The following is a 143,631-nucleotide window of genomic DNA, read 5'->3' as shown; positions in this document are numbered from 1 at the left end:
GGGGGACCGAGCCTTCTGCTCCCTTGCTCCTCACCTATGGAATGCTCTCCCTGACCACCTGAGAGCTGCTCCATCACGGGCCTTATAAGAGTCGAAGCCATTGAGGGGAGGGGGGGTTCTAAGCTGACATTTGGAAATGTTTTAAGATGGTCATACCATGGATCATTTAGCTAATTGATTTTGAATTGTAGGACCCCTAAAAAAAATTTTTTTTATTAAATATTGATTTTGGCCTTTACCTCTAAAGCCCATTGAATAACACATTCAGAAAAGGCGATATAAGAAAGCTCAGGAAATATATATATTATATATACATATATATATATAAATGTATCCCCAATCCGGTACTCTAGACGAATCCCATGACACTTGTGGGGGACATAGAGCAAAATGGAGAACACCATAGTGTTTGTGAGAATCTCCCCTTTCCACCGTGGGTTTCACATTAGTTTGTAGCCCAAACAGTTAGGATGCTACAAAACACAAGTTGGCACATCGACGGTTCCGACTTCAGACGAGTCCCCTGACCCTTGTGAGGGTCGTAGAACAAAACGGAGAACACCACCGTGGTCGTGAAAGTCTCCCCTATTATGACCATAGAGTGGTCCTAATCGTTTTGGAGGCCAAACGGATTGGACGCTACAGATGTTTTTGCGAGAAGAAAGATTTTCGGGATGGTCTGGACAAACTCCGCTCTAGCTCTGCTACCTTTCACCGCCAATGCGGATGAGGTGGATAGACTGATATCTCTAGCTTAAACTGTCGGATTTTGATGGGGATTTTCTTATTATGTTACTTGGATTGATGCACCGAGTCAACTGACTCTAGGGGGTTAAAACCCACCTCTACAGATGGTATTTTTTTCATAGTCCCAGTCTAAAATGTATTTAGCACCTAGCCCACTATTGCTATTGTACCTTCCTTGATTCTACATGTATTTGGGTTTTTATTGTATATACGTTTGAATTTTTTCCTCCCAGTAAAAGCATTGAGATAACTGTAATGAAAAGCGTGAAACAAATGACATTTATTATTGTTATTATTAGAGTTATTATTATTATTAGATCAACACAGCATTTTGGTTCGATACAGTATGTGTGGAAAAGCAAAAAAAACAATAAGCTCTGTCACATCATATCCAGTTCTAGCTGGTCTGACATTGACTCCTCAGCAGCCTTCCTATCTCTGCTCATTTTATATCTCCTTTATGCACACACAATTAGGTCTGTCTATAGGGTTAGGGCTCACTGGTATTACTAGTTAGTTTAGCTGACAGCAGAGGAATGGCAGCAAGGCAGAATGTTATCAGCCATGGCTCACTTTCATCCATTAGGCTCCTCCTGCGCCTTTTCTGTGTTAATGTACAGTTGAAGTCGGAAGCTTACATACACTTAGGTTGGAGTCATTAAAACTCGTTTTTCAACCACTCTACACATTTCTTGTTAACAAACTATAGTTTTGGCTACTCCCGCTTACATTCGTGAATGATCACATAGACTCACCAGCCAGTTTATTAGGTACACCCATCTAGTACCGAGTCGGACCCCCTTTACCTCCAGAACAGCCTGAATTCTTTATATTATACATATAAATATATGGATGAGCGATGGCTGAATGGCATAGGCAAGATGCAGTAGATGGTATAGAGTACAGTATATACATATGAGATGAGTAATGTAGGGTATGTAAACATTATATAAAGTGGCATTGTTTATAGTAACTAGTGATACATTTATTACATCCAATTTTTTATTATTAAAGTGGCTAGAGATGAGTCAGTATGTTGGCAGCAGCCACTCAATGTTAGTGATGGCTGTTTAACAGTCTGATGGCCTTGAGATAGAAACTGTTTTTCAGTCTCCCAGTCACAGCTTTGATGCACCTGTACTGACCTCGCCTTCTGGATGATAGCAGGGTGAACAGACAGTGGCTCAGGTGGTTGTTGTCCTTGATGATCTTTTTGGCCTTCCTGTGACATCGGGTGGTGTAGGTGTCCTGGAGAGCAGGTAGTTTGCCTCCTGTGATGCGTTGTGCAGACCTCACAACCCTCTGGAGAGCCTTATGGTTGTGGGCGGAGCAGTTGCAGTACCAGGCGGTGATACAACCCGGCAGGATGCTCTCGATTGTGCATCTGTAAAGGTTTTGGAGTGTTTTTGGTGACAAGCCAAATTTCTTCAGCCTCCTGAGGTTGAAGAGGCGCTGTTGCGCCTTCTTCACCATGCTTTCTGTGTGGGTGAACCATTTCAGTTTGTCCGTGATGTGTATGCCGAGGAACTTAAAACTTTCCAACGTCTCCACTAGTGTCCCGTCGATGTGGATAGGGGGGTGCACCCTCTGCTGTTTCCTGAAGTCCACGATCATCTCCTTTGTTTTGTTGACGTTGAGTCAACGCTGAGGTTATTTTCTGACACCACACTCCGAGGGCCCTCACCTTCTCCCTGAAGGCCGTCTCGTCGTTGTTGGTAATCAAGCCTACCACTGTAGAGTCGTCTGCGAACTTGATGATTGAGTTGGAGGCGTGCATGGCCACGCAGTCATGGGTGAACAGGGAGTACAGGAGAGGGCTGAGAACGCACCCTTGTGGGGCCCCAGTGTTGAGGATCAGCGGGGTGGAGATGTTGTTTCCTACGCTCACCACCTGGGGGCGTCCCGTCAGAAAGTCTAGGACCCAGTTGCACAGGGCGGGGTCGAGACCCAGGGTCTCCAGCTTAATTACGAGTTTGGAGGGTACAATGGTGTTAAATGCTGAGCTGTAATTGATGAACAGCATTCTTACATAGGTATTCCTCTTGTCCAGATGGGTTAGGGCAGTGTGATTGCAATTGCGTTGTCTGTTACCTATTGGGGCGGTAAGAAAATTGGAGTGGGTCTAGGGTGTCAGGTAGGGTGGAGGTGATATGATCCTTGACTAGTCTCTCAAAGCACTACATAATGATGGAAGTGAGTGCTACAGGGCGATAGTCGTTTAGCTCAGTTACCTTAGCTTTCTTGGGAACAGGAACAATGGTGGCCCTCTTGAAGCATGTGGGAACAGCAGACTGAGATAGAGATTGATTGAATATGCTCTGAAGACGTGGCTAGGGATGCCGTCTGGGCTGGCAGCCTTGACAGGGTTAACACGTTTAAATGTTTTACTTACGTTGGCTGCGGTGAAGGAATGCCCGCAGGTTTTGGTAGCAGGCCGTGTCAGTGGCACAGTATTGTCCTCAAAGCGAGCAAAGAAGTTATTTAGTTTTTCTGGCAGCAAGACGTCGGTGTCCGCGACGGGGCTGGTTTTCTTTTTGTAATCCATGATTGACTGTTCGACCATGCCACATACGTCTCGTGTCTGACCGGTTGATTTGCGAGGGAATAGCTACACTGTTAGTATTCGGTCATGTTTCCGGTCGCATTGCCATGATTAAAAGCAGTGGTTCGCGCTTTCAGTTTTGTACAAATGCTGCCATCATTCCACGGTTTCTGGTTGGGGAAGGTTTTAATAGTCACTGTGGGTACAACATCACTGATGCACTTGCTAATAAACTCGCTCACCGAATCAGCGTATACATCAATGTTATCCAGAACATATCCCAGTCCACATGATCGAAGCAATCTTGAAGTGTGGAATCAGATTGATCGGACCAGCGTTGAACAGACCTGAGCACGGGTGTTTCTTGTTTTAGTTTCTGTCTATAGGCTGGGAGCAACAAAATGGAGTCGTGGTCAGATTTCCCGAAAGGAGGGTGAGGGAGGGCTTTGTATGCGTCGTGCAAGTTCGAGTAGCAATGATCCAGAATTTTGCCAGCCCAGGTCACGCATTCGATATGCTGATAGAATTTAGGGAGCCTTGTTTTCAGATTAGCCTGGTTAAAATCCCCAGCTACAATAAATGCAGCCTCGGTTGCAGTTTCCAGTTTCCATAGAGTCCAATGAAGTTCTTTCAGGGCCGTCGAGATGTCTGCTGGGGGAGGGGGGGATATACATGGCTGTGATTATAATCGAAGACAATTATAGATAATGGTAGATAATGCAGTCGGCACTCGCTGTCATGTTCCAGGCAATGTTTTTCCACTCCTCAATTGTCCAGTGTTGGTGATCGCGTGCCCACTGGAGACGCTTCTTCCTGTTTTTAGCTGATAGGACTGGAACCCGGGGTGGTCGTCTGCTGCAACAGCCCATTCGTGACAAAGATTCATCAGTTGGCCGTTCCGAGATGCCGTTTTGCACCCCACTATTGTACTGCACCGTTATTTGTCTGTTTGTGGCCCGCATGTTACCTTGCACGATTCTTGCCATTCTCCTTCAACCTATCTCATTAACGAGCTGTTTTCGCCCACAGGACTGCCACTGACTGGATGTTTATTGTTTGTCGCACCATTCTCGGTAAACCCTAAACACTGTCATGCATGAAAATCCCCGGGAGTGCGACCGTTTCATACTGGATCTGGCGACGCCTGGCACCGATGATCATATCACGCTCAAAGTCGCTTATTTGACCAATTTTGCACATTTTATCAATCAGTAGCTAATTGCCTCGATGCCTGTCTGCTTGCTTTGTATAGCAAGCCAAAGCCACTGTCTGTAGGAGCAATCCATTTTCATGAGCGGGGTTGTCTAATAAACTGTGTATATCTCTCTATTATGTGTGGGAATACTTTGGAACAGATTTCTAAAATGTAAATCACTTGGAGCTGATTTGCTGGTGGTTTTAGTCATTTATGTCAGAGAATGACAAACAATACAAAATAAAAATTAAAAAAATGGTCCAGAACAGTGGCTTTAATTGCTTCCACTCGTTAACCATTGATACCCAAGAAAATGACGGAGTGACGGGAATGTGACATGTCAAACTGCAATTATGGAATGAAAGTCCTGCTTCAGTCGTCTACAATACTACATATAGAGTACCACAGTATGAGTCATAATATCCACACAAAACCTAGTGGTCAAACAGGGAAATGGTTCCAATAGTTTTTTTCCACAATTACATTTTTCCATAGGGGATTTTAGAAACATATCAAATAAGGGCTGTGTTTCGTGTAGTCTTACCCGAGCCTAACATTTTGATAACCTTGTAATCTCCCTAGGACAAGGTGACTTTTAACAATATATTTGCCTGTATTTACCCCCTCATAATGAAATGCTAATTAGATGCTAATGTGGCTATCATAAAGAACTACAAATTCCATGATGATCTGGACAAGATTACCGAATCAAGGCAACGATAAGAATCTCTGGATTAACTATCTAATGTTTGCTAAATTTTAGTAATTAATAGATTGGCTACATTTCTTTCAATTGACAATTTTGTGAACTGTCTGTCTGGTGCATGTTTTAAATTGACTTAATACATGTTAGCAAAGGCATCAGCAAGAGATGACATGCAGGAGCTTGCAGGGATTATTTTAAGTGTTTCTAAAGACCTTTATGGGAAAAATGAATGGTAGAAAAACAATTGGAACCATTTCCCTGTTTGACCTTGAGGTTTTACCGTTATTACTTCCGGGTTGATGGCATATTGTTGTTTTGTAGTTCTCATTTGTTGCTCATGGTAGGCCTACGCCTACGTATTTGCTGCTGAGAAATATAATGAAAGCTATTAGTGCTGCCAGTACAGTCATTGGTGAAAAACACAAGGCTCCTCGTCAATAGATTGCGCGGTAGACTATCCTCTGGAGGCTTCTGCTGTGCACGATTGATGTAGTGATGTCCCATACCCGATGGTTATTTATCTCTCCCTAGTCCCTAACACTAGTTGCTCCGTTTGAGGGACACTCCCCCACCGAGGGACACTCAAAAACGAGGGGGAGGGCTTAAAGGGTGAGTATTTGGATCGAGCCAATGGCCGTGTTCAAATCAAATCAAACTTTATTTGCCACATGTGCCGAATACAACAAGTGTAGACTTTACCGTGAAATGCTTACTTACAAGCCCTTAACCAACAGTGCAGTTCAAGAAGAAGACAACCTACTTTACCAAGTAGGCTAAAATAAAAAGTAATTATAAAAAGTAACACAATAAGAATAACGAGGCTATATACAGGGGGCACAGGTACTGAGTCAGTGTGCAGGGGTACAGGCTAGTTAAGGTAATCTGTACATGTAGGTGCCAATAACTGAAACAAATTGCAAAAATCACTGAAGCTGGAGACTCATATCTCCCTCACTAACTTTAAGCACCAGCTGTCAGAGCAGCTCACAGATCCCTGCACCTGTACATAGCCCATCTGTAAATAGCCCATCCAACTACCTTTTTTTGCTCCTTTGCACCCCAGTATATCTACTTGCACATTCATCTTCTGCACATCTATCACTCCAGTGTTTAATTGCTAAATTGTAATTATTTCGCCACTATGGCCTATGTATTGCCTTACTTTCCTTATCTTACCTCATGTGCACACACTGAATATAGACTTTTTTTCCTATTGTGATATTGACTGTATGTTTGTTTATTCCATGTGTAACTCTGTGTTGTTGTTTGTGTCGCACTGCTTTGTTTTATCTTGGCCAGGTCACAGTTGTAAATGAGAACTTGTTGGTTAAATAAAGGTGAAATAAATAAATAAATAAAAAGTTGCTGGCGAAGTGACTATGCATAGGGAACAAACAAACAGCGAGTAGCAGCAGTGTACAAGAGGGGAGGTGTGTCAATGTAAATTGTCCAGAGGCGCTTTTTATGAATTGTTCAGCAGTCTAATGGCTTGGGGGTAGAAGCTGTTGAGGAGCCTTTTGGTCCTAGATTTGGCGCTCCGGTACCGCTTGCCGTGCGGTAGCAGAGAAAACAGTCTATAACTTGGGTGACTGGAGTCTCTGACAATTTTCTGGGCTTTCCTCTGACACCGCCTATTATATAGGTCCTGGATGTCAGGAAGCTTGGCCCCAGTGATGTACTGGCCCGTTCGCACTACCCTCTGTAGCGCCTTACGGTCAGATGCCGAGCAGCTGCCATACCAGGCTGTGACGCAACCGGCCAGGATGCTCTTGATGGTGCAGCTGTAGAACCTTTTGAGGATCTGGGGACCCATGCCAAATCTTTTCAGTCTCCTGAGGGGGAAAAGGTTTTGTTGTGCCCTCTTCACGACTGTCTTGGTATGTTTGGACGATAATAGTTTGTTGGTGATGTGGACACCAAGGAACATGAAACTCGCAATCCACTCCACTACAGCCCCGTCGTTGTTAGTCCACGATTAGCTATTTTGTCTTGCTCACATTGAGGGAGAGGTTGTTGTCCTGGCACCACACTGCCAGTTCTCTGACCTCCTCCCTATAGACCGTATCATCGTTGTCGTGATCACTGTTGTGTTGTCAGCAAACTTAATAATGGTGTTGGAGTCGTGTTTAGCCACGCAGTCGTGGGTGAACAGAGAATACAGGAGGGGACTAAGTACACACCCCTGAGGGGCCCCAGTGTTAAGGATCAGCATGGCGAAAGTGTTGTTGCCTACTCTTACCACCTGGGGGCAGACCGTCAGGAAGTCCAGGATCCAGTTGCAGAGGGAGGTGTTTAGTCCCAGAGTTCTTAGATTAGTGATGAGTTTCGTGGGCACTATGGTGTTGAACGCTGAGCTGTAGTCGATGAACAGCATTCTCACATAGGTGTTCCTTTTGTCCAGGAAAGTAATGGCGGTGTGGAGTGCAATTGACATTGCGTCATCTGTGGATCTGTAGGGGCGGTATGCGAATTGGAGTGGGTCTAGGGTGTCTGGGAGGATGCTGTTGATGTGTGCCATGACCAGCCTTTCAAAGCACTTCATGGCTACCGTAATCATTTAGGTAGGTTACCTTCGCTTGCTTGGGCAGAGGGACTATGGTGGTCTGCTTGAAACATGTAGGTATTACAGACTCGGTCAGGGAGAGGTTGAAAATGTCAGTGAAGACACTTGACAGTTGGTCCGCGCATGCTTTGAGTACACGTCTTGCTAATCCGTCTGGCCCAGTGGGTTTGGGAATGTTGACTTGTTTAAAGGTTTTGTTCACATCGGCTACTGAGAGCGTTATCACACAGTCATCCAGAATAGCTGGTGCTCTCGTGCATGCTTCAGTGTTGCTTGCTTCGAAGCGAGCATAAAAGGCATTTTGCTCGTCTGGTAGGCTCACGTCACTGTGCAGCTCGCGTCTGAGATTCCCTTTGTAGTCCGTAATAGTTTTCAAGCCCTGCTACATCCGACGACCGTCAGAGACGGTGTAGTAGGATTCAATCTTAATCCTGTATTGACGCTTTGCTTGTCTGATGGTTAATCTGAGCGCATAGCTGGATTTCTTATAAGCGTCCGGATTAGTCTCTCGCTCCTTGAAAGCGGCAGCTCTAGCCTTTAGTTCAATGCGTACGTTGCCTGTAATCCATGGCTTCTGGTTGGGATATGTACGTACAGTCACTGTGGGGGCAACGTCATCGATGCACTTATTGATGAAGCCAATGACTGAGGTGGTGTGTTCCTCAATGCCATTGGATGAAGAGCATCAAAACGACTGCAGGCGAGTGCCCAACTAACTGATCTACAAATCACCTTGCATCATAAGTAATGACTCATTATTTGTAGATCAATTGTCTGTCAGTCACAAGGCACCCATGAAACATTGCGGTTTTGATCCTCTCGAACACGTCCTATGGCTTTCAGTTCTGTAGCCTTCACCAAGTGAGTGCCTAAGTGAATATTTTATCATTGAAAGTATGCTATTTTTGACAATACATTACACATATCATAAGGACATACTTTGACAGCATAGATTTACCCTAACACAGTGGTCTGATTCTCCTGGTTTGCAGGCACATCGGGCAGGTCACACTAGGCTGGCATGCAAAGTGATATGTAATTCCCAGCCAGAGTTAGGATATCCAATTTTATTTATATTTTTTATAACCTGCAACCTGCTTTTAGAATGACTGTCAAGCTGAGATAAATGGATAAATAAGACTAACAAAACCATCTTAACTGGAACAACCATCTCAGTAAAGGATTGGATTCGTTTTGAAAAATGTATGTTATTTATCTTTGTGTAGCATAAAATCAATCAATCTATGTGCATGCAAAAACACACACATTGAAACAAAAAAATCGAAAAAAATCAACTGGCAATAGAGTATGCTGGGAAATATGAAACTAATGGGCAGGTTTTTGAGTGTGTGATGATTGTAACTTCTATATTTTACAAATATTGGGTACAATGTACCATTATACTAAATTATCTGCAGATGTACCTTAAAAGGTACCACACAGTACCATGTGACATTATATGTGTACCTTGAAAGGTACATTACATTATATTTTGATATTTTTGTACACCTGGGAACAATTCTATACCCTCGCCGCAACTTATTTTTCTGAGCGTGAACGAGAGAGGTTGAATCACTGATGCTGATGCAATCCACCCCTAACGTGTCATCTAGGGCAGTGGTAGGCTACAATGAAGGATTTAGATACACTGATCTAGGTTCAAGATGATGCCCTCATTCTAGTGTACTTCTAATTGCTCAAATGTAATTTCATTCGTCATTGAAACATATTTATCAATCATAGGAAAAATATGCATGATTTAATTGCTCATTGTGTCTTTACTTATTTGTTCATTTGAATTATTTTATTTGTGCAGTCATGGTTTAGAAAATGTAAGATGATATTGCTCCCCTTCTATTTGATTTTAGAATTATTTTGGTATTAAGACAGATGGCCAAGAAAGGTTGTTTGAATAGGTAATGAAATGGGCACGTCACCAACTTGCATGAGCCCGCCCACTTGGCGTTACCGGGCATTTTTCCGGCGCTGGTTGGGTTATAAATTACGGGCTGAGAGGCGCAGCAACTCACCGGAGTCATTTCGCTACAATACAAGCTCATTATTACCTCCAACGGCTACACTAACAGATCCTATAGTCAAACAATCTTTGACTATCATTTTCTCTCTCCATATAATTATTTTGTTTAGGTGTTAAGATACACTCAGGGCGCACAATGGCAGAAAAGATCAACATGGAGGGGAAGGCTTCCAACGGAGAGGCGCATCAAGATGAGCTGGTAGCCAACGGATTCGGCCACAATACGTGTTCCAAAGAGACAACAACGGAGAAAATCAAGAGGTTAGTCATGGCCAACTTTCTGGTGATTCTCACCGTGGCCGGGGTCATCATCGGGGTGTTCATCGGACTTGGCGTGCGCCACATGGAGCTGAGCAGGACACAGATCCTCTATGTGGGTTTCCCTGGTGAACTGCTCATCCGGCTGCTGAAAATGATCATAATTCCCTTGGTCGTGTGCAGTCTGGTGTCCGGGGCGGCCAGCATCGACCCCAAAGCCCTGGGTAAGCTAGGCGGCTGGGCCATGCTCTTCTTTTTGGTCACCACCTTAATTGCGTCAGCAATCGGGGTGATCATGGCGTTCATCATCTCCCCCGGATCGAACACCGGCTCCAAGCCGATTTTGTTGGATGACGGCGAGCTGCCCCCGACCAAAGAAGTGGTGGACTCATTCTTGGACCTGATCAGGTGAGATTCAATTGTCCGACAGTGGCAGGGTGGTGATTTAGGCTAAGCAAAATGGGCAGAGAGGCTGATGTGACATAGCCATTTGGGGGTCGTTCACCTGAAGTGGCTGCGACCTTGCCTTGTTTTGTAGGCGTTCTTATTTGTCACAATGACTAAATGAACACACGTGGCAGACCTGCCTCAGCCAGCAGCAAGCTAATGAGCCCACTGTTTGAATTTGAGTGGGGTTCTTTGGGATGTTGCTTTAATCTCCCAAATTAGGCATACATTTCCGCATATGAATTAGAAAACCGAGCCAAGCAGTCTGACTGCAAGTTTGTCTTAAAATTGTTGGCCAGTGCTCTCGTGCTGGGTCAGTACAAATAAGGTCTCTTGACATTTTGAAAGAGGGGACTGTCAGTCCTTCTTTCTGGGACTGTTGGCGCCATCCAGGTTCATTAATAAAGGCACCGTTTCCTCAACCGGCCGGGGTTCCGTTTGCTGTGCGCCCGGAAAATAAAATCGTAATTTATGCCTCTGTCAAAACCAGATGAGGAAAGATATCTTGGACATTCCATTCTTTCTTGGTTTACCAGACTTTTACCACACTTTGTCATGCTTTAAACAAAACAAAGTAAAAAAAAGAGTGATGCTGTTCTCAGAGACAGACAACGAAATGATTGCACAGTCTTTGCTTGTAAGCACACTTTCCTGAAACATTTCACAATACACAACAAATACTTTTTTCCATTCCTAGGGGTGACACACTAAGAAATACTGTTCTACATTATCTGTCTTGCCAGTCAATGAACAGTAATGGATGTTCAACCCGAATCAGTGGGCAAAATGATGGTTGTGTATTCTAGTTTTATTACAACATACACCTCTACTGCTTTGGTGCCCTAAAAGGCTCAAGCACACTGATCATACACATCATACACACCTCACCATGTCGTTGGATTTAGTAAGGAAGTGGTGAACAGTTGGTCACCATACTCTATCTCCTACGAATGTGGCAAATTCAGTGGCATTCTGCATTGAGCCCCTTACTACTACGATATCCTAAAACAAACGATTTACAAATGATTTACTGGACCTTGGTTGTCTTAACCCATTTTAATACACTGATGTTCCAAAGCATCAGGTTGCGTTTACATAGTTACCCCTGACGGTGACTGTTGACAGGGGGGGGGGGGGGGTCATGCTACCACAAGAAGCTAGCAAACCATGTGACCCAACTCCCACCCACCGCTCTGTCCTAGATCAGGTCATTAAGCTAGATTAGTTAGGAGTCTTAAACCTAAACATCTTGCCAATCATTTAGCCGTTTACATGTAATGCCACAATGTGATAAGAAAGAATGGCATATTCTCCCGAGCTTGAACAGAATTTAAAGGACCCTGTGTTTTCAGTGGGATTAGAAACGCGACTAGACCACGCTCCATCTACAGAGAAGCTCTCCTGGTTTTTCATTATAAAAAAGAGCCCCCCCCTCAGGCTATTTACATTCATGTTGGAGGCCCATTCTTCACGTAACCTTAATTAGGTCTGTTGCTTTGGGTTCATAAGAGACACTACACATGCTTCTCTTTAAGTTAAAGCCATGCAGCCAGACTCCTTGATATAGCCTAGTATGGGTTGATGCCAGTTTCCACAAGCAACTTCTTGTAAAACAATTCTTGCTTGCAAAGCAGATTTACTATTTTGCTCTGTGGCAGATGGAAGCAGCCAAAAACACAGCCTCATACTCAACCTTTTAAATCGTTTATAAATTGACACACTCTTTTTTTTGGTCTGTCAGTTGCTCTGTTCCTCCTGGTCCAGCATTGTGGGTGACCTCTAAACCTCAAAATTCATTGTGATCAACCTCCATTGAGTCCAGATCCCTAGATCCTGGTCCAAGAAAACCGTTAAAGCCAGATTACACGAGTGGGGGGTATTGGGGCAATGAATATTGTTAATTTATAATCTTTCTATGAATGGGATTGTAATTCCTTAACCTATAGTTGTCATTATGACATAACTCTCTCTTGCATAATAGGATCTACAAGTGGAAACCTGGGTGGTCTCTCCTTCCCAGTCCAACACATAAGGAATCCACTCGTTTCTAATGCATTGTGCGCCATTTTGATATAAAAAAATAAATGCATTGAATCAGACTTTCTTGGATGCGCGTGGCTCTCGGCAGGGAATCGATGAGAAAGGTTGTCAGTTTCGTGAGGACACACACACAGGCCACAAAGGATGATGGTGCAGCTTGTGTGGCTCATTTGAAGTGACCACTCTCTTTCGGGTTCCCGTTTTGGCAACAAGCCGGGCCGAGGAGCGCTTCGCTACAGCGGAAACGAGGAGCCCTTTAAAGCACACACGCTCGCACACACTGTCTTTCACGCCGTCCTCTCGCTCCTCCGCTCTACATACGAACACAATATCACAAAAAGTTGTGGCAGGTTCTCGTACTTACAAATGACCTCAATAACTTACTGGCTTAAACCGGTCCTGAGGTTAAATAAAGGTCATAAACCAACTGAAGAGGAACAAGGCATCAAATTTCCCGACCGGGCACGATAACCCCTCACTCCCCTTCACTTCCTGTTATACTTTGCTTACCTTATCTTATCTCCACAGGAGGCTGGTGTCACGTTCATTTGGTAGGACGGGCTTGTGGTAATAGCTAGAGCAATATTAGTGGAATGGGGTCAAACACATCACACATGGTTTTGATGCCATTCCATTTGCTCCGTTTCAGCCGTTTTATTATGAGCTCTCCCTCCCCTCAGCAGCCTCCACTGCTTATCTCCACCTGGCTTTCATCCATTTGCTTTCCCACTTGTCAGTTCAGTGCTTTGTTCACAGGTGCCCCTATGCAGGCAGTGTTGTACTTGTTAGTCAAACCCTGAGATGAAACACCGAGACAAACATACAGGACAACGGGTCCTGGCTGTTCATATGTAGACGGTATTAAGAGCCAGAGAGAAGGGCAGTAGTACTATTCATTCGGATTTGAATGGGGGATCATGTTAATACCGCTTCAGGACAAAGAAAGGTGGAGGTAAGGTATCAGGCATGTTGCATCAGCCACCCTCACTGGCCCGCCCCCCCCCCCCACACACCCCTCCTCCCTGCTCTCTCTCCGTCTCTGTGGCATTTAGCTCACCTCCCTGAGCAGTATTTCAGGAGTGACTGCAATGGTGTCTACCATCTGCGTCAGTTAGCCACGTACAGCCAGGAGGGACCCATGGGTTCTCATAGGTCTAGAGAGGTCCAGGATGGGGTGTGTTTTCACACTGGTATGTAAATAAGGTGCCGCCGTAATGGTTGCCACGTTTCACACGCAGTCGCAGATCCGGTTTGACCAGGTAGAGGCGGTCTCAGGTGGCAATAAAAGCGACATGTCAATAACACTGAATGGCTGAGGTCTACGCCACCCAGTAGGTTGTAAACATGACACGCCCATCACCATGCTCCACGTGTACCCAGAAGATCAGGCACGCTGTGTCGTTGTGACCCTTTTGCTCATTACTCAAACCCCATGGGGATGTAAATCTAAACACCGATATGCAAATGCAGTATCAACTTGCTGTTACGCAAGTGTGTATACAGCAATGATGGCAAAATGTCAACTGCAGAACTTTTGCAGTAATATGACATGGAGACGGATGGTGTCTGCGCACATCGCATTCCAAAAGTGGACTCTGACCGAGAGGGGTTCATGTTTTTAAATAAGTGCTGTTGCACATTCACAGTAGTTTAGTGTTCATGGACAGAGTCTCGCTTTGAGAGGAGGGAGCGCCTCAATTAGGGATCTCTGTAGGACTGTGGTAGGGAAGGAACAAGGCAGTGACTTTCTGAATAAGAATGCAGAGAATGTCGGGACTGGAGATGCACAATGTCTGGAAACGAGAGAAGCCTTCCTTGGGTCTTTGGCATAGGTACGGCTGCCACACAGAATGTTTTTTTGTTTTTAGGGTGTCTGTACGTGTCAGAGTGTGTGTATTAGGCTTACACCTGTAGCCCTGTTCTCTTTTTCTGTCTATTCTAGATGTGGCTATGCTAATTTAGCTCTAATGGCTGTGGTGGCATTGGGTTGTCATGACACGGCATAACAGGAAGAATAAATAGGGAAATGGAGGGGGTAGGCGGAGTCAGCCTGTTACTAAATATGAACTGAGATGTGAGTTTTGGGCGGGCAGACTGTTGTGCTGCTCGGGGCGTCGGGGGAAATCAGACAGCCAAGTGAACGTCTTTACTTCCTGTTTGCGCGGGATCCTTCACTCCCATCCAGAGCGGTCTAGAGAGGGCATTTCCTTTCCCTGTTTGACCAGGTCCTGCAACAACCCATGGAAATACATTTTTGTTGTTGTTGAATTGACAGGGTTTGTTACTGATACAGGTCACCTTCCTAAAAATGTGGTTTCAGGGCAACTTCTGTCTCGAGTTATTCTATCCTCGGTCACATGGTGCGAGCGCTTAAATCCCACAATGCATTGTTTCCTGTCCCGCCCGGCATGTGTTCAGGTCAGAAAGAGATACAGGATAAAAACATGAAAGAAGTTAATCCCTCATTACTCTAAATCCATATGGAGGTTGACTAAGAGGGAAGGGCGGGGTGGGTGGGGGGGGGGGTGGCTTAGTGCTCTGAGGAGAGTTTCCCACTATGTTCGCCAGTATGTGACTTTGAGGGGTGGTACAGCAAGTCCACTGAGGTGTGTACTGTATTGTAGTCATCTGCCCACCCCTCTTGGCAGGTCTTGGTTTGGACCTGTAATCCCAGCAGCAACAGTTCTGGGGGCAGTTGGAGGATTAAAAGACTGAAACGCTCCCTGCTATTTCCTCATCACTCGTGGTTGGCTCCCTCGTGAGGCGTTTTGTGTCCAAGGTTATAGGCATTGAGTTAGCATAAAGGCATCCTGGAAAGATCGCTTAGACGTTAGAACAAGGAGTTCAGTTAGTGGTTGTATCTCGTGGGTTTTACCTTTTTAGTCACAGACCTAGGATCAGTTTACCTTTCCCAAATTCAATTTTTGGAATGATATATATATATATACACACCCATTTGATTCTTGAAGAATTTCATTTATACATTCCTCATGAGTTTAGTTCAGTGGTTGCACCCCAGCAGAAACCAAAATATAAGCGTGTTTTACAACGTAAATGTAAACAAACACTGAATAGACTCAAAGCATGGTTAAAATTGGTCCGTTCTTGCATCCATAGCTCTGTATGCATTTGAGTGGATACATTTCTTCAGCCCCATCCCATAGCTTTTGAGCTATGAGGCGCGAAGAAAGCTTAGTTCTGGTTTCAAATGAGTTTTCCAACTTAAATGGTTAAATCTTGAATCCTTAACTGTGACTGTAGGTGAATGTCTCATGGCAACTTCTACCTCTTGTAGCACACTAAAGGGCACAGGACTGCATGTATACTGTTACTCACCAGAAAACAAAATACATTTTTAGCCCTGGCTAACAAAATACATTTTTAGCCCTGGCTAACAAAATACATTTTTAGCCCTGGCTAACAAAATACATTTTTAGCCCTGGCTAACAAAATACATTTTTAGCCCTGGCTGTCACACACCCACACTAGCACCCTCCGCACTGAATTGACTGAATGTTTCGCTTTCTGTAAACCCCAACATTTTAGTTTCTAGCTGTGGTTTCTGATCATCATTAGGGTCACTGTAAACATAGCTGGTGCCTGTGTAGTGTACTGAATGTGTCTCTTGATCTCTCTTCCAGAAACATCTTCCCCTCCAACTTGGTGTCTGCTGCCTTTCAGTCTGTGAGTATCCTCTTGTACCACACGTATAAAAGTACGAGCGAGGGTGAGAGTAACCGAGACTTGAAGGAATAATCCACTCAAACCCCGTTAGTCCACTTGTTGATACAGTCTCAACATGTTTTGCATGTCCGCAATCAAGTTTTCAAGATCTGGAATTTTCTAAAAGAAAATTGTAATTTACCACAAAACGCGTCACCATGATGTAGCAAGTAAAAAAAAATCTTTTTGAAAGTCCTATATCTTGACAACTTGATGGCTGACATGTAAAACGTGTTGGGACTGTATTAACAGTGGACTCATTCAACAAATACGTATGTGTGTGGATTATTCCTTTTTAAGCTTTTTTTTCGGGGGGATCCACATAATTAACTAAACAGAACATAACTTTCATCAGTGACCTAATGAACAATTCTCCTCTGTCTGCAGTACGCTACCAGCTACAAGTTTGTGACCAAGAATGGCACTAATGGCTTGCCCAACATCACAGTTGAGAAGGCGAGTAGACTAAAATGCCAAAATGAGTTGGAAATCTATATAGGATGTCACATTTGACTTTCTAATACCTACGGCTGTTGAGTTTGAACGTGTCTAGAAGGCATCAGTCACACTGACCTGAAATATTGCGTGTGTTTAGGTTCCCTTTGGCACAGACCAAGATGGTATGAATATCCTAGGACTGGTGGTGTTTGCCATAGTGTTTGGTGTGGCCCTGAGGAAGCTGGGAGAGGAGGGAGAGATCCTCATCAAGTTCTTCAACTCCTTCAACGAGGCCACCATGGTGCTGGTGTCCTGGATCATGTGGTAAGGGAGTCCTTTCCCCAGCAGCACTGTCGGGAATAGATGTGGGAGGGGACACACGCGTGATATGAGTTTTGCCACCCCGCGTTTGTTATCTTTCACATGTCAACTCGTAATTGTTAGGATAATAATATGGTATTTCAGTTGTGTTTTTCAAGGGCCCAAAGTCACTGTTGTATTGGTACTAGCATCACGTGGTAATATTGATACTTTTTTAATTTTTTTTATGATCATTTTCGTACTTTTTTTGTATTTGCGTCTTTACAAACTCACAACGGTAACCCACCTCTCCCCCTCTCCAGGTATGCCCCCCTTGGAATCATGTTCTTGGTAGCAGGGAAGATCGTGGAGATGGAGGACGTGGGAACGCTGTTTGCCAGCCTGGGCAAGTACATCGCCTGCTGTATCATTGGCCACGCCGTCCACGGCCTGCTAGTCCTGCCGGGCATATACTTTATCATCACCCGCAAGAACCCCTACACCTTCCTGTGGGGCATCTTCACCGCTCTGGCCACCGGCTTTGGAACCAGCTCCAGGTACGGTTGTAGTCACTAGATCGCCATACTAGAGTTGATGGTAAGCCTTAATTACTCATATACCAGTGTTGCTCTTATACCGTGCCAAAAACGCTCAACTCCATTACTCTGCAGTTCATATACAACTATTCCAATGCTATGTAACATGTCACCAGTTAATATACGACTAGCCCCTCACACGCTCGCTCTCTCTCTCAGCTCTGCCACCCTGCCCCTGATGATGAAGTGCGTGGAGGAGAACAACGGTGTGTCAAAGCACATCAGTCGTTTCATTCTGCCCATCGGGGCCACGGTGAACATGGACGGTGCAGCGCTCTTCCAGTGTGTGGCGGCCGTCTTCATCGCTCAGCTCAACAGCATCCCGCTCAACTTCATCCAAGTCTTCACCATCCTGTGAGTCTCGCTCCCTCTAGTCCGTTTGATTCAATCCAGTCCGATTCAGAGCGGCAGTTGTGTTGGGTAAAGCGGAGCAAACTGAAATGTAGTAGCTACTGTGTGTGTGTGTGATATATATATATCTCACACGTACAAAACAGACTTGTATAAACCTTGGGTCAAACTTGCTAGGCCGAGTTTTAGGAAACGCTGTGCTCTTGAGTGACTAATTCTCCCCTTGTCCCCCCCCCCCCCTGCCCTCTGTCAGAGTGACAGCCACGGCGTCCAGTGTGGGAGCAGCAGGGATCCCCGCTGGGGGCGTGCTGACGCTGGCCATCATCCTGGAGGCAGTGGGACTGCCCACCAATGACATCTCCCTCATCCTCGCCGTCGACTGGCTCGTGTGAGTACCTCGTGTTGACTGCAGTTCTATTGGAACAGCTCCTCCATCCGTCAAGGCCTCTAATAATGCTGTCGTATACATGTCATAACAGCCATGACCGTTTTTGTGTCTGCTTCACACACTTGACACAGCATTGACATGACGTAGTTATGGATACGGTGGAAGAACCCGGGTTTGGTTTGGTTTGGTTTAACCGTGATCGGACAATTTCTCTTGTTTCCAGTGACCGTACCTGCACCGTTCTGAACGTGGAGGGCGACGCCTTCGGAGCTGGGCTGCTGCAGTGGTACGTGGACCGCTCTGCCAAGCCCGAGGAGGGGGAGGGGCTAAACGAGGTGAAGATGGAGGATGACAAGCCCGCCGTGCCTGAGCACTCGCCCCTCATTGGGGAGAAGGAGAGCAGGGGTGCGGGCGACGAGAAGGCGGCGGCTCGCGGCTCTGAGAAAGAGTCCGTCATGTAGATGGTTCACTGCCGTATCATCGATGACCCTCCGTTTGACCCCTCAATCTAGTCTCTCCATACGTGACACCCTCATGCAGAAAGGAGGGGAGAGGACCTTTTCTGACTTCCATTCATAGACGATTCCTCTCCTTGTGTCTTCTCTTTCTAAGAGAGGTTCAATCCAGGTTGGGGGGAGGGGGAAGGAGAGTGTGAACAGAGGCTGTTCAGATTTTAACGAACTTTTTTTTTTTCATAGATATTTCTAAGGACTCTAGTTTGGAATCCTTTGCCTCCAATTTTTAAATGTTTTATTTATTTCTGCTTTGGTTCAGAAGAGCTGGCCTTGACTTTCTCTCTTTTTAAATATTTTTGTCAAAATGTATAACAGGCAGACTTGAAGAGGTAAATATCTCCCTGTATTCTATATCTATTCCCATGTACAGTATGATTTTTTTCTGTGTATGAAGTAGCCTACACTAATTATCTCACTGCACTCTGTGAGAGTAGATGATGAAGATTCCTATGTTGTTACATAAGATGCACCAAATGAAGTTTAAATCCTCAGTGATGTTCCACTGCTGGGGGAAAAAGGACCTTTCTGACACGAGCTCACTGTAAAATCACACACACTAATGTGGCCTCTGTTCAATGCTTCTCATCTTACTGTGTCATTTCAATGAGTCAGTCCGGGGCTCGCGTCTATGCCAAGCACAAGAGGGCCCCCATGTTCTTACAATCTCCCGCTTATGCACAGTCCAAACTTTTTTTTACAATGTTACAATGTGTGAGAGGTGTTGGGGTAGAGAGCCCGCTCTAGTAATTGAATAGGATATGTCATAATCTCTCTCAGTTCCAAATGGGACAAAATGGCAGCCATCTTGGTCAGGGAGAAATTCAAAACCAGTCTAAATTGGAATTAATGGCAGTAGAGGCATAGGTGATGCTTTTTCTCAGGCAGGGGGGAAAGTAAAGCATGTGATATATCAGAAATTGTGCTATAGAAATAATTTCACCCTGAATTATTGACATATATTATACAGATATTTCTGTATACATATCCTCTAAAATATATTTAAAGAGAACAAAATCTGAGACATTTATGGTTTCTTGGAAAGTGCTATTATATGATAGAATATCAATACTTGTTGCATTTATGGTCTTATCATCAACTGATTTGAGCCAGTGTATGGCTGTGGATTGACTGTATTGTTTAAATGGAATATTCACAGTTAATTAGATTTTTATTTTTATAGAATCATTCCTCAAACTGTCTGGCTAACTAGATCGCTAATACACACATACAGTGCAGATCGATCATTTTTTTGTTTTACACTGTCTTACCACAGCGCTGGCAAAACATAGTTGACCAACATGGCTGACTTTTGGACCTTGATAAGAAGGTTCATGTCCGTTCTAGTTGCTAATAAATACTATGGGTGTTGCACTCCGTGTGCCCTCATTAGGATAGGGGTCGCAGTAAGAGGAGGTTGCATGTCCTATGTTTTTGGGGGCTTAGGACTTTCGGGAGAAGCGTGGGAAGATGAGTGGGGTAAGTCTCTGAGGCAAATGAATTTCTAGAGGGAAGAAATTCTGAAATTCAAATTGTCTCTGACAAAAGTGTATTTTTAGAGCAATTGTTATTGGCTGTAAGCCATTTTATCAATTTGTGTTTTATTTCATTGCTTTTAATGGTCTCCAAAGCAGAAGAGGCCAGTAGGAACATACTCTGACATTATCCTCTTTTTGTGTCCGTTCTACCGTTTTAAAATGGTCTCCAAACCGGCTTCCCTTCGTCAATTGAAGCATGTCCCTTACCGAAACCATTGGCACAACTTTAAAAAATATATTTTTGCACTTATTTCAATTATTTTACAGTGTATTTTTGCTAGATATTTTATGTTTTAATCATTTGTTGGTAATAGCTTTTTATTCTCAAAAGATGTTTCTTTTGTCCAACGGTTATTTGTTTGTGTGCGTATGTACCTACTACTTCTGTTCGGCTCTTTCCCCGTTGCGGTTAGTTCATGCTGTCTGTTCAGACAATGTGTCCTGTGGTCCGCTCATTTGTAATACCCATCCATCCAGCGTTGATAGGGTCAGTCCATACCGCTGAGAGGAAATCCATACTGTGTCTGTCACTGCCTGTGTTTTGGTTCAAAAGCTGAGGGATGGACCTGGATCAATTCGAAGCAAGAGTATGCAAGGACTGACCATCCATGATATCAAAATGATAGTTTAAACTATGTTTTGAGGCTGTACAGTGTTTGTCTACAAATACTTAGTTTGGAGTATACAAAGCTTTTATTTTGGGGTTCAACAGTTGAACTAAGCTCATGAGCATTTCTAAGTTATATTCTTCAAGAATCAATGGGTACACTGTAATTAATTTATACGTCCGAAAATGTATGTAGCAACTAAGGATTCTAGCTTGAACAATTCCTCACCTTTTCCCTGAAGATTTGGTTTCCTAACCTCACCGCCTGTATTGAAATGATACGCCCCCTATTCGTAGGGCTTGAATCAGTTCTCGGGTTATCCAGCCTTCACCGACATCATCCGAGGCTTGACAATGAAGACTTGCCCGAGAACAACGCAACGAGCCGCCTGAAAACGTGCGGCGAAACCGCATTTGCGCCAGCACGATTTAGCACTTTCGAAGTAGAAGCATTTACTTGGCCTGTTACTTGAGTTCCAGTTCAACATTTACGTTGACAACCATTTTCCTGAGCAAAAAAAAAAAGAACATCGGCTATCAATCTACTCTCTGAGTTTATTTATTTTAGGGACAGTGATTTACAAAGGTAAACCTTAAATAGTGGACATACTAGCAATATGCTGGTTACCGGGGATAGTTTGCAAAAAGAAGGCTACAAAAATACAGTTTACTGTATCAGCCAGGTTGATATCTCGTTTGGAACAATTGTCTTGAAGGCGCAGCATCCTATTTTTCAGATGTAAACATATATTTTTATATTGCAAAACCACTTTTGAACCTTTGATTCCACCTTTTGGTTCCGTAGCCTTTTCTCCCTGCTGTCTTTTTATGCAATGCTGTAAATAAATGCTTATCATTCCACAGGGTCTTCGGAGTGACGTCACCACGTTTGTGTTTGTGAGTCAGCGTGTGTACAGATATGTGTGGTGATGGTGGATGGGACTCAGAATGGCACACATACACAATCTGTCTCAATTGTCTCAAAGCTTAAAAATCCTTCTGCAACCCGTCTCCTTCATCGTCACTGATTCGAAATAGATTGTATTAACAAGTTATATCAATAAGGGATATGATAGCTTCACCTGCATTCACCTAGTCAGTCTATTGCATTTTGTACACAATATATATATGACACATTGTGAATAGGCCCTCCAGACAAGACATGTTTGTTAGGTAGAAGTTACTGGCGATGCCCATGAACGAACACATTACACAGACTACCTGGTACTGCATCCAGCCTCCACGAGGTGTTGACGGAGAGGCCTGTAAAAGAATGTCCTCCTATTCATTCTAATGGAACTTCAGACTTCCCCCAACACACACACACAAAATGCAGTCACCAACATTACAATATTACATCGCCCACCTGGGTCCCACACTAACCGGCGCTGAGGGGTTTCATGAGGTTCAGCGCTATATGGCCCCTTCTGTCAGTGGAAGAATGGCTGGCATTAGGTTTTACAACAGGGGACATTTAGGGTCAATTGTACTACAGTGACATTCCTGGGTCTCCTATTAGACCTGACCATTGTTCTTCTGTTAGCAATGTAACTTTACACCCCTCCCAATTGAATTCAGCCAACGGTTCTACTTTACGTCCCGAGGGAAAGAAAGAAGACGGAGGTACATTGAGTACACTGAAGTGTGTTCTGGTGTTCTTGTATTTGGATTTAGCTTATCAATATAGGATTCAGAAATGCAATTTAGTTGGATAGATTTTGTCAGAGGGATTTTGCAGCTAGTGACTTTACCACGGCAATATTCATAAGTTACCCATTCAATGTCCACTACATGCCGCCTCTCATTCAGAGGTGGCTAGACATGGCCAAGGAGACGGTGCAAATGTTAAGGCTCTTCTGCCACCTGCTGGTGAGACAGGGGAGTAGCATACTAAATCCTGCTATTTTTGTCAAAACCAAAGAAAGCTTTAGGCCCTCCTGGTAAATGAATTTCTTAAATGATTCCTGAAAAACTGGAATGTATACAAAGCTGTCTCTTCAAAGCCATACACCTCAAATTACGAAACACAAATAACAGTGGTGTTATAATTCATTTTTTTTCAGTCCATGAAAAAGTGACACACATTGACAGCAAAATTCTGGTTAGTGTCCTGGTGAGTTTTGAGCCTTTTTCCTCACTTGTAAAATGACAGGTCAAGCACAACAAGTGGCACCTATTAGACATCAGTCTTTCACTCACAATTCAGATTACTTTTAACATTCCAGTCAAGGCAGGACACAAATGTGACAACAACACTCAACAGATGACACACATACACACATTTAATTTAGAATATTGGATAAACTGGTGGATAGTTTCATAATTCATACCTGGGATTTGAATGCGCCCGCATGGACTGATAGAGCTTTATCCAAGGCCTCAGGTGAATATCCAAGTCAGAGTTGAAGAGAAAGCTCCTCATTTTACCAGTGGGAAATGGGACGGCCATAATCGGCAAGCTGATGGAACATGCCAAGGCCTACCCGGTGGCATCAGTCGACAGTTCAAAAGGTCAAAAGTCATACATCTCATACACTGAACACGAAGTGCACAAATCTCAAATAAGAAAGTGCATCAGTGCAACATATCAGCACATGAAATATGTCTTTAGCTTTAGGACAGAATTGACCAACATATTTATATTCATGACATCAATAATAACACAGGTATCGACATTGATTGTGTCAGATATTGCTTAACAGCAGCTGATGTTGTGGTGGATATGCCATTGGATATCTGGTAGCACTTTGAGCACCTGAAAATGACTAGGAAACTATGTGGTAATAATAGCTAATACTTCCTGGTACTATTTTAAAAGAAAAATCAAAACAATTGATAACCACCTTGTACTTAATGGTACCCCCCCAAAAAGATTGAAAATAATTGATATAATTACTGTGTAATTACCATTTTACCATGTCATTTCTTACTAAATACCTGGTCATGTATGTACCGGAAAATGATGTGCACCAGAATACCGTTTTGAATGTGTAAATACTTTGTCTCTATACTTAACTTACCGCTTATACAGAATAATGGACCTCTGCAAGGAGTCTCCAATTGACCTGTCATGTAGGTACAGTTGAAGTCAGAAGTTTACATACACTTAGGTTGGAGTCATTAAAACTTGTTTTTCAACCACTCCACACATTTCTTGTTAACAAACTATAGTTTTGGCAAGTCGGTTAGGACATCTACTTTGTACATGACAAGTAATTTTTCCAACAATTGTTTACAGACAGATTATTTCACTTATAATTCACTGTAGCACAATTCCAGTGGGTCAGAAGTTTACATATACTAAGTTGACTGTGCCTTTAAACAGCTTGGAAAATTCCAGAAAATTATGTCATGGATTTAGAAGCTTCTGATAGGCTAATTGACATCATTTGAGTCAATTGGAAGTGTGGATTTATTTCAAGGCCTACCTTCAAACTCAGTGCCTCTTTGCTTGACATCATGGGAAAATCCAAAGAAATCAGCCAAGACCTCAGAAAAATAATTGTAGACCTCCACAAGTCTGGTTCATCCTTGGGAGCAATTTCCAAACGCCTGAAGGTACCACGTTCATCTGTACAAACAATAGTACGCAAGTATAAACACCATGGAACCACGCAGCCGTCATACCGCTCAGGAAGGAGAAGCGTTCTGTCTCCTAGAGATGAACGTACTTTGGTGCGAAAAGTGCAGCTCAATCCCAGAACAACAGCAAAGGATCTTGTGAAGATGCTGGAGGAAACAGGTACAAAAGTATCTATATCCATATCCATATTACGACATAACCTGAAAGGCCGCTCAGCAAGGAAGAACACACTGCTCCAAAACCACCATAAAAAGCCAGACTACGGTTTGCAACTGCACACAGGGACAAAGATCGTACTTTTTGGAGAAATGTCCTCTGGTCTAAAAATAGAACTGTTTGGCCATAATGACCATTGTTATGTTTGAAGGAAACATGTGGAGGCTTGCAAGCCAAAGAACACCAATCCAACCGTGAAGCACGGGGGTGGCAGCATCATGTTGAGGGGGTGCTTTGCTGCAGGAGGGACTGGTGCACTTCACAAAATAGATGGCATCATGAGAAGAGAAAATGATGTGGATATATTGAAACAACATCTCAAGACATCAGTCAGGAGGTTAAAGCTTGGTCTTCCAAATGGACATTGACCCCAAGCATACTTCCAAAGTTGTGGCAAAATGGCTTAAGGACAACAAAGTCAAGGTATTGGAGTGGCCATCACAAAGCCCTATCCTCAAGCCTATAGAACATTTGTGGGCAGAACTGAAAAAGCGTGTGCAAGCAAGGAGGCCTACAAACCTGACTCAGTTACACCAGCTGTCAGGAGGAATGGGCCAAAATTCACCCAACTTATTGTGGGAAGCTTGTGGAAGGCTACCTGAAATGTTTGACCCAAGTTAAACAATTTAAAGGCAATGCTACCAAATACTAATTGAGTGTATGTAAACTTCTGACCCACTGGGAATCTGAAGAAAGAAATAAAAGCTGTAATAAATAATTATCTCTGCTATTATTCTGACATTTCACATTCTTACAAAAAAGTGGTGATCCTAACGGACCTGAGACAGGGATTTTTTACTCGGATTAAATGTCAGGAATTGTGAAAAACTGAGTTTAAATGTATTTGGCTAAGGTGTATGTAAACTTCCGACTTCAACTGTATATGTTTTGGGTTGTGGCTCGAATCGTTTTGTACTTTTGTAGGGCCACATGAAAGCTCCAAAGGTCCCAGCCACACCCCTCCCTCACAGCCGGCTCCTATCCAGCCTCTTCTTGGCAGGGTTGGGGTACTGGGGGTTCTCGATGACCCCCTCCCCAAACTTGAGCTCCAGGAAGGTACGGTGGTTGTTCGGGCCGTAGGTGGTGATGCCGGCGAAAGGCATCGGCACCAGCGGCTGCAGGAAGTGCTCGGGGAACTCCATATCCTGCTTGTGCTCCATCCACGTGTCTTTGGTCATGACGCCGTTCCGCGGGTAGAAGGGCCACAGGTCCACATGGAGGTGGTTAGCCTCGCTGTATTGCACCCGATAGAAGTCCCCCTCCACTGCCCGCTCCCACACATAGCCGTTAGCATCCACCAGAGAACCAGAGTCCAGGTTCTTCAGGTAGTCACAGTTGGGCACGTCCTCCAGGTAGATGCCCAGGTCCACATCATAGTCCCAGGGGATGATGTCCTGCTGGCGGGCCGCCCCCAGCAGGGAGCCTCCTTCCAGCCAGTAGCGCACCCCGGAGCTCTCCAGGATGTTGATCACATACTTGGTGGTCTCGCGGAGGGCGTGCAGGCAGCAGGGAGGTGTCCAGCGCTCCAGGTACAGGTACTCAGGGGTGTCGTCCCGGACCGTACCGAAGCAACGCTCCGTCTCCTTCCCACAGCCGTGCCACTGCTCCTTCCCATCAGCCAGTAGCAGACGCTTCAGCCCAAAGTTCCTCATCAGCTGGCTAGTGGCCTCCTTCAGATGGCTGTCTGCCTTCCACTGGTTGTGGGCTGAGCTGAAGAGAGGCCGGTGGCTGGGGGAGAAGCAGGGGCTCTCCAGGAGCTTGACCTTCCAGCCATGCAGGGAGGTCTGGATAAAGAGTGAGGGCAGCAGGGGCCTCCCCAGTGGGACAGACAGGTTGAAGAGGTCCTCAGAGCGGATGAGGACCACCACGTCCCCCTGAAGGGCTGTACACACGCTACCACTGGTCCCAGACGCCGCTGTGGAATAGGTGGCCGTCCACTCTCTAAGGCTGACCCGCAGGTGCAGGCACTGAACGGTCGAGCGTGCCAACACTGGGGAAGCCACCAGCCTCACGGGCCCCCCACCCTCCCCCTCCAGCTCCCGGATCAGCCTCTCCACAGCCCGGCCCTGCTCCAGCTCCACCCCGTCAGGCACCAGCAGCACAAACTCTGTCTGAACGTGGAACTCTGGCCGGTGGGCCTGCGGAGGCTGCTCGGGGCTGGGGGAGAGCACCAGGAGACGGGCCCCCTCGGGGAGAGACAGAGGGGGGTAGGGCGGGGTGTCAGACACAGCCAGGAAGGGCAGCTCAGGTCTCTGGTGCAGGAAGGAGCGTGCCACATCACCGACGTAGTTCTCAAAATTCTCAAACTCCCGTAGGAGGACAGTCACACGAGGGCCGTGGCTGCTCCCCTCTCCCCCGACACCTCCAGCGCCAACCATCCCCGCACCAACCCCTACCAGGCCCCCCATGCTGCCCTCCAGCCCGGAAGCAGGTAAGGCAGCCTTCCTGGAGCCCCTTCCTGGGTCCCGGCGTTTCTCCATAATCTGCTGCTGGGCTTGGGACACATAGTAGAGGATGAGCAGGTTCAGAGCGATGGCTCCAGTCAGAAGGCCCTGGCAGAAACTCACCCGCATGGCACCTCTTGCTGCGCTCGTCTGGCTCAGGGAAAGGAGAAGGTATAGGATGGAGCTCTCTATTCAGAAAGCCTGTCCATAAACATCAGGACCCCATCGGTAAAGAGCTACAGCCTATGTGCATCGGAAGAGTAATGGCCAGCTGCTGGAATAGCTGAAATACACAGAAAACACAGGAATATAAAATGAGTCCTTAAAAAAAAGGGTTTCTAAAGCACTTCAGATGGCTGTGATAGGCTCTAGAGGCTGTAGTCTAGTTTATTACATTATATTCAAACGTCAAGGGACTAGGTGCAGTGTGTCTCCCATACATGGACTGGATTGCCCTAGTTCTCTTCGGCCAATACTTTGACCTAGATTGTAACCGTAACTATAAATTACAGCCAAAATGAGCCACAGAGATGCTTCAAATTGATGCTCCAAATTGATGCTCCGTGTAAGTATAGGCCTATGCTCCCTTCTAGAATTGCTACTGTAGGCTGTCAAGTATTTCTACAGCAATACTACCACATTTCCAGTACCTAGAACTGTGTCTGCATCATGCAATGTACTTTTTATGCTGTCAATTTAATGCTGACAGTAGACTACACCTATACTGCATGGCTTCTATGCAACCATTCTCCATCATTTCATAAAGACCACCCCACAAAATGACCCCTATAAACGCTTCATATGCAGGACTCGTTTGTCTTCCAATGTGAATCACGTTCTCCCCGTTATATTGCCTAACATTCTCCAACTCGTTAGAATGAAACAGCATACAAACCATAATGCGCGGAGCGTTACATCGAATTCGCTCGCTGTGTGGAAAGGTGGCAAGCACAAACACGGAGACACCACCTGTGCAATAGCGCTTACTGACAGTGTAAAATATGAATGTTATACTGACAAATAAACTAAGGAAGTGTTCATACACTGGGAGTTTTAGATTATTATCAACACCGCGGTCTGTAACATTATACCCTTGCTTTGCTGTTTCGGAAACGACCACCGGAAGCTTGCGTGAGATCACAATATGGCAGGAAGCGACGTCCCTGGTTACTGTAACAGGAGAGAGGAGGGAAAAAAACGACCCCCCCCCCCCCTGTAGTAGATTTGCTCTTAGCTCATTTTTTGGCACCGTTCCTCCACTGGAGTTCTTGCATTTACTCTTTAGGCTAGAGAGGAAGAAAGAAGGGTCGAGCGTTAGTGCTGGGTTTGTGAGGGACGGGGTTGTTGTTGTTATTGCTGCTTGTTTTCCCCACCTCCCTGTCCTGGCGAAAGCTCAAAGCGCTAAAATGGAGGCGGAAAGATCCGGCGGAGTAGCAGGGGGAACGAACCAGAACTCTGGAGGCAGCGGCGTGGGGCGCAACCCGAACGGGCCGAAATCAGTGCTCGGGCAGGCGACAACAGCAGCAGCGGCAGCGATGGCTGGATCGTCGCAGCCTCGAGAACCACAAGACGGCGACGCAGGCCTATCGCTTCCCGGGATCTTGCACTTTATCCAGTTCGAATGGGGACGCTTCCAGACCGAGAAATATCGTTGGGAAGCCGAGCGAGATGAACTCAGGGTAATTATAGTGTTATCATCAAGCAATAGCTGTGTAGACTATGTATTACTAGCTAGTTACGATTGAGAAAAAAGCTAGCCTAGCATTGCCAACATCCCACAGAAGTCACGATCGCTCCTCAATACTTTCCCCAATCGGACAGAATTACTGTCCACATAATCGCGAACCTATTCACCCCTATGCTCCTGGATAGCAGTTCTAAAGTTTTTTTGTGTGATCAAAGCAAACCCAATATTTGGGGGTTCCAAAAAAATGTCACCGTTCTTGACTAGTCTAAAACACTGGGTTGTGGATTTATTTCATGTACAGCATCAATCACAGGACGCTCAATTATCCGTGTGTTTCACATTGAGGCGCAGTCACTGTTGAGCCACACGCTGATCCCAACGCAGCCAGACATATAGTCCACATTGTCTAATTATAGCGGATCACACAGGTGGCGGTGTCAATAGGCTTTGTAGAGTTGCCCCAACGGTAATTAACGCCAGATGGTTGGACTCCGCTGTTCTTCAACCCCATCATGGTTTCTATTTTTCTCTCTGCGAGATTACGGTGGGTCACGTGACTCACTGTCAATTACAACAGGGATTCAGTGATTCGTCTGTAAATCCACACACACACACTAAAAAGACCGATGACGTAATGCGGTTCTTCCGCCGTTTACACACGTTCACATGTACACTCATGCCTGCCTGGGGAGTGCAAAGCGTTTTTTAAATGGATTGCTTTCCCCATCACGTGGCCTTTCTCCTGTCAGCACGTTTAATTATAATGATGCTGAATGAACATGAGCTGATGAAATACGAGTTTGCTTGATTATTTACAGTAGCCTAAAGGTCTGTGTAGAAAAGCAATACCATTCCACTGCTGTCAGTGTATTTCACTCTCCCGCTCACTGTACCCTATAGGCTATAGCCTAGTTAGAAGTAGGAACTTTATGTAATATGGATGAACCATAACAAACTGGCCATGCTGATCTTATAGCAGTGTGGGGGATTGAAGTCAGAAGTATGTCACCACCACCACTAGAGTCTTACTGGGAAGGATTACTGTGTGTGGTCTGGTTTTCACAGGCTCAATTAGCAGCAGAACTCGGGCCGAGAGAGAGAGAGAGAGAGAGAGAGAGTGTGTGTGTGTGTGTGTGTTTGGGTGCCCTGTTCAAACAGTAGCCCAGCAGTTTACATAAGAGGACACCAGTGGCTGCTAAAATAGGGAAAGCCCTGTGGCGAACACACACACACACACACACATACACACACACACACACACACACACACACAGCCTCCATGAACATACACATAGAACACACAATACTATACAGAATAATAGCCTACAGTTTCCTCTTGGCTAGTGCTCTGTCTCAAACCAAAAGTTGATTGATGACTGCCTGGTGTGTGGAAAACATTGGCCTTCCCTGCCATGTGACTGTGTGCGTATGTGACATTGACAGGGTGTGTATGGTGTGCCAGTGGTATCTTTTTTAGGGCTGAATCGTGTCGTTAAACGGGAACACCTGTGTGGCACTCTGTCTCCTGTGACAGCCAGGCTGTGGCAGGGCTGGGCTGAGCAGTTGGCTAGGCCAGGTGTGACCTAACGTAACGTTTCTTTCTGGTCCTGACAATATATATTTTTCTTCTGCACTGTTTAACCAATCCAGTTCAGTGTCACCTTGTTGACGCCCAAAAGCGTAGGTCACGTCATGGGCTCTTTCTCTCAATTTCTCTGAAAACCAGATGCATCCGGTTGTCATTGACCCCCGCGAAGGGTGGGCCAGGTGTGACGTCCCCAGAGCAGAACCACAGGGCCATGTGACCACAGCCAGCAGGCCATGCCAGGGAACAGACAGGCAGGTGGCACAGCTCTGGGCCCTGTTATTCATCACTGATCTTGCATGACCGGGGATAGGTCAAAGATATGTGGAGGCAGCCCTGGCTTAATCCTATCCGGTCAGGTAAGATCAGTGATTCCTTTAAGAAAGCGAGGACGAGGGATACTGCTATAAAACCCGCAGGCCTCTCACCTCTGTCAGGCTATATCTGTCCTGTAGAACTGTAGAGGGGGTCCAAATCAAACAAAGTCATTTCTCTACTGAATATCTGAATATACTCCTGCTGAGTCTGTAGAGAAAAGAGTCTCTAAATCCGGTGTCCTACTTCATTAGGCTTAGTACAGTCGGTGCTGATCAAGGACCTACAGCATTCCTAGCTGGCTCGTAAATGTCAGATTAGATTTCAACGTTGCGATCGCAGTTGCGCCACAGTTGCTACTTGCCATAAATGGAAGGACAGAGCGCTTTGTAGCCGTTGACACTCAAGAACAGTGGCACTCCGACTAGTGGTGACCCAGATGACACCACTTCCTGCTGGGGCATGTTAAGTGGGGCCCGTAGTGTCCTTCTCTCAGCTCTAATGAAATGCCCAGTGCTCTCATGCATGACACGCGTATGTACAGTACTGTGCTTCGCTCGCCCCTCGCACACTTCTGGGCTCTCTCACACTTCATTTGGCCTTTCTTTCCCACACTGACACACGCAAAGGCACACATGCACACAAGTGGACTTTTTGCACAACTTAAGCGCTCACACACACACACACACACACACTCTCTCCAGTTCCCTGTCCCAGAAAAGTCCTCTGCTCTACTTGTTGGCTGATGGGTCCCAGAGGGATGGAGGATGACATAGAGGTAAAGGAGAGGAAGAGCTGCCCTTGACCCTGTTCAGCGGTGGGGGCGGGGGTGGCTGACTGATGAAATGCGCCAGTCAGAACTCCTCAGCAGGCCAACTTCTGAGAGAGCCATACAGAGAGTGCTGTAGTGTTTTTACTCAGAAAGGTAGTTCTTTAGCCTATCTTTGTGCTAAGACTGTTGTTGGTTTATGTGCCAGTGTTCAACAGGCATGTTTATAACATAGTTGATGCCTTTTATATTACAGGTCACAGCTGTTTCTTTTGGTTCATGTTGTGACTTAATTTGTCCCCGAGGGCAATTGGTTTTTGGCACCAAGGAGTACGTAGACGTACATACAATGCTAGTGCATGAGTCATGGGTTGGCAGCCGTCAATATCAATATAACATTGCTCATGATCAACCATTAGCAGCAGCAATCGTGTAAAGTACGGCCTACATAGAAGGTAAGTAAAGTGCGCTGTGCACATTCTCCAAAATGTCACGTCAACATCATTCAAATGTGCGGATAAAAAAATGCTGACCGCATTAGCATCATCGGCCCATGTAATGACAACCAAGGCGATAAAACTAGTTAGGACAGACTAACCTCGTCCCTGTATTCATGAGGCCAATGGCCGTAGGGGTCAAAGGTAAATTAGCACTTGTACCTGTTAGTCTTAACAGTTGGGGGAATCTACACCCGGGAGCCAGAGGGTAGGACATGGAACTCCTGGTGTCGGGGGCGGGCGCTGCCAGACAGGATAGATTCTAACTTCCTCAGCACTAGTCTGCTGTACAGGTCAGACAGACAACTCTGCTGGACTGCTGTGATCTTAACACTTTTACTATCCTAGCTAGTGCCAAGGTTACCATGCCAAGAGATCAAAGAAAATGGTAGGACCGACTCAATGTACGCTTTATAAAAGGGAGTCTTCAAGGTCCTGTCAACCTGGAACTTTTGCCCGTTTCCTGAGACAAAAAAAAGGTGTCGCTGGTACTTCTCGCACATCATGTCAGTGTTGGACTCAAAGCTCAATTGATCATCAATCATGGTCCCAAGGTACTTATAATTGGCTACGGTGTCTACCACCTTGGCCATAAGGATAGTGTTCTGAGAGGTAGGGAGTTGACACCTGAAGTCGATACACATATCTTTTGGTTTTTGTCACATTCAGTTTTAGGAAACCGCCGTGGCACCAATGAACAAACTCCTCAACAGGCCCCGGGGCTAGTTTCATCGGCATGAAGCAGACGGACTATTTCTGAGTCGTCCGCAAACTTTAGGGTGTGCTGGTTCTTGTACTGGCTATGGCACTCATCAGTGTGCAGGATATAGAGGTGGGGCGAGGACACAACCCTGGGGTGAGCCTGTTGAGAATGACCGCTTCCCTGCCAGGCTCCCATGCAACCTCACCCTCTGGGTTCTGCTAGTAAGACAGTCAAGGATCCAGTCCACTACACTAGAGTCTACACTAAAACGATTAAAACTGCTGGAGCAGCCTCCTCTCTTCTGGGAAGGCTTTCCACCAGATGCTGGAACATTGCTGCACTAAGAGCGTTAGTGGGGTCAGGCACTGATGTTGTGCAACGATTAGGCCTGGCTCACAGTCGGCGTTCCCATTCATCCCAAAGGTGTTTTGATGGGGTTAAGGTCAGGGCTCTGTGCACGTCAGTCAGTTTCTTCAACACCACCAATCTCGGCACACCACCAACCTGACATTGGACCTCGCTGCCAGATTGTGAAGCGCGATTCCACTGCTCCAGAGTCCAATGGCTGCGAACTTTACACCACTCCAGCCGACACTTGGCGTTGTGCATGGTGAACTTAGGCTTGTGTGCGGCTGCTCGGCCATGGAAACCCATTTCACGAAGCTCCCGAGGAACAGTTCTTGTGCTGAAGTTGCTTCCAGAGGCAGTTTGGAACTCGGTATTGAGTGTTGCAACTGAGGACAGCCAATTTTTACACGCTATGCACTTCGTCAGTCCTGTTCTGTGAACTTGTGGCCTACCACTTTGCGGTTGTGTCCTTATTGCTCCTATACATTTCCACTTCCATCAAACACTTACAGTTGACTGAAGCAGCTCTAGCCGGGCAGAAATGTGAAGAATTTGCTTGTTGGAATGGTGGCATCCTATGACGGTGCCACATTGAAAGTCAGTAAGTCAGTAAGGCCATTCTACTGCCATTTCTTTTGTCTATGGAGATTGCATGGCTGTGTGCTCAATTTTATACACCTGTCAGCTGAAATAGCCAAATCCACTCATTTGAAGGGGTGGTCCAAATATGTGTGTGTGTGTATGTATATATATATATATATATATATATATATTAGTGTATATGCTTGAACTTTTGATGTGGGTTTGATCACAGATCACTGATCTGTAGGGAAGTCATCAGAGTGAACTAAATGGCTCCTTCTCTCACCTCTACTGGCCACACTTCCAGACTCAGGATCTACTCCAATACTGTTGAAATGCATCATCCCTCCCTCCCATGAGGTCCTTGCTGATCTGTATATGATTGGATGGCCCGGGTGAAGTTCAATTCCCACCTTATTTCTGTCCGCAGTCCAGCTCTTCCAGCAAGGAAGGAAGGAAGGAAGGAAGGAAAGGTGCGTGTTTAAAACGGGGCCCCTGGATTGGACAAGATCCTGTTGTTCAGACAGGGAGGGGACGCGATGTTCATGGATCGTAATGGTACTCTGACATGGACAGATGACGTGCTCCTCCTGTGCGTACACTGTACCACAGCACAACAGGCACACACACACACACACACAAACACACAAACACGGCAAGTAAAGCCATGTCAGATTGCAGGGTGCCAGTGGAGACAGAAGTGGGAATATATATTTCCAGGAATGTCAGGGACAGTGGGAGAGATGACTGATGCTTATCTGGGATGAAAGGGACACTCCAAAGAAGTGTGTGTAAAGAAGACCGGTGCGGGTGTGTGTGTGTGCGTGTACAAAGCGTTAGAAAAATGGCTGCACCCAACACAGTGCATCTACCTGGTAGCTACCTTCACTACCCGGCTTGGCCGCTCCTCTGCTATCCCCAGACGGACACAGCTCTGAGCATAGTGCCCTTCAGGTCTATTTTAGTACCGGGAGTCTGTAGGCGTGACATGTAGCTGCTGCTAAACCAGATAGAACAGTTCAATCTGAAACGCACGGGAGGTGCTGCACTCAAAGCGATGCGTCATCAGCAGAGGTCGTTTCTGTTTGCAGTAGCACCGTCACATTCTTCGTGTTTGGGCGAGTACGGTTTGCGTATCCCAGCCGTAAGGTCTCGCTGGCGTTCGACCTCGTGCAGACCGCCATTGTAGACGTGCCGGCGGCATTTTTAGACTGCTCGGCTTTTCTGGGGCCCGGGAAGAGCGATTGGACCACACACACGCACTTCTCTCCTCACAATGGTTTCCCCCCTCCAGATGTCTGGGTTTGCTGGTCAGAAGAAGTTCTAAATACAGAACGCCACTCCGTCCACAACCCGCTACTTAGCCCGGTGTATTTCTGCACTGTATGTTGTATTTGTTTGAGTGGTCCAAACAAACTTCGCCTGGGATGTGGCATGCTCAGTAATGTTTGTGTGTGTGCGTGTGTGTGTGTGTGTGTGTGTGTGTGTGTGTGTGTGTGTGTGCTCATATGCTTGACCTGTGCGTGTGTGCGCGCGCAGGCTCAGGTGACGTTCCTGCAGGGCGAGAGGAAGGGGCAGGAGAACATGAAGCAGGACCTGGTCAGGCGGATTAAGATGTTGGAGTACGCCCTTAAACAAGAGAGGTCAGACGCACGCACGCACACAGACACACACACACACACACAGTGTAAGGCTTGGGTAACACTGCCATCTTGTGGTTCTTCCTCTCTCTGCAGGTCCAAACACCAGAAGCTGAAGACAGGCAGTGACCAGAGCCCAGGGGAGAAGAAACCAGAGGCAGAACAAGGTATGCAGGCTCTATGATGACCTTATGTAGACTCTACGTATGCTCTAGGCCAGGGGTGTCAAACTCATTTTGCCCCGGGGGGCGCATTCGGTCTTCAAGAAAATTTGATGCTCCCTGACTTTCTACCTTTCATTTCTGTGATTGTTAGCGAGTTGGACACAGTCAAGAAACTGTACGAATATAGGTCCTTTATCAATTCTACTAATTTCTGTTTTGGTCTTTAGAAATTATATTAACACACAAAAACATGAAATATCATTTTTTCACTCAAACCACCAACGGGCCGGATTGGACCCTCTCGGATGGTCTAATGATTGGTTCACAATGTAGCCTAGATCTAATGCATTCTAAAGCAGAACTAGTAACTTCCTTATGATTCTGTTTCCACGTTTTCACCATTGAAATGTGTGTGTGTGTGTGTGTGTGTGTGTGTGTGTGTGGAGCTGTAAGTGTTTCTCTGGTGGTTCCTTCTGTTATATCGGCGCTTCCTCCTCTAATTGACTTGTCCTGTACCCCACAGTGCCTAATGGGCCAACAGAGTCTGAATCTGAGCCAGCCAATCAGATGTCCTGGAAGGAGGGCCGTCAGCTACTGCGCAAGTAAGGCTTTCTCCCCATAGCGGGAGCAAGGCTTCCTCCCCGTAGCTGGAGCAAGGCTTCCTCCCCGTAGCGAGAGCAAGGCTTCCTCCCCGTAGCGAGAGCAAGGCTTCCTCCCCGTAGCGAGAGCAAGGCCTCCTCCCCGTAGCGAGAGCAAGGCCTCCTCCCCGTAGCGAGAGCAAGGCCTCCTCCCCGTAGCGAGAGCAAGGCCTCCTCCCCGTAGCGAGAGCAAGGCTTCCTCCCCGTAGCGAGAGCAAGGCCTCCTCCCCGTAGCGAGAGCAAGGCCTCCTCCCCGTAGCGAGAGCAAGGCCTCCTCCCCGTAGCGAGAGCAAGGCCTCCTCCCCGTAGCGAGAGCAAGGCCTCCTCCTCGTAGCGAGAGCAAGGCCTCCTCCCCGTAGCGAGAGCAAGGCTTCTTCCTCGTAGCGAGAGCAAGGCTTCCTCCCCGTAGCGAGAGCAAGGCTTCTTCCTCGTAGCGAGAGTAAGGCTTCTTCCTCGTAGCGAGAGCAAGGCCTCCTCCCCGTAGCGAGAGCAAGGCCTCCTCCCCGTAGCGAGAGCAAGGCCTCCTCCCCGTAGCGAGAGCAAGGCCTCCTCCCCGTAGCGAGAGCAAGGCCTCCTCCCCGTAGCGAGAGCAAGGCCTCCTCCCCGTAGCGAGAGCAAGGCCTCCCCGTAGCGAGAGCAAGGCCTCCTCCCCGTAGCGAGAGCAAGGCCTCCTCCCCGTAGCGAGAGCAAGGCCTCCTCCCCGTAGCGAGAGCAAGGTTTCCTCCCCGTAGCGAGAGCAAGGCCTCCTCCCCGTAGCGAGAGCAAGGCCTCCTCCCGTAGCGAGAGCAAGGCCTCCTCCCCGTAGCGAGAGCAAGGCCTCCTCCCCGTAGCGAGAGCAAGGCTTCTTCCCCGTAGCGAGAGCAAGGCCTCCTCCCCGTAGCGAGAGCAAGGCTTCCTCCCCGTAGCGAGAGCAAGGCTTCTTCCTCGTAGCGAGAGCAAGGCCTCCTCCCCGTAGCGAGAGCAAGGCTTCCTCCCCGTAGCGAGAGCAAGGCTTCTTCCCCGTAGCGAGAGCAAGGCCTCCTCCCCGTAGCGAGAGCAAGGCCTCCTCCCCGTAGCGAGAGCAAGGCCTCCTCCCCGTAGCGAGAGCAAGGCCTCCTCCCCGTAGCGAGAGCAAGGCCTCCTCCCCGTAGCGAGAGCAAGGCCTCCTCCCCGTAGCGAGAGCAAGGCTTCTTCCCCGTAGCGAGAGCAAGGCCTCTTCCCCGTAGCGAGAGCAAGGCTTCTTCCTCGTAGCGAGAGCAAGGCCTCCTCCCCGTAGCGAGAGCAAGGCTTCTTCCTCGTAGCGAGAGCAAGGCCTCCTCCCCGTAGCGAGAGCAAGGCCTCCTCCCCGTAGCGAGAGCAAGGCCTCCTCCCCGTAGCGAGAGCAAGGCTTCTTCCCCGTAGCGAGAGCAAGGCCTCTTCCTCGTAGCGAGAGCAAGGCTTCTTCCTCGTAGCGAGAGCAAGGCCTCCTCCCCGTAGCGAGAGCAAGGCTTCTTCCTCGTAGCGAGAGCAAGGCCTCCTCCCCGTAGCGAGAGCAAGGCTTCTTCCTCGTAGCGAGAGCGGCACTCTCCTCAACACCTTTAATCAAACTGTTGAGTCTGAATGAAGAGGCTGATCGTGTGTGTGTGTGTTCGGTGTGTGTGTGTGTGTGTGTGTAGGTACCTGGAGGAGGTGGGCTACTCGGACACCATCCTGGACATGCGTTCGAAGCGCGTGCGCTCCCTGCTGGGTCGTACCAGCCCCGAGGCTAACGGCACCCCGGCCAGCAGCGAGCAGCAGCCCGCCCCGGACCCCGAGCCCCTGGCAGGGGGGGAGTCACTCCTCATCAGACAGATAGAGGAGCAGATCAAGAGGTGAGACCCCCAACACGCACAGCCCTGTCCTGGGTGTAGGGTGCTGTGGACAGTGATGAATGGAAGCTTGTCTCCATGGTAGTCACTGTGAAGTTGATCAGTACTCTGTCTGTGTTGGTGTATTGCATATTCTTTGTCAAATTCCTATAACTGTCAGTATTGTTGTTGGGAGTTGTGTGTTGCCGCTGATGTGTGTGTGTGTGTCGGTAGGAACGCGGCGGGGAAGGATGATTCTAAGGAGCGCCTGGGTGGTTCCGTGCTGGATAAGATCCCCTTCCTACACGGCTGCCAGGATGACGATGAGGACGACAGTGATGAGGAAGATGACTTCCAGGGCATGGGCACGGACCGTATAGACGGGCAGCGCAACAAGAACAAGAAGCCTCGCGTTAAGGTTCCGATCACGGCAAAGTGTGTGTGTGTGTGTGTAATTATACCCCCGTGTGTGTGAGAGAGAGTGTATTAAAGGTCTTCTCTCTCTGTGTGTGTGTGTGTAGATGGGGACTGAGCCCACGACCACAGACCTGGACCCTGATGATGAGGAGGAGGATGAAGACGACTCGGAGGATGCCCTGAGCGAGTTTGACTTCCTGGGATCAGGGGAGGAGGGGGAGGGGGCGGGAGAGGCCCGGATCTCAGGGGACGGCCGGGAGTTAGGTACGCCGTCATCATAGCAACCGCCTCAACCACACCTGTCTGTCAAGCTTTCTGTCTGTCTTCTTTTTCTGTCTGTCTGTCTGTCTGTCCCTCTCTCTCTTTCTAGGGAGTTATATGTTCTGTACACTCACCTCTACTGCCAATAAACCATTGTCTATGGTGAACCATTGTCTGTGTGTCTCTATCACATTTGTTGTTTGACTTTGTCATCCACGTGTCTCTCTCTCGATCTGAGGCAATGTGTTCTGTTGGCATAACGCATGCTGTTTGGTGTCTGTCTACTTTCTCTCTTTATCTGCCTCGTGGCCTGTCTCTCGGTCCGTGTGTCTTCGTTTGTTTGTGGGTTTCTCTCTTTCTGTTTCTCTGTTCGCTCATCATCTCCTTCTGTGTGCATGGCCATGTGTTCTTTCACCCTTTACTTCTCTTTGTCTGTCTGTCTCTCTCTCTCTCTCTGCATGACTGTGTGTTCTCTCTCTCTCTCTCTCTCTCTCTCTCTCTCTCTCTCTCTGCATGACTGTGTTCTCTCTCTCTCTCTCTCTCTGCATGACTGTGTTCTCTCTCTCTCTCTCTCTCTCTCTCTGCATGACTATGTTGTCTCTCTCTCTCTCTGCATGACTGTGTTGTCTCTCTCTCTCTCTCTCTCTCTCTCTCTCTCTCTCTCTCTCTCTCTCTGCATGACTGTGTGTGTTGTGTCTCTCTCCTCTGGCCTGGTTCAGAGAACCGCAGGAACAAGTTACAGGGCTTGATGTCGGACTTCCCCCCCAAACCCTCCCCGCCCCCCTCTGTTTTGGGACAGTCTCGCTCCGGGGAAGGTAAGACAACAGCCGAGCCCCAAAACTCTCTCCCTGTCTGGCTGTGCCAAGTGTTCTACAGTATCCTGTATTATGTCATGTTCTGTGTGGATGCCAGGAGGAGTAGCTGCTTCTTTCGCAACAGATAATGGGGATCCTAATAAAATACCAAATACCAGAGTAGCTCTCTCACTCTCTCTCACTCTCTCTCACTCTCTCTCTCTCTCTCTCTCTCTCTCTCTCTCTCTCTCTCTCTCTCTCTCTCTCTCTCTCTCTCTCTCTCTCTCTCTCTCTCGTCTAAAGGGATACTGCTCTGAAGAGGTAATTGTTTTCGTATTGGAAAAAGGGGGGAAGGGATGTGTTTTTGATCAGATGGTGGTTGATGTGGTCGTGGCTTTAGCATTGAGAGACGTTCTTCCTCCACTCCTTAAAGGTGGCGCTCTGGGTTTTTCCTCCGACGTCTTCATCCTGGACGCCGTCGGGGGCGGAGACATGAACCTGGGGGAGCTGGCTGACCTCACCGTCGCCAACGACAACGACCTCACTGTGGATGTGAGTACTTGAACGCACATACGACAGTGTTTCTCCTATTAAAAGATTACGTGGGGGGGGGGGGCTGAGAGAAGACATTTCCGTTTTAAAGCCAATTTCAATGCTCTCTGAGTGACTCAAACATAATAACAAAATCAATGGGGGCCCCGTGCAATGACATTTGGGGAATTTTAGTTTCTCCCTGGCTGTCTAGTCTGTATGTTGGATGTTGTTTATTTTCAAAGATGATTTTATAAATATTTGTCTCAATTATCTTTTTTACGTACTTTATCTGAGTTGAGTCATTCTCCCTGGCTGTCTAGTCTGTATGTTGGATGTTGTTTATTTTCAAAGATGATTTTATAAATATTTGTCTCAATTATCTTTTTTACGTACTTTATCTGAGTTGAGTCATTTAAAAAAAAGTTATCTGCTGCTAAATGAATACACCCCACCAACGCTCTGACACCTGTGTGCAGCTACAAGATAACCGGGAGGAGTTCAAGAAGACGTGGAACCCTCGCTTCACGCTGCGCAGCCACTTTGATGCCATCAGAGCGTTGACGTTCCACCCCAGCCAAGCCGTTCTACTCACAGCCTCCGAGGACGGAACCCTGAAGCTGTGGAACCTCAACAAGGCCATACACTCCAAGAAGTAAGAGCCTAAGGAATAGCAGGACCACAACACGCCAATATCAGGGCCTGTCTTCAGAGCGTGTAATCATAAAGTCGGAATGCTGATCCAGGATCAGATCCCTCCTATCCATGTTGTCATCTTCATTGTGATTTTAAAAAGGCATAACTGATCCCAGATCAGCGCTCACTTCTACTCTGAGATGCTTTATGAATACAGGCCCAGGAGTGGGAAAGAAACTGAATGGGGTCTGGTAGTTTGCTATAACCCTGCTGTAATGTGTAAATGGATGTTGTTTTTGGCCTCCACAGAAATGCAGCGCTGGACGTTGAACCCATCTACACCTTCAGAGCCCACAGGTGAGCTCAGACCACACACACATACACCCTCATGCATGCAAACACACATTTGTTGCAACTATCATGTGTTTCGGGGTGTTTCTGGGTTAATAGCTCATCTTTGTGTAATCGTGTGTGTGTGTGTGTGTGTGTGTGTGTGTACAGTGGTGCTGTTCTGTCTCTGGCAATGGGAAAGGACGGAGACTCGTGCTACAGCGGGGGTCTGGATGGAACCGTGCGCTGCTGGAAGATCCCTGACATCAACGTGGATCCCTACGACAACTACGGTCAGCCCCTGACCCCTGTCTGACCTTTTTTTGCTTCCAGTCTACCAGTCAGGACTAGCCAGGTTTATCCCCACCTAACGTATTCAGCTCTGAGTCCGTAGATCACACATGATCAAGTATCATCTCCGTGAAAAAACACATTGACTGACATTAGGGCTGTGGCGGTCAAGGACTTTTGGATGGCGGCTATTGGTCAGCCAAATGACCACGGTCAGACGCACATTTTGTGCTGCTGCAGGGAGGGGGCATTGCCTAGGACAGGGGTTTTCACTTTTCTTGGGTTGAGGTCGGGTGATTGTGGATGCCAGGTCATCTGATGCAGCGCTCCATCACTCTCCTTCTTGGTCAGAATAGCCCTTACACAGCCTGGAGGTGTGTTTTGTGTCATTGTCCTGTTGAAAAACAAATGATAGTCCCACGCAAACCAGATGGGATGGCGTATCGCTGCAGAATGCTGTGGTAGCCACGTTGGTTAAGTGTGCCTTGAATTCTAAATAAATCACAGAGAGTGTCACCAGTTAACCAGAATAAAAGTCATTATTTTTCACGTAAAAAACACCTTGCTTGTTTCAGCAAGGAGCAACAAAGTTTCATCACGTTGTAGAATCCATTTGTGCGTGTCTCTTTTGTTGTGTAGACCCGGCCATAGAGAGCAGTGTGTTGTCGGGTCATGAGGACTCAGTGTGGGGTCTGACGTACTCTGCCCACCACCATCGGCTGGCCTCCTGCTCTGCAGACGGGACCGTTCGCATCTGGGCACCCCAGAACTCTGCCCCCTGTCTCTCCGTCTTCAACAAGGAGAAAGGTGAGTGTGTGTGTCTGTGTATGTTTGTGTGTTTTTGTGTGTGTGATATCTTAACTCTCTCTCCCTCCCCGCTCAGAGCACGGAACACCCACCTCGGTGGCCTTTGTGAACTCTGACCCCGACCAGGCGGTGGTGTCATTCGACGGCGGCGAGACGCTGCTCTATGACCTCAACACAGAGCAGAGCATCATGGTCCTGGAGACCGGCACCAAGGACGGTGAGACCTAAGGGCCTGCTTTAATACTGTCAGAATGCTTCCTGTGACCTGGCTGGTCGAGCGGTAGTGCATGTGTACGGTGTTGGCCAGGGGTGTTCAGCGACTGTTTCTTGGCGTTGTCTGTTGTGACCGGATCGTTATGTTTGGGCCTCTCAGGTTTCCACTCTGATGCTGCGTTCGTAACCGCGTGGGAGGTGGGAATTTACCAGCTGTGAGGTTGTAAATGCCAGTTGGATGCATTCGTGTGATTTGAACTCGTTGAAAAACGCAGATTGGCAAATGGCCAACAAGCTGCGCCAACCATAAACTAAAAAGGACAGCTATCATGCTTTTAAACAAATTATACAGTAAAGAAAAAACACAATTATAGATTGCTTTTATAAATCTTGTTTTGTTGTTGCGTTTAACTGGCGAAAATGCTGTTATAGAGGGCATTTCCTTAGTCGATGTTGTCAGAGGTCACCATGTGGGAAGAACAGGATTATAGACGAGTTCCCCACTAGTAATTACCAGTTGGTGTGCCATTTCAAGTGGACTTTTCCCAGTCGTGTGTGGTAAATTCCCTCCCCCCTCATGGTTACGAACGCACCATGACGCCGCCTCCTTCAGTGCACTTGTGACTCTCATTGAAGGTCTGTAAGCACAGTGCATCTCCCACTCTGGGGTTAATGTAATGGGCTGCCACTTTTAGGCACGTTCAACCCAGGGTGCATCGGCTAATTCATTGTAAACTTTGTCTTATAGAGAGCGGGTACTAGCTGTTTGCTAAAATGGGTGCAAGAGGGAAGTTTGTAACGAGGTGCCGAAACACCCTATTCTCAACCACCGACTGGACGCATATCCGCGGCTATAAACCAAAGACTAAAACCCCCAAAAATATGAACATAGCCTAGCTCTTGTAATTTCTTTGGTTTGGTTTGACGTCGGCGTAAATGTGGCAACATATTTGAGGTGTTGGCAGCTATTCTCGTTTCACGTGGCGACATACTGTTAGCGTTTTATCCACAACTCCCTGTCCATCGCTGCTGTAATCTACTATGAAACCAACATTTTCCTCAAATGGGAGATTTTAACAAATGATGGAGTATCCTCAGAGAATGACAGTTTATGATTAGAATTTTGATGACAACGTGCACATAGGCTCCAGGTGTTCTAACGGAATGGCTTACATCGTTTTTTGACAACTTAGATTTACCCAAGAGGCATCGGCCTACAATGCAGCGTCGGCATACCCTATAGGACTAGTGTTTTTACATTTTTAGACATATTCATTCGGTTTCACAGTGCGGACCGAACCGAAGTCCCTGTAGCGAGCGGTTCGGGTACGAATACGTGTACCCTTACACCCCTAGTCGGCATAGGTTCAAATCAGGCATACTGCCCTAGGATGCAACCTCTCTCGTCTTTCCCCACTGTCATCCTCTCTCTGTTCAATCAAATCTGAAAATACCTTTTTATATATATATATATATATATATATATTATATATATATATATCTATATATATTATATATATATATATATATAATATATATATAAAGGTATTTTCAGATTTTATTTGTATGTAGACCTTTATGAGTGTCACAAGTGCGTATCTGGCACTGAAGGATGCAGTGTCATGGTGCGTTCGTAACCATGCGGGGAGAGGGAATTTACCACAGACTGGGAAAAGTGTATATATATATATATATATATATATATATATATATATATATATATATATATATATATAGAAAAATGTATAATTCTGTGCCTCTCTTCCTTAATAAGAGAAGCCAGGAGGATCTCCCTCCAATACTGGTCTGTGTGTGTCTGTGAGCTGATCTGTGTGTGTCGCCCCCTGCAGGCAGTAAGCTGATTAACTGTGTGGTCAGCCACCCTTCTGAGCCCATCTCCATCACCGCACACGAGAACCGCACTATCCGCTATCTGGACAACAAGACAGGTCAGCCCCCTGTCCACTGCCAAATCCTACCTTTCTGTAACTACGCCAGAGTTAGGCCTCATCTGTTTCATCTGGGTCGAACTAGCCCATAGCCACGTTACTTTCTTTGACCATTTTAATGAAATGTAATGCCCACCTGCGTGTGTTACCAGGAAAAGTGATCCACTCCATGGTGGCACACCTGGATGCTGTCACCTGTCTGACCACGGACCCCAAAGGCACTTACCTCATCTCTGGCAGTGAGTACCCTGACTTGTAATTGGAACTGAGGGGCAAAAAGTCTGCATTTGATTTGATTTTTGGCCTCTAGCACCACACACCTGGGGGTGTATCCTGGTTCCCAGGACCAGGATTAAGGAACACTGTTTTGTTTCTATCCACATATCGTTGACGATTCCGCGCACTCGTAACTGTGCTCTCCGCTTCCCCCTGCAGGCCATGACTGTTCGGTGCGTCTGTGGATGCTGGACAACAGGACGTGTGTGCAGGAGATCACGGCCCACAGGAAGAAGCACGACGAGGCCATTCACGACGTGGCCTTCCACCCCTCGCAGCCCTTCATCGCCTCGGCCGGCGCCGACGCACTCGCCAAGATCTTCGTCTGAGAGGAGGCACAGACGGGGACCATCATCCTCCTTGGTGAGACACTAGGGTACAGAGATAGAGAGAGAGAGAGAGAGAGAGTGTGTGTGCTTTATCTTACAATTCTTTACACTTTCTGCTTATATGACTTGTCCCTTCTTTTCATTACAGCCCGACAAACACAACTTGGCCAGAGGAGAGTGATGACTACAATGGACAAACCTCACCTGCCTACACACGCAATTTCACAGTTACACACACACACACACACACACACACGAGACTGTGTCCTGCACCCCACTGGCTGGGTCATCGCCAACAGGACACTATTACCCACAGTTCTCTAGCTGTCCCATGATGCCTCACTAACTTGTTGCAATACTAACCATACTGCTTTTCTAACGACTTATCTGGCTGCTCGGTTTCTTAGGTCAGTTTACTACACTGTTCATTTCTACCTTTACAGTCCACTCATGGTTCTAATTAAGGCAGTGTGCGCGTTGACATTGATCACTACACATGCCGATGCATCACCTACTACAATTAGTGACGCGTACCCACACACACGCGGATTAACATTCAGTTTGAAACTGTCTTTTTTTTTATGTTTAAAATATATATATAAAAAGCTTAGCTCACCAGTTACTAACACACATAAGTACCTGACTACAGTAGAGTCCAGTCCCCATCAAGTGACTGTGTTAGCCGTTGTCTACTGCAATACAGTGTGGGGTCACAATGCATTTCATTCCAAAGGCTTCTGAGGGTTTTAGTTTGTGTGTGTGTGTGTGTGTGGAGTCTTCTCCTAGCCAGTGTTGGACAAACAGCTTTAATTTCAGCCTCATCGCCGAGACACTATGTCTTAGTGTTTGTCTGTCCGGTAATTGTACGGTCATCCATTTCAGTAGAATCAAGTTTGATAGGAAATGGGTGTGTGTGTGTGTGTTGCACTTGTTTAATCTTTGGTGCTAAGATCTCGTCAGTCCGAGTCTGAATCAGGGACATGTTTGCATTCGAGGTGTGTGTGTGTGTGGAGTACTCTTTGTCTCACTGGGATATTTGTCATCAACAGTAGCATGAAATGGCTTGTATCATGCGTCACTCTCCAGCCACGCCATCTGTTTGTGTTGAGATACTGTATGGGTCATTTTTTTTTATCTCATAAGAAGACGAACACGCTATGCTAAGCAGACACTTTTTTCTACTGGTTTCCTTTTATATTTGTGTGTGTGTGTGTGTGTGTGTGTGTGTGTGTGTTGGCCTTTGTCATTTCATCAGGATAGCTGGTTTGTGGAGATGATGCCACAGTGGAGACCTCTGACTGAAACGGTTGACGTTGAGAGAAAGTGACACTACTCCCAATATGGCGTCCTGTATTCTCCCTTCCTTAAGTTGGCATCAAGTCAAAATGGTCCTTCGTGCCGGTGTATTTATTTAGGCTTGCGCTTGGAAACATATTATCCATTGAAATAGCTGTTAGGTTTCTGGTTTTGGTGCGAGTCCTCATAGTGGGAAACTGGCCTCTCTCCAGTGTCAATGGAGCCAGCAGGGGAAATTGCCCCCAGGATATAGGAACAAAAGGCACATAAAGAGCCCTCCTTCCTCTCCCGTTCCCCTATGGAGGGGAAACAAGAACAAACACTACCTAACCCTTAGCCCCCCTTACATTGGCCTCCGACAAATACTGAACTAGACAGGGTTGGTGTCTGTTCACCAAGCAGTCACTTTGGGCTTGGATTATTGTTCCTGTTTTTTTCCTGGAAGGGAAAACAAGCGTGGACAAAGTGCGACGCCACTCTGAGCCGCGGGCGACCGCTAAAGACTGGACATATCGGTCAGAGATCAGGGGTGATGTCGTTAGGTAGCCGGTTTATTTTTTTGAACTTTCCGGGGTGGAGGCAGAGGGAGCCCTACGGGCAGATCTCTGGCTGTGGAAACATGGTTCCACCAGGCCAGGGCAGAGCAGGGCAGTAAAGAATTAATGGTCCAGTAGCACCATGTCAATCGGTAACTGGCCCTGAGCTGCCCCCAAACCTACTAATCAACCCCTCTCACACGCCAGAGGGACAGGGTAGAAGTCGTCCCTAACCACTGATTCCAGATCAGATATTTCTTAATCTCCTTAATGGTTAAAGCCAGAATTGTGGCTATGGTTATCTGATCCTAGATCTGTGGTTTAAGGTCAACTTTAACCAACTACAGTACATGCAACAGGGTCACTACAGGGATCCGAGAAATGACAGAGGTCAACGTTTTCCTCTCCACTGCAAGACCTTATGGGAAAACACTCTGTGGTCTAGCCAGACAGGTGTCTGCGGGCTTGGTTTAGTACATGTCAGCTTCATGTGTTTGCTAAAACATGATGGTTTCAGATGTATTGGATGTGACGAGGCAGAGAGAATGCCTAAAGTGCTCCTGTGGCACATTGTATGCTGTAATGCTTTGTTGTTGAGAGGATAAATATAGAACACAGTTGTCAATCACCCACATTGTTGGTTATATGCTGCACTACATCAGCTGCACTAGACCCCAAGACTAGACCAAGGGGTTATCTGTAGCTCAGCTGTGTCTTAGTGTGGCTGTGGAGACCAGGGCCCAGTTTCCCAAAAGCATCTTAAAGAGCGACTGACCCTAAAAAAAAAAGCAACTTCTCGTTTTTGAAAATGGCCTACATGAGTCAGAAACACGTATTCTACTGTCAAAATTGACTGCAGGGTGTAATTTTGGTCATTACAAGTCAGTCTCGTCCAAAACCGTTGTTACTAAAGTTGCATTTGAAAACGCTCATTATTTTCCCGACTGCCTCAGAACAGCGGAGTGAGTCGTTAGATGCTTTTTAAAAAATATATATATTTTTTACCCTTCCTCGTCACTTTATACACTAAACAGAAGGTCTCAGCTAAACATAGAATCAAGATGTTTATCTGTCTCTGTGAACGCAGATAACTTAAGAACGTAGTTGACTGCTACAAATACAAAGTTGCCAATGTCCTTGCGATTGTTGCAAAACTATAAGGTTCCAAAATACAAACTGAGTTGACTGTGGGGAGCAGACGGACAAAAACAAATATAAATACAGACAATAGGCGTATGTATATAGGCTACATACAGTGCCTCTGGGAAAAGTATTCAGACCCCTTGGCTTCTTCCATACTTTGTTAGGTTACAGCCTGATTCTATAATTGATTAAATCGTTTTTTCCCCCCCTCATCAATCTACACACAATATCCCATAATTGACTAAGCAAAAACAGGTTAAAAAAACCTGAAATATCACCATTTACATAAGTATTCAGACCCTTTACTCAGTTCTTTGTTGAAGCACCTTTTGCAGCGATTACAGCCTTGAGTCTTGTTGTATGACGCTACAAGCTTGGCACACGTGTATTTGGGGAGTTTTGGGCTATGGCTGTGGGCCACTCAAGGACATTCAGAGACTTGTCCCAAAGCCACTCCTACGTTGTCCTGTCTGAGGTCCTGAGCGCTCTGGAGCAGGTTTTCATCAAGGATCTCTCTCTGTACTTTTGCTCCATTCATCTTTAATTTAATCCTGACTAGCCTCCCTGCCATTGAAAAACTTTCCCACAGCTGCCACCACCATGCTTCACCGTAGTTTGGCCGGGCGGCCAGCTCTAGGAAGAGTCCTGGTGGTTACAAACTTCTTCCATTTAAGAATGATGGAGGCCACGGTGGTGTTCGGGACCTTCAATGCCGCATAATTTTTTTTGTACCCTTCCCCAGATCTGTGCCTCAACACAATTCTGTCTCGGAACTCTACAGACAATTCCTTCGACCTCATGACTTGGTTTTTGTTCTTACATGCACTGTCAACTGTGGGACCTTTTTATATAGAGAGGTGTGTGTGCCTTTCCAAATCATGCCCAATCAATTGAATTTACCACAGGTGGACTCCAATCAAGTTGTAGAAACATCTCAATGATGATCAATGGAAACAGGATGTTTCTTCAGTTTTTTATATTTAATACATTTGCTAAAATGTCTAAACCTGTTTTTGCTTTCTCATTATGGAGTATTGTGTGTAGATTGCTGAGGATTTTTCTTTATTTAATCCATAACATTGGAAAAAGTCTGAAGGCACTGTATATAGGCCTGTTTATTTAAATCAGATTCAAATCAATTTCATGCTCAATCAATTGAGTTCTAGTTTGCTGGCTAGCCTACTGTGCAATTTTTACCTCGATACATTTCATGATATGTAATGTGTGCAATGATATGCCAAATCTCTGATTTGTGCATTATTATTGTGTAAGCATTAGAATATGCCGCCTCAATATTTGCAGCCATTAGGTGATAATCTCTCTAGGAGCTGATCCGTTGTCAGTATTGTGAAATTATTATAATGTTAAAGTAAGATATGAATAGACAGAACTGATCCGAGAGCAGTGCTGCCTTTCTTTCGATCCTACCAGTATTGACACCTGCTCCAACGACGCACTTGGCGAACGTTCTTTCTGCGATGTGTTTTGGGAAACGCATGTTAACATCTTCGGGCGTTGTAGGAACGATGGATTGTTAAAAACTTGTAAACCTAAATTCCATCGCTATCGCGGAAACCAGACACCTGAAGTGTCTCACTGGCATTTCTCCTCTCTTCACGTAAATATTGAGACGGCATGAGTTTGTTGGATGAACTCTGCACTCAGTGTCTTTGTGTCAGTCAGTCTACATGTACGTCTGCAGCATTGAGCTATAGACTGGTCCCGAGACGCTCAAATATGTCCCTCTTCTGAGAACAGACAAATCAATGTGACAAATGAAACAAAGCGAGAGGAAAATAAAAATGACTGTAAATGATAAGAGACTAGAGCTGCCGTTATGTGGTGTACATGTCCATTTTTATTTTTTATTTGTTGCTTTTTCCCCCCTTTTGATTATAATTATTATGGAAGAATACTGTAGTATCATAAGTGAAATCATTATTCTTTGCTAGGCTTAGAACTTGCTTGTGATTGATAATGACAATGTATACCTTGTTTAAAAAAATAAAAAAAGGTTAACAAATCTGAAAAATGACCAAAAAAACTGAAAACATCGAAAAGTGATCAGTCTGAGGCCAAGGTAAAGGACTCGTTTCTTTGTGTTTTTATTTTTTTTATAGCAACTTATCACTGTGTGATATTTTGTATATCATATTAAGCTGCATTCAAACAATTTCTAACTACAAGGGATAAGAGACCTGCTTTTTATTGAGTTTGTTTTATTATATATATTTTTTGAACTGCATTTTTAGCTTGTATCAAATGACAGATTTTCCTCCTTTGGTTTTGTTTACTTTGCGGGTCTCGTGTTGTATGTCATTAAAGAAAAATGAAAAAAGAAGCGATTTTGTACAGTGAATTTGAGAGCAATATTGTCATTCATTATTTCTTATCAACTGTCATTCTTTGCTGTATAACTACATGTTAATGATCCAGGGCTTCCCTCATATGTTCCTTGTATAGAAACATAGTAGGGTTGTTCCTCAAAATGAGTCCCTTTTGACATTTTAATTAGACATTTTACGCCAAAATGGAATTTTTAAAGCCTGTTATTAAATGAAGTGCCCTTGTGATATAGACCACATGGAAAATGCAAAAACAATGTATGAATAAAGTCTTGCTAAAATGCCAAAATTCATCATTTTGACATGTCCCTCTGTGCACCATCTGAGACTTCTAGGATTTAAACCCACTTAACCCCAACATTTCTCCCAAGGTTTCAGCATTGTAAAGCCCTAGTTATTTTGTTGCTTTGACAAAGTCATTTCTAAAGATTATTGTTTATTTGTGATTCATTTTTAGATAAAAAACTAAACAAAAAACAACCTGGCCCTCATTTTAAGTTCAACCCTGTTATGTGAACTGAACTCACATTTTAATATCGTGAAACTATTCCTTAAAATAAAGTTTTTCAAAAGAAATATTGAACATCAAATCATAGTGTAAAATCTTGACCTGGTTGTACTCTTTTTGGCTGTTTTCTGGTGTTTTTTTTTTGTATAAAACTGAGCGAGTTGAGCATAATATGTCAACCCTGTTGCCTATAGATCGACAGGCTAAAATGTTTTAACATTCCTCCTGTCACAAGGGGATTTAGGACTGATTTAAGATGAAATCGTCAACCCTGTTACTTGCAAGTCATTTATTTAAAAATGTAACATCTCTTGAGATGGGAAAACATGTTTTTATTCAGTTTGTCCTGTCCTCTTTACGACAGAATGTAAACATTTGGTGAAATCAAATGTTACACTACCCAAAAGGGACTCATTTCGTGGAACAACCCAATCAATACACTCTTCTCTCCCTCACCTGCCGTCTGTCCAGAACCGGAAAGAACTAGACAGTTTTTTACAGGTCTCTGGGATAACATACAACAGGACCCACAACAAGCAAGTGACCAAAGAATTGTTCATGAAAAAGTCACATTAACATGACAGTCGTGACACCCACCTGCTACCCATGCTCTGGAGAAGACAACTCAGAAATATCAAGCTTGCGTCACCCTTTCCTGAAGACTAGCAAGGTCAGTTGTATTACTCGTGATGAAGATCAAAACAGACCTTGGATCAGTCTTATGATGAAGATGTCAGAGACTGAGGGATGCATCTCCCTCTAGTGGGACACAACTCTACAACTCAGAACAACCGCCGATAAGAATGTGCTTTTTACAGTAGGTTTATTGTGGTCACTTCTCAATCTATTAGCCATAGATGATGCTAATTAGAATATATCTAAATAATAGTTTTTCATAATAAGCAATTAGACGTTGAGCAAACATTCAACAAAGAGTACCTACCAAAAGTCATAACGCTAGTTAGTTACATACCAAAATCAATGTTTACAGTTCTGTTTTTACTCCCATTTGTTACAGCTCCGTAGATGCACTGAAGGTGCGGTCCTATATTAGAATCAGAGAGAGACCTGTATATGTCGTTGGCACTGCCAAGGGGGAGAGGAGAGAGAACCAAAAAAGCAAAGCCACGGAGAAAAGAGTGATAGTGTTTTAAAAGAAAGAGAGACATATGTGCGAGCAGTTCCCCCTCAGGCTAGAGTAAGACGAGGCCAGCTGTCAGAGAAGGAGTTAACAAGAAGAATTAACCCAACGTTAAACACAGAGGAAGAAAAAAGAGAGAAGGGGGCGGGGTTGCTAGCTTGGGAGGAGACCAGGGAGTGGGAGGGACTGACATGGGCTTATGTGGAGCTCACCCCTCCCCTCCCATTGGCAGAGAGCAGTGTCAGTCGTATCACTTCCTCCTTGGTTGTGGCAAGTTCAGAAAGGACAGGGGAGGGGGAGAGGGAGAGGGAGGTATCCTCACGTAGTTGTCTCCGTCTTGCTTTTCTACAGAAAATAGTTAACTCGGCTGAAACTGAAACAGCGCTAAAGAAAAGCCCCACCAGGCTGTCTTTCTCCTTCGTTCTCTCAGTTTCCTGCTCAAGGAAGCTATTTTGTACAGTTTGTCGTGTAGGACAACAAACTTTTGGTTGTTTTATTTTGTCCTTCCTCAGTGTTTCCTGTGAAAAATTTGGACTTTCTCATCTGCAGAGCGACTTCTTCACCGGAGGAGGGGTGGAGGAGAGGTAGGAGGGGAGAAGTTTTTCTCAGTCTGTCGCTCACTCTTGCCTTGCCGGGACAATGAAAGAACAAGTGTGAGTGCAGGTCACAAAAATCAAGAGGGAGAGAAAAAGGAAGGAGCAGTGCTTCCTGGATAGGGATCTCCTCTTGACTCCTCTGGGAGAGGGGGTGGACACAGGACAGAGACTCTAGCAGTGTGTTTGTGTGTGGATCAGCGTGTCCACATCCTCACGGTCCTGCTCTCTGAGGGAGGTAGAGCGTGAGTGTGTGTGTATAGTGAGAGATGGCCAATGCCAGCCCCTGCATGTCGTCGGGACCCCTGTCCCAGGTCTTCTTCCACCCAGGGGGCCCCTCTCTCCCAGGCTCTGTTGTGATGCAGCAGGGGACCCCCATGGCTGTGCCCCCCACCTCTACTCAGGGTGGCTTCCCCCCTGTGGACCTGGGGGCCGGGCAGGGCCCTGGGGGGGTTGCCATATCCCACGTGCCCCCCATCCCGGCAGGGGTCTCCTTCATCCTCCAGATTGGGCTGACCAGAGAGTCAGTGCTGCTGCCACAGACCGCTGACCTAGCCTACGTCAAACAGATCGCCTGCTCCATCGTAGACATCAAGGTGAGAGCCCCTTCTGTGTGTGTGTTTGTGTGTGCAGCCTGGCCTTAGAGCCATACGAAACATACTTGACGTATGTCTGAGCATCTCCACGATGTATGATACCTACTAGTGGTCTAGTTACTTTAGACAGAAACAAAAGTAGGAAGGTTGATCAGGGAGGATGGGTGGGTGTAATCTGCGACCGTCTAGCAATCCAAAGGTTGCGTGTTTGAGACGTGTTGTGACACATTTTTAAGTACAGAATAATACGATTTACCCTGAGACCACATTGGTGTGTGTGAGATTTACGTACAGAGTAATATATTTGCCCTGAGACCACGTTTGTGTGTGTGTGTGTGTGTGAGAGAATGTGTTTGTATTTTTCGTGTTTACCTGTTTAGTAATCGCTGACAAGCTCTAAGTGCTATAACAGTAATAGTGAGACTCTATGCCACCCTTTGCTCTCCAACGGTCTCTCTCTCACACACACACAAACACAGAGAAGAAGCAATGCGGCCATTTTGCAGCAGCCAGCAGGAGAACATTATCCGCAAATCAGTGCCTTGAATAAGAGGCATAGATTTTTATCAGCCAATTAGACTCTGAGATGGTTAGATTACCAGATTTCCAAAGCCAGTCACTGGAGGTTGGCCAGTGGGAGCTTGAAAAATTAGCCATGAACAAATCTCCCTCAGCCTCCACCACTGCTTTCCCTAATCTGTCATTGTTGTGCGGAACAAAACCAGCCCAATGCCAATTGTATGAGTCTCTGTCGACTGTAAATGTGATGCTAGGACTCTCCTTTTCTCCCTTCAGAATACTGTAGTGTAGTGTCCACTCAAGTTTAAAGTTTTCATGTCACTTGCATCTGTACAGTGACATGCCTTTCTTCCCAGCTCTAAACCCAATAATGCAGTAATCAATATCAATGTTTTCTTTTTTTAGACGCATGACAGCAAAGCCACTTCACAACACTAAACAATACATGAATTGCGCTATAACCATGACAAACGATGCCCACAAACTGTTAGGGCCTACATAAAGCTGACCCAACATTAGATCTTTCGTTTCAGCACCACGGAGTGAATCCTTACCACCGCTACACCTGGAAATCAGCGGAGCCTCGTCGGGCAGCGACACAGTTCATTCAGCCTCATTTACTGCCTTTAAATAAAACGTATCTGATATGGCTGACTTGCTTAAACAAATGTGGTTTCTACTGAGTTGTACAAACTCAGTACAACTCAGCGGATAAGAGCGGATAAGAGGCAATCCGTAATTTGGAGGAAGACATTAATGAGCGAGATACTGTAGGACGGACGTAGTCAATTTAACTATTTGTTCAGTACTTTTGAACTGTACAGCGACAGAATTCAGAACATTGACCGTTCTTAAAGTATTTTCTCTGTACACCAAGTCAGAACCATAGGATAAATAAAGGGGGTATATAAGAAAGCTCTTACTATATTAGGTGATTACATTTCTCTAAAACAGCCTAGAGGCTACATGTGCACCACCAAGTCAGAACAGTAGGCTAAATTATGACAGGGAAAGGGACCAAATTAGGGTGAGGCATAGGGGCTACTAACAGCTTACCACACAACATACACTTAGTATTACTTTCTTAGCGACAGTATACATATCTCCCAGGCATATTACATAATTTATGCAGCAGAATACAATACATTTTTGGACTCGCCTTGTTTTGCTGTGCTCACTTGAACAGGAAGGTGGCATGGCTGTCCTTCTTGTAGGCTCTAGAAAGAGGCCAGAAATTGGATGACCCTTAAAAATAATTTTCTGTATTTTACCAGTGTTATCAGAGTTCCCAGTTGAACTCACTAAAGTCTGAGATCTCCGAGTTTCCAGTTGTTTTGAACGCGGCAGTCATCATGCTGGATTAACAGCATGGCCAATGTTTTCAAACTTTTCTAGCCCATGCAGTTACTCCCTTTTTTGTAATATCCAATTGGTAGTTCCGATCTTGGCTCATTGCTACAACTCCCCTATGGACTTGGCAAAGGTCGAGGGCCAAGCCGCACTGCTTCTGGACACAATGCTCGCTTAACCCGGTAGCCAACCGCACCAATGTGTCGGTGGAAACACTGTCGAACTGACGACTGAAGTCAACTTGAAGGCGTCACAAGGAGTTGCGAGAGCACGATGAGACAAGGGCATCCTAGCCGGCCTAACCCAGACGACACTGGACCAAAGCTTCCGTAGATATCATGTGATTTGACGTTACTTTATCTGTGGCCAATGACCTTGAGCCTTCTTGGATGGGAACATCTCATTTAAGTCTATGGCAGCACCCAAGGGGCTTGGATTTTCTAGCTCTACCCGTAGATTTTGCAGTGACAGGACACTGAGCCAATCACGGCGCAAGGAGAGAACATTACCAACCCCTACACTACATATTTTCCGCTGGCTGCCCCACCACCACAGAAAGCACTGAGCTAGGCTGAAACACCTGCATTTTGGAGCTGCCTTACTCAAGAAAGCAAAAAAGAGACCATGTTTGTATGCGGCTTTAATAACTCAAGTATTTCTTTATTGGACATTGTTTGCAAACTGATATGTGACACATATTAACGATTTTCCAGGCCTTTTATTCGCCCTGCCTGATATGGAGGTCCTGGATGGCACGGAGCTTGGTCCCAGTGATGTATTGGTCTGTCCGCACAGGGTTTGAGGGCCCACAGCAAACTTTTTCAACCTCCTAAGGGGAAAGAGGCGCTGTTACGCCTTCTTTATGACTGTGCGCATGCGTGTGTGTCAGGAGTACGAGTGTTTTGGCACGGCTCTTCCATCATTCCTTTCGGCTCTCCTCTCCAGTTCGTCCGTCTCAGTCAGAAATGTTGAGTCACCACGGCCAGGCTACTCTCTGTTTATTTAACAGCCAGCCAGCCTCCCTGTGTTCCATTTGACACGTTTTTCCATGAACTTCAGAGCCTACAGTATGTAAGAGCACAACTCTCTTTCCCTGCCCCCAGCCCCTGCTCCTAGTGGAATAGGAACAAATAAGACCTTAACACTAAGGCTGTGTCTGTCTGTCAGTTCAACCCTGAAACGGCAGAACACTTGATGGTTTATTCAGTGATTTGTGGAAAGGCATCATTGCATTCCCTCTTCCTACTCTCATCTTCTCTCCTTCCTTCATTCCCTCCATCCTTCATTCCCTTTCTCTTCTTCTCAACGCTGTTATTCGCTCTCACCTCTCCCCGCTATCCTCACCTCTCATCCTCACACCTCATCCTCACCTCTCTCCCCTATCCTTCCCTCTCTTCTTCTCACATCAGTTCTTCCCTCTTCTCCTCCTATCCTTTCCTCTCCACTCCTCCTCCCTATCCCCTCCTCTATCTCCTTTATCCATCCCTCTCCCTGCTGCCCATTGTCTGAGGGATAAAGAGGAGGAAATTAGGCATGTTTCCTTTTGGAGTCCACTCTGTCGGGGGCGATCCACATCCTCCTCTTCCACCTCCATCCCCTCCCCTCGTCCTCCACATTTTCCCCCAAGGCACTCCCGCTCTCTCTGGGGTTGGTGGGAGAAGAGTTATGGTAGGAGAATTTGGTGCTAACTGTTGGGTAGAGCTCTCTCATTGTTTCAGGACAATTGAGGTCTATAGAGCCTCCACTCCCTGTGTGTTGCTGAGGTTCATAGGGTAACTCATAGAGATGACCCCGCTTCCCATTGGTCAGTTGCTAATATGGGGTTCCCCTATTTTGGTTGGCCTTACTGTAAAGCCAAACGGGACTATCTACAGTATATATGTGTGTGTCAGGGATGTATGCTAGAAAGTTTAATGTTGTAAACAAGCACCAGTTGAGAAGTGGGAATTTGGGTGAATCCTCAAGCTCGTCTCCTCATAGATAACTGCCGGTCTCACGGTAATTGACCGTTCACATTAACACATTTAGCATCTCCTGGCTTCCACGCATAGCCTATAAGCCACTGATGCAGACCATTGGATCAACTACATTTTAAAAAGTCTTAATAAATCCATGTAATATAGCCTGCACCGCCACAATAAATCCATTATTTATTTTAGACAGGTCTAAGGAAACATGATATAAAGGAAATGTAGTCTATTTCAGAAGAACAGGATAGCATACTCTGAGTTGACCTTATGTTAGGTCCTGATCTGGCTATGCTAAATGGCTGTGGGCTACACTAGTTCATTTAGCAGACAAGATTAGCTTAGAATCCCGTGGCATTGTTTTACATTATTTCGTAGTATGAAGAATACAATTGAACATGGCTGAGTAAAATAGAAAGGATATTTTCTCCAAACGATTTGAGGGAGTGCGCACATGCGGCTATTCTGTGTTGAGCGGTTAACAAAGAAACAGGTCCTCTTATATGCTTCATTTAGAGTTATTAATGTGACTTGTTGTTCTACAAATGTTGGGCTATATGTTTAGGGTTATTATACATTCTAAGGCTGCGTGATGCGACTCCAATGATGATTTGAAAAAAGTTGCATAAAAAGGCATGAGCTCTGCTTTGTTTGTTTTTTTGCGCAGGCTCCACACACTTCATCAGTCTCTCATTCACAATTTGACAAGCACTTGATAATACCTCAAAATTTTCCCGCGACATCCCGATTGTGTGGACGTAAAGCCCCCTAAAAAGAATCCTTGCCTTTTGTGGCCAGTGGCCGTTTTGCCCTTGGGCTGAATATAATAAACGTAATTCCCTTCTCCCGGCTGCGTTCCCACAAAGCACCTTTCATTTACATGGCTCTCTCAGATAGCTCAATTATTATTAGCCAATGCCTGTCACGTGATCAGGTCTTTGTCACAGGCGACAAGTGAAGACAACTCTACGCGTCCTTGTCCAATTCCGAGGTGCATATTGAAGATGTTGGAAGAACTGTCCACATTTACTTTTCGTCAGCCAACAAGATGATTAGGCCTAACGAACAGCAAAAGCACTAGCCTATGTTACCTATTCTGTGTGAGAAATAAATATGTCAAGCATAGTCTGGAACAGTTGTGGGATGCGATACATCCCAAATTGAATCCAACCACTAGGCATCAAAAAAACTTTGTTCAGCAATGAGGCTGACGCAACAGATCAAAACTTTTAGCTTAAAATGTTTGAAAAATATACATTTGTAAAAAAAAAAAATGGACCCCTTTTTTTTCTCCCCAATTTTGTGGTATCCAATTGGTAGTGGTTACAGTCTTGTCTCATCGCTGCAACTCCCGTACGGACTCGGGAGAGGTGAAGGTCGAGAGCCATGCGTCCTCCATAACACAACCCAACCTAGCCGCACTGCTTCTTGACACAGCGCCCATCCAACCCGGAAGCCAGCCGCACCAATGTGTCGGAGGAAACACTGTACACCTAGCTGCCTGGTCAGTGTGCACTGCGCCCGGCCCACCACACGAGTCGCTAGTGCGCGATGAGACAAGGATATCCCCGCCGGCCAAACCCTTCCTATCCCGGACGACGCTGGGTCAATTGTGCGCCGCCCCATGGGCCTCCCGGTCGCGGCCGGCTGCGACAGAGCCTGAACTCGATCCGAGAATCTCTGGTGGCACAGCTAGCACTGTGCCTTAGACCACTGCGCCACCTGGGAGGCCTAGCTTAAAATGTTGATAAACTATTAGGCTATTATCATGCAACTGTCTCGAAACGGGGGCAGGGGGGAAAATTACATGTAGTCTATACACTTAGCGAATGGAGGATGCTTTTCCCCTCGTTCATTGTCATGCCAACCAGGTAGGCTATACTCCTGTTGTAAATATAAGCAATTTGCTTAATATTAGGAAAGTTGAGAAATGACCCTCAGCAGCATCAGAGCTTGGAGAAGCCTCATAACCGGGACTAAACAGTCACGTGGAATTTGACTGCCGTCATGACTCGTGACCGCCGTTGTGGTGGTAACACGGTCAAAGTAACAGCCCTACTCAAAAACCCATTCGGCCTACTACGGTACCATGTGACTGTGAGCTTTATTTTGTCCCTCGTTTTGTCTGTCTCTCATCAGCCAGCCAAGTCTCACTGCCAGGATGTGTGTCTATTTAACGGGTCCTTAACTCTCAGACCAATAACCTGCTTACTAATTGTACTTGTCATGTGAGACTGGGGAGGGCCGACCTGTCGAGGCTTGACTGTGTCAGTGGAGGTGTTGTATTATCGCCATAGGTTCATCATGTCAGATGATTGTAATACCTAATGCATGTTTGAACTTTCCACAGACCCATGGTTGGAATAGTTATTCACTAAGAAAACACCCTTCATTGTCTTCCTGTATTTCCGTTGGGCAAAAGGGGTAGAGAGTAAATGGTTTCACAGGATCACAGATTGCTACTGTTAACTCAACCTTGTTTCCTTGCTATTTAGGTTTCAAAATGTGTGTCTGTGATCCTCAGTCTAGCGTGCAGCAAGTGGCTACCCTCGCTACTCCCTTATGGGCACTCTATAAAGTGGTATCTGTAGTGAATGAGTCTCACTGAGTGTTGTTGACCAGATTACCTCACATAGAGAGGAATGGAGAGAAGAAGAGAGAGTGAAAAAGATTTGCACAATGGCAAAAGAGGGAGAAAGACAGAGCAATAAAGGCTGAGGGCAATTGAAATGGGGAACTGTAAACAGGAAGAGGTGTAGCGAATTGGACAGGTGGGCCATCCCCCCCCCCCCCCCCCCCCCACACACACACACAGCTGCGACTGAGAGTTCCTGGCCTGGCCATTGTTTCCACCTCCGTTCTGGAATGGGCCTGGGAATGTGATCACATGCACACACAATCTCCTGTTTACCTCTGTCTCCCGTTTACTTACACACACACACACACACACACACACACACACCCAGTGGTGGAAAAAGTACCCAATTGTCATACCTTTATAGAAAATGACTCAAGTGAAAGTCACCAGTAAAATACTACTTAAGTCTAAAAGTATTTGGTTTTAAATTATACTTAGGTATCAAAAGTAAATGGAATTGCTGAAATAGAGTGCATTTGTAAAGTATTCAGACCCATTCCCTTTTTCCACATTTTATTTTGTTACTTTACAGCCTTATTCTAAAATGTATTAAATACATGGTTTTCCTCAAAAATCTACACACAAAACCCCCTAATGACAAAGTAAAACAGGTTTTTAGACATTTTTGCCCATTTATTTTGCTCTGAGACTTGAAAATGAGCTCGGATGTGTTCTGTTTCCATTGATCCTCATTGAGATGTTTTATAACTTGGAGTCCACCTGTGGTAAATTCAATTTATTGGACATGATTTGGAAAGGCACACACCTGTCTATATAAGGTCCCACAGTTGACAGTGCATGTCAGAGTAAAAACCATGACGTAAGGTCGAAGGAATTATCCATAGAGCTCCGAGACATGATTGTGTCGAGGAACAGGTCTGGGGAAGGGTACCAAAACATTTCTGCAGCATTGAAGGTCCCCAAGAGCACAATGGCCTCCATCATTCTTAAATGGAAGAAGTTTGGAACCACCAATTCTCTTCCTAGAGCTGGCCGCCCGGCCAAACTGAGCAATCGGGGGAGAACGGCCTTGGTCAGTGAAGTGACCAAGAACCCGTTGGTCACTCTGACAGGGCTCCAGTTCCTCTATGGAGACAACCATCTCTTCAGCTCTCCACCAATCAGGCCTTTATGGTAGAGTGGCCAGATGGAAGCCACTCCTCAGTAAAAGACGCATGACAGCCTGCTTGGAGTTTGTCAAAAGGCACCTAAAGGACTCTCAGACCATGAGAAACAAGATTCTCTGGTCTGATGAAACCAAAATTGAACTCTTTGGCCTGAATTTCAAGCTCAGTAAAGCCTCAAACATAAATTGTCTGCAACAGTGAAATGGGCTACATCTATGTGAATTAATGAGGAGGCGGAACACACCTCAATTCAAACTGTAATTTGAAACTGACAAGTTGAAACACAGCCTATAGATTATTAGCAGGCAACGTGTCTTGGTTGGAGGGCATCGCGTGTTAACTGTCCTGTTGCGTAACAATCACATTTTGGAACAGTGAGTGAATTCTGACGTCGCGCATCTCAAAACCTCATGCTGGGGCGACCGTTAAGAGATATTTGGAACTCACCAGTGAAGAGGATAAAGTTTTTAAAACATTTTTTTTTTACTTAAGTACTTTTTAAGTACAACTGCACACACACCACACTGTACACGGGCAGGGGTATCGCACGTACGCTCACGCACGAAAGCGGTAAAGAATACTCACGCACCCACACACACTGTAACGATGACGTTCATAAGGGTCCAGCCTGATGGACGGCGTTGCATTGTGGGGCTGAAAACAATCGCCTAGCATTCAATGCTTGTGTGTTATTGTATGTGGCGACTTCGGGCCTAACCCCAGGTCTGTCTGTCAAACCGATCCAGCCTTCTGAATGATAGGTCTGAGTATATGACATGTTCACTGGTTGACATGATCTGGTTTGATACATTAGGTCTTTTTCTAACCCATTTTGGTTGAATGTGTGTGTGTGTTTTCGGAGCCCTATATTGGTTACTAATACCTACACTGCTTATCAGACCAAAGCCTTTTGTCAGTGAATTTGCTAAACCCAGGCAGGTGCGCATTAGAGTGAGTCAGGAGAGCATTAGCATGGTAGCACAATGGTCTGAGCCGCCACACCTTTACCACACCATAGCTTTACTAAGAGACACACACACACACACACAACCTGCAGACTTCTGGAGGAAATGGTGTCCCATATCAAAAACATTGGCCGCCGCTAATGATCCGCGCAGTGCTCCCTCACCGAAACCCCGTACCCGTCCATCATTCTCTTTCCCCACTCGTTAATTTGCATCATAGCGGAGCAGCTTTGCATGGACGTACTGTGTTTCCTGGCGGGCATAAGCAGGCAGCGTACTCCTCCAGTTGACTATTCAAAACACTACTAATGGCAGAGATGGGATGAGAAAGAGAGCGAGATAAAGGTGTATTGACAGAGATTGAGAGAGCTTTAGAAAGAGGGCAAGAGAGCGAAAAGGAAATTGACAGAGATTGAGAGAGAGAAAATAACATTTACAGAGATTGAGAAAGAGGGAGAGGAGAGAGATGGAGATGCAAGGTCATACGCTGCTAGAATCAATGGGAATTCTGTGATTTTGTTTCCAGTTTGAAACCACGGTTTCATAGAGTTTGGCAATGCAGTTCATTTCAACACGATGAAAGTGGACTTGATCACTTCGGAATTGTTGAAGCCTATCACTCAGTTAGTCTCGTTAGTTACAACCTTTTTCAGTGTTTTTCTACAGAAAGAGTTAAGGCTGTAGAGTAGATCCATACTTACTGTTACTGTAGAGCCCCTGCATTCCATATCACCCCGAGACCTTATGATACTAATCCAATGATTTAGCTCTGCTCGAAACCAGTTTTGTACCGTAATCCAATTTTAAGCAGCAGCAGAAGTATTTGGTGGCATGTTACTGTGCCAAAATCCTCCCAGCTGGTCCAGCAGGCAGGCAGGCATCAAAATTCCTCTCTTTTCAGGGCAACAGAGGGAACACACAGGGCTCTTTTGAGAGCTCTGTAGAGCAAGGTTAGCAGGACATGTACCCTTCTATCTCAACAACACGACTTACATAAATGCTGCAAGGAAGCCCTCTCCCAATTGGTATACATTGGAACCTGAGGAAGAGGCTCCTAAATATCGCTCCACCGTTTCCTGGTGGCTAAAATTCCAATAGTTCGCCTAATTTCAGTTTATGTGCCAAAGCAAGTAAGTCGGGCTATAGCGTAGAGCGAGAATCATTGCACCATCTAAACCGCTGTGAAATATCTTTTCCACAACCAAAAGTATTGTATTTTCAGCTGTTTGAAGCCGGTGTACAAAACTGAAGATGCAAAAAACGTAGTGTTCTGAACCCCGGAAGCCTAGAAATAGCACACAGAACAGATCTACCGCTTCTTAGGTCATTCTGATTGAAAGCAAGTCTATCTATAACTCGCATTTCAATGTGAATTTGGTCAGGTCGCCCAGAAAGTAACATATTGCAACTTGAACTTACATTGTGTCTTTTGGAGAGGCTTCCTGGGTGATGTTGTTTGGTGCGTTTCAGGACAAGCAGTGTTTGCTCTGGAGGGTCTGAGGGCCTTTTTATTTAATTTTTTAATAAGGTCATAGATGGCAGCAGTGGTTACCAGGGACAGCTGCAGACTCCCTGTGGTTTGTGGGTCATGCTAAACTTGCGTGTCTGTGCTGGTCCGGGATGTGTGGTGGAGGCCTATGTACACACTCACACTCTGTCTGTGTCTCTCTCTCTCTAAACTTAGGGTAACCTGAGGTTAGAGAGGCATGTAGTAAATACTCAACCACTGAAGCTGGCACTGCAGTGACTTTCATAGGAAGGAAGGGAGCGACACAGACGTCAGCAGGGATGGGTGGAGGATGAGGTATAAGAAACGGGGGCGACGAAAAGGGAAGATTACGAAACTGTAGATTACATGAAAGAAATGTATAGGCGTGTCATGTGGGTCTTCAACGCGCTTGGCCTCGTGCTCTGGGTTCACTGTGAAAAACCTGTTGAACCGTGGCTAATTACTTACAGTATGTGGGCTAACAAACGTGATTCATCCCAACTAGAGGTTTCACTCTTCTATAGGATCTCTGACATGCTACTTTGATTTTCGTTGTTTTGTGTTTTTAGTAAGAATCACAGGAAGTACAGGACACCTCACATCAATTCTACAGAAGTCAGTACGTAGTTTCATGCCCACATTATATTCCAAAAATGTAGCAATACCAAAATGGCCACCGTATGACAAGAAGGGTGTTAGTGTAGGAGTTAGGGTTAGTGTTTTGGTAACGGTCCGTGTTAGGTAAGCCCGACGACAATGGGTCAGTATGAGGGCTGGTTGTGTGGGGTCGCCCTGGTCCTCCTGGGGCTGTTTTGGGCCTGAGGGGGAGAGAGAGGACTGCCAGGCTGGCTGGGGAAAGGGATGGGGGTGGGCAGGAGAGGAGAGGATCTAGGCTACGCGCTGAGGAGAGGACTCGGTGGAAAGACCGAGTGTAGAGAGAGAAAGAGATGGAGTCAGACTTAAGTTTTGTTTTTAGTATTGTGGTGGGAGCATCACTAGAAGGGATCGCTGGGGTCCCTTGTAAAAATGTATTTTTTTTAAATGAAAAATGTCCAGCCAAACTCTTTATGGGGTGGAATTCATTGGGAGCCGAGTGCTCACATTAGTGACTGGAGCTGGAGCACTAGCCTGCATCTCTCTCTCTCTCTCTTTCCCTCCTCTTTCTCTCTAAGCAGATCAGTGAAAACCCTTTCATCCTGACCTGAAAATGGGAATGAGGGATAAAAACCAGAATGGGTTATGGGAAGGAGGGGAGGAATACAAGCGCATAGGGAGGAAAATGGAGGGAGGAGAGGGAGCCTACATAAAGGGAATGACTCACGGCCCAGTAATGTGTCCATTGTGGCTCTCAGCGTGGATGGGGGGGTTGATGTGTGTGTGACCAACCATGCACTCCCAGCACGCATTGGGAATGTTTAGCAAACACATGTTGTGCAGTGTCCTTTTGAGATCTCCCTGGAGAGTCCCATCTATAACACCCGGCCTGCTGAGTGGAGGGGGATGGAGGGAGGAGGAGAAGAATCCGTTTTTTAGGGAAAAGAAGAGGGGAGGAGGTAAACAACTACCTCCGGCATCACTAATCACTCTCTCTGCCTCTCTACCTCCTCTACATTTTGTCCATCTTGATCCCTCTTTCTCCTCCTTATCCATCTCTTTTCCTGCTCTACAGATGTAGGATCATAATTGGATCACCCTGTTGTACAGCAGGAAATGGCACGTATTCAAGGTTTAAAAAAGGCTTCTAAAGTTTGTCATTTCCACTTAAAAATTTGATTTGACCTAACTAAAAATGTATCGACCCCTACAAAAAAATGAAAAATTAATTATATCCCACGCAATTATTCATATGTCCTGTTGCTGCAGGATTATTTTCCTGCTGTGAGAAACTGGTCAAATGAAGATCCTACTTCTGTATTTTTCGTATACCTGTTCCCTCTACTATCCCTGACTCCTTTACTTTTTCTCTTTTTCTTTCAGGTCTTGCTCTCCATCCCCCTCTTTTCCTCTCTCTCCTTTTCTTGTGAATATAGAAAGCTGTGCTGAGTGTGTAGATAGGAACCTGGCCCTGATCCCCTGGGCCTCTATCGGCTTACCTGGCCAGCCAGGGAGAGGGAGGAGTCAGGCCCACAAAAGCCCCGTTCGGTGCAGCCGAGCGCAGCTCCTTTATCCCCAGGTCCCCCCTCTCCAGTCTGGGAACGGCTCTCACGTTACCTACCCGCTCCCACAGAAAGAATAAGATGCTTTGTCTCCGAGCCCCAACCCGAGACCAGCCCCCTCCAACACATACAAGAACGAACACACCGATCCCACCAAACCAACTTAAATGCAGGCGCACACACACATGGAAATGAACACAGCCCTTGATTATTTCCCCCTGCAAGCATATGAGCTTATCCCTCTTTCCTACGCATAACCCTCCGGTTTCACAAGAGACGCCTCACAGGACTGGGCTGCTCGAAAAACAACCGGCAGGTGTTTCTGTGTACTATAATAGGTACAGTACCAGTCAAAAGTTTGGACACACCTACTAATTCAAGTTTTTTTTTCTTCGTTTTTACTATTTTCTACATTGTAGAATAATAGCGACAACGTCCGACAAAACTATGAAATAACACATATGGAATCATGTAGCAACCACCAAGAAAAGGGTTCAACAATTCAAAGCATATAAGCCACCCCTTTGCCTTGATGACAGCTTTGCACACTCTTTGCACGTGGTCGTTGTGTGGTGTATTGGTCAAGTTGTTACTATAAGTTATGAATGTGTCTCGTAAGGATCAATTCATATATGTTATAAATCGGGGCACCAGTCCGTTATTGCTAATGACTTTTGAACCAGGCTTGACCCGCGACGCATCAGAGTTACACACTAAGACCAATTTAGAACAATAGCCACAACTGATTTATCTGAAGGTATATCTGACGAGCCTAATGTCAGATTCAGAAATGCCTACCGTTTTCTAAAAAGTTGTGTATCAGAGAAACACACACGATAACAGGTCAAACGCAAGCGTTTTAACACTGAAAAGCGTAAGGGTGAATGATGATAATTGCATTTGATACCGGATTTGTTTAATTCAGCAGGTTGTTTACCAGCAAATTGTTAGAGGTAGAGGATAATGTTCTCAATTTGCACGGAGCAACATTTACATACTCAAGACTACACCTAATAGGTCACGCGGGTGCATACTGCGAAAGAGTGGGGTCTGTGAATTGTGAGCGGCGGGAGCGACTTAAAAAGGGCAAGTCGGGGTTCAGCGATAATGTTAACGTTATGCTGTTGTTTAACGTTAACCTAAAGCGCTACACATGAGAGAGAAATGGCAATTAGCTGTGTAGTTACACTCAATTGATGGAGTGGGGGTGGGGGGGAGGGTCATTGGCCAGATGACAGTGCAGCAACACTATCTGATCTTAACCCTTTAACCTAACTCCTAACCTTAACCCTATCATTAACCCTGACCTCAACCTAACCCCCTTGCCTAGCTAGCGTTAGCCGCCTAGTTAGCGTTAGCCACCTAACTAATGTTAGCCACAACAAATTGGAATTTGTAACATATCATACATTTTGCAAATTCGTAATATTTCATACGAATTGGAATTCGTAACATATAGTATGAAATGGGTGATGGACATCCCCAAATTAATACATATCATACGAATTGTAGTATTCCGGATTTACGTTTATTATGTTACATTTACCCTTGAGTCCAGGTTGGACATCTTGGTCCATCGTTGAATGAATAGGCCTGTCTTCTTAGGCTTGCCACTTTCTGTGGTCAAGAGGAAGTATCTGGATTTGAACTTTATTGCACTGTTGTATACGGGAGCAAAAATAATTCCAGCTTGGGCTCTTTGTTTAGAATATGTCATAGCCCTGGATCATGATAGCAGGCTGATTGGGACTATATGCTGGCCCTGATGGTCAAGCCTGGCACTTCAAAAGGGACTTCTTCTGGCCGGTAGGGTCTACCAGGGTTCCTGGACTGGAGGGAGTTGATAGGCCCCTGCACAAGGAGCTTGTGCTGATGTGACGCGAGGGTCCGTTCCTACATGGAAATGAGAGACAAATGTTGATGCTAACTGGTGCTGACCCCCGCTTCAGTCCCTCTGGCCCTATGGCCTAACCTAGGAGGGTCAATTTATAAAAAAAAAAAAAATGTAACCTTTATTTAACTAGGAAAGTCAGTTAAGAACAAATTGTTATTTACAATGACGGCCTGGGCCAATTGTGCTCCGGGACTCCCAATCACAGCCGGATGTGATACAATCTGGGTTCGAACCAGGGACTGTACTGATGCCTCTAGCACTGAGATGCAGTGCCTTTGACCGCTGCGCCACTCGGGAGCCCAGACTTTACACGTGTCTGTATTAACATGGTAGTCCAGGGGTGTATTCACTAGGAACCAAGAGGAAGCAAACATACCGAAACGGGGAGGGACTAACGTGAACTTGTTCCATAAGAAAAGCTTGTTTTCATTGCAAAACGTTTTCTATGAGTGTGCAATAATGAATACACCCCAGATCTGTTTTGGTCAGGATCAGTGTGTTTTTGTTTTCTGTGGGGGCTTGTGTGAATGAAGTCTGCATTATTATAGCCTGTAGACCTGTTTATACACTACAAAACCAAAAGTATGTGGACATCTGCATGTCGAACATCTCATTCCAAAATTATGGGCATTAATATGGAAGTCCCTTCTTTGCTGGTAGAACACCCTCCACTCTTCTGGGAAGGCTTTCCATTAAATGTTGTAACATTGCTGAGGGGACTTACTTCCATTCAGCCATGAGCATTAGTGAGGTAGGGCACTGATGTTTGGCGATTAGGCCTGGCACGCACTTGGCGTTCCAATTCATCCCAAAGGTGTTTGATGGGGTTGAGGTCAGGGCTCTGTGCTGGTCAGTCAAGTTCTTCCACACCGATCTCGACAAACCATTTCTGTATGGACCTGTTTTGTGCACGGGGGCATTGTCATGCTGAAACAGGAAAGGGCCTTCTCCAAACTGTTGCCACAAAGTTGGAAGCACAGAATCGTGTAGAATGTCATTATACGCTGTAGCGTTAAGATTTTAAGATATCCCTTTACTGGAACTAAGGGGCTGAGCCCAAACCATGAAAAACAGCCCCAGACCATTATTCCTCCTCCACCAAACTTTACGCTTGGCACTATGCATTGGGGCAGGTATCATTCTCCTGGCATCCGCCAAACCCAGATTCGTCCAGATGGTGAAGCGTGATTCATCACTCCAGAGAACGCGTTTCCACTGCTCCAGAGTCCAATGGTGTCGAGCTTTACACCACTCCAGCCGACGCTTGGCATGTCATATGGTGATCTTAGGCTTGTGTGCGGCTGCTCGGCCATGGAAATCCATTTCATGATGCTCCAGATGAACAGTTCTTGTGCTGACATTGTTTCCAGAGGCAGTTTGGAACTTGATAGTGAGTGTTGCAACCGAGGATAGACGATTTATATGTGCTACATTCTTTAGCACTTGGTGGTCCAATTCTGTGAGCTTGTGTGGCCTACCACTTCGCGGCTGAGCTGTTGTGGCTCCTAGATGTTTCCACTTCACAATAAGAGCACATGGGCAGAAATTTGACGAACTGACTTGTTGGAAAGGTGTCATCCTATGATGGTGCCATGTTGAAAGTCACTGAGCTCTTCAGTAAGGCCCTTCTACTGCCAATGTTTGTCTATGGAGATTGCATGGCGGTGTGCTCAAATTTATACACCTGTCAGCAACGGGGGTGGATGAAATCGCCAAATCCACTAATTTGAAGGGGTGCTCACATATGTTTGTATACAGTTGAAGTCTGAAGTTTACATACACCTTAGCCAAATACACTTAAACTCAGTTTTTCACAATTCCGGGCATTTAATCCAATAAAAATTCACCGTCTTATGTCAGTTAGGATCACCACTTTATTTTAAGAATGTGAAATGTCAGAATAATAGTAGAGTGATTTATTTCAGCTTTAATTTCTTTCATCACATTCCCAGTGGGTCAGAAGTTTACATACACTATCTATTAGTATTTGGTAGCGTTGCCTTTAAATTGTTTAACTTGGGTCAAACGTTTCAGGTAGCCTTCAACAAGCTTCCCACAATAAGTTGGGTGAATGTTGACCCATTCCTCCTGACAGAGCTGGTGTAACCGAGTCAGGTTTGTAGGCCTCTTTGCTCGCACACGCTTTTTCAGTTCTGCCCTCAAATTTTCTACAGGATTGATGTCAGGGCTTTGTGATGGCCATTCCAATACCTTGACTTTGTTGCCATTTTGCCACAACTTCGGATGTAAGCTTGTGGTCATTGTCCATTTGGAAGATCCATTTGCGACCAAGCTTTAACTTCCTGACTGATGTCTTGGGATGTTGCTTCAATATATCCACATAATTTCCTCTCTTCATGATGCCATCTATTTTGTGAAGTGCACCAGTCCATCCTGCAGCAAAGCACCCCCACAACATTGTGCTTCACAGTTGGGATGGTGTTCTTCGGCATGCAAGCCTCCCCCTTTTTCCTCCAAACATAACGATGGTCATTATGGCCAAACAGTTCTATTTTTGTTTCATCAGACCAGAGGACATTTCTCCAAAAACTACGATCTATGTCCCCATGTGCAGTTGCAATCCGTAGTCAGGCTTTTTTATGGCGGTTTTGGAGCAGTGTCTTCTTCCTTGCTGAGCTGCGTTTCAGGATATGTCTGTATAGGACTCGTTTTGACTGTGGATATAGATACAAAAGTATCTGTTTCCTCCAGCATCTTCACAGGGTCTTTTGCTGTTGTTCTGGGATTGATTTGCACTTTTCACACAAGTCCGTTCATCTCTAGGAGACAGAACACATCTCCTTCCTGAGTGGTATGACGGCTGCGTGGTCCCATGGTTTTTATACTAGCGTACTATTGTTTGTACAGATAAACGTGGTACCATCAGGCATTTAGAAATTGCTCCCAATGATGAACCAGACTTGTGGAGGTCTACAATTTATTTTCTGAGGTCTTGACTCATTTCTTTAGATTTTTCCCATGATGTCAAGCAAAGAGGCACTGAGTTTGAAGTCAGGCCTTGAAATACATCCACAGGTACACCTCCAATTGACTCAAATGATGTCAATTAGCCTATCAGAAGCTTCTAAAGCCATTACATAATTTTCTGGAATTTTCCAAGCTGTTTAAAGGCACAGTCAATTTAGTGTATGTAAACTTCTGACCCACTGGAATTGTGCTATAATCTGTAAACAATTGTTTGAAAAATTACTTGTCATGCACAAAGTAGATGTCCTAACCGACTTGCCAAAACTGTAGTTTAACAAGAAATTTGTGAAGTGGTTGAAAAACGAGTTTTTATGACTCCAACCTAAGTGTATGTAAACTTCCAACTTCAACTGTATATCGTGTATATGGCTGTGTGTATTCTTGTTTACACTTTGCATGTTTGTTTATACACTGTGTACAGTATGCTGTGTGTATTTTTATTGGTGTGTATGTCAAGCATGTTTGTGTATGCAATTCATATACAATGTGTGTATGTGGGCCTCTTTTATATTCATGTGCTTGCTTGTGTGTGTCATCAGTGTTTCCACTCCTCTCCCTCTCCTGTCCTGCTGGTTTACAGAGTGTGTTCTGGTATGCTCCAGCCACGTCAGGAATGTAAACCTGTGCGTCTTTCCATGCCCTACTCTCCGTGACGAAGTTCAGACAGATCACTGCCTCATACCTCCTTCCACCGGCCAACCACGAGCCAGGGGAAAAAGATTTGGGTTCACTGAAGCTGAACATCCATAAAGAGCATTCCTTTCTGTGTGAGTCAGGTTGTTGAGTATCTAAATAACTAAGTGAATGGGGAAACTAAGAAGATTTTTTTTTAATACCACGAAATATAGCTGTCTTTCTCTCGTTCCTTCTTGTCCTTATTTTTTTTTTTAAAGAAATGTATTTGTTCAAAACGTATTTTTTTTTGAGTCAACTACTCGCCACACTTCGTGCACTGCAGCTAGCTGTAGCTTATGCAGCTAGCTGTAGCTTATGCTTTCAGTACTATATTCACTTTCTGATCCTTTGATCGGCTCTGATAGGTTGGAAGATTTCCTCCGGAAATCGTCATAGTTAATGTGTGCGTCTTTGGAAGGGTTTGAGAACCATGAGTCTCCATAGGTTTTGAATTGAAGTCAATGTACCCAGAGGAGGACGGAAAATAGCTTTCCTCTGGCAACACCGTGGTGCTACCCTAGAGGGTGCTGTTGAGACTACTGCAAATCTTTTTTTGTGGAACAGTGTTTTGGTGACCTGAATATATTCAGTATAGTTTTATCAAAAAAAAATATATATATTTAAAAAAATGTTTTACTCTTTTTTTTACTTCACTAAGTAGGATGGTCCTCCCCTTCCTTCTCTGAGGGGCCTCCCCTGCATTACACAGCACTATGCCCATAGCCATGTATAGGGCAAATGTTACAATCACATACTTAGTTTTAATAGTACTCTAACTTTTATAATAGGCTAGTAGTGAATCATTTGGTATCCTACACCTGTAGTCTCTGTTGTTCAACTCCAGGGTTTCCCCCTCTAAACTTGGGCCAGCTGTGTGTGTTTGCAGCCAGTCAAGCATTTAGGAGGCCTGAGCTTATCTCTTCCTCTGTGTGTCTGTGTGTGTGGCCAGGCTGATCGTGAGGATGCAGGGGAATAATGCTCTCAGGGCTGTGACACAAACAGGAAGACTCTTACTGCCCTTTCTTGGACACTCTCTTCCAGAGAGAACTCTGACTTCCTGGCTTCCAGTATTGGGCCTTTAAGTCTAGACTTTTTAGTTAGTGGGTTTGACTCTCTGTCTCTGTCTCTCTGTATCAACTTGGACGTTGGCAACAAGCTGTCACCCTCAAACTTTTACATCTGATTTAGGGCATTAACAATAGGTGATTTTTCCTGCCACCACCCTCCTCTCTCTTTCATGTGTATTTCATTCTCTCCCCCTCTCTTTATACTCTGACGTCCCCGGCCTGTGCTGTCACTCTTACCCTGCAGGTGCTGATTCGGGGCAAAGGGAGGACAAGATTAGATGACATTCCTGCGGTCGGTTTCATCCCTCCGTCACAGTGACCTCACAGGGTTAAAAAAATTGCCTGTGCCCAGCTAACATGTTTGTTCTGCCACGCTGCCAACAGCAACACAAAATGAGAGCAGAAATTCCAGCGACGAGCCAAGCCGTTGTCAGGTGCCAATGTGCGCCGGCGTCTTTTACAACCCCGGTCGCCGCGGCAACGCCTCATTAAACACCTGTCCCTGTTCCGGCGGGCAGCGCGGTTCACTTTCAGGTGCTCTGTTAGGCCCCGTTCGAAACATGTCCCTGAACAGGAATGGTCTTTCCACTTACCACCCTCTGCCTGTAAATACTCACACGCCCAGTGATGGGGTTTGGCATTGCTGCTGTTCTCTGTACAGTGTTTTCAGCTGAAAAATGAGACATGGCTGTTGTTTGAGGATGTTCTTCTTACCTTTTAGAAGAACGGGAGGACCAACCTGTTGCGAGAACCCTTCTGTTTCTGACTCTGTTTCATAAAGCCGTGTCGGGTTATTGTACTATGGAGCCTGTTCACAACGTAAGGCATGGAGTTACGTTATTGATAAAAAGCTACTTTTTGTGTCTTAGTTGCACAATATTTAGGAGGAGGATGAAAGGGGTATTCCTGTGTCCCTGCTTGTAGATTATGTGTGAAAATGTCATCGCATGGCTGTTCGGAATGGCTGGAGGTGTACACGGTACAGAGTGGATGGGAACAATCCCACATTGTTCTGGTGGCCCATCTGAATTTCCGTCAGGGTTTTTTACATGATAATCTTTGAGTGTGCATCTGTGGCTGAGTTCTTATCTCCGGTGATGAGACACTTCCTCCTGTGTGATTTGCTGCTGTCTCCACTTCCCCACCGCGCTCAAACACTTCTGCTGTCTCTGTGAGCTCAAAGAACTCTGTCCTCCACTCTCTGCGAGGTCATAGACACAGTCGTCCCTCTCACTCTCTCTCTCTCTCTCTCTCTCTCTCTCTGTGTGTCAGGTCATAGACCAGGTGTTCTCAAACTTCTTTCATCCACGACGCCATTTTGAAATCTGAACATTCTCGGGACCCCAACCATGTGAAACAAAATATGTAATTAACACTCAATGTTAACTTTTTATTTCATTTGGTGCTATGGTAGTCAATTGAAAAACATTCTAACAGTATTTCTGATTGTCTTCTCAACTCACCATCACATGCTTTTAATGTGGGGCTATGACAGTCAATTGCAAATTTGTGTGACATAATGTCGCTTTATCTCACCACCACTAATGAGAGTGCTTGACGCATGTCACTTTGGCACTTCTCAAAGTCAGGGCGCGTGGTCAACAGTGCACACCTCATCTCTGCTGTCACATCCATCCTGGATCAATATTTGGTTTTACGGTGCTTTCACGCTTATCCTCAACACAGGGGCCCCTCAGGGGTGCGCGCTCAGTCCCTTCCTGCACCGCCAGGCATGACTCCAACACCATCATTAAGTTTGCCGATGACACAACCGTGGTAGGCCTGATCACCGACAACAACAAGCCTATAGGGAGGAGGTGAGAGACTTGACTGTGTGGTGCAAGGACAACAACCTCTCCCTCAACATGATCAAGACAGTCGATGATTGTGGACTACAGGAAATGGAGGACGAAGCACGGCCCCATTTTCATCGATCTTCAAGTTCCTTGGCGTTCACATCACTAACAAACTAACATGGTCCAAGCACACCAAGACAGTCGTGAAGAGGGCACGACAAAACCTATTCCCCTTCAGGAGACTGAAAAGATTTGGCATGGGTCCTCAGATCCTCAAAAGGTTATTCAGCTGCACCATCGAGAGCATGACTGGTTGCATCACTGCCTGGTATGGCAACTGCTCGGCTTCCGACCACAAGGCACTACAGTGGGTAGTGCGTATGGCCCAGTACATCACTTGGGCCAAGCTTCCTGCCATCCAGGACCTCTATACCAGGCGGTGTCAGAGAAGGCCCTAAAAATTGTCAGACTGCATCCACCCTAATCATAGACTGTTATCTCTGCCACCGCATGACAAATGGTACCTGAGCACCAAGTCTAGGTCCAAGATGCTTCTAAACAGCGTCTACCCCCAAGCCACGAGACTCCTGAACATGTAATCAAATGGCTGCCCAGACTATTTGCATATATATATATATATATTTAGACTGCAAATTGACCACAAGAAGCCCAAACAGATATATTTTTTTGACTAAAACATAATCATTTCAAACCTTGATTACATTTGGGGACATTGCCCTGTGTAGGGTACGGTCTTTCGGATGGGACGTTAAAACGGGTGTCCTGACTCTCTGTGCTCTTTCAAAATCCCATTGCGCTTATTGCAAGAGTAGGCGTGTTCACCCCGGTGTCATAGCTAAATTCCCAACCTGGCCACATTCCATCATTGCCACCTAATCATCCCCCTCATTCCCAATTGGCATGTATCACTTCTCACCTCTCCACCTGATAGCTGATGTGTGGTGATCGTTCTGGCACAAAATGGTTGCCGTGCAGCACTGATTTGTGCTCTAAACAGTGATGGTGAATGAGGTGAGTTTCCCTCTACTATTTAAAGTGCTTTGATTACCTCGGTAGGAAAGTGCTATATAAATCGAATCAATTGTTATTATTTGTGTACGATCAAATGTCTCTTATGCTTGGGAATACTTTGTAACATATATCCAAAATTGAGACCACTTGGAGCTGATTTCCTGATGTTTTTATAGTCTTATGTCCAACAGAGAAAATTCTATAAAACAACAATTATTATTATTATTTGCTCCGAAAACTTGGGGGGCCAAATAAAACCACCCGCGTGCCACAGACAGATAGAAAGGGACTTTGAGGTTATAAACAGTTCCTCTTTCTGTGATGTCATATACACAGTCCTTTCTGTTGCTGCGAGGCCATGGTGTTGAGCACTGTAGAATGCTCTAAATGAGAGTGTGTCCTAGGAGAGGTCACCCCAAAAACCCTCACGTTTCAACGTTCACCCGGGTCGTAGGGGGGGGGGGGGGGGGGGGCTGTAGCTTTTCGAGCATGTCTTTTCTCGCCACCTCAGCACGAGGCTGGGCGGTCGTCTGTGGACCGCGTCGACAGCATGTTGAGCTGCAAGGAAGGAAGTCGTGGTGAGGATGTAAAAAAATAGAACCCTGAGTCGGACCTTCCCCCTCTGCGCTGCGCTTCACACCTAGACAGGCTATTTATAACTCGTCGCCTAACTCTGAAGCCCTCTGGTGCGTCTAGCAACGAAGTAGAGGGCTCCTCAAAGGGCGGAAACGGACGTTGGCGGTGGCGGTGGTCGTGTGTATCATTGTCATTGTGATATAGTTGACTCAGCCTGATTACTTGCTAGTGTGGTGTAGTGTTGAAGTATCAAGTGTAATAGATGAAGCGATACACTGAAAGATATCTGTCCCACTCTGATCCCTCTCAGGGATACCGCTTTAATAAATGTTTGGGAGTTGACTATAGAATACTACAGTACTTACTATAGAATTCTATAGTACTCTGTATTATACTGTAGAGTACTATACTACTTACTGTGGTATCCCTTGATCGTGTAGTGCTTACTTTAGTATTCTACAGTATAATACTCAATTCTATACCACACACTGTAGTTTCCCTTGATCATGTGTAGTACTTACTATAGAATGTTGTAGTGTATTGTAAAATACTATAGTAAATACAACAGTAGTATCCGTAAAAAAAAAAATATGTAAATACTACAGTAATGTCCGCAAAAAGACGACAGTTTGCAAAAACACTACACTTTTTAAACTGTAGTAAATACTACAGTATTTTAATTTGCATATACCCTGCCCATTCCCCTCCCCCATATCCCAATTTGTGCCACCCATAAGTGAGAAACCTACATGCCAAGTATAGACAATATACTGTGTTCCCTACAGGTTATAGAAAAGAGAAGAATCTATTTTAACATTTCTCCAGTAGGTTTCCTCAAGGAGAAAGTCCCCCACTTCTATGTCAAAGATAATAAAACAGAAACACTATAGTAAATACTACCGTCTGCAAAGCACTACAGTGTATACTACAGTCTGCAAGAACACTGCAGTCAATACTATAGTATTTTTTTGTAAATATGGAAATGACCATAGTTGTGACATGGTTCTGACATGCCTCATTTCCCAACAGCATGTCGTTTTCCAACAACATTTAATCCCATCGTGTTCTACCGTATGATCACATGGTCTTGATATGTCTGGTCGATCCAAGACGGGAGCGTAAGGAAAACCAATTTAGGGCTCGATTAGTTCCGTAGCGTGTTGTAGCTCGATTTTAAAAAGCTGCGTTCCTGCTTTAGCGGAGACTGCATTTTACGGTAAAAGCTGCACGTGTTGGCTCAATCAGAAATTTGCCTCGCCTTTTTTCATTTCAATCGCCCGATAACAACGATTTGAATCAAGCCCTTTAGCCTCAAGAGACGAGAGAGAGAGAGAGAGAGAGAGAGAGAGAGAGAGAGAGAGAGAGAGAGAGAGAGAGAGAGAGAGAGAGAGGAGAGAGAGAGAGAGAGAGAGGAGAGAGAGAGAGAGAGAGAGGAGAGAGAGAGAGAGAGAGAGAGGAGAGAGAGAGAGAGAGAGAGAGAGAGAGAGAGAGAGAGAGAGAGAGAGAGAGAGAGAGAGAGAGAGAGAGAGAGAGAGAGAGAGAGAGAGAGAGAGAGAGAGAGAGAGAGAGAGAGAGAGAGAGAGAGAGAGAGAGAGAGAGAGAGAGAGAGAGAGAGAGAGAGAGAGAGAGAGAGAGAGAGAGAGAGAGAGAGAGAGAGAGAGAGAGAGAGAGAGAGAGAGAGAGAGAGAGAGAGAGAGAGAGAGAGAGAGAGAGAGAGAATAAAATATGGCGAGAAAAGATGTCAAGAGAAGCCACATTCTGAGACTGTGCGGCAGGACAAAGACCTCTCTGCCAGAGGCTACTGAATACAGCCTGGATCACATCAGACGGCCAGGAGGTCAGGCGGTAACACTGTTCAAAGAAACAAGGAAGCAGTAAAACAAACAGATGGGAGTGGAGCGTGACATCATTGTGTTTGAATGGAAAATATTGTGTATGAATAGAATATATTGTTCTCTGAGCTCCCATTTCACTCTCAAAGAGACTTCTCCATGACACCCAGCCTATTCATTTGTGTGTACAGAGTGTGTGTGTGTGTGTGCGCGCATGCGTGCACGTGTGTGTGTGTGTGTGTACCCTTGACGTCACTATGTTTGTTTTGACTGCTGATGTTTTTGATATTTTTTTGATGTGTGTGTATTTTCATTACTGGTGTTTGGACAATCTACCCTCTGCCCAAGATAAAGATTCTTGTGGTTATTGACGGTGGCGACCTGGTGGACACCCGGTGAAAGGGATAATGTGCAGTCTGTAGGGCTGGCTACTATACGGACTACTATAGGGTCCTCTTTCTACCCTTCTACTCTCTGTGCGACTCGAAACAGAGTCCAGTCAGTGAGAATAGAATGAAAACAGCCTTGTCCCACATCCTGTACAATCGAGTGAGCTAAAATAAATCAATCTCTGCTTTTCTGTTGAGTCCCCCGACTAATATCTACCTCAAATGAGTCCTTTTGGAAGTTTTTCTTGGTAAACCCTTCTCTTGTTCCAGATCTGTTTTTTTTTTTGCCTTTTCCTACTCCATTGTCAATCCGAACATGTTTGGCATGACAAATCCTCATGGAGTTGGCAAGAGAGCCGAAACAGACTAGTGCCCAGGCTAGAAGGAGGAGGCCAAACCCAGAAATCCTGGAGACTATGATCGTCTTAACATTTTAAACCCAGCAGCAGAGCCTCTCCAGCCAGTAGCCAGTCCAGACAGAACTCTCTCCCCTCAGTCACAGCCAACAGCAACGTTAACTTCATCTGCTAATAGAGGGAATGAACCCACCTCACCGGGGGACACATTTCTCCCCATGTTTGTTTTGGCTTCTGAATGACGGGGGGCAGGAAGAGGTCGGAGCCAGCGGAGGAGGTAGAGCGTAGTCACTATATGGCCATGCTAGAAAGGAGAAACGTGGCAAATTGGCAATGGTATCATGGCTTATTAGTGATGGGTTCTGACTTCTAAACTTGAAATATGAAATATCCTTTGTTCACGGTACTGCGGGAGAGCAGGGGAATGCAGGAGGTTTACGTTTTGTCGGAACCGGTTGTTAGACATCAGGTGTCCTATGGAAAGGAGAAGGGCCACAGTCTGGTTTCTATGCCAGAAGTGAATGGTTATCTGTAGGAGGGATGTATATGGCGGGGTTGGATATGAGCCGTGGTTGCGGTCACTGATAAAAGTAGAGAGCTGTGGGTCAGTGAGGAATGGGGAGGGGGGGGGGGGGGGGTCAGGTCACATGAAGGGAGACGGAAACAGTTTATTACCCACGTCACTTAATTTCCTGCCGAGCAACAAAGGTTGTTACGGTCAGAGAAGAGGAGGAGACTTCGCCTAAAGTGGGGTCTATATACTTGTGCTGTTGGGAACACGTTTGTGTCTGCTCAGCTGTCTGGCCCAGTGAGCGAATAAACTTGGTTTGAGCCTTTTCTTTTATAGTTGTCCGTTAGATTCTAAAACAGAGTTTAAAAAAACTAACAGTTAGCTAGATGGCCATGCTAGACAGGATAAACGGAGCAAATTGGCAATAGCATCATTGCTTATTAGCGACAACCTGAGGTATTTCATCTAGATTTACTGGGGTTGGAAAGGCCCCTAAAGCCCTGGCGTCCTGATGGGATGGATGCATGTCAGGTGTTTTATCTTGGGCTGGGCAACTCAGCCTCTGAGCACTCTGGGTAGTAGCTCATTCTGAAGCAGGAATAGCAGGAGAGCAGAGGATGACGGTGATAGAAAGAGCAGACAGGAGGCAGAGAGAGCGGAGGAGTCAGGGAAGAGAGGAGGCGAGAGAGAGTAGGGCGGGAGAAAAGTAGGAAGGGGGGAGGAAAAACAAAGGAGGAATATGGCAGGATCGAGAGAGAGAGGGAGGGAGGGAGAGGAGGGCCTCCGTAATTTACCAGTCAGTCATAATGAAGGCATTGGCCTGAGGAGGAGCTGGCGGGAAACCTAATCCTTGGCAACACAAAGACGCTTGCTGGAGACACAGCCCTGTCTCCAGGCAAGCTAACGAACTCTATCTGCCAGTAGCTATGATTGCACCCACTCCCATTGTCTGAATACATTACTGTACAAACAACACTTGTGCAAATAAATACTCACATAGCCTCCATGCATTTAGATACAGACTGCTTAGAAGCTCAGTATACTATGCTGCCCATACGCTATGCTAAATCAGATACTGGGAACGAGAGGATGTGCTCTTACCTCCACCACAAGACACTCTACTAAAAAGTAGAAGACTAAGGCCTGTGAAAAGGGAGGTTTGGTTGCATCATCTAGCCTACATGCCAGACAATGCTACGTTGTTACCTCGGCTTGTTTTGGCCAACCAAATTGGCAAAAGCAGAAAGACACTGGCAGCCAGGCTAATACTATCATTATCATCCACATCAAGGCTAGGAGGACGCCGGCAGAGCTACAGTGTGAGGAGGAGGCGTTGTTGAGAGCATTGGAAGCTGCTGAAGGCCTATGTTTGCCTCGGCCAGTAGAACCACAGTAATTGCCCTAGCATGCCTTGCGGGGCTTAGTGTGGGTCGGCTGGGGCCTGTCTTTGGGTCGGAGGGTAAGGGTGGGAAGGCGGTGGTTGTGGAGTCATTTGGCTGGTGTGAGTCTTTCTTTAGCTAGGGTCAACAGCAGCAGCACGGCAGGGTGTGGTGTCCTGGGATAGTGGGACAGTGTGTTGTGATTAGGGCCCACTACTGTGGTTTGGTTCAGGGGGAGATGGACATTTATGACCTGGAGTAGGTCTGTGGTGACAGAGTTCTGGGTCTGGCCCTATAGCAGGTCTGGGTGTGGTGTTGACTAACGGAGTTGGAAGGTTAATGTGGGAGCAGTAAGGTTCCTGGGTATTGGGACAGGCCAGGTCTGGAGTGTGTCTCACGGTCTGTGTTGTTGACTCCTGTTCAGTAGCAGACCCGGCTGGGTGGGGTGGGCTAACAGTGTTGTTTGGCAGGGAGACAAGCCTAGCTCTTGGCCTCCCTCAAAATGTGCTGTTGTGGATTCCCCACTGCGTGAAAGAAAGAGGGTGTGTTTGGTGAACAGCAGAGACTGAAACGGAGGGACTGTGGGAGTGTGTACAGGAGGCCGTGTGTAATGTCAGTGTGTATAGGAGGTTGTGTTTGGTGTCTAGTACCAAGGAGAAGAAGAGTTGAAGTGTGTGTGTTTCCGTGTGTGTTGTATGTGTGGTGTGTGCTGTGTGCTTTGAGGCTGAGCGCATGGTTCCCTCTTCCTGTTTGTTACACACATTTACACACATTTTACATACATGTCACAATTCTTTGTATTAAAAAAAACTCTGTCCATCCCACTTATCTCCGTAAACCCACCCCTCAGCTACTCTCAGTCCATCCCACTTATCTCCGTAAACCCACCCCTCAGCTACTCTGTCCATCCCACTTATCTCTGTAAACCCACCCCTCAGCTACTCTGTCCATCCCACTTATCTCTGTAAACCCACCCCTCAGCTACTCTGTCCATCCCACCTATCTCTGTAAACCCACCCCTCAGCTACTCTGTCCATCCCACCTATCTCCTTAAACCCACCCCTCAGCTACTCTGTCCATCCCACCTATCTCCGTAAAACCACCCCTCAGCTACTCTCAGTCCATCCCACTTATCTCCGTAAACCCACCCCTCAGCTACTCTCAGTCCATCCCACCTATCTCAGTAAACCCACCCCTCAGCTACTCTGTCCATCCCGCCTATCTCAGTAAACCCACCCCTCAGCTACCCTGTCCATCCCACCTATCTCTGTAAACCGCCCTCTTATGAATTCCATGTGCCATATATTTTTCAACTGTGCTGTGATCTTTCACATAAATTCTGAACCGGTCTAATCTCATACAACTAAAGATGGTAAGTTAAAGATGCATATATTTTACTAAAAGTATTATTATAATATATGATAATATTTTTACTAAAACTATTTATCAATTTACGATGGCTTTCCAAATCTCCCAACTGTGCTATTTGTAGTGTTAATTTAAGATAGGTTCAGGAATGGCTGAAACATGATATCTCTCTCCAGAACAAGCTACTGTATATAGGGGAAATACCAAAATAATTGATCTAATGATTCTGTCTCTACATAGAATAATCTGCAGAGATGAGATGGTTGTATGCCCCATATACATAACACTCTGTTTGTGGCAAGAATTTTGTATAATCATTTCAATTGAACAACTCTTTTGCGAATCAGATCATAAATCATGTGCCATGGAAGTGGCACATCGAGAATCTATTTCTCAACTCTTTTGCTATCTATAGTACCAGTCAAAAGTTTGGACACACCTAGTCATTCAAGGGTTTTTCGTTATTTTTACTATTTTCTACATTGTAGAATAATTGTGAAGACATCAAAACTATGTCAGGGCTGTTTGACCAAGAATGAGAGTGATGGAGTGCTGCATCAGATGACCTGGCCTTCGCTATCACCCGACCTCAACACAATTGAGATGGTTTGGGATGAGTTGGACCACAGAGTGAAGGAAAAGCAGCCAAGTGCTCAGCATATGTGGGAACTCCTTGAAGACCGTTGGAAAAGCATTCCAGGTGAAGCTGGTTGAGAGAATGCCAAGAGTGTGCACATTTTTCTCAAATGTTGGTCTTTAATAGAGGGCAGACAAACAAGTTCCCTACCTTCTCCCCCTTCCTCTTCCTGTTAGTGTGTAGGGTCTGGCCAGATGGGCTGTAGAGGGAGCAACCAGGGGTAAAAACAGCAGATATAGGGGGTGGGAGAGAAACAGATGTTGAATCCCAAACCAGTCTCTTTCCCTCGCCTCTCGGCCCTCCATTTGCCTGTTTACGTGCACCTCCGCCACAAGTGTCCCAAAACTAGGGAGTGAAATTGATCGAGGGTGTAGGGGCTAATTAGACCCTCTGATAACCACTTCGACCAAGGCTGCAAGCTCCAGAGCAAAGAGCTATCCCAACACACACCGCGATATGTTTTGGAGTTTACGCAATTTCATACAAAAATAACGGAGGGGCGTGCGTGATTATCTGCCACATGCATTTGTTTGTGTCTGATTTCGAGACGTGACACGTAACACATGAAATACCTCCGAAAAGAAAGGTTAAACTGTTATTGAGCTCAATACAGTCTTTTGTAAATCGACCGGAATTGTCGATTCATGCTCGTTTTACCACGCGGAACTTGAGTTGCGTCATTCAAGTTCCCAGTGCGTCCAGAAGTTGACGGGTTTATTTCATATTCCCCTCGTCAGTCTGAAAGTCAACCTCGGAGTGACAGGCCCTCCAGGTGAGTTGGTAGGAGCCAGAGCGAGGTTATGCCATAGGGCCTGCTTCCTCTTGACCAGCCCCGGTTGTTCTGATGTTAGCTATTTCATGTTACAGTATATGTAAGTTCCAGCATATTGGCCTACTCTCCTCTCTTCTAGTAAAAGAGTAACCCTATCCCCTAACCCCGTCATCTCTTTGACACGCCTAGTATATAAATCCCTGTGCCACGCCCCGAATGGGAGAGGTCACCACCTGGCTCTTATAGATGACCCAGATATGCCAATTCCCTTGCTAACATTACCAGCATTCTGCATTGGATGCCACCGTCAAGCCATTCTATTTCAAAACCTGTATATGCCGACTGTTTTATACAGGATCCTGGGTATTCTTGTGGTGCTGGGCGTTGAGATCATGTCCCAGCTCTGTTGACCCGTGCCCTGGAACATGTATAGTGCTGCTGACCTGAACCAGGCTATATTAACTATTCAGGAGCCCGAGGCTGTCCAATCAACCACCTAGGCTTGCTTAGGTGACTTTGACTGACGCTTTCATGTGTGTGTGTGTGTGTGTGACAGGGGTATAATGTTACCCCTGTGTCTTTCTCGATGATGTCTGTCTGTATGTAACAGAGCACCCTTGCCTATCACTGGTCACTGGCCATGTCCGTAACTCTCAGATTTGGTGTGTTAATCCAGGAGGACCAATGGGCACATTGTGTTCCTTTTTAAGGTGGGATTGGCAAGATGTGTGTGTTGTGCCAGACTGTGTTGTTCCCATCAGCAGGCTTGGCTGAGCTGTTGTTATGCCTGATTGGGTATGAGATGGAGCTGTCTATTGTCTATCCTGTTGCCTAGTCACTTTACCACTACCTACAGAATATGCACATAGCTACTTCAATTACCTCGTACCCCTGCGCATCGACTCTGTTCTCGTACTCTCTGTATATAGCATGTTATTGTTATTCATTATTCACTGTGTACTTTCTCCTCGTGTCACTATTTCTATATATTCTAAACTCTGCGTTGTTGGGGGAAAAAATGATGAATTTTGCTGTCTACACCTGTTGTTTACGAAGCATGTGACAAATAAAATGTGATTTGATTGTTGGTTCTCAGTTCCATTGCTCAGGGAAGTGTCATTGTGACAGTGATGCTCAGTCAGCTGTGAATTTGATTTGACACCTGCCTACTCTGATACTTTCGTTTTGCACCATTTTTAATGTATCTTTTTCAAACTCTTATCAATACATTGAACTGCTTGATATCTGAAATACAATCTGGGATTATATACAGTGGGGTCTGAAATGATTGACATGGCCCCAAGACATGCTAACCTCTCACCATTCCCAATAACAGGGGAGGTTCGCATGTCTTACCGGTATGATCTTTGACCCTCTGAAACATTCTCACTCATTATTATTCACGTTTCATTCAGGATTATCTGCAATTTATGGTAGCATCCACGTGACCGTAGAAGTGTTCAGAAACATATTCTATTCTCATTTACAATGAAAGGGACTCCAAAATGACACAATTAATTTATATTGGGCACAAAATAATCTGAAAGCACAACCAAAACAAACTGCAAATGCATCCAGGAAGTTCGTAGGGTCACATTGTGTGCTAGGAACATTTTTATTTATTTTATTTTACCTTTATTTAACTAGGCAAGTCAGTTAAGAACAAATTCTTATTTTCAATGACGGCCTAGGAACAGTGGGTTAACTGCCTGTTCAGGGGCAGAACGACAGATTTGTACCTTGTCAGCACGGGGATTTGAACTTGCAACCTTTCGGTTACTAGTCCAACGCTCTAACCACTAGGCTACCCTGCCTCCCCTGAGACCTAATACTAAACTTTTGACTACTTTATTTATAAGAATCTTTAGGGGTGGCAGTCATTTTTACCCCTACCTTTTTTGAGAGAGAAAAAGTATTACTTGTTAAACAAAATATATTTCTCTAAGCAATTGAAATAGTATATTATTTCCCATTTTGTTGAGCATACAATACAGTATTTGAATGATTTATTTAATATAGTCATTATTGCTTATCTTTATCAAGGGTGTCAATAATTTTGGAGCCCACTATAGGTGTGTGTGTTTGCCATGTGACCCCCATGGTTTTCTCAGAAGAGTGAGTGTGTGTGTGTGTGTGTGTGTGTGAGAGAGAGCCACACACACAACAGGAAACGGTTAATTACCCCACTTTCCCCGAACTCACCACCTTGTTGCCAGGTGTGCGTGTGCGTGCATGCCTGCCTGCGTGCATAGGCCTATCAATGTGTGTGTGTGCTTGTGTGCACGTGCCCCCACTTCTCCTTGTGCTATCCTTCTGTAACGCTTCACTAAGTGAGCAGAGTTGTCCACTGGGGGCACACCTGCAGCCTGTCACTATGCAACAAAAACAATTGCCTCTGTGTTGTCAGAATCTTTTTCAAATCTCACCAACTTTGGTGGGACACCATATAATGTTTCCGTAGGCTACACGTTACATGTTTCTTCTCCCTCTCGCATGCATTATGACGGTACAGCACTGTGTCCGAGATTACATTGATTTTAGAGATGATGAAATTATAAAACATGTATGAATGAGGTATTAACCTTCTTTCTCTCGCTGTCTCTCGCTCGCTCTGTCTCTGTCTCTCTCTCTGTTGTAGTTCCCAGAGTGTGGCTTCTATGGCATCTATGACAAGATCCTGCTATTTAAGCATGACACAGGCACCAACAACATCCTGCAGCTGGTCAAGGCTCCCCAGGACATCCAGGAGGGAGACCTGGTGGAGGTGGTGCTCTCTGGTGGGTAGCAATCTCTCATCCAGTTCTGCTCTCTTTTCATCCGCCCGTCCCTCTTCTCCCCCTTACCCATCCTTTCATCCTCCGCCCGTACTCGTCTTCCCGTTCCCCTCTTTTTTTCCATTCTCTCTGATCTTCTCGTTGTCTTATTCCTCCTTAACCGCCTCTGTTCCTTTCCCTCGCATCCCTTATTTTAATGAACACGAAGTAGAGACAGAGGAAACGTGCATAACGCCGTGCACTCAACACCATATGCATTTGGACGGTGAAGCTGACATTTTTTAAATTCGGCTCTGTGTTCCAGATTTTGGGGATTTTGGGCCAAGCACGATCCGAGGCACAACCAAAACAAACAGCAAATCCATCCTATAAGTTTATAGAGTCACAGGCTTCGTGTAGTCATTGTGTGCAGGGATTATTGGACCAAAATACAAAGCTTTTTTACTTTTGAAATGTTTGACTACACTATAAGTGAGTTTGTCCAAATGCTGATGATTTATGCAAATTGAAAGACTTAGATACAACAGCACTCTCATTTCTAACCAGAAAAACAAACGTGTATGAAAATACACTAAAGTAAAAAATGACCTTCTGTACTATTGCCTCATATGAAACATTTGACCTCAACTCCAAAATGCTGGAGCATAGAGCATATTCACAAACGTATCATTGCTAAAGTGATTGACAGGTTGAAACCCAGACTGACTACTGTTGTTCCTCTGTTGTGTTGTCTGTCTGCAGCTGCGGCCACCTTCGAGGACTTCCAGATTCGGCCTCATGCCCTGAATGTCCACTCGTACCGTGCCCCGGCCTTCTGCGACCACTGTGGAGAGATGCTGTTTGGACTGGTCAGGCAGGGCCTCAAATGTGATGGTATGAGGGAGAGAAAGAGGGGGGGGGGGGGGGGGTGCGCTGTTCTGCCTGCCCGATAAACGTTTTGTCTAAAGATGTGCATGGTGACATTTTAGTCATTTAGCAGACGCTCTTATCCAGAGCGACTTACAGTTAGTGCATTCGTCTTATGATAGCTAGGTGGGCCAACCACATATCTCAGTGAAGTGCATTTTCCTCAAAGTAGCCATCAGCAAAGTAATTTCCCCTCAACTTCCCACCTCCTCTCCTTCCTTTCTCTCTCTGCCTATCTATCTTTCTGCCACTCTGTCCCTGTCTCTCTCTCTCTTCTCTTGCTGCCAGCTCTTAGCAAACTGTTGTAAAAAATTGTGTTTGTCCAAATACAATGCTATTTCTCTGTAAACGAATGAACAAGACTTTCAGCATGCTTATAGAGAAGGGTACTCAACATGTGCTGCACTGACACACATTACTGATGATTTGTTTAAATAAATTGATAATAAGAAGATTATGGGCGCTGTACTGTTAGATTTCAGTGCAGCCTCGATATTATTGACCATAACCTGTTGTTCAAAATACATATGTTATGGCTTTTCAACCTCTTCCATATTGTGGATTCAGAGCTGTCTATCTAATAGAACTCAAAGGGTTTCCTTTAATGGAAGCTTCTCTAATATCAAACGTGAAGTGTGGTGTACTGCAGGTCAGCTCTCTAGGCCCTCTTTTCTATTTTTTTACCAATGACCTGACACTGGTATTAAACAAAGCATGTGTTTCCGTGTATGCTCATGAGTATACGCATATACGCATCAACAACCACAGCTAATGAAGTCACTGAAACCCTTAACAAAGAGTTGCAGTCTGTTTTGGAATGGGTGGCCAGTAATAAACTTGTCCTGAACATTTCTAAAACTAAGAGCATTGCATTTGGTACAAATAATTCCCTAAATTCTAGACCTCAGCTGAAACGGGTAATGAATGGTGTGGCTGTTGAACCATTTGAGGAGACTAACTTACTTGGCGTAACCTTAGATTGTAAACTGTCATGGTCAAAACATATCAATTCAATGGTTGCAAAGATGGGGAGAGATCTGTCGTAATAAGAGTTGCTCTGATTTTTTGACACCACACTCTAAAAAGAAAGTTCTGCAGGCTCTAGTTTTGTCTTATCTTGATTATTGTCCAGTCATGTGGTCGAGTGCTCCAAGAAAAGACCTAGTTAAGCTGGGCAGATGGCTGATATAAATACTATGCATGCTAGTCTCTTGGCTAAGAGTTGAGGAAAGACTGAATGAATCACTTCTTCTTTTTAAAAGAAACATGTGTTGAAAATCCCAAACACACAGCTCTGACACACACACTTACCCCACCAGACATGCCACCGGGGGTCTTTTCACAGTCCTCAAATCCAGAACAAATTCAACAAAGCGTACAGTATTATATAGAGCCATTATTGCATGTTCCATCTCATATCACTCAAATAAACAGCAAACCACGGTACAACGCCTCTCCCCTATTTGTCCTAGAAGGTTTGTGTGTATGTATTGATCCTAATAAAATACCAACATTTATATGATCCTAATAAAATACCAAAATTCTCTCCTCCGCTTTATCTCTGCCCCCCCCCCCCACCACCACCACCACCACCACCCCCTGCAGGCTGTGGATTGAACTACCACAAGCGCTGTGCCTTCAGCATCCCCAACAACTGCAGCGGCGCTCGCAAGCGGCGCCTGTCCACCACGTCTCTGAACAGTAGCCAGTCGCTGCGTCTGTCCACCAGCGAGTCTCTGAGCAGCGTGGGCTCCAGCTCAGTCAGCTCCTGCATGGAGGATGCCAGCCTGATCCGCTCTCACACCACCCAGACGCTCCCGAACTCCACCTGTACCGCGTCAGCATCCCTGGGCCTGTCCACCAGCCCCTCCATCACTAGACCCATGGCCCGCGCCAACACTCCGATGGTACTTCATCCACTCAACTCCACTTAGTGTCTGTCATTGTTAGGACACTGCTCTGTGCAGCGTTGAGGTCACTTCCATTTCAATTCAATCAAGTCAGGAAGTAAATTGACTTGTTGCTTTTTGGAAGAATTGGAGTGGGGTCAGTTTACTTCCTCTGAATCGACTGAGTTGAAATGGGATTGAGCTCTAACCTTGGCTCTGTGTGATTAGTTCTGGATAGCCAACACTGATTTACATGCGTGGAAATACCACGGGTAGAGCGTTATCATTTGAGTTTCTCCGTCTCCTCCCGTCCCCAGCCTCGGACCCCCAGCGAGGCGCGGCGGTTCTACACGGGCCGGCCGGTGCACCTGGACAAGATCCTGATGAGCAAAGTGAAGGTGCCGCACACGTTCGCCGTGCACTCCTACACGCGCCCCACCGTGTGCCAGTACTGCAAGAGGCTGCTCCGGGGCCTCTTCCGACAAGGGCTACAATGCAAAGGTTAGTATGGGGGCAAAGGTTAGTGTGGAGGCAAAGGTTAGTGTGAGGGCCCCAGGGGTTTATCAAGAGGGGGATAACTTATTTGGAGTGCATATTGGAGGAAGATAAATTGTCTAACAATGGCGTTGATTGTCCGTGTTGTGTCGTAGACTGCAAGTTCAACTGCCACAAGCGCTGTGCGTACAAGGTTCCCAACGACTGTCTGGGGGAGACCATAGGAGGTAAAGAAGACCAAACGCATCTTTTGTTGTATCATGTTGTGTCATGTTGTTAGAAGTGTGGCCGTGATTTGTTCAGCCACACTTTAGTGGTGCAGCGGTCTAAGGCACTGCATCTCAGTGCAAGAGGCGTCACTACAGACCCTGGTTCGAATCCAGGCTGTATCACTTCCGGCTGTGATTAGGAGTCCCATAGGGCGGCGCACAAAAAAATACATGTTTTTACATTGTCTACAGCAGAGATGAGTAACTTTGATGGGGGCCACAAAATTTGTCACGAGGGGCCGCTGTGGCTTGTGGATCTGCGTACCCACATCCATACCTGCCAATATTATATGCAATATTAGTACATATATATATGTAGAGTCCTAATATTATATAGTACTTCTCAGCTTCTTTTTTTTCTCAGACAACAGAAGTTGTAAGTACTGCCCTACTCACATACTGGTATAATGGGCTTTGTAATGGAAGGGGGTGTTATGCTATTTTCTCTGTCTATTTTTCTACATCTCTTTGTAGTCATGTGTGGCTGGCTCTGTCCTCCTCTCTCCTCCAGACATGTTGAGTCCCAGTGTGGACCACGAGGTGCCTATGGACTACAGCAGTGAGTATGCCGACTCAGACAAGTCTTCTCTGACGGACGATTCAGACGAGGCCTGCAGCATCCCTGGCTCTTTCTCCCCCGAGAGTAGCCAGGATGGGGTCGGCGGGGACCAGAGGTACGCGCGTACGCTCACGCACAATAACACACACACACACACACACACACATCACACCCACCCACCCACCACCTAACCCTGTCCCACTTGTTCCTCAGCGCTAACATCCCGTTGATGAGGGTGGTTCAGTCCATGAGGCAGACCACCCGTCGCTCCAGCACATCCATCAAAGAGGGCTGGATGGTGCACTACAGCAACAAGGACACACTGGTAATACTATTGACTGGCTGATGTACTGGCCGACAATGTGAAAAAAAATTCTCTACCGCACCGGATTCCGTCTTCTTCCGTCTTACTTCGTTTCTAAAACGTATTCCACTCTGTTTTAAGGGCGCCTAATTAACATTTTTCTAAGGCATTTATAAGTCGTGTGTTCGCCGTTTATGAATCGTTGCTCCCACGTTTGTAAACGTTAGTCAGCTAGTTATTCCCACATTTCTATTTCCTTAAGCGTCACTTGTTCTTTTACCAGGTACTGCTGGGATGTCTACCAATGGCTAGCCGATTTTAAACTCAACTCCACGATTTACACTAGTCGCCGCTCAACTCCACCGTAAATCGCGGCGTTGAGTCGGCTAACCAATGGCATGCCCATCTTTATTTGTGAGAAATTACACTGGTCATCCCATTTATAAAAACAACAACATATTTATAAAGTATAAATAGCACTCACTTTAGATTAGGGACTGTAAAAAGACTGAACTAATAATTAGTACGTGGGTCATAGATGTCAAGGTAATAGAACACACAGTATATGAAGGCCTTAGAAATGGTTGATTTTAGGTATCCTTTTAAAGTAGTTACCTCTCTTACGTTCTTCTACTTTTCTGGAACCTTCCGAGACGTTTTCTTCTCCGTGTTTGTTCTCCATGACGCTGACCCCCCCCCTCTGCTCATCGTTCCCTCCTCTGCCTCTCCTATCCTCCATCTCTTCTCAGTGTTTTCCCGTTGGAGTTTATCTTCCCTCTATAACTTCTACCTCCGTCGCCGTTAATGCTCTTCCTTTTCATCTGTGTGTTTGTGTGTCTCCGGCTGAGTGTGATAGATGGTGAATACCTGCTCCCTGCCGCACTAAAGCACTCGAGAGACGTGTGTTGAATTCACATCCACAGCCTCTTTTTTTTATTTCTTCTTCTTCTCTCTCTCCTTCCTCTTAGAAAGTGTTTCTGTTTACCTGAACTCAGACCTGGGACACTTTCCGCCTTCTCAAAGCTAACCTGCCCTGGCTTTTCTGACACTGCTGTGGTCTCTCTTCTCCTTCTCTCTCCCTGCCCACTCCCTTTTGCTTTTTCCTCTCCTCCACCTCTCAACTTGCCCATCCCTCTCCTTGACCACTCCTTCCTGGACCACAGCTTCACCTTTTGACCCCTCTGTGAACCTTGGTTGACCCCTTTGAACCCTTTTACCTCCTGTCCCCTCCTACTCCTCCCCCCCCCCCCCCCCCCCCCCCCCCCCGCAGAGAAAGCGGCACTACTGGCGTCTGGACTGCAAGTGCATCATCTTGTTCCAGAACAACACCACCAACAAGTACTATAAGGTATTGTATTCTCCAGCTCCGCTCAACTAGATTAGCAACCCAATAAACTTCACAGGTACTATATGAGTCGGGTCTCAATTAATCAATCAACTTTATTTTATAGAGCCCTTTTTACACCAGTACTGGTCACAAAGTGCTTATATACATTAGATACCCAACTTAAAACCCCAAAGAGCAAGCGATACAGATGTAGATGCATGTTTATGACATTATTATTATTGTTATTATTATTATTATTTAGTAAGCATTTCAAGGTAAGGTTTACACCTGTTGTGACAAATGCAATTTGATTTGATACATTCCCTAGTGAAAGTCGACACACCCCTTGAAGAGTTTTCACATTTTGATGCCTTAAAATTGAATCTAAAAAGGGATTCAATAGTTTTTTTTCCCCCTATATATCTACACAACCTACTCCACATTTTCAAAGTGAAAGAACAATTCTAGAATCAAAACAGAAATGTCTTGATCGCGGTTGTGTTCACATGTCCACTTGATTGCGTGCATTCCCATATCCTGTAGGAGATCCCTCTGTCTGAGATTCTGGAGGTGCGCCCCTCAGGGGACTTCACCCTGGTTCCTCCGGGCACCAGCCCCCACTGCTTCGAGCTCGTCATGGGAGCCATGCGCTACTTTGTAGGGGAGGACCCCAACGTCCACGTCCCCGCCCTGCCCCCCACCGCCGCCCAGGCCTTCCCCCCCACGCCCCCCTCCCCCAGCAACGTGGTTCCCAATAGCGGCGTGGGGCGAGAGGTGGCAAAGGCGTGGGAGTGCGCCATTCGCCAGGCCCTCATGCCAGTCATCTTCCAGGATGCACCACCGATAGAGGGACACACTCCTCACAGTAAGATAAAATACAACATCACGTTTTTAGCTTAACTTTCATTCCCAAGTGTCTTAGTTCCTAACGTTCCAGCCAAATTGGCCATCTGAAGAACAGAATCACGGGGTCTGGATCTGATATCAGTTTAGCTCTTAGTCTGGATTTACAGTCCTGCTGTTTGTGATCTGGGGCAAGGGGGGCTGGTGTTGTGGGAGAGGTTACAGTGAAAGGCTTACGAGTGGTATGTAGTCCAAAGGTCGAGGAACAGAAGCTTGTTTTCAGAGCTCCTACCACACACACAAACACTCTATCTCTGTAGTGACCCCACGTAAGGTCAGATGGGAGTCCTGTATATGTTAGTGTGGATGGTTAGCATTTTTTATTTATTTTTAACTTTGATCCTCAGGACAGGCTTCAGTCAGCATCTCAGTGTCCAACAGTGTGATCCAGGAGAACGTGGTGAGTAGTCTCTTGACATACTGTCGTAATACACGATCGTACATTATACACATTCACAATCATTACCAAGGACTTTGTGGTGATGATAGTGATGATGATGATAATGAAATGTACGATAACGGTGATGTTTATGTTGCCTTCGTCAATTTCTCCTCCAGGACATTGGCATGGTGTACCAGATATTTGCAGATGAAATCCTTGGTTCTGGCCAGTTTGGAGTGGTGTATGGGGGTCAGTGTCTCCAGTCTTCTACCATCGCTGTATTGAGTCAGTTAATCAGACTCCTGTAATTTCCTCTCTTCTTCTCTTCTACCCCCCCACCATCAGGGAAGCACAGGAAGTCGGGGCGTGATGTGGCGGTGAAGGTGATTGACAAGCTGCGCTTCCCCACCAAGCAGGAGAGCCAGCTGAGGAACGAGGTGGCCATACTGCAGGTGACCACCAGGGGGAGACACAGATACACATTTTCAACAGGTCTACCAGTACACTACTAGTCTAGTTCATCAGCTACACTACATGGCCAAAAGTATGTGGACACGTGGTCGACAAACTTCTCATTCCAAAATCATGGGCATTAATATGGAGTTGGTCCCCCCCTTTTGCTGCTATAACAGCCTCCACTTCTGGGAAGGCTTTCCACTAGATGTTGGAACATTGCTGCAGGGACTTACTTCCATTCAGCCACAAGAGCATTAGTAAGGTCGGGCACTGATGTTGGGAGATTTGGCCTGGCTCACAGTCAGCGTTCCAATTCATCCCAAAGGTGTCCGATGGGGTTCAGGTCAGGGCTCTGTTCAGGCCAGTCAAGTTCTTCCACACCGATTTCGTCAAACCATTTTTGTATGGACCTCACTTTGTGTACAGGGGGGCATTGTTATGCTGAAACAGGCAAGGGCCTTACCCAAACTGTTGGCACAAAGTTGGAAGCACAGAATCGTCTAGAATGTCATTGTATGCTGTAGCATTAAGACTTCTCCTCACTAGAACTAAGAGGCATAGCACGAATCTTGAAAAACAACCCCAGACCATTATTCCTCCTCCACCAAACTATACAGTTGGCACTATGCATTTGAACAGGTAGCGTTCTCCTGGCATTCACCAAACCCAGATTCGTCCGTCAGACGGCCAGATGGTGAAGCTTAATTCATCACTCCAGAGTCCGCGTTTCCACTGCTCCAATGTCCAATGGCAGCGAGCTTTACACCACTCCAGACAGCGCTTGGCATTGCACATGGGGATCTTAGACTTGTGTGCGGCTGCTCGGCCATGGAAACCCATTTCATGAAGCTCCCGATGACCAGTTCTTGGGCTGACGTTGCTTCCAGAGGCAGTTTGGAACTTGATAGTGAGTGTTGCAACCGAGGATGGACGATTTGTACGTGCTACGCACTTCAGCTCTCGGCGAGCTTGTGTGGCCTACCACTTCGCGGCTGAGTTGTTGTTGCTCCTAGACGTTTCCACTTCACAATAACAGCACTTACAGTTGCCCGGGAACATTTGAAGAACTGACTTGTTGGATAGGTGGCATCGTTTGACGGGGCCACGTTGAAAGTCACTGAGCCTTTCGATACGAGCCATTCTACTGCTACTGTTTGTCTATGGAGATTGCATGGCGGTGTGCTCGATTTTATACACCTGTCAGCAACGGGTGTGGCTGAAATAGCCGAGTCCACAAATTTGAAGGGGTGTTCACATGCTTTTGTATATGTAATGTATGTGTGGCTGGTGGCTTACTGCTGCCACACAAAGAAGGTGTCCAGATGGCACCGTATTCCCTACATATTGCACTACCCTGGTCAAAAGTAGTGCAATGTGTAGGTGTCATTTGGGACGCAAACTGTTAGGCTCCCACCTACAGATGTAGGATCTTAATTTGAGCCAGTTTGCTACAGCAGGAAAATAATCCTGCAGCAACAGACAATGTGAATTATTATGTGGATTATAATTCAGGGTTTGAGGCATTTTTCGTGAGGACAAATCAAGTCTTAAAGTTTTAAAGTGGAAATTACAAACTTGAGAAGCCTTTTTAAACCTTGAATACACATGCTGTGCAGGAAAAGTCTCAGCAACAAAAAAATTATCCAATTAAGATCTTACCTCTGTACAGGCCACGAGGGTCCATTTTTTAAATTTTATCATAGGGTTGTCATGCCAACTGCGTTCAATTACATTGGCAGGTTTTGCAGCAGAATTATCATCTCTATGGGGTGTAGTTAGATAAAGGTCAAGTGACAAATAAACACTGCCATCGCACTATACTCTAACTGATACTCAGTCTAATTCTCTCTCAATCCACTCTACCTCTTCCTGTTTCTTTCCCTCCCTGGGTGCCATTTCCCAACTCTTCTTCTGCCCTCCCTCTCTCTCTCTCTCTCTCACTCTCACTCTCACTCTTTCACTCACTCACACACTGTCTCGTGCCCCCCCCCCCACCACCACCATGCTTTCCCTCTCTCCATCTCCCAGAGTCTACGTCACCTGGGCATAGTGAACCTGGAGTGTATGTTTGAGACTCCAGAGAAGGTGTTTGTGGTGATGGAGAAGCTCCATGGAGACATGTTGGAGATGATCCTGTCCAGTGAGAAAGGACGGCTCCCAGAGAGGCTCACCAAGTTCCTCATCACACAGGTGAGTGTTTGTGTGTGTGTGTCTACTCCCATGGGGGGGGGGGGGAACTAACATTTAAAATATATATATTTTTTATAAATGTTTTAGGATACATGTGAAATATGTACAATTAGACAAGTAATGTATTTGTCCAATTGTAATGTTCCACGAAATGAGTGCCTTTTGTATCCCTTTGATAAGTTAAGTAGCAATTATTCACCAATATTTCATTTTTTAATCTTCTGTTATATGAAATGAAGTGCCCTTTAACATAGAGCACATGGAGAATTCAATAAATCTAAATTTCAAAATGAATCAAATTCAGCATTTGGACATGTCCCTCTGTGTACCCTCTGTGTACCCTCTGTGACTTCTAAGAAGATTTAACGTTAGCTACCGAGCTAACAAGCTAGAAGTTAACCAATGATCTTCAGGTCGGCACTCTAGAAAGAGGCAAGAGTTCCCGACTTGGAATTCCGTGTTGGATGACCGTTCATAATGTATTTTCCCAGTCCAAACTCGTTTTTTCCCCGTGTTGAACGCACTGAAGTCTGAGATTTCCCAGTTCCGAGTTTCCAGTTGTTTTGAACGTGGCAGTCGTCATGCTGGATTGACAGCATGGCCAATGTATTCAACCTTTTCCTTTTAAGCTTGGAAAAAAATATACTTTCAGACAGATGTTTTAAATCCTTAAACCCAGACTTGGACCACACACCCTCTCCACCGAATAGCAGGCAGGGGAAGGAAAACAACGATTGCTTTGCAACACTTGCAGTTAGCCATTAATTCCTTCCAAACCACTTATTGTGTCTGTGTCCAGCGTCTGTGTTCTTTTGCTCATCTTAATCTTTTCTTTTTATTGGCCAGTCTGAGATATGGCTTCTTTTTTTTTTTTCAACTCTACCTAGAAGGCCAGCATCTCTGAGTCGCCTCTTCACTGCTGACGTTGAGACTGGTGTTTTGCGGGTACTATTTAATGAAGCTGCCAGTTGAGGACTTGTGAGTCGTCTGTTTCTCAAACTAGACACTCAAATGTACTTGTCCTCTTGCTCAGTTGTGCACCGGGGCCTCCCACTCCTCTTTCTATTCTGGTTAGGGACAGTTTGTGCTGTTCTGTGAAGGGAATAGTATACAGCGTTGTACCAGATCTTCAGTTTCTTGGCAATTTCTCACATGAAATAGCCTTCATTTCTCAGAACAATAACAGACTGACGAGTTTCAGAAGAAAGTACTTTGTTTCTGGCCATTTTGAGCCTGTAATCGAACCCACAAATGCTGATGCTCCAGATACTCAACTAGTCTAAAGAAGGCCAGTTGTATTGCTTCTTTAATCAGCACAACAGTTTTCAGCTGTGCTAACATAATTGCAAAAGGGTTTTCTAATGATCAGTTAGCCTCTTAAAATTATAAACGTGGATTAGCTAACACAACATGCCATTGGAACACAGGAGTGATGGTTGCTGATAATGAGCCTCTACGCCTATGTAGATATTCCAAACAATCTGCCGTTTCCAGCTACAACAGTCATTTACAACATTAACAATCTATCTATTTCTGATTAATTTTATATTTTAATGGACAAAAAAAAGGGTTTCTTACAAAAACAAGGACATTTCTAAGCGACCCCAAACTTTTGAACGGTAGTGTGTGTATATATACACAGTAGGAAGAAATTACCTGGATTTCTGCATAAATTGGTCATAAAATGTTATATGATCAAAGTCACACCAATAGACAAACACAGTCTGCTTAAACTAATAACGCACAAACAATTATAATTGTTCATGTCTTTATTGAACACACCATGTAAACATTCACAGTGCAGGGTGGAAAAAGTATGTGAAACCTTGGATTTAATAACTGGTTGATCCCTTCTTTGGCAGCAATCACCTCAACCAAACGTTTTCTGTAGTTGCAGATCAGACCTGCACAACGGTCTGGAGTAATTTCAAATCAAGTTTTATTGGTCACATACAGATGATTAGCAGATGATATTGCGGGTATAGCGAAGTGCTTATGCTTCTAGCTCCGACAGTGCTGTAGCATCTAACAAGTAATGGCATATTTTATTCTGTTGAAGCCATTCTGTTGTTGATTTACTTCTGTGTTTTGGGTCGTTGTCCTGTTGCATCACCCAACTTCTGTTGAGCTTCAATTGGCGGACAGATAGCCTGACATTCTCCTGAAAAATGTCTTGATAAACTTGGGAATTCATTTTTCCGTTAATGATAACAAGCTGTCCAGGTCCTGAGGCAGCAAAGCAGCCCCAAACCATGATGCTCCCTCCACCATACTTTACAGTTAGGATGAGGTTTTGATGTTGATGTGCTGTGACTTTTTTCCTCCACACATAGTGTTGTGTGTTCCTTCCAAACAGCTCAACTGTAGTTTCATCTGTCCACAAAATATTTTGCCAGTAGCGCTGTGGAACGTCCAGGTGCTCTTTTGCAAACATCAGACGTGCAGCAATGTTTTTTTTGGACAGCAGTGGTTTCTTCCGTGGTGTCCTCCCATGAACACCATTCTTGTTTAGTGTTTTACGTATTGTAGACTCGTCAACAGAGATGTTAGCATGTTCCAGAGATTTCTGTAAGTCTTTAGCTGACACTCTACGCTTCTTCTTAACCTCATTCTGCGCTGTGCTCTTGCAGTCATCTTTGCAGGACGGCCACTCCTAGGGAGAGTAGCAACAGTGCTGAACTTTCTCCATTTATAGACAATTTGTCTTACTGTGGACTGATGAACATCAAGGCTTTTAGAGATACTTTTGTAACCCTTTCCAGCTTTATGCAAGTCAACAATTCTTAATCTTAGGTCTTCTGAGATCTATTTTGTTCGAGGCATGGTAATGCACATCAGGCAATGCTTCTTGTGACTGGCAAACTCAAATTTTGTGAGGTTTTTTTTATAGGGCAAGGCAGCTCTAACCAACCTTGTCTCCGTGATTGGACTCCAGGTTAGCTGACTCCTGACTCCAATTAGCTTTTGGAGAAGTTATTAGCCTAGGGGTTCACATACTTTTTCCAACCTACACTGTGAATATTTAAATGATGTATTCAATATAGACAAGAAAAATACATAAATTTGTGTGTTATTAGTTTAAGCACACTATGTTTGTCTATTGTTGGAACTTAGATGAAGATCAGATCAAATTTGATGACCAATTTATGCAGAAATCCAGGTAATTCCAAAGAGTTCACATACTTTTTCTTGCCACTGTATATGTTTGTTGTTTTTTTGTTTTGTTTCTTTGCTAAACAGGTGGCTCTGCCCCACATGCGCTGAATGACGGGTCGCCACTGGTTGTATGATGTATAGATTTGGTTTGAATCGATAAAAAAACTTTTTTTTAAACTTAAGAAAAAGAAAAAAGTGCCCAAGATCTATTATTTAATTGATTAATAAAATAAATATACTGTAGGCATTTTTGTTTTCTACCTCTTGAGATGGGAAAACTTTTTTTTTTTTTTTTACATTGTGTCATAAAGAGCACATGTTCAAGGTGCACTATGCAGAAATTTCTATTTGAAAATGACATCGCCGAAGTCGAAGATCGGTAGGATGGTCAGTTTTACGAGGGTATTTTTGGCAGCATGAGTGAAAGATGCTTTGTTTGCGAAATAGGAAGCCGATTTCTAGATTTAATTTGGATTGGAGATGTTTAATGTGCATCTTAGACTTGCTTTCAATGAGAATGACCGATCTCACATTTCTATGTGAATTTGGTTCGGATCACCCAAAAGCCGTTTGAAAAATGAAATATCATGCTTTTTGATAATAATCTCATGTAGGCTAAACACTGCGTATACAAAACATTAAGAACACTTGCTCTTTCCACGACCATAGACTGACCAGGTGAATCCAGGTGAAAGCTATGATCCCTTATTGATGTCACTTGTTAAATCCACTTCAATCAGTGTAGATGAAGGGGAGGAGACACGTTAAAGAAGGATTTTTAAGCCTCGACACAATTGAGACATGGATTGTGTATGTGTGCCATTCAGAGGGTGAATGTACAAGACAAAATATTTAAGTGCCTTTGAACGGGGTATGGTAGTAGGTTCCAGGCACACCGGTTCGTGTCAAGAACTGCAACGCTGCTGGGTTTTTTTCAGGCTCAACCCTTTTGATGCATATAATCACATATTTGTCCCTGCAGCGTACCATCGCCAATATGTGATTGGAGCAACAGAATGTATGATGCCAACAAACGCTTCTAAACAGCATTGTTGTCTGAAAAGCATCTAAACAATGTTTTGTACTGATGGGAAATAAAGGTTTTCACAAAGCTCTTCCTCAATTTCACCTTTTATTGTGAAACATAAATGCGAACTTAATAGCATCACACAGAATACATCCACAGCCAAACTCATTCCATAATCCAGTCTATATAACAGGTTGCACTGACAAAAGAACTAAACATAAGTTAGTGACCTAACAGCTAGACTTGTTTACAATGTACCACATCTCTGGTGAGCACAAGGGAGAAATGCAACATTATTTAGAAAAGAGATACGTGTCGGCTAATTTGTTTTATGATGGCAGCCATGTTTGTTTATATTTGACAAGCGAAAACTCCCTAATCCCCGAATGCCATTCATTTTAAGACGCAAATCAGTCAAGTCAAAGATGGCTGCGCCCATTGCCCGAATAAGATCTACTTGATTTGGCAACTCACTTTGGCATTACGAGCTTAGGAAGGTGTCCCTAATGTTTGCTGTTCACAATGTACTCTGCAGATAGTGCTGTTGGCTAGAGATAACGCTGTTGGCTAGAGATAACGCTGTTGGCTAGAGAGCACGTGCCAATACCAGAGTGGACACACTCGCTATATAACGCAACATTTTTGTGAGAAAACCATTTAACTTGTTGTTGTTGTTTTTTACTTACATTTTTTTTTTAATACACGGGAATCTAAACCCAAAATGTATTTGTATGTGCACACAGACAGCCTTTAAATAGTCTATTTATTGGAACCAAATCTCTGGTAGGAAAATGCAGATTTTAGAATATTTCGCATGAAAATCTGTCGCCAGTTGGATGGAAACTAACTACTGATCAATATGTAAAGAGTGATTTAAAAAGCCAAATTAGTAACCGCTCTAGCTACCCTGTAGACTAGATGTCGGGGCCCTGAATTTCTGGAATATTGTCAGGCATTATATGCATTTTAGTAAAGATGCAAATTTGAAATGCATTTCAAAAATACTTTTTTTTTTATCTGCATGGGTTTGATACTGTTTTTCATAGTTTATTTTTTTTATGACACATTTTAATAAACTTATCTAGGTGTGTTTGTGTGCGTTTCCTACAGTTGTATAGTTTCTCAACCGCTGTGTGTGTTTCTCATATTTTCTCACATCATGAAAGTAAACCTGCAGTCAAACCATCAAAGTGTCAAATTTACTTCAGAGTTTTGTTGGTTCCCGGTCGTGTTCTGTAGTTACTCACTCCACAGATCACTCACTACGCAACACATACGTCCTTCCTGAAGCGGATGTTTTCCTTAGGGGTATATTCTCACTTTCTGTGCGTTTTGGTTTCCTGTTTACAGCCCAGAGAGTCTAAACCATATCCTGTGTGTGTATAGATTCTGGCAGCCCTGAGGCACCTGCACTTTAAGAACATCGTCCACTGTGATCTGAAACCTGAGAATGTCCTGCTGGCCTCTGCCGAGCCCTTCCCCCAGGTACAGACACCGGTCATCGCACTATCACACACACCACGACTCTACACATCCAAGCTAATGTAGACAGCCCTTAACTCAATGTAATGCACCTTCATGCATATTATACAAAGCAGCAATTCACACACGTCTGTCTGTCTCTGTCTGTCTGATTTGCTTTATTGGCATGACCTAACAATATACACATTGCCAAAGCTTACTTTGGATATTTACAATATGGAAATAATAAGACCCAAAATTGTCAACAGGACAACAGTAATAGCAATAACCAAGTGCCAAATAACCATACATTGAACAATAACAATAAGCATACAGTAGAGGACATGTGCAGGTTGATTGGTCTGTCAGACACTGTCCCTCATCTTATGGCAGGCAGCAATGTAGTGCACTGCCAACCCACAGCTCTCCGCGTCCTCCCCCAACAGGACGGGTAGCCTACTCTCATCAGAGAGGTCTTTAAAACCTTGCTTGAAGAAGGGTTTCAAATTTGGGGAAATGACACTCTCTAATTGTTTTATATTTTAGACATTTTGTCAGGAAATGCAGCTCTGTCTCAGGTTCTGCTGTGGTGCAGTGGTTGCACAGCATTTCCTCTACAGGGAGCCAGGTTTTCCTGTGTCTTCCCTTCCCAATGACAAGGCTGTGCTCACTGAGCCTGTACTTTGTCAAGGTTTTTCTAAGGTTTTGATCACTCGCTCTCACTTTCTCTCTCTCTGTCTTTCTCACTTTCTCTCTCTCTCGTTCTCTCTCACTTTCTCTCTGTCTGTCTGTCTCGCTGTCTCCGTCTGTGCGCGTGTGTCCAGGTGAAGCTGTGTGACTTTGGCTTTGCCCGTATCATTGGTGAGAAGTCGTTCAGGCGTTCGGTGGTGGGCACCCCGGCCTACTTGGCCCCAGAGGTGCTCCTCAACCAGGGCTACAACCGCTCCCTGGACATGTGGTCTGTAGGAGTCATCATGTACGTCAGCCTCAGTGGCACCTTCCCCTTCAACGAGGACGAGGACATCAACGACCAGATCCACAACGCTGCCTTCATGTACCCACCCAACCCCTGGAAACAGATCTCACCTGATGGTAAGACACACACACAAGACACACTTGTGCTCATGCATGACAAATGCAACTGTCTTACGCAAACACGGGTAAGTCTATCTAAATATGCAGGTCGTTATGGTGTTCACACACTGTTCTCAACTGTGTGTCTGTGTTCCTCTTCAGCCACTGACCTGATCAACAACCTGCTCCAGGTGAAGATGAGGAAACGCTACAGCGTGGACAAGTCTCTCAGTCACTCCTATCTACAGGTACACAATTCAACAGAAGCATGGTGGCGATACAAAGGTCCATTACCTACAGTGGAGACACGAAGCCACCTAACTTACTCATTCTCATGTTTCTCTCCATTCTCTAACCTCTTATCTCATCCTCTTTCCTCCTTCCATGCTCTTCTCTTCTTCCCCTCCTCCCTATCCTCCCATCAACCATCCCTCTCTCCCTCCATCCCTCCCGCCCTCTCCAGGACTACCAGACGTGGTTGGATCTGAGGCAGCTGGAGACAAAGCTGGGCGAGCGCTACATCACCCACGAGAGCGACGACTGTCGCTGGCAGATGTTTGCCCGCGAACACACGCTCCCCTACCCGGCCCACCTGGTGCCCCCTCTGCCTGCGCTCGGCTCCGACGATGAGGACGCAGACATGCAAGGGCTCACCGAGAGGGTCAGCATACTCTGAGAACCTGGAGAGCCAGGACCCACGCGGACCCAAGGGACTCGGACTGACCCAGGAAAGAGGAGGGAAGCGAGTAGAGAGGGAGAGAGCGCGAGAGAGGGGCTGGCTGGATGGAGGGAGGTCTGGAGAGAGGGGAGGGGGAGGCTGGGAGGTTTAGCTGTTAGAAAATCGCCTTCTATTGAGATGATGCCCTCCTAACCGTCTACTAATGGTGTCCCACTCCGGCCCTAGCCTGTCCAGTCTCCAGACCCCATCCTTGACCCCTCTCTCATCGGTCTAGCTTAGCTCTTCCACCCTTGAACTCTTTGAGTGTAAGATATTTGCTCTTCTGTATCCCACAAGGCCATGCTGTCCTGTACCCAGTGGTCAGGAGATGTGTAGAATATTGTTGCTTGCAGTGTGCTCATTCAGTCTAAGCTGCAGTATGGCAGAGGTCAGTTTGGGTGAAACACTCAAAATGCAATCTAAGCTCCTGGCAGAGGCACAACTTGCATCTTTCTATCTCCGAAGCCTGGGGAAGCACAGGGATCCCCTGCGTATTGTGACGAGAGACAGGGATAGAGACAGACAAAAAAAACTTGAAGGACTCGGATCAATCCACTTACGCGGGACTTACATCCACCCATAAACAAATCCTTATGAACTGTTTTATTATCATTGAACGCGATGACTGGAAGCGCCCTGCCTGTACTGTCAGAACGGTTTGCTGCAGACCTCGAAGAGTTTAATGGGGACAAAGGAGTCATTTAGTGCCTGTAAGTGGTAGATAAAGGGCTTCTAACAGTAGGCAGCAGACCAGCGCTCGTGGGCTGTCATGGTCTCCGAGGAAATCTGCCGTTTCAAACGACGACAGAAGAAAACAAAGCCGGAAGTGGATGTAGCAATCAAGGATTGCACCTTTTTTTTTTTTTTACTGTCCACTGATACTTTCCTATTTGGCCCAGCGTCATTATCGATGACGACTTTTATTAGTGAAGACTCGCTTATCATCGGAAGTGCAAATTCACGAGTCCTGGTGATTCGAGGGTGTCCTAGACCCGTAGACATGCACGGTTACAATGAAAGGGGGGGGGGGGGATGCTATTGCTCTTCTAGTTACTGTAGAAAGACGACCGACTGCCCATCTCTGGCGTCAACGTTAAAGTGTGGGAGGAGGGCTCCGATATCGATGGCTGACTATGAACCTAGCATGTCAACTCGTTGGATGTCCACGTGAGGTCGATTTTTGTCTAGAGGAAAAGCATTGTCATGAATGAATATTGTGTTCATGTGTAACCATATCTTTATGTAGTGTAGTCAACGTATGCCCGGTGGAGAATGTAAACCCATGGAAGGTCCCAGCATTTATATGTGACACCGATACAAACCTTGACGTACAATTGTTCATCTGTGTCATTTTATCCGGCGTGTTGCCTCTTGAACATTGAGACGGAAGATTAGGGGGGGAAATGTGGAAGGCTGGGGGCGACGCATAGGAGGAAATAATGACGGTGATTATGCATACCGCTCTTCAGACGTTACCTGCTCAGAATTTCCATCACACTGGAGCATATACACTATGTGGATTGAATGACAAATTGAGAGCGATAAATATGTAGCGAGCGTCCAATAAATAATCAGCGTGTATGGATGACGTTTTCCTCGCACGATGCATGCTCCCCTTTTTGATTGACAGGCCAAATGTCTGCCTATTTAATACATCATCATGGGTGGCCTGCTGCCAAGGCCTTTTCACAGCCTTTCAATCAGCTCTCCTAGTGTAAATGACATGCTACACATGGACAGATGGGAGAGAACTGGGGCTTCAGATGGACGGGGGGGGACAAACTCATTCCACGGAGGGCCGAGTGTCTGCGGATTTTTGTTATTTTCTTTCAATTTGTGTCCAATTAAGACCTAAACAACCAGATAAGGCGAGTTCCCAGCTAATCAGGGACCTTAGTTGTTCCATAGTGGACAACGGCGGGGAGAGAAAACCGCGGAGACTCATCCCTCCATGAAATGAGTTTGACACCTGTGCCACTTGTCAGGACACAAAGCCAGCGTTTTGCATTATTCTACACAAGCATATTATGAGAGCCTTGTGGCCAGCTCTGAAAGAAAGGACCACTTGTTAATTACAATTTTTCATATGTAATTTAGCAGGCACTTTTATCCAAAGTGACTTAGTCGCGCATGCATACATTCTCGTATAGGTGGCCCCAGGGGGAATTGAACCCACAGCTCTTGAAATTGCAATGCTCTACCAACTGAGCCACAGGACCATGCTGAATGGTGAGAGCTCTTCACTAGACTGCTGGGTCTGCCAGAGGGACAATTGTTACTCTTACTGTCTTGGAAAGGTCAAGAGGGGAGCATGGTTGGAGGATAAGTGGCCGTCTCACCCAGCAGGTAAAAAAAATACATCATACTCTGAAACTATTGGTGGCAGCAACAAACCCATCAAACCTGGGTTCAAATACATGTGTATTTGTTATTTAAATACTTATTTTCTGTGTCTTTTGAGTATTTTCAAATAATGTGGCCCAAATCAACTACTTCTATTGGAAGTATTTGAAGTATATTTTGAAAATGTTCTATAAATAGCCTACTATTTCAAAGTACTTATTTCAAATGCTATCTTTAGAAACCAGGGTTAAATGCATGGGATATATTTGAGTGAGTGTATTTAAGTATTTTCAAATACTTTTCAAGGGTTTTTCCAGATACATTCCAATATTCAACTAGCTGTCTTTTCAATAATAAAAAAATATTTAAATATATCCAAATGTCTTTGAAAGTTATTGAAATACACTAAATAGTATGTTAACCCGGGTCTGAAACCCATACTCGATTGTTTTTAAATTATGTGATGTGATCCACAAAGCAGTCAAGTTATGGAAAGGGGGTATTTCAATGATAGGACAATGCCTTGACTTTTAGCTGCCATGGCAACAGACAATAGGCCTACGAGTATACATATTCGACTAGTACGGTTTTCGTCTCTCTACAATGCCAAACAAGGTCATCAGTTGGAAGTCATCACACGCACATCCTGGTGCTCATCCTGTCGAGCTGATCTGTGCATGTTGTTAGGCCTGCTGCAGCTTCATACATGTTCTAGTTGGGCGCAACTCTTTCATGTGTTATTCTATCAAAACGACGGTTGTTGATGTGCACGGCTACGTTTCTGGCACATTTGAGCATGCAGTAGGAACCAATCTACCTTGTGTTATTAGGGCTCTGACACAATACTAGTTGTGGATTTAAAATGCCCACTCGTGTATGTCATCCTGGAGCCAGGCCGAGAGGGAAAGAAAGACAGAGGGAAAAGACCGAGAGAAGGACTGAGAGAGGGGAAATGGGGAGCGAGATGGAAAATATTTTAACATTTTGAGGTAAAGCATGTCTCAGTACCCCACCTCTGCTCTCCTCCCCTGAGCTCAGTTACTTCCCGCTGCCTGCGTCTGCCAAAGCTCTGCACTGCATCATACAGCAGTTATGTCGACGCCTGTTTCCGGGTAGCGTTCTTTAACGGTTAATATCAAGGTGATCTGTACTTAGCAAGTAGGAAAATACCAGTTGGGTAGAAATGGCATGAATAATACTGGTGACGGTCTTACTCTGCTCCGAGTGCACAACTGTGAGCGTGTACGTCCAACGGTGTGTCTATCGGTGTTCAGAGAGATTCATTCTAAATAAATATTACTAAGGCCTAGAGATGAAAGACATCCGCATAGCTGGTGTTTTGGCTGTGTCGGAGGTGGAACTGTGTTGGAGCGTTCAACTCGGTGAGCAGCTGCTCTTGCACGACTGTCATGAATCCGCACCTGCCTCACTCACATAGGAAGTTCAGAACGAGAAAGTGTAGGCTATGTCGAAATAATGACGCTCAAGTAGGAAAATCACTCGACTAAATAATGATGATTTCTATCATTCCCATGGAGGTGTAGATTACAGCTCACATTCTAGGCTGCATGGAATTTCTGTTGTGACTCTGTGCAGCCAATGGCAATGTCTGCTTTAGATAGAATGCCAGGAGTCACCTGTGCATTCGACAGCTCTATTGCAGTTCCACTGCTGACACTGCCAAAACAACGCTATGCAATTTTCAGCTAAAGCGAATCTGGTTGAATACAGCCCTTAATTAATACATTGTAGCCCAGAGGAGAAACTGATATCTCAGTGATTCCCAAAAGATGGGACAATCCCAAACTTTATTTTCACAAATCAAATTTTCTTCATATTAAACATTTTAAATATATATTTTGAGAGCATCAGCTATCACACCATGTAACGGAAGAACCTCATCATTCTTAGATTCTTTCATGAAATGCAACTAACTTGATTTAGGTCAACTCCGTCAGACACCATAAAAGGCATTTAATTTTTATTTATTTAAGTGTTTAAAAGCCTTGATTGTTTAATTTTAACATGGGACAATTCAAGTATGTAATTACAAGTCTCCAAAGTTCGAGAGCGAGACAGAGCTATGTCATGCTCCAGGGATCAATTTTGTTAGCATTTTGGCATGTTTTTCTAGATTCAGAACATGAAACAACATTTGTAAAGCAAACATTATCCCTTAGATCTAGCACAGCAAATATGTCAATAGTTTAAGCATATGTTGCAGAACAGTGATGAACAACAACAAAAAATCCGAATATTGACAAAAAGATCAAGGTGGATGCTGTTAGTGACGGGGTTGATAAGCCACTGACAGTTAACAACATATGCTCAAAACGGACATATGTTTGCCTCTAAAATAATATCGAACCATTCTGTCAGAACTTTCCACACTCTGACGGAGTTGACGTTAGACAAAAATCTGAAGGAGTTGATGTTTTATGGAATTGCGGTGTTAAGTTACCCAGCAAGAAAAACTGAAAATGTCGCTCGCTTTGAATCAAAATTCATGTTCTATCTTAAAGGAAAAAACTACTCCAAGACTGTAATTAGGTATTTTTTTCCAGTAGTCCACCGTTGATACAGTGCCAAAATATGTTTTTGCATTTCAGCAGTCAAGTTGTCAAGATATTGGACTTTCAAGAAGCAAAGTGATGAGTCATGATGATGTGACAAGGTTTTGAGTGATTTCCTTTCATCTAGAGTTGATAGTTTATGGTTGTGACCATGGTGATTTCAATATTGTTTGTTTAAATCTATCAAAAGTAACTTTATAGACCATGAGTGGTCTTGCCCCCCCCCCCCCCCCAAAAAAAAATAATAATAATTATATATATATATATATATTGAAGGGAAAAAACTATACCAATCACATCACTGGTTATATTTATTGTTCCATGGTTGAATAATGTCACAATGACATCCATCACTATGAGATATAATTATAACTTGCCCATGTTTATAATCTTCTCTAAATCGAATACATAACCTTTTTATTGCCTGGCAACTGCTACTGTATAAGATGTATCCATGTTATACTATATTTTGTTTGAGCTGGAGAAATATGGTCATGGGCAGGTAATTTATTCTTCAACATTACTGTTGCATAGTACAGTGCCTTTAAGCTGAAGTCTTTCCATCACAAGTTCACTGTAACAAAATAGTTGTCAACAACATAAATGAAACATTTTGTTATGAAGTCTTTAATCAACATGGTTGTACGTTCCTTGGACCTAAACAGGGAGATATCAGCCCATTCATTATAAACTCTGTAGGAGAAGGTGGATGGGTGCACAGAGGTGAGCGCTGGCTTTGGTCTCTCTCTGAGATATAAGAAAAGCCTGGAATCTCTCATGAGTTATTTAAAAGAGCCGGACTACAATATTCCCGGCAAGAGGAAGCCATGGTAAATCAATAGAATGGCCTTGATGCATTAAGTGGAATTTCAGCCCCATCCATTTTTCCTTCACTGACATTATTTATTTCACTTTCACGTCAGCTTGGTTTATGTGTGTTGTTCCATGGATGAATAATGTCACAATGACATCCAGCACTGTACATTTAGTTTAAAGTTGTTTGTGTAGGAGCTTATCAAAGATTCTTACAGGCTTCAAAGCTTAAACTTCAAAAATTAGAACTAAATAACTTTTTTTTTTTGTACTCCTTTTTCTCCCCAATTTCGTGGTATCCAATTGGTAGTTTACGGTCTTGTCCCATCGTTGCAACTCTCTTATGGACGAAGGCCGAGGTCAAGCCACACTCCTTCTTGACACAATGCCAGGTTAACCCGGAAGCCAGCCGCACCAATGTGTCGGAGGAAACACCGCACACCTGGCGACTGTAAGGCGTGCATGCACTCAGTTGCTAGAGCACGATTGACCGGCCGGCCCAACGCCCCCCTAACGACACTGGGCCAAATGTGCGCCGCCTAATGGGTCTCCCGGTCACGGCCAGGTGTGACACAGCCTGGAATTGAACCAGGATCTGTAGTGACACAGCCAGCACTATGATAAAGTGCCTTAGACTGCTGCGCCACTCTGGCCCTTATAGGCTACATTTCTGTTGAATTTGTGACACTTGAGCGTAACCAAGCCGTCACTTCTCCAGGGGCGCAATATTTTATGTGTGGGAGCGTTTCAGGAACGAGAACTCAATCAAGCTAAGTGCATATTCTATAGTCATAGCTGATGTAAAATGTCCTACATGGCAGTAGCTAATTTGAATCTGCCGGGAATACGACTAAATGCCCATTCTGAGCGCAACACACACACACACACACACACACGGCATAGCAAGAGAGCATGGAGGGTGCCGAGAAAGTAAGCCGTTTTCATAGTATCAGGCTACTTTTACAGTAGCTGGGCTACTTTTACAGTAGCCCATCACACAATGACTTTGTAATGCAGAACAGAGTGAAAGTTTGCCTACTTGTTTCAGTAGGCTACACACTGTATGGGTCCTACATATAACACGTACCAAAAATGTAGGCCTATCTGAAATGCAGCCATATACACAACTGACTGTCATGTCACACACAAGAGAGCACCAGGCGTTGAAGAAAAACACCATTTATTCAGGACCATGGACAGAAGGCTACCTCCAGTCAGCGCAATGAAAGGAGGACTTTAAAAACAATGCACTTCCAATTTCAGCATCACCTCAGAGCGCAACAAATAGGCTACATTGGTCATTGTCACCATGCCTGTCGAACAATGCAAAACTGTATATCGATCAATAGCAATTAGTCCCGCAAAAGCGAGCAATGACATTTAAGAATCACAGATTCATCTAAAGTATGCATTGAAGTAAAAAGCAAAGGCTTAAACTATACGTTACATTACAACAACAAAAAATCTGCCAATCAACCAGTAGGCTTACATGAGGGAAAACCAATGAAATAACCCTTCTGGCACAGCGGATAGGGCCATAAAGGTTGTAGCTTACCATTTAGACAAGTTTTTTTGCCTCCTCCATGCTGTGTTGAACCTCTTGAGAAATCTCTGATTCCATTCTCCTTCCTGACGAAATATACGTGCCAGGTCTAGTTCAAATGCCAGCTGGACCAGCTGGGCTTTCCGTTGATGTAACATCACTCAGTAAGCTCTTTAGAGTGGAGAAGGAATTTTCACACACTGCTGTCGATGTCCCAAATGTTAATCCAAACCCATATTTCAGTGCCAACAGCACAGTCGGCATTGATGACAAAGGCCTGACGAATCTTTTAAAGACCACTGAGTGGGATCCATTTGTTGTTGCTGGCTGTGGTTGCGATTTCACTTTGCAAGAGTCAAAACAATCTGCTTCCACTGGTTCAGTTTTGGTTTGATCAAACAGGTCTGTCAGGTGCAAGTTACTAGTGGCTGGGGAAACGGCGGTGTAGGTGCTTGTCGTGATGTTACCCTTGTGCAGCTGGTGCTTGGCCCTGGCTCTCCTCCATCTTGTTGGTCAGCAGGCAGTATGCGCGATGGACGGGTATTACATTTGCTGCAAGGCTCCTCAACCTCAGCCCAGTGGGTAGGCCCAGTGGGTAGGCGCAGTGGGCAGGCCCAGTGGGTAGGCCCAGTGGGCTGCTCGGTAAGCTTGGCATCGACATGGTGGTCCTCTGTTTTTATGCTCTTGGCAGTGCCTAGCCATTTTCAAAACTCCCCGCTAATTAGCCAACTATAAATATTCAGCTCACTGCTACCAAAACTTAATGAAGCTAGTAGCTACTAGCTAGCCTATTAAAACGGTCAATTTTACCCTGCCCTGGGTGGAATCCAATGAGTTTCCTAAATTAAGGTAATGAAGATGGTACCTTATGACAATGAATGGCTAGGTGCCCAATCACAATGCATTTTGGGATTTTAACTACTAAACATTACATGATTACATCACCCTCCTCAGATCATGAGCCCGTACCCAACATAGCCTCTATCCCGGGTCTGTGCTACTGGCAGGCCCGACAACTCTGCATTGGCAAAAATCATAAACCATTTGTTATGTTTATGGGGAAACAAAACTGGGGGGTATGTCTAGGGGGTCCATGCCATGTCCGGCTTTGCCACCCCCCGTAAATTGCCAACACATAGGACGGCTCTGTCTCTCGTTTCGTCTCTCCATCTCCCTGTTGAGCACAACACATCCTCACTTTCCGGACAGATTTTCCTCTCCAACTCCCAACTTCTAATTTCTGACCGCATCTCTGAAACTTATCACCACTGACAATTGTAGACGATCTGCTCATTTACCCACATACCTTCATGCCTTCCTGTACATTTCCCTGCAGCAACGTTCATTCAACAACAACAACAAAAAATCACTTCGGAAACTGCTGTGAAGCATTCAACCTCAAGTGCATATTGAGAGAGCTATTACAAGACAAAATGCAAAGATGGGATGATAAATATTAACACGGAGTGTAGGGCAGGTCTGTTTATAAAGGATATTCGTTTCCCATTCCCAGTTGAATTGTGACTGTGATACACATATTTCCCTCCTCTGTTAATTAATAGGCAGATGCCGTCCAAGTCATGTAATCTCCGGATGTGATTTACTTCTGGTATGGAGATGACGTTAGAGACGACCTGACCCGTGATGAATCATTTTAGAATTTTCACTGATGGTTTCAGTCCAGGTTGACATGTGTATCAGATTTCTATGCCAACAGGAATAGCCCATTAGTCACATCTAAAGATAATTTTGCTCTATTGTGTTATTGACTCACATTGCCTGTGTGTCTATAATATCGGTTACTGCGGATTGCTCTCTTTGTGGTCTCTTGTGGAGGAAACGACCATTGTGATCAGCCTGACTGCCTGTCAAGTTGTAAGTTTCAGTCTGAACGATCCATCTAGGGGTTGCTGGGGAGTTAGTGTGTGAGAAGTGTCTACCCCCCCCGCCCTGAAGTAATTACTTCTCAAATGCACGTGTATGCTGAAGGAAACTCCCTCCTCCCCTAAACATCACTTCCCCTCTCGTGTCTGACTTATTCTCTCTCCGTGTCTCTCTCGTGCATTGGCTGTCTGTCTGACATCTTGACTTCAGTGAGTGGACTGACTGCTAATGGTTGGCATTTCCCCATCACAGAGGAAAGGACGTGTACTGGGTTGAAAACCATCAGTCTGTCGGTTGTCTTCTCTCATCAGAGTGCTTCTAACCGGAGTGGTCACAGCTCTCTTCCTGTCGTCATGTGGGACTCTGGTCTGGCAGTAACTCAAAGGTTCTGAAGCCTCCCCTCAGGCTGTCTGAATGGACATCTCCTGTGCCTGAGGGTTACTGAAGGAGACAGAAGTTCTTGACCCACTTTGGAGAACCATTGTCGACAACACGCTGAGTCCCACAACTGACAGGTGAGGTCTTGATGATAGCACTTTTGTCAACTTTTTCCTTTCGGATGGAGATCAGACATTCTCTGGAAGTTAGTACACAGAGTATCACTATGTTTTAGAAGATAAGACATACACATATTGTCTCAAATTGATTGAGAGTCCTTGAGGTCTCAGTTCAATCTCTTCACAGATGCACGTCTACGCTCCCTAAACATTGCGCTGACAAGATACATTTGAATTCCGTTCTAAAATAACCCCCCCCCCCCCCTCCCCTGTTGCTCTGGCCCCAGGATGACAGTGGTAAAAGGAAACCTGTAGCAGTGTGAGTCAGTCTTACTCAATGATTAGACTATAGAGGTCTGGGAATGTAGCCAGTGACTGATTCAATGTTCGAAAACATGCTAATTGCTCCCACAGGTGCTTAAAGGGCAAAACAGAGGGTTGATTCTGAGAACTGTGGAGGACTGTCTGCTGATTGAGAACAAAAGTGGACATTTTCAAGGATGTAAACGAGTTACGCTTTGGGAGATCTTTCGTCTAGCTGTCACTGTACATCTGAGTCCCCTCCCTGTGCGTTTGGCTAAAAGAACATTAATATACTACTGGACAGATGTAATGGAGTGAAATCCACAATAGAAGCGGTCTGGAGAGGGCTAGTCAGGATGGCTTCAGTGGGTAGATATTACATGTAGTGTCAGTCAAATGGACTCTTCTAATTGCTAAGCAAGGTTCATTTGACGTTAAGAGAATACGGACAACACAAGGACTAAACTAAACCCACAATCTCAGGGAGTTAACCAAGATGGTGTGCAAATCTGACAGACAGAGAATCCTGTGGGAGAGAACGCAAGGCAAGTAACATGTAGAGTTGCAGACTTATGAAGGGTAGCCTGCTACACGAATATTCATGATGCTTTATTAATCAGACAGGACAGATAGCTTAACAAGTGCATTCTTCAGGTCAAACATGAGAGAACAAATCTTGCCTGGGAAAGTAGACCTACAGTGTTCTCCAGTAATGTACTGGAATGTACAGTTGAAGTCTGAAGTTTACATACACCTTAGCCAAATACATTTAAACTCAGTTTTTCACAATTAATGACATTTAATCAGAGTAAAACTCCTGTCTTAGGTCAGTTAGGATCACCACTTTATTTTAAGAATGTGAAACGTCAGAATAATAGTAGAGAAAAGTATTTATTTAAACTTTTATTCCTTTCATCACATTCCCAGTGGGTCAGAAGTTAACATACAGTCAATTAGTATTTGGTAGCATTGCCTTTAAATTGTTTATCTTGTGTCAAATATTTTGGGTAGCCGTCCACAAGATTCACGCAATAAATTGGGTGAATTTCGGCCCATTCCTCCTGACAGAGCTGGTGTAAACTGAGTCCGGTTTGTGGGCCTCCTTGCCCGCACATGCTTTTTCAGTTCTGCCCACAAATGTTCTCTAGGATTGATGTCGGGGCTTTGTGATGGCCACTCCAATACCTTGACTTTGTTGTCCTTGAGCCATTTTTCCACAACTTTGGAAGTATGTTTGGGGTCATTGTTCATTTGGAAGACCCATTTGCGACCAAGCTTTAACTTAACTGATGTCTTGAGATGTTGCTTCAATATATCCACATCATTTTCTTTCTTTCTATTTGCTTACTACTGTTTGTACAGATAAACATGGTAACTTAAGGCGTTTGGAAATTGCTCCCAAGGACGAACCAGACTCGTGGAGGTCTACAATTATTTTCTGAGGTCTTGGCAGATTTTTTGGGGGGGGATTTTCCCATGATGTCAAGCAAAGAGCCACTGAGTTTGAAGGTATGGCCTTGAAATACATCCACAGGTACACATCCAATTGACTCAAATGGTGTCAATTAGCCTATCATAAGCTTCTAAAGCCATGACATAATCTTCTGTAACTTTCCAAGCTGTTTAAAGGCACAGTCAAGTGTATGTAAACTTCTGACCTACTGGAATTGTGATATAGTGAATTATAAGTGAAGTAATCTGTCTGTAAACTTGCTTGCTTCATGCACACAATAGATGTCCTAACCGGGTTGCCAAAACTTAACTTTGTTAAAAATATATTTGTCAAGTGGTTGAAAAACTAGTTTTAATGACTCCAACCTAAGTGTATGTAAATGTCCGACTATTCTGTAAGCACATTCGTAAAAAAAAAAAAAAAGTATAAACAGAGTTGGGGTTTTTTTTTTTAAGAAAGAGGAAATGAGTCTGTGTTCGAGCAAAGGGTAAGCACAATAGCGCAGTTATCAAGAACGCACCCACGGTGGCCACATAGATACAGCATTATATATGTGGTGCCGTGGCAGCATTTGGAAAGATTTGTATCAGCAGTTATGAATTTATTTTTGGTTAAGAGTCAACGGAACATTAGTAATCTAGACCAGACCGTTCTTTATTTCCTTGTTACTAAGAGGGGCTTGTTAGTAAGAGGGGAATACCACGGTTACTCACAACTCAAGCTATCCGTATGCCACCGACACCTACGTTCAGCCTTTTCACTTTTTCTAATGAAAGTTGTCACGGGCGCAAAATGTTCAACTAACGCAAAGATTATTCCATCAATGTCTCTGAAAGTGAAAGATGTTTCTAAATTACACAGTGATTATTGGAGGCCAAATGGCCTGACTAGATAGTAGATTGCACCAGCATAGCAGAATGCTCTGATTAATGATTTGCACGTTATGGTCCGTCATCTTTCAACAAACCAAAGTACAGTGTTCAGGTTGCCCAATTCACCGTGGTAATAATACAAAGGAAAATGTGCAGATCGTCACATAGTCAACGCTCATTCTTATTGGCTGCAAAATGCCTACCTTAGGTAGGCTATTTGCCGTTATCCACATGGTGAGAACTTAGATTAATGACAGATCTGTGGATCAACCATAGAATTACCCTTTAAGATCCATATCATGAGCATTAACCCACGGAATAGGAACGAGTGCTTGATCAGTCTGGATGACATACTAATTATATACCTTAGAGCACATTTACATCACATGCCAATTCATGCCAATGTATTATCATCCACTTATACCATTAAGGGCCTTCTGTTTCTGCACACTGACAACCAACAAAGCCTGAGTGTGGGATGAGGATGGAAACATAGCAACATCATCTTCTCAGCCCCATCATTTAAATTTTTTATAAAAATTTTTAAAACAATTTCCTATTTTATCTTTCAGAACTTGGCTTTTCTCCAATTCGAGCCAATCAACACCTTTTTAGTGCAATAATTCAAAAGAAGACTTTGTATTAGTCCATCAGAGAGCTGAGAAGGTAATTATGCGATTGCCCTACTAATCATCTGAAAACACACGTTGGTGTGTATGTGGTATCGAAAGGAACATCGATGTCCATCTTATGAATGGCTGCCACGTTTCCCACAACCTAATTGGGATTTACATTGGAACAGTGATGTTTGTTTCATGTGATCGTCAGACTTGCATGTCTGTTTCAGGAGCAAGCGAGCACAGAAACGTAGATCTGATTATCAGTGTGTAGTACCAGTCCGAAAATGTCATCACCAATTGATTGATAAAGTTACTGCCGCGGGACATATTTTCTTCCCGCTATGACCGTAGCACCCCTGTGACCTTATTTAGAACTATGTCCTTCCTTGCATTTCACTAAAGTATTTAAATAAACATTAAAGCTACGTACTGTCCTGCTGTCAGTCTTATTGCCTCCAAAATATCTGGTTAATCCAATCCCAGGGCCTGGCTCGGGCACATTGAACGTCACGATGAAGTGCAAATGCTCTCCCGCGAATCACAACCTGTGCCGTGGCAGATAGTCAGCCAGTTTGAAACCATGCAGAACAATAACCATGGAAAATGTTGATGCAATTTACTGGACAGCGGCATTAACATAAGGTAATTTAAACCCGTTCGGAGGAGGGAGCCAATGACAGTAACTGCTATCATACACAGAGGGGGTCAGACAATATAGAAGGTCACAAATCTTGAAATTGGTGAGGCTTTTCACACAAAGTATTTAAAAGTGGAGAGATGGTTTCACAGGCAATTTGGAGTTAGCCAGTTCCACTGCAATAAGGCTCAAATCGATATTTGTGAGACCATGACTAAACCTCAGAGGCCCACTCATATTTTCCATCCAGAGCCCATTATCAAGCTCAAATAGTATGTTACATTTCTGACTGTGTCAGAGTGGATAGCCAAAGGTTTTTTAAAATCTTTTTCACACACAAACAATTTTGTCAATGAAATGGGTTGGAGCAAAGTGTGATGAGCTGGATACTGGGATATAAAAAATAAAAAATGATTGTGAGTAATGATTGTGAGTAAGAGGATGCCATCTTTTGAGGGATGAGTTCAACTCATATGTGCTATATATATATATGCTATATATTCAGACCCCTTCACTTTTTCCACATTGTGTTTCAGACTTATTCTAAAATTGATTTAAATACGTTTTTTCCTCATCAATCTACACACAATACCCCATAATGACAAAGTGAAAACAGGTTTTTAGAAATGTTTGCAAAAGAAACAGAAATACCTTACTTCCATAAGTATTCAGACCCTTTGCTATGAGAGTCCAAATTGAGCTTAGCTGCATTCTGTGTCCATTGATCATCCTTGAGATGTTTCTACAACTTGATTGGAGTCCACTTGTGGTAAATTCAATTGATTGGACATGATTTGGAAAGGGCACACACCTGTCTATATAAGGTCCCACAGTTGACAGTGCATGTCAGAGCAAAAACCAAGCCATGAGGTCTAAGGAATTGTCCTTAGAGGATTGTGTCGAGGTATAGATCTGGGGAAGGGTACCAAAAAATACCAGCAGCATTGAAGGTCCCCAAGAACACATTGGCCTCCATAATTCTTAAATGGAAGAATTTTGGAACCACCAAGACTCTTCATAGAGCTGGCATCCTGGCCAAATTGAGCAACCAGTGGAGAAGGGCCTTGGGTCAGGGATGTGACACAAAATCCGTTGGTCACTGTGACAAAGCTCCAGAGTTCCTTCGTGGAGATGGGTGAACCTTCCAAAAGGACAACCATCTCTGCCGCACTCCACCAAACAGGCCTTTATAGTAGAGTGGCCAGACGGAAGCCACTCCTCAGTAAAAGACACAACACAGCCCGCTTGGAGTTTACCAAAAGATACCTAAAGGGCTCTCAGTCCATGAGAAAGAAGAATCTCTGGTCTGATGAAACCAAGATTGAACTCTGGCCTGAATGCCAAGCGAGACGCCTGGAGGAAACCAGGCAACGCTCATCACCTGGCCAATACCATCCCTACGGTGAAGCATGCTGTGGGGATGTGGGAGACTTGTCAGGATCGAGGGACAGACGAACGGAGCAAAGTACAGAGAGATCCTTGATGAAAACTTGCTCCGGAGCGCACAGGATCGCAGACTGGGGGGAAAGTTCACCTTCCAACAGGACAACAACCCTCATCACACAGCCAAGACAACGCAGGAGTGGCTTTGGGACAAGTCTCTGAATGTCCTTGAGTGGCCCAGTCAGTGCCCGGACTTGAACTCGATCAAACATCTCTGGCGAGACCGGAAAATAGCTGTGCTGCGATATTACCCATCCATCCTGGCAGGGCTTGAGAAGATCTGCAGAGAAGAATAGGAGAAACTCCCCTAATACATGGTGTGCCAAGCTTGTAGCGTCACACCCAAAAAAGACTCAAGGCTGTTATCGCTGCTGAAGGTGCTTCAACAAAGTACTGAGAAAGGCTCTGAATACTGTAAATGTATTTTGCGTTGTCATTATGTGGTATTGTGTGCAGATTGATAAAGGGAAAATAGGCTGTAACATATCAAAATGTGAAGGGGTCTGAAAAATGTCCGAATGCACTGGATGTGTCTCTGTGATTACACTTTATGGGCTCTATTCAATCTGTAAAGCTGAAGTGTTACAGATTCCGCGATAGAAATGTGAAGGTCATTTCCGAATGAGCCGACATATGCAGTGTTTACGGTGAATGCAGTCTCCTGCCAAAATTTTACATTTCAATCAAGCTTTAAAGCTGAACTTCCGCAATGCGGATTGAGTAGAGCCCTATGTGAGTAACATTCTACTAAATGAGACTACAGGAAGATCTAGGAAAGACAGACTAGTCTCATGTATGACTCAAGACTGTGTGTAAATACAACTTTCCTGGTTAAATAAATGTTTGTTTTTTTAAATGGCAAAGACTCCCGAAACCTGATTTTGTAACACAGGTGATAATCAAGCTTTTCTGATCAAGAACACATTGTGCCTGTGCCCAAGAACACTAAGGTAACCTGCCTAAATTGCTACGGGTCAGTAGTCCTCACATCTGGAGCCATGAAGCGCTTTGAAAGGCTGATCATGGCTCACATTAACACCATTATCCCAGAAACCCTAGACCCACTCCAATTTGCATACCGCCCAAACAGATCCACAGATGATGCAATCTCTAATGCACTCCACACTGCCCTTTCCCACCTGGACAAAAGGAACACCTATGTGAGAATGCTATTCATTGACTACAGCTTAGCGTTCAACACCATAGTGTTCCCTCAAAGCTCAAAAATAAGCTAAGGACCCTGGGAGTAAACACCTCCCTCTGCAGCTGGATCCTGGACTTCTGGACCGGCCGCCCCCAGGTGGTAAGGGTAGGTAACAACACATCCGCCACGCTGATCCTTAAAACAGGGGCCCCTCAGGGGTGCGTGCTCAGTCCGCTCCTATACTCCCTGTTCACTCTTGACTGCACCGCCAGGCACGACTCCAACACCGTCATTAAATTTGCTGATGACACAACAGTGGTAAGCCTGATCACCGACAACGACGAGACAGCCTATAGGGAGGAGGTCAGAGACCTGGCCGTGTGGTGCCAGGACAACCTCTCCCTCAAAATGGTCAAGACAAAGGAGATGATTGTGGACTACATGAAAAAGAGGGCCGAGCATGCCCCCATTCTTATCGACGGGGCTGCAGTGGAGCAGGTTGAGAGCTTCTAGTTCCTTGGTGTCCACATCACCAGCAAACTAACATGTTCCAAGCACACCAAGACAGTCGTGAAGAGGGCACGACAAAACCTATTCCCCCTCAGGAGACTGAAAAGATTTAGCATGGGTCCTCAGATCCTCAAAAGGTTCTACAGCTGCACCATCGAGAGCATCCTGACGGGTTGCATCACTGCCTGGTATGGCAACTGCTCGGCCTCCGACCGCAAGGCACTACAGAGGGTAATGTGAACGGCCCAGTACATCACTGGGGCCAAGCTTCCTGCCATCCAGGACCTCTATACCAGGCGGTGTCAGAGGAAGGCCCTAAAAATGGTCAAAAACTCCAGCCGCCCTAGTCATAGACTGTTCTCTCTGCTACCACACGTCAAGCGGTACCGGAGCATCAAGTCTAGGTCCAAGAGGCTTCTAAACAGCTTCTACCCCCAAGCCATAAGACACCTAATCAAATGGCTACCCAGACTATTTGCATTGCCCCCGCCCCCCTCTTTTACACCACTGCTAATCTCTGTTGTTACCATCTATGCATAGTCCCTTTAATAACTCTACCAACATGTACATATTACCTCAACTAACCGGTGCCTCCGGACATTGAATCAGTACCGGTACCCCCCCTGTATATACCTCGCTATTGTTATTTTACTTTAAAAAACTGCATTGTTGGTTGGGGCTCATAAGTAAGCATTTCACTGTAAGGTCTACACCTGTTGTATGCAGCACATTTGATTTTGATTTGTTTGTGTTTTCAGGAACTACTCCAGTTTGGACCTGAACAAAGATAGAGAAACAGATGGATAAAACAAACTTCAACTTGACTTGCGTGACCATCTCTAATAGCCCTATCAGTGACTTCCTGATGGGCATCTACATCCTGGCCTTTATCCTGGGCTTGGCCTTTAACCTATTGACCCTTGGCCCCATCGTCCAGCAGGTCCGCAGCCAGAACACCCTGGGGGTATTCCTGCTCAACCTGTCCCTGTCTGACCTACTCTATATCTTTACCATGCCTCTCTGGATCAACTACTACCACCGGGACCACCACTGGAGCCTGGGCAGCCTCTCCTGCAGCGTGGCCGGCTTCTTCTACTACTCCAACATGTACCTTAGCATCTACCTGCTGTGCTGCATCTCTGTGGACCGCTGCCTGGCCGTCACCTACCCCCTGAGGACCAAAGCCTTCCGCAGCGTGCGCTACGCCTGGGTGCTTTGTCTGGTCGTGTGCGTGACTGTCATGTCCGGACACGGCCTGGTGCTGTTCAAGGACAACCTGCAGGACGCCCACGATGACACGCAGGACCGCTGCTACGAGACCTACCCCATGCCGCAGCCCGTGGCCCTGTTCAACCTGCTGCGGGTGGGCATCGGCTTCCTGCTGCCCCTGCTGGTGCTGGGGCTGTGTTACTGGAGGATCATGGGCCAGGTGAAGCAGAGCGAGGGGCTGGGGGAGCAGGCTAAGAGGAAGGTACGGCTGCTGTCCTTCGGGGTGATTGGGATTTTCTCTGTGTGCTTCGCCCCCTACCACCTCCTCCTGCTGACCCGCTCCCTGGCCTACTACCACATGGACGAAAAGATGTACTGTCAGTTTGAGCAGAAAATGCACTTCCCTTTCTCGTGCACGCTGGCCCTGTCCAGCCTGAACAGTGTGGTGGACCCAGTGCTGTATGTGCTGGTCAGTAACGGGGTGAGGGAGGACATGAGACTGTGCTTCTGTGGGAACAGACAGGGTCAGAGGGAGAGAGAAAGTCCCCTCTCCACTGAACCATGGAACACACATATGATCTGATTACATACTGATTACATACTGTGTGTTTGTGTGGAGGGTTGGGTAGGTTACTTTCTAAATGTAATCCATTAGTTACTAGTTGCCTGTCCAAAATTGTAATTAGTAACGTAACTTTTGGATTACCCAGAACTCACTCTGTTACTTTTGGATTGCCTTCCCTTTAAGAGGCATTAGAAGAAGACAAAAAAGGATCCATTCTAAGCATTTGGTATGTCATCATAGTGGTCTCTGACTCACCCAGGTGGAACAAACTGATGCTTTTTCCAATGCTGAATTGAATGTCATTGAGAAAACAGAATGTTGTCATAAGGTGTCTGAATTTAAAAGTAGTCTAAATAATCATGTTGTCGGTAATCTGACTAGAATATCTTTGCTGGTAACGTAACTGAATACAGTTAGTTTTATTGTAATCAAATGACGTGTAACTGTGAGCGTGTGTGTTGTATTTACGCCCTTCGTCTATTGCAATAAATCCCTTCCGTGCACATTGTAAAAAGGACGGCATGTTTGTTCTGTGTGACTTCAATAACATTATTCTTTCATATCAACCCACTTCCATGGACAATCAGTCAATCAGGTTGTCTTTTTAAAATGTTCAAAGAAAAGCCATTGTGAAGTTTTTCTGAACATTCCGCTTGGTGATGAGGATGGGTATTGTGTTTCTGAATTGGAGCTTTCTATTAAAACGCCTGTCCTCATTGGTAAGGAAAATCCTTTCAAAGTCTGTCTGTTCTGGCTTTATGTTACAGGATTGCTCCGCTTGAAGGGCCCTCGACTCTCTTCAGGCCTGCCACGGGTTTTTATTGACATGTGCTTGGTTTACAAATGAACCTTCTTGTTCTAATTTGCCTGTTTGTGGACTGACATGAATCAGAAGAACATTTGTCAATTATATATATATATATATACTGTATATCCCAAACTAAATCTACGTCATAAACAATACTGGCGTTGAAATCAAAGAAAATACATTACTGGACATTGAAGACATGTCGTACAAATGTTCACCCAATAAACATAAAAGGAAGCTACCCAAATGTGCATTTGTTCTTACGTTTCCATGTACAATTCCATTATCGGACAAATCAGTTCCCCTCTCAGTCCATCAAGGTAAAATATAAAAAATTTAAAAAAATCCAAGCGCTGGAAAACAATGAACTGCCTCATCAATTTAGACACTTAGTCAATACAGCTCTTTAACAAATGCTCTGAACATGAGAGGTCACTGTAGACCGTCGCTTTAATTACGGAGTGTGATGCTGATTTATGTCGGTTGGCGCCCACCCCCTCGGGTTGTGCCGTGGCGGAGATCTTCGTGGGCTATACTCGGCCTTGTCTCAGGATGGTAAATTGGTGGTTGAAGATATCCCTCTAGTGGTGTGGGGTCTGTGCTTTGGCAAAGTGGGTGGGGTTATATCCTACCTGTTTGGCCCCGTCCGGGGGTATCGTCGTACGGGGCCACAGTGTCTCCCGACCCCTAATGTCTCAGCCTCCAGTATTTATGCTGCAGTAGTTTGTGTCGGGGGCTAGGGTCAGCCTGTTATATCTGGAGTATTTCTCCTGTCTTAACTGATGTCCTGTGTGAATGTAAGTATGCTCTCTCTAATTCTCTCTCTTTCTTTTTCCCTCTTTCTTTCTCTCTCTCTTTGTTTCTTTCTCTCTCTCTGAGGGCCTGAGCCCTAGGACCATGCGTCAGGACTACCTGGCCTGATGACTCCTTGCTGTCCCCAGTCCACCTGGCCATGCTGCTGCTCAATTTTCAACTGTTCTGCCTGCGGCTACATCCAGAAAAGGACTGGCCACCCCTCATAGCCTGGTTCCTCTCTAGGTATCTTCCTAGGTTTTAGCCTTCCTAGGGAGTTTTTCCGAGCCACTGTGCTTCTACACCTGCATCGCTTGCTGTTTGTGGTTTTAGACTGGGTTTCTGTACAGCACTTTGACATCAGCTGAAGTAAGAAGGGCTTTATAAATAAGTTTGATTGATTGATTGATGCAGCTGTGGGGATGGGACATACTGTAGTCCCTCTGTTCCCAGGTGGGGGTTGGGGGGGGTGGGGTATTTGTCGGGCTCATGGTTCCTATCCTAGTGGCGGTCCCTTTGATCCTTACATTCTGGAAAAGAGCTCTCTGGTGCTGATGAGGAAAGCTGAACAGAAGACTCGGGAGACGCTATGGCTGACAGAGAGCACGGCGCGAATCCGGCCTCGCTGACATCTAACATAACGTAAAATGAGCCGTAATTAAAACAGTCCATAATCAGCAGACCGCCCCACAGGCCATAATTAAAACGGCCAGCGATGTTACGTCTCTGTTGCTGCAGTTACGGAGAGGGATGGACAATTATCCACTGCTTTCAGAGCGTTTATTTGAACATCGCTCCCAAAGCAAGGTCATGTCGGCTCTGCTTGATGATTTGGAAGAAAACGGACATTAGCCAATAGGTATGTCTCATGAAGCAAATCCAATAACCAGCGGTGAGAAGGAAAGTTTGTAATGGAATCACTTACCACAATCCAATATAACGGTCTTTGCATGGATGAAATGACGTTTGTTATATCTGCTCAGCGCTGATCAGATGATAAGAGCTGAGAAGAGAAGATGATTAACTAAATCTGACAGGAACGATCAGGTTCCAGACACGGTCCAGACTCAAATGGTTTTGGAACACAATCGGCCGCCACATTCTTTGTCGCCAAAAGGAGGGTTCAATAATCTTGCTATGTGTGGAATGGTGTTCAATGATTCACATGATAGCATGCTGCTTGTCAATAAAGCTCCCACCGTGCCCGTCGATACTGTAGCAGGCTGAGTGGTTGGCATTTTACTGGTGAGACCAGTTGTGTACGACGTGAATGCTTGCTCTGATTCTGAGCTGCTCACAGGGAATAAACTCTTGAAATGAGACGCACTGAAAAGCACAGATTTATCTGTCATATTGAATTGGTTTCATGAGGGCTGGGGACAGCCTGTTTACAGAAGGAAGCCCCCCCCCCTCTCTTAGAGATAACGATAAGGTACTTTCACATAGCTATAAAAAAAACTGTAATTTCCATTGTAATTTCCTCTCTTTACCTCACTGAATGACTATTGGTCTGTCTTAGTGCCAGAGCCTTGTTGAACATGATGCCAAGGAAAGATATGCAGACAGTGCTCATTTTGGAGATTGTTCTTCATTCTTCAGAAATACAACTAATTCAAGATGGTAGACTAGGTCCTACTTCTCTAAAAGCCACGGGAGTGGTCCGGGTTTCTGCCTGCTCTGTTTGTTACGCTGCGCCCGGGAAACTACTCATGAATTATGTATGTTGCAAAAGTGAGTTTGTTTGTGAACACAACATGTAAATCTAGGATCTTTATAAAGGCAGTGCCTCATTGAAAACCAATTTTCTCTGTCTAAGGGTCCTTGATAGATCTCATCAAATTATGGAAGAATATTAGATTACCTAAACCCTTACTTCCATGTGTACCATTTGTGAAAGCAATGTGCTAAATTATGCATGAACTGTAGCAATATAATGTTATTTTATAATCTATTAATGCAGCTCTCTAGCACTCAAGCACAAATGGCCTAGATGAATGGAGTTTTCAACCTGTGATAGATGTAAAATGATGCTAATAAATGAATATGTGACTAACCCTTTCTGGGCTACGCAGAAGTAAAATGATCTTGCGAAGGTTTTTAATTTACTGTTTCACTTCTGGGGGGGGGGTGGCAATTAACGATTGTGAAGCAAAGGAGATGATTGTGGACTTCAGGAAACAGCAGAGGGAGCACCCCACTATCCACATCGATGGGACAGTAGCGGAGAGGTTAGTAAGTTTTAAGTTCCTCGGCGTACACATCACGGACAAATTGAATTGGCCCACCCACACAGACAGCGTGGTGAAGAAGGCGCAGCAGGGCCTCTTCAACCTCCGGAGGCTGAAGAAATTCATCTTGTCACCAAAAGCACTCAAACTTTTACAGATGCTCAACTCCAGCCACTTTAATAATGGAAAAATTGATGTAAAAATGTATCACTAGCCACTTTAAACAATGCCACTTTTATGTTTACATACCCTACATTACACATCTCATATGTACAGTGGGGAAAACAAGTATTTGATACACTGCCGATTTTGCAGGTTTTCCTACTTACAAAGCATGTAGAGGTCTGTAATTTTTATCATAGTTACACTTCAACTGTGAGAGACGGAATCTAAAACAAAGAAAATCAAGAAAATCACATTGTATGAATTTTAAGTAATTCATTTGCATTTTAGTGCATGACATAAGTATTTGATACATCAGAAAAGCAGAACTTAATGTTTGGCACAGAAACTTTCGTTTGCAATTACAAAGATCATACGTTTCCTGTAGTTCTTGACCAAGTTTGCACACACTGCAGCAGGGATTTTGGCCCACTCCTCCATACAGACCTTCTCCAGATCCTTCAGGTTTTGGGGCTGTCGCTGGGCAATAGGTACTTTCAGCTCCCGCCAAAGATTTTCTATTGGGTTCAGGTCTGGAGACTGGCTAGGCCACTCCAGGAACTTGAGATGCTTCTTACGGAGCCACTCCTTAGTTGCCCTGGCTGTGTGTTTCGGGTCGTTGTCATGCTGGAAGACCCAGCCACGACCCATCTTTAATGCTCTTACAGAGGGAAGGAGGTTGTTGGCCAAGATCTCACGATACATGGCCCCATCCATCCTCCCCTCAATACGGTGCAGTCATCTTGTCCCCATTGCAGAAAAGCATCCCCAAAGAATGATGTTTCCACCTCCATGCTTCACGGTTGGGATGGTGTTCTTGGGGTTGTACTCATCCTTCTTCCTCCAAACAAGGCGAGTGGAGTTTAGACCAAACAGCTATATTTTTGTCTCATCAGACCACATGACCTTCTCCCATTCCTCCTCTGGATCATCCAGATGGTCATTGGCAAACTTCAGACGGGCCTGGACATGCGCTGGCTTGAGCAGGGGGACCTTGCGTGCACTGCAGGATTTTAATCCATGACGGCGTAGTGTGTTACTAATGGTTTTCTTTGAGACTGTGGTCCCAGCTCTCTTCAGGTCATTGACCAGGTCCTGCTGTGTAGTTCTGGGCTGATCCCTCACCTTCCTCATGATCATTGATGCCCCACGAGGTGAGATCTTGCATGGAGCCCCAGACTGAGGGTGATTGACCGTCATCTTGAACTTCTTCCATTTTCTAATAATTGCACCAACAGTTGTTGCCTTCTCACCAAGCTGCTTGCCTATTGTCCTGTAGCCCATCCCAGCCTTGTGCAGGTCTACAATTTTATCCCTGATGTCCTTCCACAGATCTCTGGTCCTGGCCATTGTGGAGAGGTTGGAATCTGTTTGATTGAGTGTGTGGACAGGTGTCTTTTATACAGGTAACAAGTTCAAACAGGTGCAGTTAATACAGGTAATGAGTGGAGAACAGGCTTCTTAAAGAAAAACAAACAGGTCTGTGAGAGCTGGAATTCTTACTGGTTGGTAGGTGATCAAATACTTATGTCATGCAATAAAATGCTAATTAATTACTTAAAAATCATACAATGTGATTTTTGTTTTAGATTGCGTCTCTCACAGTTGAAGTGTAACTATGATAAAAATTACAGACCTCTACATGTTTGTAAGTAGGAAAACCTGCAAAATCGGCAGTGTATCAAATACTTGTTCTCCCCACTGTATATACTGTACTCGATACCATCTCCTGCATCTTGCCTATGCCGTTCTGTACGATCACTCATTCATATATCTTTATGTACATATTCTTTATCCCTGTACACTTGTGTGTATGAGGTAGTTGTTGTGGGATTGTTAGGTTAGATTACTCGTTGGTTATTACTGCATTGTCGGAACTAGAAGCACAAGCATTTCACTACACTCGCATTAACATCTGCTATCCATGTGTATGTGACAAACAATTTGATTGGATTTGGATTACCTTTGTGCAAATGGAGGAAGTGAAGTCTCCTCCCTAGCAAATGGAAACTATAGGACAAACCCCTCCCTTCTGCTAATTTAACCCGTGTTTATCATGGCCAAAAAAGGAAAGGTTTGTTTTCATGAATTATTACTACATAGCCAATTTTGACTTAGTGCAGACCGTACAACCCAATCGCGACTAGTCCAAATAATCAATGATGAAAACCCAAAACCAGGAGCTACTGCTTGTAATCACATAATTCTACGTGAGCCTTGAAACATTCTCGCCATTTAAATCTGTCCACGAGAGATTAAGGCCGCTGAAGCTTGTATATGATCATGCTACATAAAATGGCTGTATGTATAGAAAACACTTGACCAATGAGCAGTTTGAAAAACAATATCAAGGGCTAGGCACTCTGTGGAACAAACAGTTATGATAATCTCCCTGATATACATGTTTTGTGTGTGTGTGTGTGTGTTTGTGCGTGTGTATGCTTGAAGACACTCGTCCCCTTATGTATCCTCAAGTCTTCTCATGTCAACTACGGCTTGCATACACACTTGTATACACACGGTTGATCATGTTCGTCTGAGGATCTCCGCAGCTCTCCTTGAAGCCTACACAGGTTCCCATTCACTTCACACAGATTTGTGTAAAATATTAGGGTTGCAACATTTGTGGACATTTCCACAAATTTTTCAACCCTTGTAAAAACAATGAAATCTCATTGCTACACTACAGGAAGAAAGCACAACAAGACATTTGCTTTCAATTACGAATGTGGAAAACGTTCCCTCACCCTGTCACTAAAGAACGTCATGGTCTTGCAGTGTGTGTTGGTACTATCAATGCCAAGCTCCCTTAAACATTGATATATGGTACCCAACATGAATCCAGAGTGAGATACAACTAAGCTCTTAGAGGAGTAGAAAATAGAAAACAGATATCACAAAAGATAAGTACTTCAGATCCAAGCTAAGAGCGAATCTATTGTCTCTCAGTGCCACATCTTCCATTACTGCTAAATGTGGTATGGAGCAGCTATAATGAACATACTAGTAACAACTGACAGATTCCCTGCCACACCACTCTCACAGTTGGTGTTCCAATGTGTGTTATAGTGAAAATTAGAAGTGTTTTCAACACGGGAGGAAATTGATAAGTTGAAGTATAGGTGTAAAGAAAAGGAGAATAAAGTAGGCTGATTGAAAAGGATATTTGTAGTTGGTGAAACTGCCATGTCTGTTTTCGATATTACAACAACAAAGAAGTTTACTTCAAACATCGAACACTCTTGTGTCCCTGTTACCGCAATGCTGGATGCCCCCTTTTAATTTCATCAACAAAACAAAAACAGTAACAAAGGCGCTGGGGGGGAACAGCGGCGCTCTTTCCCCTTCTACAGATTTCAACTTTAAGGGCTCTATTCAATCCGTGGCGCTGAAGATCTGTTTTGTAACAGGATTGACAATTAAAGGCAATGTTCCCGTGGTTGCAGAGACTGAATTCACGGTAAACACTGCATATGTCGGCTCAATCGGAAATTACTTCTAAAATTTTCACACCGATGTTCCGTGATACTTTGGCGATACGGATTTTCATACAGCCCTAAGGAAACACACACAAAGCTCTCTCTACAAGCAAAAACTCAAAACAGGAAGTACCGGTGACACGCCCAATTGGGAAGTGGTCCGATGAAGCGGATGCTAAGCTACAGGACTGTTTCGCTAGCACAGACTGGAATATGTTCCGGGATTCATCTGATGGCATTGAGGAGTTTGCCACATCAGTCACCGGCTTCACTATTAAGTGCATTGACAACGTCGTCCCCACAGTGACTGTACGTACATATCCCAACCAGAAGCCATGGGTTACAGGCTAAAGAATAGAGCTGCCGCTTTCAAGGACGCTACAAGAAATCCCACTACGGCCTCCGATGAGCCATTAAACAGGCAAAGCGTCAATACCGGACTAAGATCGAATCCTACTGCGCTGGCACAGATGCTCGTCGAATGTGGCAGGACTTGCAACTGCCACTGATTGCGACGGGAAACCCAGCCGTGAGCAGGATTGGAGTGTAATGGATTACAGCATGTAAACATCATGAAAGTGACTAGTGGTCCGTTATTAAAGTGGCCAGTGATTTCATGTCTATGTATGTAGGAAAGCGGCCACTAAGGTGCAGGGATGAGTAGCCGGGCGGTAGCCGGCTAGTGATGGCTATTTAACAGTCTGATGGCCTTGAGATAGAAACTGTTTTTCAGTCCCAGCTTTGATGTACCTGTACTGACCTGGCTTTCTGGATGATAGTGGGGTGAACAGGCCGTGGCTCAGGTGGCTGATGTAATTGATGATCTTTTTGGCCTTCCTGTGACATTGGGTGCTGTAGGTGTCCTGGAGGGTACAATGTTACCCCGGGGGTGCGTTGGGCAGACTGTACCACCCTCTGGAGAGCCCTGTGGTTGCGGGCGGTGTAATTGCCATACCAGGTGGTAATACACCCCGACAGGATGCTCTCAATTGAGCATCTGTAAAAGTCTCTGAGGGTCTGAGGGGCCAAGCCAAATTTCTTCAGCCTCCTGAGGTTGAAGAGGCACTGTTGCGCCTTCTTCACCACACTGTCTGTGTGGGTGGACTATTTCAGATCGTCAGTGATGTGTACGCCGAGGAACTTGAAGCTTTCCACTTTCTCCACTGCAGTCCTGTCGATGTGGATAGGGTCGTGCTCCCTCTGCTGTTTCATGAAGTCCACAATCAGCTCCTTTATTTTGTTGACGTTGGGTGAGAGGTTATTTTCCTGGCACCACACTCCCAGGGCCCTCACCTCCTCCCTGTAGGCTGTCTGGTCAGTGTTGGTAATCAGGCCTAGTTGGAGGCGTGCGTGGCCATGCAGTCACAGGTGAATAGAGAGTATAGGAGGGGACTAAGCACGCACCCTTGTGGGGCTCCTGTGTTGAGGATCAGTGAAGTGGAGGTTTTGTTTCCTACCTTGACCAACTCTGAATAACTCTTCTCTACTGGCGGCGTACTGGAGCAGCCTCTGTGATAACTTAAATTGCCCTGCGGAGTACGAACAAAGGATCGAATTCAGAAAGTCGTATTCCTAGTTGTAATACTGGTGAGTTATTGCCTCTTTGATATCCAAAAGTTATTTTATGTAATAACACACTATAATTTAAGAAGTAACACACAAAAAAAATGTAAACTGCAAAGTTGCTTAGGAGCTAGAAACAGAGCTGGCATGTCTGTCGGTGCCATCTTACCAAGCATCAAGTCTGGAGAAAACCTGGCACCATCCCTACAGTGAAGCATGGTGGTGGCAGCATCACGCTGTGGGGATGGTTTTCAGCGGCAGGGACTGGGAGGCTAGTCAGGATCGAGGGAAAGACGAAAGGAGCCAAGTACAGAGAGATCCTTGATAAAAACCTGCCCCAGAGCACAATTGTTTTGTCAGCAGGACCATACAGCACTGAATGAGAGCAAATGTGACTTGGAAAGTTGTCTATTATTCAGCTACCAAAAAGACAAGCTTACATTAATTATAAATATTCATAGTTGATGTTTCCACCTGTTATATTTCTGTGTTTACAGGTATATATTTCTAAGATGAATTAAGATTTCGCAATGCTGTTTGTTTGTGTATGAAGGGAAGACCACTGACTACTTGTATTTCACATTTTAGCAATATCAGCGCTTGTTAAATTGGGTTACATGAGTTTATGTAGCCCACCCCTCTCCAACCAGGCAATATTCTGCACATTTTGAGTTTAGGTGGTACATCAAAATATCTATTAATTTAATTTAACCACTTTTGCATTAAAATGTGTTTGGTTGTCCGTCGGTTAGAGGTATCTCAAAAACCAAAGCTCATTTTGAGGATTGGCCACTCGCCTAATATTCTTGTACTTCTCTTTCTATAAAATGATTTTATTAAATTACAGCTCAAATCGAGACCATTTCAAATGTGCGATTAATCGCAGCAAATCCTGCAGTTAGCTTGATTCGATGGCCCTAATTGCAATGCATGTCCGTGTTGTAAAGGTCACGTGACTCAGTCCCTCCCTACATGCCACACATGCACACACACACACACACACACACACACACAGGGAGAAGGGACTTATCTGGGGAGCTGGCGCCAGCGAGAGAGAGCTCTGTCCCCAGGGTTCATCCGTAGACTATACACTTATCTCCATAAGCTGCAAATGCTGCTGTTGTGTGTTGAGCCCAGCTGGTCCTGGGAAAGACGGGCTATATCCAGGCTTTCTAATCCCATTACTGTAATGGCTGCCAGATAGGATAAATTAAACAAATTAGCATGCACACACATTTAGCACCATGGCATCACTGGCCCATCTCACACCTCTGCCCTTTGTTAAGAGCCACTTCCTGTGGCACTTGTCACTGTTACTGGTCTAAATAGTTACATCACGTTGCTATTGGTGGGTGTGCATGTGTATATTTCATTGTTTTGTCTGTGTGTATGTGAAAACCTGACGAATGAAATAGACAAAAAAAATAACAGTCATTTTTTCTTCCCACATGTATGATTTCACAGTCTTTTTAATTCGCAAACGAACAGGATCGGGGGTGTGCGTCATGCAGACATTATTTTCTGAGGATGGAGGGGGTGGTAAGTTGGAGCTTCTTGCATTTTTTTTTTTTAAACACCCGAAACATCTTCTTCCTGCAATCTAGAGCCATAATCATTATGCCTAATTCCTACTAAAAATATATATTTTTTCTGCATAGTCAGCATACCTCTTTACCTGTTCAATTGTCATTTCAATGAGGGTGTCATTTTGACTGTTGTAAATCCCACACCTCAATATACTGCACTAACATGCCTAGGATATTACATCCAAACTACAACACGTTACATGGGATCATAACATACATCATCAATACAGGCACATATCATGGCATCATAATTAATACACACATAATCTGATATTATCATAAATTGTCAGATCACATTTAAACTAAGTATGCTTCTGACCGGTGTTTTTTTAAATGTATTTAAGAAACTAAATATGCTTTTTCTGCATCTTTGCAAAAACAAAATCTGGGTAAAAGAGGAATGTGAATGTTCAGTACATTTTAGCATTTGCTTGCTTTTCTTTAAGTCAAACAACCTTGCCAGCAGGCATGCCAGCTAAGATAGTTAGACAAGCTACTCCAACTGGATTGATAGCCTGAAATACAGTGCCTTGCGAAAGTATTCGGGCCCCTTGAACTTAGCGACCTTTTGCCACATTTCAGGCTTCAAACATAAAGATATAAAACTGTATTTTTTTGTGAAGAATCAACAACAAGTGGGACACAATCATGACGTGGAACGACATTTATTGGATATTTCAAACTTTTTTAACAAATCAAAAACTGAAAAATTGGGCGTGCAAAATTATTCAGCCCCCTTAAGTTAATACTTTGTAGCGCCACCTTTTGCTGTGATGTTAGCTACACTTCGCTTGGGGTATGTCTCTATCAGTTTTGCACATCGAGAGACTGAAATTTTTTCCCATTCCTCCTTGCAAAACAGCTCGAGCTCAGTGAGGTTGGATGGAGAGCATTTGTGAACAGCAGTTTTCAGTTCTTTCCACAGATTCTCGATTGGATTCAGGTCTGGACTTTGACTTGGCTATTCTAACACCTGGATATGTTTATTTTTGAACCATTCCATTGTAGATTTTGCTTTATGTTTTGGATCATTGTCTTGTTGGAAGACAAATCTCCGTCCCAGTCTCAGGTCTTTTGCAGACTCCATCAGGTTTTCTTTCAGAATGGTCCTGTATTTGGCTCCATCCATCTTCCCATCAATTTTAACCATCTTCCCTGTCCCTGCTGAAGAAAAGCAGGCCCAAACCATGATGCTGCCACCACCATGTTTGACAGTGGGGATGGTGTGTTCAGGGTGATGAGCTGTGTTGCTTTTATGCCAAACATAACGTTTTGCATTGTTGCCAAAAAGTTCAATTTTGGTTTCATCTGACCAGCGCACCTTCTTCCACATGTTTGGTGTGTCTCCCAGGTGGCTTGTGGCAAACTTAAAACAACACTTTTTATGGATATCTTTAAGAAATGGCTTTCTTCTTGCCACTCTTCCATAAAGGCCAGATTTGTGCAATATACGACTGATTGTTGTCCTATGGACAGAGTCTCCCACCTCAGCTGTAGATCTCTGCAGTTCATCCAGAGTGATCATGGGCCTCTTGGCTGCATCTCTGATCAGTCTTCTCCTTGTATGAGCTGAAAGTTTAGAGGGACGGCCAGGTCTTGGTAGATTTGCAGTGGTCTGATACTCCTTCCATTTCAATATTATCGCTTGCACAGTGCTCCTTGGGATGTTTAAAGCTTGGGAAATCTTTTTGTATCCAAATCCGGCTTTAAACTTCTTCACAACAGTATCTCGGACCTGCCTGGTGTGTTCCTTGTTCTTCATGATGCTCTCTGCGCTTTTAACGGACCTCTGAGACTATCACAGTGCAGGTGCATTTATACGGAGACTTGATTACACACAGGTGGATTGTATTTATCATCATTAGTCATTTAGGTCAACATTGGATCATTCAGAGATCCTCACTGAACTTCTGGAGAGAGTTTGCTGCACTGAAAGTAAAGGGGCTGAATAATCTTGCACGCCCAATTTTTCTGTTTTTGATTTGTTAAAAAAGTTTGAAATATCCAATAAATGTCGTTCCACTTCATGACTTCATGAAAAATACAGTTTTATATCTTTATGTTTGAAGCCTGAAATGTGGCAAAAGGTCGCAAAGTTCAAGGGGGCCGAATACTTTCGCAAGGCACTGTAGCTTGGTAGCTGGTTATGAGGTTGGGAGATTGGGACCATAGCTAGCTGGCAAAAATTGCTAGGTGGCTAGTAATACAGAGAAACAACACATGTTTTCTTTTATATATTTATCAAGAAGGAATCAATAGTCTACATGGCTTGATCAAATTCATTTACAAACATACCTCCTGCAAGTCCTGGCCATCACCGGCCACTAACATCAAGTCAACTGCCGTGTCTGTCACTCGACACTCTCTCTCCTCCTACTGACGATACTGTCTGCATGCACTGGAGCCCTCAAACTCAACTCTGGACTTTGAAGCCAGTTCAATTGTATTATAAAAAAAAAATAGTTCCCCTCTAATCAGGGACTGATTTAGACCTGGGACACCAGGTGGGTGCAATTTAATTATCAGGTAGAACAGAAAACCAGCATGGTCCGGACCTCGTAGGGTCAGAGTTGAATACCACTGCACTAGAGTACAGTATTTAACGTCCTGCCGAGCCTATCTTTACTCTGTGGTGTACCGGTACCCGCCTGTGTATGGTCTCACTATTGTTATTTTACTGCTACTCTTTAATTACTTGTTACTTTTATTTCTTGTTCTTACTCTTTTTTTTAACTGCATTGTTGGTTAGCGGCTCGTAAGTAAGCATTTCACTGTTGTATTCGGCACATGTGACTAATATAATTTGATTTGATTTAACCCTGGAAGGAACCATTTACTAGGTGGGAGGGGGGAGTACTGTTTTCCTGGTCTAGTCATTGTGCCCTCTCTGCAAAATACAGCTGACAGATCTTTTTATAAATAATTATGAGACAATGTGGGGTTAATCATTTTGTTCAGTAATTCATTTAACATCTGAAAAAAAAAGAAGTCTTCCCTTGTGCCCCCCGTATGTGCATGAGGCCTCTGAACCTCATACAGGAAACCAAGGTGATGCCAGAAATGAGGCAGGGTAGAACAGGTGCCTCTACAGAGAAGGAACATAAACACTGTGTGTGTGTAACAGGGATGTGTGAAACTGCAGGCATGCATTCGCTGCGAGTAATTGTTTCTGATGTGTGTACAGTATGTGTGACACGGTGTATTACTCAACCTACATTAAACAAATAGATAAAGGAGGTTCATTCAAAACCCCTGTGCCTTTTCCATTATATTTGATTATGAAGATTGAAAAAACAACATTTTGCTCACACTTAACAGCGGCAGTCTGTTTTGAAGTCGGATTGATGATATCTGGTCGTACACAAACATCCATACAGATCACAATTAAAGCCATTCAAACCCAGTGTTCTTGTTGGACTTTGACACCGTGGGTGGTGTGCTAGAGTGAGTCAGTGACAGCTTGCTCAGAGGCCTTGTGAATGTCATCTACATGAACCCCAGCGAACTAGACAGACATGGACACCGCTGCCCAACCCTGTTAGAAACGCACTCTTCCTCCTCTGATGCAGCCACTGAAACCACGGCTAGAAAGCTCGCTTTCACTCAGTGTAACCATCGCTATAAATTGTGTTGTCAAAAGATGACAACAGGGTTATGATTTGGGGTTGAGGCACACTGGGAAATCAGATGGCAGGAGCTTTGTGCAACATCAGTTTTTTTGGGGGGGGGGAGGAGAAACTCACTTTGGAAACAACGTTTTTAACAGAACATAACAGCAATTCAGAAAGGGCCTCTGGGAATGAATCCATTTTATTAGGCTCAAGTGGCATAACAATGGGTTAAAAAGTGTATGTTGTGTTCTAGTTGCGCTACTCAGCAACAGATAAGAAACTAATCCAAATGTGAGGTACATTTGACAGACCGGGTGCTGTTCCTGGGCTGTCAGTCAACATGGCAGCCATAATATCACTGTGGGTGACTGCACAGATCGCGCTTTGCTTCGGATTAATTGAGTTCCGGGGAGCTGATTGGGTTTGAGACTGCAGGGAAATCCTGCAGGGAACAACACCTGTTCAAAGATACTCCAATACACCTAACTAGCACAGAGCTGGGGAATCGCTCCATATGGCCCAGGCAGAGAGAAAGACAAGATGGGGGAGAGAGAGAGAGAGGAATCAAAATAAAAGTAAAGCTACATGCATCGAAATGAATCGGAAAAAGGGATCGAGAGAGAGTACGAAACATGTCAAAATCAGGCGAAGGCACAGCAGAACGAGGGAACAACAGAAAAGGGTGAGCTATCTTTGCAGACTGTTTGTGCCCTGTTGCCCTCCTCTGTTTCCTGTGTGTGTAATCCATTTGGAGAGTGAGGAGTTCAGAGCAGGGTCATCACCCCCCTCTGCCGCTTTCCAGACCTGCATCCCGGCCCAAGGTCCCAACAGTGTCTGCCTCACAGATGATGCGGGACCCTGCTCATCGTCCTGGGCAGCAGGGCTGCTGTAGTGACACCCAAGGCAAATAGAATGAACGGCCCAGAGGGGTGACGATCTCCAGAGCAGCCTGATCCCCCCCCCCCCCCTGTCCCACGGTCTCTCTGCCTCTCCTCATTCTCCCCATCCTCCCTGCTCTTACGTCGTCTCTAACTGCGTGTATGAGATATATGTAATGGCTGCTGCTATGGCATATGACCTTTGAACCCTATCTATAAACCATGCTGTGGTTCATGATGTTCTCAGAGGGTGCTGTCGGACTCTCGGCCGGCGGCCCCCGGGGTCTCCTTGCCGGGGGCGGGGACCTCAGAGAGCAGGCTGAGGCAGGTGGCCGGGTTCCGGGAGGTGCAGCGGGAGAGGAGCTGGCCCCCTGGGGGCCCCTGGCGGCGGCAAGGGCACAGGTAGCCCTTGAGGTGCAGCCATATCTTGCTGTGCAGGGAGGCGTAGATGAAGGGGTTGTAGCAGGCGGAGCTCATGGCCACCAGGTGGCAGCACACCTGCAGCACGTTGACATAGCGCTTGTCCACGATGTGGTAGTCTGGGTCCAGGTCTAGCAGCAGGTTCAGCACCTGTAGGAAGGGAGGAGGAATACACATGCTCAGGGGTCACATATATTAGGATTACAGTGGATTACATTGGGATTACATTGGGATTACATTAGGATTACATTAGGATTGTATACAGGCCTAGGTGATGCCCCTAAAATGCTTTTTCAGCATATTTTCTCAAAGACATCTACTCAATTATATAAAAATGACAGGAAAGTTGATGGGCTATCAGGAAAGTGCATCGTGCCTGTGTGTGTGTGTGCGAATCGGTGCATGCGTGTGTGCTCACCTGCAGGGGCAGCCAGCAGAGGGCAAAGGCAAGCACAGAGGCCACCAGGAGAGAGAAGGTTTTCCTCCTCCTCTGGCTCCAGCGCTGCTGGCAGTGTGAGGGCTCTCCGGGCAGCGTGTGGCGTCTCAGGTGCACTGTGATGGCACAGTAGGACACGCTGACTGACAGCAGAGGGATCATGTAGGAGGCTACCAGGATACAGCAGGAGTAGAGCAGCCTGAGCTGGCCAGAGCTCGGCCAGAACTCCTCACACACCACCAGCTCCACCCCACGGGGCCTCAGGTCCAGGTAGCGGGTGTGGAGGGAGGGAGGGGCAGCCAAGGCCAGAGACAACCCCCACACCCCCAGAGCTACCGCGCCGCAGCCCCCGACAGAGATCCTCCTCCTCACTGGGTGGGCCACCACCACGTAGCGGTCGACAGCGATGGCCGTGAGGGACAGCACCGAGGCGAAGACGGTGGCGGCCTGCAGCAGCGGCACCAGGTGGCAGAGAGGGCGTCCGAAGGCCCAGCCGCGGCTGTCGAAGGCGTACGAGGCGGTCAGAGGGACGCAGGTCAGACACATCAGCAGGTCGCCGGCCGCCAGGTTACCGATGAAGAAGTTGGTGGCGTTGTGGAGCTTCTTATCGGCCAGGATACAGGCCAGCAGGATGGAGTTGCCTATGCCGGCCACAGCCACCAGGAGGCAGTAGAGGGGCAGGAAGAGGGGCTTGAAGCGCAGCAGCAGCTGCATGCCAGAGAACATGTCCAGGGGGTTGTTGCTGTGGTTCAAGGAGGGGCCTCCAGTAGTGTTGGCCCCACTCAGGACCTCCAGGATGGGATCCATCTCAGTACACTGCTCCCCTACGACACAACATAGACAGTCACTAAGTTGTAGCAGTTAAGAAAGACTGGGGGAAGCATCAGCACTTACAGTATGATATAGCAAAGAGAAGGCTTGAACCAATTTCGAAGTTCACTTATTTTCTGAGTTCAACCTGTTCATAACCATGACCCTCAGCAGCCCTTTCTGCATTAGCTGCTATCTTAATATGTACCAAAGATTATGGATATACTGACAAGATACATGTCTCTCCGACCCTAACAATGGGAGACGTTGTCCACAAAGCGGCACGGTGGGCTGTCTAGCTCCCGCCTATCCTTTCTTTGATTGGCAGATGCATCCCATTACTGTAATCCTTTTTTGAATACTCAATGAGGGTTGTTGACATCAACCACCTGTATTCAATGGAGATGCTATGCTGCTAGCCTCATCCCATGAATATGCAAAGCCATCTCAAGACAACAGATAAAAAGTCACGTGTCCTACTTATATTAGTACACTTGTAACAACTTAAGCATGACGAAACTTCCATTCAATCAAACAAACCTCACGTATCAAAATAAGCCATTCATTTTTGGTTGTTGACCAAATTCTAAACACTCATTGTCCTCCATACAGAAACTCCTCGCTTGGTGGGCGAAACGACGAAAAAGCGCCACCTGCTGGTGAGAGACAGATTTTCCACCTAGTTGGGCATCTCTCTTCCTTATCCTCTATGTATGTACTAACCTGAAGGTAGTTTCATTTTTTTGGGGAGGCGGGATGTGGGCGTCTGTGTAAACGTCATGATTTTCCCTGTCCGGTCTCTTTAATACTGTGACCGCCCACTTTACTGCCTGAACTCACTTTACTCACTTGGTCTCAGCACCTCGGATATATGCCTCCCCTTTAATGCTGTTGCAATGCACTTGATAGAGTTCTTCCAGCCACTTATTTCTGATCCTCGACGAGAGCTGAAAACCCTCTGATTGCAAAACGGAGGAGCTCTTTACAGCTCATCCAAAACTCAACCGTGTCACGTCTGCACTGACGCATACTGTGGGATTAATCAGATGGCTTTATTGATTTAAATGTGTTTTTTTTTACCCTCTTCTTCTAGTTAATATGGGAGACTATCATGATTTCTTCGATTAGGAAAAGGAGATTATTAGTGACCCCCCAATCATAGCCTACTATTTGAAGAATTCTATTGTAATTGCCCATAATCAAATATGCTTTAGGCAAGAGATACAGAGGTGGGTAGATTGATATACAGATTTTTAAAAAGAGCAAGTTTTTTTCCCCTGGTCGCTCTGAACGTGGTAAATCAACAGGTGGCGAGGAAGAAGGAGCGATTGAATATGTAGCTTAAGTCATTGCGCTGTGACATAACAAACAACAGTAGATAATGCAACGCGTTGGTGAATGGTGTCTTCATGCCGTAATGTCCAGTGCCTACAGTACATTTTGAGTGAGTCTTCAGGTCTTTATAGGCTGCATATGTAGATGTACTCGTCCAAGCAGAGCGAGACACTGAGATGAAAGACAGTCCTGTACTCTGGGTGGTAATTGCAGTCTAGTTTTGGATGGTTATTTCAACAGGGAAGTGACCAGGTTCCCTATTTACTTCGAAGTGAGCCTAAGAATCTATGGCAAACAGAGGTAACAGTCAAATTGCTCCTGAAACACGTTTCATCTGTTGCCCTGCCATCTGATCTAGCACACTGGTGGATCAGGCTGTCGACAAAAACGCACAAGAAAAGACTGGCTAATGCAAAATGAATAAAACACATAACATTTTTACACATTCCTTTTAAAAATGTTTTTATCTGTGATTGAACAAATGACATATCATTACAAATGATACTATTTGGTAGCATTTGAACCATTAACAATTTCATGAAATCATCCTTCCAACTCGTCAAACCAGCTGTACATACTGTAGTTTTAGTACTATTTTGGGGGGGGGGGCTAAGTGAACCTTTCAAAATAGAATATCAAGTGTTCACATTTTCCGTATTCCACAATAAAACAAGCAACATTGATTTAAGCTGTAATTATGTGTATTGTGCGGTTTGTTTGTACGCATCATTTGTGTGCATTGTGTGTAAGATAAGAGAGAGAAGCCTACTTGTACAGTGCCTTGCTTTTCCTCAGAGGCAGTACGCGTCTCTCCTCTCTGTCACGTCGCTTCACTTCTGTGACTGTGTCTCTCTCCTCTTCCTCTTCTCTTCCCCCTCTCCCTGTGATGTGAGCATTGCCCCTCTCTCTCTCTCTCTCTCTCTCTCTCTCTCTCTCTCTCTCTCTCTCTCTCTCTCTCTCTCTGAGCCCAACCAGTGGTTGTGCTCCAGCAGAAAGTCTGGGAATGAGGGGTAGCAGGCTGCCACAGACGCTATATCCTTCACAGCACATATATATAGGCAGGTGATTGAAAAGAGAGATTGTGTGGTGTCCCAACACTATCCTTCCTTCACCCTCTCCCCCCTCCCTCTTTTTCTCCCTCTCTCCCTCACACGCTCCAGAGATGTCAATCCCACACACAGCATGAATTTCTAAATGATTTCCCTCCCAAAACGTGTTGCTAACCTCCTTCCATAAGTGCACAATGCAACGCATATAGTTCTCTCTCTTATGCAGTCAGGTACAAAATCCAAACCTGCATCAAATGATGTGCTAACAACAGATGGACAACCTGCAATTAAATGTCGGCTATCCCTCCATCCCTTCCTGCCTCAAACGCACAAGCACGCACGCATGCACACGCATACATCACAGGAGGTTGGTGGCACCTTAATTGGGGAGGACGGGCTCGTGGTAATGACCGGAGTAAAATCAACGCAATGGTATCAAATACATCAAAACACATGGTTTCCAGGTGTTTTCCAGGTGTTTTCCAGGTGTTTTCCAGGTGGTTTCCAGGTGGTTTCCAGGTGGTTTCCAGGTGGTTTGATGCCATTCCATTTGCTCTGTTTCCCGGGCCATTATTATGAGCCATCCTCCCCTCAGCAGCGTCCTGTGACACACACTCAGAGTCATTTTTTGGGAGGATTTCAGCGTAAGGGCTCAGACACACCAAGAGCGTTCGCTGTCCGAGAGTACTTAGCACTTCTGAGTGTTATTTTCGAACTGAGTGGGCACCAATTTTACATGTAGAATCGCATGAACATTTCCAGCAGACGTTTCCAGCGAGTGGTCCCTGGAAACACAGCCTGAATGACCGGCAGACGGATGCTAGATCCACATTTGGTGCGACGTGTGCGATCCTTAAGGCAACCAATTGGAACAGGATTGTGAGTTTGCACATCTTCATATATTCATAGGTAAAGGCATATTGTTAGTGTTATGAAATTAGCCCTATAGATAGGATGCCAGTTTCTTTCAGTCACTTTGGCACATTTTTCAGGTGTAGGTGGTATATTTTCTAAACTCTAAAGTACAAAACGTCAAACTTATAACACTTGTAGATGGTCCCTGTCTTATGTTCAGAACCTTTGACTCTGCTTCAGGGTTTCACACATGGTTCACCCCTCAGTCATTCATGCAGAATCGAAGTTTTCCGTGAAATACCATGAGAACATTTGGTTTAGTCACCAATACATCCGATGAGGATAGGCTCACCATTTACCATTTACTCCAAAGGCAAAAAAACAGAAGATGCACATTTCAAAAATGTTATATTTTGAAGTCCTGGTGGGTAAGAATAGTAGATTGTGTTATGATTTTCTATACTGTACTTCACTAAAACTTGAAATGCACAATTCTTGAAGTGTTTTGTATCCAATGGCAGGTTGTGAGCATGTTGAGAAGTATGTCAGTCTTACAGTTTCATTGTCCTTACACAGCCCACGCATAGGACAAATCATCAGAAATAGGGTATTGTAAAGCAGTTAGCTACTTTAAAAAAAATAGCAAGGTGCTGTGTGCCATTTATGCCCCATTGTACAAGATCACCTTTTCTAAATGTCAGCTGATACAGTATCGCTAGTCTCTCTGCTCAAAATTCATCCACTTACATTGCATTAGGGTTGCAAAATTCCAGCAACTTTCAATTCAATTCTCTGGTTTTTCAGAAATCCTGGTTAGAGGATTCCCAGAATCAGAAGAGCAATAAACAGGAAATCCAGAATCGTCCAACAAGGATTTATGGAAAACCGGGGAATTTATTGAACATTCCCAGAATTTTGCAACCCTACAATGTGTACATTTAATTGATCAGCTGTATTCAGAAGTGTAAGGACCAGAAATTGGAATGGGTTTAGCATATTTATTGAGGAAATATTGAGAATATGAATAGACCAGATGAAGCCAAGGGCTGCAGATGAAGGATCCAGGGAAGTTGACTCTATAGGGCATATGTGTCAAACTCATTCCATGGAGCGCCGAGTGTCTGCGGGTTTTCGCTCATCCATTGTACTTGATTGATCAGTTAAGGTCACTGATTAGTTAGGAACTCCCCCCACCTGGGTGTCTAGGTCCTAATTGGACACAAATTGAAAGGAAATAACAAAAATCAGCATACACTCAGTCCTCCATGGAATGTGTTTGATACCCCTGCAGCTTGGAGTCTCAGGTAGACATCATGGTCAGGCTGCTGTGGTTAGGCTGCTGTGGTGGTTAGGCTGCTGCTGCTGCTGTGCCCCGCCCCCCCAGCAGATACTTGAAGGAATCTATTGTAAAAGGAGAATGACATGGGAGAAGGAGGGATGCAACACAAAACAGAGGAGGAATGCCTCTGATTGGGTTTAAATAGGCTGGTGATGGTGATTAAGAACGGGTGTGTGTGCTGATTAGCAGTTAGTGGCAGCTGGAGCTTGTTTGAGGAGCAAAGTTCAGGGCAACTAGGTAAGTGTTGTAAACAATAGGAGGCTGATTGGCAATGGTTAGCAGCTGGTGCTTGTTGAGTTGCTAAGGAGGTGCGTTCAAGCAACTAGTTAAGGGTTACATTGAAATCCGGTCCTCACTCCTGAGTTTTTGTTCATCTACCTAAACTATATTTTGGTATTTTTTCCATTGTTGACATCAGTGGTGTAATTATACTTGAAAGTACTACTACTACTAAGTTTTAGGGTACCTGTACTTTGCTATTTATATTTGACAACTTTTACTTCACTACATTTTAAAATAAAATAATGTACTTTTACTCTGTACATTTTTCCTGACACGCAAAAGTACTCATTACATTTTGAGTGCTTCGCAGGGCAGGATAATTCACACACTTATCAAGAGTGGATCCCTGGTCTGACTCACTAAACACTAGTTTGTCAATTTTGTTGAAGTGTTGAAGTGTGCCCCTGGCTATCAGTACATTTAATGATTTATACTTTGGATATACTTAAGTATTTTAGAAATTACATTTACTTTTGATACTTAAGTATATTTGCAACCAAATACTTTCACTGTAGTAATATTTTACTGGGTGACTTTCACTTTAACTTGAGCCATTTTCTATTAAGGTGTTCTTTACTTTTACTCAAGTATCACAAGCATTTTTCCCCAAAATGTTTTCTTGTCACTTTCAAAGTACATAAAAGACCTGTATGATGCATTTTCCATTGTACGATGCAAAACGCAGCGTCATATGATCATATGACGATTTCTGTATTTTGAAAGTGACATGTCTTGAAAACTTGATTGCTGACAAGCAAAATATTTTGGGGCAGTGTCAACAATGGACTAATGAAACAAGTACCAAAAGATAGCTTCTGGGTGGAGTTTTCCCTTTAACGCCGTTCAATGAAATTCAGATGATCAGTGGCAAGAAAAAGTACAAGAGCCCTTTGGAATTACCTGGATTTCTGCATAAATTGGTCATCAAATTTGATCTGATCTTCATCTAAGTCACAACAGTAGACAAACAGTGTGCTTAAACTAATGACACACAAATTATTGTATTTTTCATCATTGAAACATTCACAGTGTAGTATGATATGAAATATGACTGCAAGAGCACAGCACTGAATGAGGTAAAGAAGAATCTTAGTGTCAGCTAAAGACTTACAGAAATCTATGGAAGATGCTAACACCTCTGTTGACGAATCTACGATACATAAAACAATAAACAAAAATGGTGTTCATGGGAGGACACCACGGAAGAAGTCACTGCTGTCCAAATAAAACGTTGTTTGTGAAAGAGCACCTGGATGTACC

At 45.1% G+C, this 143,631-nt stretch overlaps 6 protein-coding genes across 7 annotated transcripts; 4 read left to right on the top strand and 2 right to left on the bottom strand.

Moving 5' to 3' along the window:
• The first annotated feature begins 9,714 nt into the window (after window positions 1–9,714).
• Window positions 9,715–21,856, top strand: LOC109881111 (neutral amino acid transporter B(0)-like). Its single transcript, XM_031796088.1, has 8 exons — window positions 9,715–10,457; window positions 16,178–16,220; window positions 16,647–16,715; window positions 16,855–17,021; window positions 17,321–17,554; window positions 17,753–17,947; window positions 18,198–18,332; window positions 18,556–21,856. The coding sequence occupies exons 1-8, from the start codon at window positions 9,928–9,930 to the stop codon at window positions 18,791–18,793; spliced, it is 1,611 nt and encodes a 536-aa protein (XP_031651948.1). The 5' UTR covers window positions 9,715–9,927; the 3' UTR covers window positions 18,794–21,856.
• Window positions 21,857–25,582: 3,726 nt separating this feature from the next.
• Window positions 25,583–28,383, bottom strand: LOC109881121 (fukutin-related protein-like). Its single transcript, XM_020473274.2, has 2 exons — window positions 28,128–28,383; window positions 25,583–27,515 (listed from the first exon to the last, which is right to left on the bottom strand). The coding sequence occupies exon 2, from the start codon at window positions 27,359–27,361 to the stop codon at window positions 25,754–25,756; it is 1,608 nt and encodes a 535-aa protein (XP_020328863.2). The 5' UTR covers window positions 27,362–27,515; window positions 28,128–28,383; the 3' UTR covers window positions 25,583–25,753.
• On the top strand, window positions 28,234–50,411 carry LOC109881118 (striatin-4-like). The gene is made up of 18 exons (XM_031795286.1): window positions 28,234–28,911; window positions 35,257–35,360; window positions 35,454–35,524; window positions 36,045–36,123; window positions 37,794–37,988; window positions 38,199–38,382; window positions 38,486–38,645; window positions 39,362–39,457; window positions 39,870–39,988; window positions 40,447–40,622; window positions 40,913–40,960; window positions 41,105–41,226; window positions 41,864–42,031; window positions 42,108–42,248; window positions 44,095–44,193; window positions 44,346–44,432; window positions 44,629–44,832; window positions 44,947–50,411. Exons 1-17 carry the CDS (start codon window positions 28,234–28,236, stop codon window positions 44,796–44,798), a joined length of 2,697 nt encoding a protein of 898 aa, XP_031651146.1. The 3' UTR covers window positions 44,799–44,832; window positions 44,947–50,411.
• Window positions 50,412–51,996: 1,585 nt separating this feature from the next.
• Window positions 51,997–105,046, top strand: prkd2 (protein kinase D2). The gene is made up of 18 exons (XM_031796087.1): window positions 51,997–52,956; window positions 85,078–85,216; window positions 85,955–86,086; window positions 87,725–88,026; window positions 88,326–88,509; window positions 88,659–88,730; window positions 89,284–89,446; window positions 89,545–89,656; window positions 90,906–90,983; window positions 91,506–91,827; window positions 92,213–92,265; window positions 92,424–92,496; window positions 92,593–92,699; window positions 94,732–94,893; window positions 100,463–100,561; window positions 101,362–101,629; window positions 101,774–101,859; window positions 102,075–105,046. The coding sequence occupies exons 1-18, from the start codon at window positions 52,630–52,632 to the stop codon at window positions 102,285–102,287; spliced, it is 2,892 nt and encodes a 963-aa protein (XP_031651947.1). The 5' UTR covers window positions 51,997–52,629; the 3' UTR covers window positions 102,288–105,046.
• Window positions 105,047–111,637: 6,591 nt separating this feature from the next.
• LOC109881122 (G-protein coupled receptor 4-like) lies at window positions 111,638–124,421 on the top strand. 2 transcript variants are annotated; one of them, XM_020473277.2, is made up of 3 exons: window positions 111,638–112,000; window positions 115,183–115,276; window positions 119,723–124,421. In XM_020473277.2, exon 3 carries the CDS (start codon window positions 119,764–119,766, stop codon window positions 120,754–120,756), a length of 993 nt encoding a protein of 330 aa, XP_020328866.1. In that variant the 5' UTR covers window positions 111,638–112,000; window positions 115,183–115,276; window positions 119,723–119,763; the 3' UTR covers window positions 120,757–124,421. The 2 variants fall into 2 exon arrangements, with proteins under 2 accessions (XP_020328866.1, XP_020328864.1); XM_020473275.2 differs by lacking the exon at window positions 115,183–115,276.
• Window positions 124,422–135,148: 10,727 nt separating this feature from the next.
• Window positions 135,149–141,607, bottom strand: LOC109881117 (prolactin-releasing peptide receptor-like). The gene is made up of 3 exons (XM_020473271.2): window positions 141,498–141,607; window positions 136,684–137,525; window positions 135,149–136,415 (listed from the first exon to the last, which is right to left on the bottom strand). The coding sequence occupies exons 1-3, from the start codon at window positions 141,502–141,504 to the stop codon at window positions 136,089–136,091; spliced, it is 1,176 nt and encodes a 391-aa protein (XP_020328860.1). The 5' UTR covers window positions 141,505–141,607; the 3' UTR covers window positions 135,149–136,088.
• Window positions 141,608–143,631: the final 2,024 nt, after the last annotated feature.

This window comes from Oncorhynchus kisutch, linkage group LG18 (genome assembly GCF_002021735.2).
Source record: "Oncorhynchus kisutch isolate 150728-3 linkage group LG18, Okis_V2, whole genome shotgun sequence".
Lineage (NCBI taxonomy): Eukaryota > Metazoa > Chordata > Actinopteri > Salmoniformes > Salmonidae > Oncorhynchus > Oncorhynchus kisutch.
Note: the sequence above shows the minus strand (reverse complement) of the source record. Positions and strands in the feature narration are given on the sequence as shown.

What these genes read in the sequence shown, in the direction of transcription:
- LOC109881111 (XM_031796088.1), top strand. Translation starts at nt 9,928, where the DNA reads ATGGCAGAAAAGATCAACATGGAGGGGAAGGCTTCCAACGGAGAGGCG. An exon ending in TGTCTGCTGCCTTTCAGTCT is followed by an intron (nt 16,221 to 16,646) that starts GTGAGTATCCTC and finishes CTCTGTCTGCAG; the next exon opens with TACGCTACCAGCTACAAGTT. An exon ending in CTCGCCGTCGACTGGCTCGT is followed by an intron (nt 18,333 to 18,555) that starts GTGAGTACCTCG and finishes TCTTGTTTCCAG; the next exon opens with TGACCGTACCTGCACCGTTC.
- LOC109881121 (XM_020473274.2), bottom strand. Translation starts at nt 27,361, where the DNA reads ATGCGGGTGAGTTTCTGCCAGGGCCTTCTGACTGGAGCCATCGCTCTG.
- LOC109881118 (XM_031795286.1), top strand. Translation starts at nt 28,234, where the DNA reads ATGAATGTTATACTGACAAATAAACTAAGGAAGTGTTCATACACTGGG. An exon ending in GGATCCCTACGACAACTACG is followed by an intron (nt 41,227 to 41,863) that starts GTCAGCCCCTGA and finishes TTTGTTGTGTAG; the next exon opens with ACCCGGCCATAGAGAGCAGT. An exon ending in CTATCTGGACAACAAGACAG is followed by an intron (nt 44,194 to 44,345) that starts GTCAGCCCCCTG and finishes GTGTGTTACCAG; the next exon opens with GAAAAGTGATCCACTCCATG.
- prkd2 (XM_031796087.1), top strand. Translation starts at nt 52,630, where the DNA reads ATGGCCAATGCCAGCCCCTGCATGTCGTCGGGACCCCTGTCCCAGGTC. An exon ending in GTTTGGAGTGGTGTATGGGG is followed by an intron (nt 92,497 to 92,592) that starts GTCAGTGTCTCC and finishes CCCCACCATCAG; the next exon opens with GGAAGCACAGGAAGTCGGGG. An exon ending in ACGAGGTGGCCATACTGCAG is followed by an intron (nt 92,700 to 94,731) that starts GTGACCACCAGG and finishes TCCATCTCCCAG; the next exon opens with AGTCTACGTCACCTGGGCAT.
- LOC109881122 (XM_020473275.2), top strand. Translation starts at nt 119,764, where the DNA reads ATGGATAAAACAAACTTCAACTTGACTTGCGTGACCATCTCTAATAGC.
- LOC109881117 (XM_020473271.2), bottom strand. An exon ending in TCTGCTGGCTGCCCCTGCAG is followed by an intron (nt 136,416 to 136,683) that starts GTGAGCACACAC and finishes CCCTTCCTACAG; the next exon opens with GTGCTGAACCTGCTGCTAGA.